Raw genomic sequence first — 144,179 nt, 5'->3', positions numbered from 1 at the left:
ACTTTGGAGGTGGAAGGAGGTTTCTAGGCAACCATCATTCCAATTACAGATACACAATAAAGTTTAAGGTGTGAGCACTTAGAAACTCCTTTACAAAGTACATATATGATCATGAGGGTGGGCTCTAACGCTAAAAGGCCTAAAACCCAATGAGGTCTTAGCCCAAGATTCCACAGAGGTAGGCCAGCAGGCTATAACATACATGTGACATCTCCCCTATTGATAGGTTCTATTAGCTCTGGGAGCTAAAGATAACAATCTAGGGAGGGAGTGCCTCAATAATCCTTCTGGGGAATTTGGTTGAGGTCTGCCTCTACAGCAAAAAGTTGGTGAGGTGTGCTTCCACAGAGAGCAAAAAGATCACCAGGTTCTTAACGTACCCACTTTCGGCTTTCTGGATGGAATGTGGGTATTTTGTTTTATCTCCCCATTGAACATAATAACTGCAGGATTAATAGTACTATTTTTCCTGGATGTCTGTGGGTACAACACCTTTGTGTTTCCAATGGTTATACATGTATAGGTGACCAAGCCAGCTCAGTCAGTCAACAGGGTCTCGAGGGAGGGAGTGAGGATCGAGACAAAAAAGACAATTAGACAACACTATAGCATGGCTCCACCCATTGCTGAGGCTAAAGCAGGTTTATTCTTTTCCAGTCTGCTTTTATATCACTCTGGGTTCATACAAAGAATATGGTCAGTCCTGAGGCATAAACAAAGTAGTCAAGGAACAAACAAGGCATAAACAAAGGTCCCATGATTACTGTATTCAGAGTTTTAAAAAGATCCATCAAGTTACAAAAAAAAAAAATTCCTCAGCTGTATTCCTCTTGAGCCTACATCCTTGTCCTAGCCAATGTCAAATTCCTGCCAAATTCCTAGAAGGTGGCCTCTAAAGCTCTCCACCTATAGGCGATGCCTGAAAGACATTCTGATCTTTAACACTGTACTTACAGAAAGAAGAGCTTGATGAAAAAATATTCTATTCCTCTGTACTCTTCAAGTTTAAAAATAATGACAGAAGTAACAGTATAAGGTAGCTGTGGTTGAGAGTAGAGTGATAGGCCTCACCCAGTACATTCTATAAAAGCTGGATGGACTGAGATGGGGAGACAACGTAAGGGAGGATGCTGCCAACCAGGTGTACTCTCTCCTATGCTCCTCTTTTGCTTTCTGTGTTCCAGCCACTTTATCAAACTAGCTCTCTTCCTTTAAGAATACATGGGCACTTCTGCCTGACAGACTTGGTATTCAGTTGTTTTGCATGAACTGTTCTTCAGGTAGTCGTGTGACTTGCTCCTCACCTCTGCTCAGCTGTTAAATGAAGCCATCCCTCACTATATCACTGAGAACTGGAAGCCTTGCTCCTTTTTGTCATTTATGTATATTCCCTATGTTCTTTATGTTTATTCTCTCTAATGCACTTATCGGCACCACATGTATTTGTCTTCTGTGGCTCATACATAAACACTGAAATTGAGAACAGAACCTTAAGGCCTCCCACTTGCAAGCCTGTGACCCCTCCTTCCCAATTGTGTGATTACATTTGTATTCCACCATACTAGGCAAGAAACTATATGTTCTATACACATATTTGGTTGAATTTGAATCACTACTCATTACATGTGACTAAAACTCTGCGTTTCCACTATCTCATCTGTAATATGGAGGTAATAATATTACAGATTTTATATATTTTTCTTTATGCAAATTGTTTTCTGGACTTTTTTTTAAGATCTCAGGATTTTTAGAAGAAATAATCAAGGAAAAATTAATCAAACTAGGTCCATAATAATAACAATAACAATAAGTCTAAAATGGCTATCATCTTGGCATTTGATATTATGGAGATACAAGGACTTCTGAAAGTGAAAGTAAAGGAGAAGAAGGAGCATGTCCTTGTGGAGAAATAGCCTTTGGATCACAGAGGTCTTTTCCAGATGCTTCAGACAGTCCTGCTGTCAAGGAACCCCTGAGCAGAACGAAGTTCTAGAAAGATTCCAGGAGCTCTGCCACCAATAGCTGCTGCCTGAGACCCAGAGCAAGTGGCAGATCCTGAAGCTGCTGATGTTGGAGCAGTTCCTGACTGTCCTGACTGAGGGGCTGCAGGCCTCAGTGAGAGCATACCACCTGTGAGTGGTAACAAGACGATACATGTACTGGAGGGTTTGGAAAGAAGAAATGGATGAACCAGGACAAAGAGTGGGAAGTGGAAGAAGGAATTGCTTCAGTTATGGTTTGGATATGCAGTGCCCCCTCCCAAGGACTCATAGATAGGCATGTAATCCCAAGCTGGTGGCTATTTGGAGAGGTTCTGGAAACTATCAGTGGTGGGGACCTCAGAGGTACTACAACAATAGAGGTTGGGTTTTATTTGGTGTATCTTGACCCTGGCTGTCAAGCTCTCTGCTTCCTTTCAACTATGAAGAAACGTTTCATCCATGTACTCAAAGTATTCCTGTGCTCGAGGTAAGCACTTGAAGCCTTAGTAGCCATGGTCCAAATCCTCTGAAACCGAGGGAAGCAAACATTCCTTTAAGTTGTTTATGCGAGGCATGTGTCACAACTGACAGTATAAGAGAAGGAGGGTGTTGCTGCCTGCCTGGATCTGTTATATACTCTTACCTTATCTGCCTTTTTTTATGTATTTAGTTTTATGTACATGAATGTTTTCACTGAATGTACGTGTGTGCACAAGTGGGTCTGGTGCCTTAAGAGGTCAGGAGAGGGTACTGGATCCCCTGGAACTGGAATTAAAATTGTTGAGAGCCATCATGTGAGTGCTGGAAATAAAACCCAGGTCCTTTACAAGAACAACAAGTGCTCTAAACCAGAGTACTCTCTCCAGCCTTGCCTTTGGCTTTTCTTTACTGAGTTTGTGTTCCCTTTTCTTCACAGTGGCCATGAGAAGGTCTTCTTGCTTCTTCTCTCTGGTATTGGGTTCCTAATTATCTTCCCCATCAGATCTCAAGCATAGTAAGGAGCAGGAAAAGACTATAAAGGAGACGCTGACGGACCCTAGGGGCTTTCACCAGTCTTACACCCACCGCCTCAGGTCAAGATTAGGCCAGTACCAGCTCCTCACCTCTGGTCAAGACTAGGCTAAGTTCCATTCTCTATCCACAGTTCTCGGGAGGAGCAGGGACATTCTTGAAAAACCACAGAATGTACTGACTGATGGTCCCAGATAAGAGTTCGAATACATGTCATGTGCTTGCTAGCCAATAGATTCAAAGGTCAATATGCTTAGCTAATAAGTTTAAACTGTAACCTTGCTGATGTAACCTGTACCCCTAAAAATTATAAAAACTGCTTGTTATAGCCATTCAAGGTCGCCTTCTGGTCACTCGCCACAAGGGGCTGATTGAGGGTCAACCCTGATGTGCCAGGAAAATAAACCTCTTGCCTTTTCATCAAACTCCATTCTTGTGTCTCACTTGGGGTGTCTCCTGGTATATAAAACTCTCTTCAAGTCTTACAACACCAACTCCAAAAATGCCCCATAAGTCTTCCTGTGGCCAATTCCAAGTCATGAAAAACCAGCAGCAGGGTAACTTGAAAGAAGAATGGCATAGTCAGGAGACTGATGGGGGTTAACATTTCACCAGGGAGCCTGTCGTATTCCCTTAATGTTAATTTACACATTCACTTAGTGCCTGATAGACATAACCAGACATAACATTCAGTACTGAGGAGGTAATGATGAACAAGGCAGGCTTGCTTGCACTCAGGAAGTTTTCAGGGAGTGGTAGGTAGTTAAACAAGCAGATGTAATACAGAGAGTATCTTCTCCCAGAAACACTGGTCCCTTCCCTTTTAGAAAAATAACTCTAGTTTTCCTTACTTGTTATGACAGTGTTGAGAATGGGACTTGGAGTTAAGATTAAGCCTCAAAGAAGGAAATTTCTAAAGAAATGAAATCACGTATAGAAGCATCTGGAATTCAGAAGGGTGATGCTACTCAGGACCCTGGATGTAGAGACAATTGTGACTGTGAGGGCAGATTGGAAAAGCAGTAGTCAAGTTCATCAGTGGAAAGATCCTAAATCTGTGCTGAATGTGGAAAAGACTTCACTTAAAATTGCATTCTCATTGAGCACCTGAGAATACACACAGCAGGCAGCGTGTGGAAGGAGCTTCAGCCCATGGTCAGGCCTGTTCCAGTGCCAGAAACTCTACACTGTGGAGAAACACTACCAATGCACAGAGTGTAGTAGAATCTGCCCCAAAAGTTAAAACAGAAAGTGGGAATAGATAAAATAAAGACAGAGGTAATAAACCGTTTGAATCTGTTCCAATGACCTACCAAACATGGAGGAATTTTATGTTATCATGAGGATCTTACTCTGAACCCTTTTGGACTCACTATCCTTGGATTTCCATTGAAATAGTTCAAATGAGATGAACACAATAATGTAGTAGGTAGACAAGTTTACTGTAAAATAGAGTGAAGTGGAAATTTCTGGTACCTTTGGAGACTCAAATTGTGTCTTGGTGTTTTTTTTTTTTTGAAACTGTCTTATGAGATGATGTTTTTGCTGAAGCAGAAAGGTAGGAGGGTGTTTTGCTGAGAACAGACACTGTTTTGTTGAGAACAGATTCGTGGTGCTTTTTCTAGAAGATGCCTGGAAAAAGGGCATGTGATACTTGTGCTACAGCAGACACTTGAGAGGACACATGTTTAGAAAGGATATAAGTATAACCCAACAGACAGTGGATGAGGTGGAATTGGTTCACTTTGCCACTCTGCTTGGGTTTTGTTGATGCTGATCTTCTCTGACAACACTCTTGCCTTGCCTTTGTTGCTGACTTCACTGAGAGAAATGCACCAAAGAACTTCTTGTGATATTCCAGCAGCAAGAACTGCTTTTTCTGATGATTGGCAGAGTCTCCTGGCTTTTTTTCTGGATTGAATTGCTGATTCATGAATGGTGTTTGTGAATGGATCAAACTACCACTGCTGATATCCTGACCATGAAGATTGGAATTACCCCCAAAGAACTATTTTATTTATTTATTTCATGTATGTGGGTGAAGACTGTCCCTGTCTTCAGATACACCAGAAGAGAGCACTGGATGCCCATTACAGATGGTTGCAAGCTCCCCTGTGGTTGCTGGGAATTCAGTGCTCTTAACTGCTGAGCCATTTCTCCAGCCTACCCAAAGAATATTTTTAAACAGGTCCACATCCTCTTTTGCCCTATTAACCTTTCTTCTCCACTACCTCTGGAGCTAGAAGAGAGGTTAAAAGGTTTTTAGGAACCCCTATTAAAGTAGGTTTTGAAAAATCTAAGACTATAATAGAGGATAACACAATAAAAGGCAAGAGTGGACAATGCTAAAGAGACCACTGTGTTAACCTACACAGTAGGAAAGCTATTTATAAAGCCTCTAGAACTGATAACCCTTTCCCTGAGGGGTGTTTTCCCATTCAGGTGATTCCATTTGGATGGAATTTTATGAAGGGATAATGTTGCATCTTTCTTCTTTACCAGAAAGCCTCTGGCTAGTTAGCTGATAAAGCTTGCAGAGTCATTTATTAACAATGTTTCATTCATAGCCTCAGAAATGTGACCTAGATATTATTCTTTTGATCAGTAACCAGAGTCTTGCTGTTTCAATTCTTGATTATGAGGGGGAGGGGAGCCCATTCCTAATACCATCTAGGCCTGCAATATCTACCTTGTGTGAATTGATGATGCTAAGGAAAAACCAGCCACGTTTGTGTTAGATCTATAAGACTGATTGAGTGATTAGAACTTAGTCAGTTGTAGAGTTTTAAAGTTTCAGGTCTAGAGACAAATTGTCCTTTGCTACATTTAGCTCTCTTTATAACCATTCATTGTCCATCCATGTGTCTGACTTAATGACCTGCTGCTTGTTAGGTAAATCTCTCTCAAATGTACTAACAGATCACCTGGTTCCACCAATCAAAAGGTAAGACTTGAATTCCCTCTTCTTTCTCTCTCCTCCAGCTGAGCAAGATGCCCAAAGGAAAGAAGGCCAAGGGGAAGAAAGTGGCCCCGGCCTCCGCGGTGGTCAAGAAACAGGAGGCCAAAAAAGTGGTCAATCCTTTGTTTGAGAAAAGGCCCAAGAACTTTGGCATTGGGCAGGACATCCAGCCCAAAAGAGATCTCAAATGGCCCTGCTACATCAGGCTGCAGCAGCAAAGAGCTATCCTTTATAAGCGGCTCAAAGTACCTCCTGCCATCAACCAGTTCACCCAGGCCCTGGACAGGCAAACAGCGACTCAGCTGCTTAAGCTCGCCCACAAGTACAGGCCAGAGACAAAGCAGGAGAAGAAGCAAAGGCTGCTGGCCCGCGCTGAGAAGAAAGCTGCTGGCAAAAGGGACGTCCCACCTAAGAGAGTGCCTGTCCTCCAAGCAGGGGTCAATACAGTCACCACCTTGGTGGAGAACAAGAAGGCTCAGCTGGTGATGATTGCCCATGATGTAGATCCCATTGAGCTGGTGGTTTTCCTGCCTGCCCTTTGTCGAAAGATGGGGGTGCCCTACTGCATCATCAAGGGAAAGGACAGGCTGGGGCGCCTGGTCCACAGGAAGACGTGCACCACTGTTGCCTTCACACAGGTGAACTCAGAAGACAAGGGTGCTCTGGCTAAGCTGGTGGAAGCTATTAGGGCCAATTATAATGACAGATATGGTGAGATCCGCCGCCACTGGGGAGGCAACGTCCTGGGTCCTAAGTCCGTGGCTCGTGTTGCCAAGCTGGAAAAGGCAAAGGCTAAAGAACTTGCCACTAAACTGGGTTAAATGTACACTTAAGTTTTCTGTACATAAATATAATTACAAAATTTAAAAAAAAAGATAAGACTTTTTCAGATAACTATAATTTACATTTCTACCTAACTTACATTTTCACCAATTTTTTTTTAAGTTGTCTTGATTTACTACTTTCTTTTGTTCTGGCTATCTAAATCAATGTTCCTAAGCCACACTCCACATATATTTTGCTCGATAATAAATTATCACTATCTTTGAGAGCTTATATTTGGATTTTGGTTATCCTCTCCATGTCCATTAGCTCCCTAAGAACAGGGAGAAGACTTCCAGAACACAGAATGTTCTGGTACAATAAGACCATTCATCACTATTCTTTTTCAGGGCTTTTTTTTTTTTTTACTCTCCTTTTAAATTAAAAACTAATATATATATTCCTAGAAATAGTTGTGTTTATTGGGATGCCATAGTTGCAAACATATTTAAGAAGCGCTGATTACTTTGTTGAGTTTTTCTACCCAAGAAAGCGTATTGCTTCCTATTTATGTTCGTATTTGGCTTTTAAAGAGTATTTTAAAGTTGGCCCCAAGTAAATGTGGCATATCTCTTGTACTTGAATTTTTTTGTTGTTGCTTGTGTAGCTGTGGCCTTTTCATTCACACTCGTACTTATGAAGGCTGCTTTTAGTGTTCATAGTATCTTGTTAAGTTACTAAATTATCCTTTTAATATATTTCTCCCATTGACCATTCAGGCTTTTCAAATTTATGCTCATATTATCAGCATAAAGTAAGGCCACTTGAGAATTATTGAAAAGGTCGTCAAAACTCCACAGGTTAGGTTTGAGGAGACTATCCACACTGGGAAGCATAGCTAAGTTGGAAAGGATCCAGGAGAATGTGTCTCGGAGATACCGAAAGAGAAACGCAAAACCAGACAGGGACAGGAATACTCTACATCGCGATTGGCTCAGTACGCTCAGACCGAAAACCCTAACTCCTCTCGCAGGGACAAGGACAAACCACTGAGTAGCATTCCGTGGCTCCCTAGAGTGGCTCCAGGAGCAACCGGGTTCCACCGCTTCCGGCCTTTGTGGCTGTCCGCGATAGCTTCCGGTTCCTGGGCGAGCTGGGTTCTCTTCTCGGCGCAGGAGCTACGCGGTGAGCGAGCTCGTGCTCCAGGCTAGGGGAGAATGCTCGCTGCTACTTAGACTCGTTCGTAGAAAGAGGTTGGAAGCCAGGGAAAGGCCACCAGGGCCGCAGTGCGGTCGCCTACGGGTACGCCTGGGGCGCAGAGCCGGTCGGGACCTAGGCACGCTGCAGAACCTGTTAGGTTTAGAATTACAGAAGTGGAGGGGCAGGAGAAAAGCGGTGACTTCTCCATCTTTTAACCTTTATGAATGATTAAGTCTCAGCTAAAGCCAGTTCGCGAGACTGTATTGTGTATATATGATTTGTATCAGGTATGCAGAAATTTTTCAAAAGCAGCATGGCAAGAGTAGCCTATTCTTGTACTCTTCCCGTTATCTTTTGTGGTATCTCACACGGTAGGCAGCACTTCCCCAACGCCATCCGCTCATTCTAAATTTTTTTGTTTTTATTTCAGTTAGTTGTGGTTTACTTTAGGAGTTAGTGGAGGTAAGTTTCTTACCAAACTTTACTCCCTAAAGTCCTGAAACAATTTGACGTCTTTGTCACTTTTGTCTATTTTTGTGAAAGTTCGTGTACTTCCAATCAATAAGAATAAATTAATGGGAGGACAGTCTTTCAACTCTCCCACTTAAATCTTAAGAGTATGTGCCATTTGCTTATTGTAGTTTGTATTAGTAATGATGACTTATCCCTTAGGTCTACTCGGTAAGAAAATTTACCAAGGAGTTATTACTTGAAACACTGATAAATCTTTTATATAGCTATGATGGCATCCACTAACGATACCAAGATCTGTAAGAACCAAGATGGACTTTTGGAAATAAAAATGGAGGAAGAGTGTAAGTATACCACCAGACAAGTTAGGAACCTCCAAAAGAACACTTATAACAGAGACGTCTTCCGAAAATACTTCAGACAGTTTTGCTACCAGGAAACATCTGGACCCCGGGAGGCTTTGAGCCGACTCCGGGAACTTTGCCATCAGTGGTTGCGACCAGACATGCACAGCAAGGAGCAGATCCTGGAGCTGCTGGTGCTGGAACAGTTCTTGACCATCCTGCCTGAGGAGCTGCAGGCCTGGGTGCAGGAGCAGAATCCTGAGAGTGTGGAGGAGGTAGTGACTGTGCTGGAGGATTTAGAGAGAGAACTAGATGAACTAGGATACCGGGTAAGAAAAAAGAAAATGTGGGTTCTGTTTCCTAAACTCAATTGTGAAGTATGCCACTAGTTTACAAAGCTTATTGACATTTAGGTGGCTCCAAGGGGAACTTTGGTTTCATGGAAATTTGAAGTTGAACTTGTATGTTACACATCCTACCTAGCCTTGTGCTTGTAATCTTCCTGTCTCACATTCTTAATGCTGAGATTACAGGTATACACCTCTACTCCTGCCTGGTCTTAGTCTATTTATACCTTTTTGTCAGAGGGATTGTATATTTCTGTGCTAAGTTACAAAGTTATGTCTGATGAATTAGTTAGAAACACAGGCGTATACTACAGAAAGAAGATACTAGAAGGAGCAGTTATTAGAGAGATGGTGGTGATAGGTTGGAAAACAGCTTCTTGTAAAGTATATTATGTAATATAAAACAAGTAACTAAGAAGTAGGTTTTGAGCTGGGCAGGAGCACGTGCCTGTCAGCTCGCACTCGGGTGATGGAAGTAGATAGATTGTGAGTTTGAGGATAACCTGGGCTCTATTGAAAGATCCTGTCTCAAAAATAACAAGAGCTGGAGATGTGATTCTGTGCTAGAGGACTTGTTTAGTATGTTGAAGGACCTGTGCTTAATCCACAGAACTTTGATAGCTATGTGCACGGTTATGGGGCTATTAATATTCCCAAGTAGAAACATTGGTGGTGAATACCAGCTGGTAATCCCTCTTTCTCCAGATCTGTTAATGGACAGCAAAACTTCAGTATAGTGAATTTGAATTCTTCACCAGTGCTAGAGTGGGACTTGTCACCCTGGCATTTTAAGAAATGCCACCTATGCTATTAGCAAGCTCAAAGAACTCTTGGCTGGCCAAGCTTAGATGGGATCTTTAGTTGGTTTGTTAGTGCCCTATCTGGAAGGAAAAGAAGCTTGCTCATATCTCCCCAGGAAAAGTCATTCAACATATATTCACTGCCCTGATTTCTGCATCAAACAGTTAAAAGATGGAGGTGGAGATCACTATCCTGAATGAATGAGATACTGGACCAGAATAGAAAGTTAGGTGGGAGGGTAGGTGTGGGGAATACATGTTTGAGGGATAGAAAGCCCATTCGTGTTGGAAAAGTGAAGTTTGAGTAAGAAAATTTAGGTACAGAGTCTATGACATTGACCATAAACCACTCAGTTTGAATTGTCTTCTAGAATTTTCTCTATAGTCTAAATAAGCTATAAAAATTATATAAAAGAGGCAGAAGAAAGAATCACTTATAACCTTTTTTATTTTTGTCTTAACTGACAAGGCTGGTTTTCAACCAATAGTAATTCTGAGCCAAAGAGGACATTTGACAGTTTTTAGACAAATTTTGGTTGTTATAACTGAGGAGCACAGTGATGATTCTAGACATCTTATAGCATATAAGTCAGCCTCAGACATCAATTAATGAATTTACCAAAAGCCTGTCAGAAGAGCTAACCTTAGGACATCTCAGTATGAAGAGGATGAACCTGTGAAATATAAGAAGTGCAGTCTGGCATCTGGGTATAAAATAGATGTGAGAGAAAAAAAGGAGCCAAAAAGTTTGAAACAGGGTCATCAATTTATAGTTACATTTAAGAGGACTGATAATGTCATTTCTGATAGAATTAAAGGTTATAGGTGGCCATTCTGCAAGTTTTAATGGTACTAGTTTTATACCACACACCAACAAAGGCACTTGGAATGCACCAGTGAACACCATATAGAAGTCACTGTGTAGATTCTAGTCTATTGAGAAGAGATAGAGGAAAAAAGATTCCACAAATGTGTAAGGTGTTAGATGTTGATAAATATACCAAAAGGGGTAGTAAAGGATATGAGGGTCATACCATTCACAGCAGAGGACATCTGACTGCATGGGCCTTATGTGCTGCCACTATGCCCAGGGTAGAGGTGAATTTATAGAGAAGACGAAAGAATTAAAGAAATTATATCATATATGGGCTTAGAGATAATTATAAAGATTTTAGATTTTTTGGCAGATGGAAAATCAAATCTCTTCTGCTTAGCTTTGAGCAGAAGAGAAATATAAAGTAAATTTGAAAATAATCACTCTGGTTGCCATATTGGGTAAATTCTACATGGTGATTAGGAGGCCAGTAGGTCAAAAGTCGAGTTAATAGACATCATTTTAGGAAGCTATGCCTATTAACTAGAGATACAGACCATTGGAAATCACCCAGTTTGGATGCTGGGAACCCTACATCCTAGTCCTCTGAAGAACAGCAAGTGTTCTTAACTACTGAGCTGTTCTCCAGCCACTTCCTCCAGAATTCCTTTTTCCTCCTCTCTGCTTTCTTTCCAGCCTCCTTTCACCTCTTTCCCATCTCTATTCTTTGAACCTGGGGCAAAGATATAAAAATAACAGAAAAATCAACAAAATTTAGGAGTATAGAAAGTGACATTTCAAATGAACTTGAAAAATGAGATGGAGACAGGCTGATTGCTGTGAAAAGACTTGAGCAGGCAGGTGACTGGATACTGAACTCTTGTTTGCTGTTATTAGAGTGCTTCTCTCATTTCTCACAGACCTCAGTCCAAATTGAAAAGCAGGAAATGTTGTTACGGGAGACGAAGCCTTTAGCAGCAGAGCAGAAACCCAGTGTGTCCCTTCAGTTTGTCAAAGCTAAGCCAGGGTGTGAACTTGCAGACGGTGAAGCCCAGGAGGAACAAGGTAAAGAAGGAAGGAAAGGAAGGGGAAGCAGGGCTAACAGGACTCCATTGGTGCTTCCTGTTGTTTCTCATTAAAATTGGGAGCGCTGTCCAGACTTGATGCTCGTGTGTCAACATTCATGTGTCCTGGTTTGTCATCCTTTAGTTAACCACCCTCCGCACCCCAGCCCACCCCGACCCATTTTCTTTTAAACCCAGAACCTCATGCATGCCAGACAAGCATTATATCTCTCTGATGTGCATCCACAGCCTCTTCTTATTATTATAAAATTAGTAGTTTTCTAAATTCCAGTTTTATTTTGTTTAGGTTTACTTAATTTTATTCTTCTGATAATTATAATCCCTTATTCTGACCTCTCTGCTATTTGTAGACTTCGATCTATTAAACAGTATTTCTGTCTTCCACTTGGACTATATCCTTAGTTCTTATAAATAAGATAAATAAGTTTTTGTTACATAATGTCTGCAGCTCCCTAGTAGTCTGAAAAAAGTATTTATCTTACTGAAGGACAGTAAGAGGCTGGAGAGATGGCTTTTATTATCTCTTTATTCATTTTTGAAGTGCATTATGTATTTGATTCATCTTGTACCCTGATGTATTTTTGTAGTTTATAGTAAAAACTCTGAGATCTTATGTGACTTTCATTTGAATACTTTTATGTAATTTCATAAGCTACCATTTACTACCTGGAGAGTAAGTAACATGCAGGCTGCTTTTTGTAGTTTCAGGTATTGAGACTGGAAATGAATCCAGGAATGTAACTCTAAAGCAAGGCCTCTGGGAAGGAATGGAAGCAGAACAGAATCCCTCTAGCAGATTAGCAAAGGATACGCTTAAGTGTGAAGAAACTCGTGACCCTAGAGAAGAGTCTTCTGGTATTTCCCGTGAAGACAGCCAGCCACTGCGTAATGAAAATGTGGTAAATTTGACTGAGAACTCAAACCACGCTGAACTCCAGAACATCTGTCCAGGGCGAAAAGTGCATGGATGTGATGAGTGTGGAAAGACTTTTAGTCAGCACTCCCGCCTCATAGAGCATAGAAGAATCCACACTGGAGACAGGCCCTACAGATGTGAAGAATGTGGGAAAACTTTCCGATGGAGGACTGTTCTTATTCGACACAAGGTGGTACACACTGGAGAGAAACCATATAAATGTAATGAATGTGGCAGGGCTTTTGGCCAGTGGTCAGCGCTTAACCAACATCAGAGACTTCACTCGGGAGAAAAGCACTACCACTGTAATGAATGTGGCAAAGCCTTTTGCCAGAAAGCAGGCCTCTTTCACCATCTCAAGAGCCACAGGAGAAACAGACCTTATCAGTGTCTTCAGTGTAATAAAAGTTTTAATCGCCGTTCCACACTTTCTCAGCACCAAGGAGTTCACACTGGTACAAAACCCTATGAATGCAGTGATTGTGGGAGAGCTTTTGTTTATAACTCATCTCTTGCTACCCATCAGGAAACCCATCACAAGGAGAAACTCTTCACTCAAAGTGGTCCTAGTCAGCAGCGGAAGAACCACACCAGCGAGAAGTCCTATAAGTGCAGTATATGTGGAAAAACATTTGTTCAAAAAACAAGTCTTATAGAACATGAGCAAATTCATACTGAAGAGAGACCATATAAATGTGCTGAGGGTGGGAAGGCCTTTATTCAAGTGTCAGATCTCACAGAACATTAGGGAACCCACACTGTGAGAAAGCCCCACAAATGTGATGAATGTGATAATACCTTCAGACAGGAGTCAGAGCCTAGTAAGCACCCGAGAATTCATAGTAGAAGTGGTCCCTAAAAGTGGGGAATTGTTCACCCACAACTCAGCTTTTACTCAGCAGACTAGTCACAAAAAAGCAAGAACTATGTGTGATGACTACAGGGAAGCCATCTCAGTGTAGGCTGATGAGCAATATTGTACTTGTAATGTTTTGTGGCAACACTTCAGCCTTTGCTGCTATAAAACTGTAAATACTTGATGAGCACCCTCTGTGTACTGTCCTTTGTATGGGGCTGTGAAGGAAGGAATCTAACTCCAGATTTCTTTGAACATTTACAACTTAGCCCGAGATGTGGATAGTTAAAGAGGACCGAAGAATTGATGTTCAGCGTGTTTTAGAATTAAAGTAGTAAAAAATACCATAAATTTTGAGGGACAGACTCCTTGTACACCTGCTCAGGAAAGATTTCTGAAATTATTTTTATTGAAAATAAGGGTTTGGTGGTTAGATCTGGAAGAGAAAAGGGAGAAAACATTTAGGTGAAACGGGTGAGCAGAAGCAAGAATGTAGGTAGTTTGGAAGCCAGCCTACTAGAGAATTGATGTACTTGCTTAGCTGATGGGCATTAGATGGAAATAGCTTGAGAAGAACAGTCTAGTAATGCTAGCCAATGAATGTAAGAATTGACACAGCACTCATTGTCTCTAAAATACTTCTAAGTACAGATGTAGAAATGATGAGGTCATACATACTGTTTATTACAGCACATCTCAAGATGCTGAAACAGGAGGTTTAGGAGTTCTAGGCCAGCCTTACCTACAGGAAACCTAAAGGAAAAGAAAGCAGGCTACTGGGGGCTGGAGGGATGGCTCAGCAGTTAAGAGCACTTGTTGCTCTTGCAGACAACTCGGATTCGGTTCCTATCACCTACATGGTGATGGCTCAAAACCATCCAGAACTCTGGTTCCATGGCTTCTGATGCCTTCTGACATTTTGTAGGCATGAGGTACACAAGTGGTACACATACATACATGCAGACAAAACACTCCTACACATAAGAAGAGCAGGTGACAACTGTAATACCACAGGGAGGAAGGCCAGAAACCAAGTTCTTGTATCTGGCTTCGAATGCAGTCTTTCACACCCATGATACCCAAACATGGGCAAACATCAACATCACCTAAGATGTCAAGTATTTAAAATGTCTGCATACACTGAATGAGGTCCTGAGTTCAATCTCAAAGCTTTGAAGGTTTACCTGGCCATGGAAGTAATTATAGTTCCAGCCTCTTAGAAGGATGTCGTGCCAGCCTTAATAACAGAACCTGTCTGAATAAGTGCTGCTGGCCCACCCAAAATGCTCAGTATGTCTGAGGTGTTATTGTGACTCATGATGAACAGGAACTACTACAGACTCCTACAACATTTGTCCCCAGCTCTATAAGGTGAACACCATTAGGGCCTAAAACTAGAATTTTGGTGTGGTCTTTCCATTATTTCAAGTCTATGTTATGGATGGGGAAAGGACTAGAGATGGCTCAGTAGTAAAGAGCACTGACTGCTCTTCCAGAGGACAGGAGTTAATTTCCCAGCACCCACACAGCAGTTCAGACCTGTTCATAACTCCAGCTCCAGGGCTTCTGACACCCTCACACAGACATATACACAAGTAGAACATCAATGAGCGTAAAAATAAATTATAAGAACAAAAAAAATCCCACACATCTTAGTCTTTTTGTGTCCTAGTCCTGTTAATACTGGGTTGTATATTCTTGGGCATTGGTGTAGCCTTCACATACTTTACTAAGTGCCTAAAAGATGTTGCTGCTGTCCAATAGGCTGCCACTCACTCCCCCTGTTGAGTCAGAGCAACTGCTTTGGTTGAGAACCAATGGTGGTTAGGCCACATGAAACATGTGGATCCTGGATTGTTTTTAATCACTGTTAAGATAGCTCATCATTTTCCTCTTTCCTACCTTACTACACAAACTTGCTGTTTAAGACTTTATCTCAGCACAAGTGCAGTCCACTCTCACATGCTGTCCAGCTAGTCAGTGAATTTCAGGTCATGGATAGGGACATGGGAAAGGAGAAAGAATAATCACCCCACTCTTCAGCAGGTCTTCCCCTTGATTAAAATAACACTCTCATCTCCCCATTGCTTCTTTTTTTTTCCTATTATTACTTTTTTTATTAACTTAAGTATTTCTTATTTACATTTCGAATGTTATTCCCTTTCCCGGTTTCTGGGCCAACATCCCCCTAACCCCTCCCCCTCCCCTTCTTTATGGGTGTTCCCCTCCCCATCCTCCCCCCATTGCCGCCCTCCCCCCATAGTCTAGTTCACTGGGGGTTCAGTCTTAGCAGGACAAAGGGCTTCCCCTTCCACTGGTGCTCTTACTAGGATATTCATTGCTACCTATGGGGTCAGAGTCCAGGGTCAGTCCATGTATAGTCTTTAGGTAGTGGCTTAGTCCCTGGAAGCTCTGGTTGGTTGGCATTGTTGTTCATATGGGGTCTCAAGCCCCTTCAAGCTTTCCAATTCTTTCTCTGATTCCTTCAACGGGGGTCCTGTTCTCAGTTCAGTGGTTTGCTGCTGGCATTCGCCTCTGTATTTGCTGTATTCTGTCTGTGTCTCTCAGGAGAGATCTACATCCGGCTCCTGTCGGTCTGCACTTCTTTGCTTCATCCATCTTGTCTAATTGGATGGCTGTATATGTATGGGCCACATGTGGGGCAGGCTCTGAATGGGTGTTCCTTCTGTCTCTGTTTTAATCTTTGCCTCTCTATTCCCTGCCAAGGGTATTCTTGTTCCCCTTTTAAAGAAGGAGTGAACCATTCACATTTTGATCATCCGTCTTGAGTTTCATTTGTTCTATGCATCTAGGGTAATTCAAGCATTCGGGCCAATAGCCACCCATCAATGAGTGCATACCATGTGTGCCCTTCTGCAACTAGGTCACCTCACTCAGGATGACATCCTCCAGTTCCAACCATTTGCCTATGAATTTCATAAAGGCATTGTTTTTGATAGCTGAGTAATATTCCATTGTGTAGATGTACCACATCTTCTGTATCCATTCCTCTGTTGAAGGGCATCCGGGTTTCTTCCAGCTTCCGGCTATCATAAACAAGGATGCTATGAACACAGTGGAGCACACTTTTTTTTATATGTTGGGGCATCTTTTGGGTATATGCCCAAGAGAGGTATAGCTGGATCCTCAGGCAGTTCAATGTCCAATTTTCTGAGGAACCTCCAGACTGATTTCCAGAATGGTTGTACCAGTCTGCAATCCCACCAACAATGGAGGAGTGTTCCGCGGAGGAACTTTTTATAACACTATGATTTTTTTGTGTGTGTATCTGAAAATAAAAGCTGCTAGTGGAGGGATGGTGTTTGAAGTCTCAGGAAGGTAAAAGGAAAGTTGGGTTTGTTAGGAGAAGTGATGTGATTCACCTAACATTGGGTGATAGACAGGGGACAAAGAATCTCCTGAATGGTTATGTGAGCAGATTAACCTTTGGCACCTCTGTTCATTCATTGCTTAGTACAGTGTGATAGGACTGATTTCCATTACTAAATTCACGGTACTTGTTAGCATGGACATTATGCAGGTGCCTAGCACTGAGCTCCACTCCTGCTCCTTGTGCTCTTTAAACAGTCACTGCTCTCAACTTATTTCTACCATTCTTTTCATTGTCACTTATGTGAGGCTGTCCAAGATAGGACATTTAAGAGGGTTATAGTCTGTCTCTGAGGCTTTATTAACTAGCCATGAGAAGGTAAACGGCTCTAGTAGCCATGCCATTGCCTTTATTTCAGAATAACGATGGGACAAGAAATGTTGCACACACAGAACCGCAGAATCAAACTTTCCATATCCAAAGGAAGACCCTGCCACAAATTAGCTCTCAGTGATTAAGCACACTTATTGCTCTTGAAGAGAACCAGCACGTGCGTACATGGAGGCTTACAACAGCCTGTTTGTAGCTTTGTTTTGGGGAGATCTTATACCCTAATGAGCATCCTAATGTGTTTTTGCAGTGTACACATACTCTGTATGGATAAAGTAAAATAGATCTTTGTAAAGTTTCTAGTTTCTCATAATTATAGTAATTGGCTGATCTACAAAGCATGTATATCTTTAAACATCTGATTTGCATTTTTCCACATAAAAGAGTTTTTTAATCTCACATTCAGGAGAGTTGTGTGACTTTAAGGGTAGCCTAGGCTACATAGGAAGTAACTACTAGTAGCTAAAGTTGTACTAAGACCCCATCTTTGAAAAAAAAAACCCAGTTCTAATAATAAACACTGTATAGCAATGGTAGAAGAAGTTACATATATTTCATCTGTAGAATGCTATTTCCTCTACCCTATCTTTGAAACATTGTGCCTACTAATAACCACGATTATTTAATAACTATCCTGCTACTTTATTAATTAGGAAAAATACATAAACTCAGTCATTCTTATCAGCAGTTATATGACCTCAGCAAGGACTTTCCGACCACTCTATTTGCCTACATGTATATCTCTGCACCACATGTGTGCTGGTGCCTGTAGAGGTCAGAACAAAAAGCATCTGATCCCCTGGAACTCTAGTTGTAAATTATTTTTAAACTGTCCTGTGAGTGCTGGAAACCAAATCCTAGTCTTCTGTAAGTCATCTCTTCTGAGTTTTGTTACTGTATTTTTAAAAAGAATGATTCTTAAAGTATGAGTGTATGTGCATGTGTGCGTGTAAGCGTGCATGCATAAATGTGCATGTATATTTGGGTACCCATGGAGAAGATTCCTTGGAGTAGCTGATAGCTGGAGTTATAGGTGGTTGTATGCCTCTTAAAGTGGGTGCTGGGAATTGAACTCAGGTCCTCTGTAAGAGCAGCAAGAACTCATGTGCTGAGGTCTCTCTAGCCTCCTTAGTTAGTATATTTTGTAATTCTAAAAAGTTTCAATTTGGCACACACACCCCCAAGGCTTTTGTTTCAAATATTTTAAATACTCCCAGAAATATTTTCAGGATAAAATTTTTGAGCCTATTTTTGCTTGTCTTTTGTAACAAGATGTATTTATTTAAGTTTATGCATATGTGTGAGAGTCTGCGTGTATGTATGTGTACCCCACGTGTGTCTGGTACTCACAGAGGTCAAAAGAAGATGTTAGCTCCTCTGGACCTGGAGTTACCAAACCTGTGTCCTCTGCAAGAATGTCAAGTGTTTTAGCCACTGAGCCTTCTACCCAGTCTCTGTTGTTGTTGATGTTGGGAAAGCATCTTATGTACTGTGTGCTGGCTGCCAACATGGTGTGCAATCAAGGATACCCTAGAAATCTGAACCCTCCTGCATCTATTTCCTGAGTGCTAGAATTACAGGCAGGAGCTGCTGCATCCAGTTCCGGGTTGTGGAATACAGGTGGTTTTTGTTTGTTTTGTTTGTTTTCTCTTTGATTTAAAAAAGTAGGACTAGGGATGTAGCTCAGTGGTAGAGTGCTTCCTTAAAATACACAAGACCCTAGATTCAATCCCCAGTGCTACAAAAAGTATCCTGACTATTGTAATGTTTGGGTATTATTTCACTACTCCATTTCAGCGGACTTCCTCTATATAGCACTCTCAGTAATTATCAGACGAGTTGAATGAGTTGAAAATCAGCCATGATACTGTGATGGGTTGTCTATGCTCGGCCCAGGGAGTGGCACCATTAGAAGCTGTGGTCCTGTTGGAGTAGATGTGTCACTGTGTGTGTGAACTTTAAGACCTTCATTCTAACTGCCTGGAAGCCAGTATTCTGCTAGCAGCCTTCAGATGAAGATGTGGAACTCTCAGTCCCTCCTGCACAATGCCTGCCTAGACACTGCCATGTTCCTGCCTTGATGATACTGCACTGAATCTCTGAACCTATAAGCCATACCCAATTAAATGTTGTTTTTTATAACAGTTGCCTTGGTCATGGTGTCTGTTCACAGCAGTGAAACCCTAACTAAGACAGACACAGAAGTGAAGAACGTTATTAACCTTTCAGAAAATATACGCAAGAGATTAAAAAAGAGATGCTATATGTTGGGCCATACTACACACCAAAAAACCAAAACAAAACAGGAATTGAAATCACAGTAAACCACAGTGAAACAAGACTACAGAAATAAAATGGGAAGCTCATACACATTTATTTTTTCCATCTTTATTAAATTCGGTATTTTTATTTACATTTCAAATGTTATTCCCTCTCCTAGTTTCCAGGCCAACATCTCCCTAACCCCTACCCTTCCCCTTCTATATGGGTGTTCCCCTCCCCATTCTCCCCCCATTACTACCCTTCCCCCAAAAATCCCATTCACTGGGGGTCCAGCCTTGGCAAGACCAAGGGCTTCCCCTTCCACTGGTGGTCTTACTAGGCTATTCATTGTTACCTATGAGGTTGGAGCCCAGGGTCAGTCCATGTATAGTCTTTGGGTAGTGGCTTAGTAACTGGAAGCTCTGGTTGGTTGGCATTGTTGTTCATATGGGGTCTCAAGCCCCTTTAGCTCTTTCAGTCCTTTCTCTGATTCCTTCAATGGGGGTCCTGTTCTCAGTTCAGTGATTTGCTGCTGGCATTCGCCTCTGTATTTTCTGTATTCTGGCTGTGTCTCTCAGGAGAGATCTACATCCGGTCCCTGTCGGCCTGCACTTCTTTGCTTCATCCATCTTATCTAGTTTTGTGGCTGTATATGGCTCATACACATTTATAAGCTAAGAAGAATACTTCATCAATGAAAAGTTTTATAGGAAAACTATTCCTAAACGAATTTAAAATTCAATGGATTGAAACATGTAAGGCAAAGCTAAAGAATGCTTGGGGTGGGGGTAGCTAGCAGAATGGCTCAGTGGGTATAAAACATTTGCTACCAGGCCTGACACCTGATTGTGAATCCCAGAACCCACATGGTAGAAGAAAATACTTGAATCCCTCAAGTTGCCCTCTGGCTTCCACTCATATGTGCTGTGGCACATATGCATGTATACCCACACACAAAATGCTATCTTAATTAATTTTTTAATATTTTTAATTTGTGCGTGTCTATGTGTGTGTTTAAGTTATATGTGTTGCCTAAATGTTCCTCTTTGCAAATTTTTTCCTAACCTCTTATCAGCTGAGCTCACAGGAAGATGGTGCAGGGGGGTGTGGAGGGGAGAGCAAAGAGATTTGTGCAGTCACTGCATTAAACAGCAACTGTCAGATGATGTTGTTGTGCCCTGAGCAGGAATGTAGTCAGAGCAGATCAAGAGTCCTGTGAGGTGGTGTTCCTGCACAGCTTTTACCCTTAAAGTGGCTGAGACTATTCAAAAGACAGAGATCCAAGGTCACAGGATCACATCCATACCAACAAGCCCAAATTTGTACTAATATTCCCTTTAAATAGGAAGCCAGATGTGGTGTATGCCCGTCATCACAATACTTGGGAGGCTGAAACCTGTGGATTACAAATTCAAGACCTGATAAGGCTTTATAGCAGATTCTGTCTCAAAAACAAAACAAAACAACCACATAGTCTCAACAAACGTATTGAAAACTAAGATGTCAGGCAACTGAATTAATTGTACCTTCAGTGAGTTAACCTCCAAACAGAAAAACATACTATTGGATCAAGGAGACTCTCTTCATATCCTGTAAACTACCAATGAAATATGGTACAACCAAAGGAAATGACTTCTTCCTCTTTCCCACCACTTAGCCAAGATTATGATCTACCAAATATTAGGGAACTATTATATAACTTCTCCTGTATGCCTGCTTCTTTTTTTCCAAAAGGGCATTGTGACACTACTGCCCCATGTTTGGCATCAAATTTATGAGAGAAAGGCTGATATTAAGTCATAAGGGAATAGACCTTCTCTGGGTTGAAATTTACCCTAGAGTAAAAACTGAAATCTTGAGACCCTTTTTTCCAGTGCAATAAATTCTTTAAGGGTAAGAGGGAGGGAGGGAGGGAGAAAGGGATGGAAAGAAGGAGAGAATTATGAGAAAGACTGGCATACACAGTAAGGGGCTGGATAATTAAATAATGATTTACACACTGGAAATTAAATAATGATTTACACACTGGAAAGATAGAAAGCCAGCGCCCAGTCTAGGAAGCTGGGTGCCTCAGTAGTTCCAATCTAGCCAGGGATTCACTTTAAGTTAGTGGCATTGAGGATGCATAGAAAGGTTGTAGCCATTGGACTTTGATGTCAGTGATAAAGTCACTGTAACCATTTGAATAAGAAATGTTGCTCAGAAGCTCAGGTATTCAGACATTTGGTCTTCAGCTGGTGCCTATCTTAGTTATTTTTCTATTGCTGTTATAAATCATCATAGCCAAGGCAACTTATAGAAGGAAGAGTTTATTTTAGACTTACAGCTCAAAGGGATAAGAGTCCATTACTATCATGGTGGAGAAGTGTGGCAGCAAGTACAAGGCATGGTGATGGGAACAGTGGAGAGCTGAACCATAAGCAGGAATTAAATGAACAGAATGGTCCATGTCTTTAAATTCTCATCTGCCAATATACAGCGACATGCTACTTACTTCTAGCAAAGCCGTACACCCTGAGCCTCCCCAAACAGCAGCTAACTGAGGAACAAGTATTAAATGCATTGCTACGGGGAAACGTCACATTCAAACCACCACGATGTTCTGTTTAGGAAGGGTGTGGAACCTCTAGGAGGTAGAGCTTTGCTGGAGGAAGTGCATCACTGGAGGCAGACTTTGAGAGTATATAGCTCTGCCTCACTTAATTAATTTTAATTAATGTGTTTGAACATGTCATCTCTCAGATTCCTACTCCACCTGCCTCCTACCATGCCTTTCCCACCATTATGGGCTCTCCCTCTGTAACCATAAGCCATATAAACTCTTTTCTATTTCTACAAAGAAGTATTACTTAGTTGCTAAAAATGAAATGAAATTCTCAGGTAAATGGGTGGAACTAGAAAAAAAAAATCATACTGAGTGAGGTAATTCAGACCTAGAAAGAGAAGTGGCATCTATTCACTTATATGTGGACATTAGCTGTTAAATCACTGATAAGCAATTTATAATCCATATGACTAGAGAGGTTAGGTAGACAGTGACGGACTATGGGGATCTCTGTAGGAAAGGGGAATAAAATAGATAGCTATGGATAGATGAGATAGAGGGACTGGAATGGGAGGACTAAACAGGGAGGGGGAAGGGATAAAGGAATAAGAGAGAGATTATGGGGAGGGACAGCTAAGGATCATTTGAGGGATCCTATAGAATACAGTATAAGATACAGAATACTGTCCTAAGATACAGTAGAATCTTTCTGTAATACATACACATACATACATACATACATACATACATACATACATACATACAATGTGATCTAAATGAAGTGGCCAAATAGTGGGGGAGACAGAGCCTCAGTTGGACATCTCTTGTCACCAAATGAAGCTTTCAATACCAAAAATAAATCACATCTAACTGAGTTATTAGTCAAAGGGGCCCCACGGGAACCCCCATGCAACCCAGGTTGTTTCCAAGGCTATTGATTGTACAAACTTATGGTAAGGTTTATTGCCGACGATGACACTTGCACAATTCATTGTACATGGAGATGTGAGTTGGTACCTAGAGCCATTCCTCATAAGGACTAGTTCATAGTACTAGAGAATACTCTATACCCTACCAAAGGACAAAGCTAAATATCAGCTCAGCTATGAACCCTTCCTTCCATAAGAGTGACTTGCAAAATATGCAGTGCAATGGTGGCTGTGATGACTTGAATAGCTATGACATCCACAGACTCGTGTGTTTGAATGCTTGGACCATAGGGAGTTTGGCACTAGTAAGAGGCTTTGTTGAAGTAGGTGTGGCCTTGTTGAAGAAAGTGTGTCACTGTGGAGTTGGGCTTTGAGGTCTTATATATCCTCAAGAGCACTCTGTTTGCCTGGACACTGCCATGCATCCCACCATGGTGATAATGGATTAAACCTCTGAAACTGTAAGCCAGGCCCAATTAAATGTGTTCCTTTAAAAGAGTTGCCTTGGTCATGGTATGTCTTCACAACAATGAAACCCAAACAAAGACAGTGGCACAAAGCTTGTGGGAGTAACCCATCAATATCCGATTTGATTTAAGACCCCTTCTGTACTGGCTAGTTTTGTGTGTCAACTTGATACAAGCTGGAGTTATCACAGAGAAAAGAGCCTCAGTTGAGGAAATGCCTCTATGAAATCCAGCTGTAAGGCATTTTCTCAAGTAGTGATCAAGGGGGCAGGACCCAGCCTATTGTGAATGATGCTGTCCCTGGGCTGGTAGTTTGGGGTTCTATAAGAGAGCAAGCTGAGCAAGCCAGGTGAAGCAAGCCAGTAAGTAACATCCCTCCATGTCCTCTGTATCAGCTCCTGCTTCCTGACCTACTTGAGTTCTAGTCCTGACTTCCTTTGGTGATGAAATAAACCCTTTCCTCCTCGACTTGCTTCTTGGTCATGATGTTTGTGATGGAACTCTTACCAAATGCTGTTGAGTCACCAAGAACCTGATACTAGATAGCTCAGGAACCTAGAGTAAAACCAACAGTAAAAGAACTGTTTTTACTTAAAAGGCACAGCAATAAAGTGATTCCTAATGACATTCTTTCATACTCATACATCTGTGCTTTGCTCAGACATCATCAGAGAAGCTTTCTTTTGCACCAGATGGGGACAAATACAGAAACCCACAACCAAATAATATGTAGAGAGACCTTGACTTGGAACACTCAGCCCTAAATGGGATGTCTTTATCAGATTTCTCCCCTCAAGGCTCAGGGAACCATATGGAAGAGGAGTCAGAAAGAGTGTAAGAGTCAGAGAGGATGCAGGACCCCGAGGAAACAAGGCCTTCTAGACAACACAGGGCTGGTGCACGTATGAACTCACAAAGACTGAGGCAGGGCCTACATGGGTCTACACCAGATGTGCTCCTTGTACTGAAAGGAGAAGTGGATGAATTCTCCAAATCCTAACCCAGAAGCTATTTGCAATTGATAGCCATTTGAAAATGAAAAATTAGTTTTTTCCAAGAGGGTGTCACTGAGGAAACAAATCCCTCTTAAGGATAGGCTGCCTGCCCAGCAGTAGACGCCAACACAAATTAACTCAGCAGCAGTTTTTGAGATTCTCTGTCTCATAATGTTGACAGGGAGTATTTCTTTTTGCTTTGTTTGTTTTCCTTACCTCATGAGTCCTTTTCATATATATTATGGCTTCTGGTTTTATGGGATTCCTGAGTATGCAAACATGTGTCTATTTATTTGCATTTATATGTGCCTTTTCTTTGACTCTTTTTCTTGTTTGGTTGTTTAGTCATATTTAGATTTTTTAAAAACTTTAGTCATATTTAGAATGGTTTTTATTTATCTTATTTTATGATTATTCCTTAGAAGTCTGTTTTGTAAACAAGAGACAGAAAGAGTGTGGATCCAGATGGGAGGGAGGGTAGGGAATTAGAAGGAATTGGCGGGGGGACCATAATCAGAATATATTGTATGAAAAAAATGTTAAAAATAAAAAAGAACCCTCTCTCTTCCTTATCATCAGCACATCAAAGGTATTTCCTTTGGTCATGGTATTTTATCACAGCAACAACAAAATAACAAAATTATTCAGATCTGTAAACATCCTTATAGACACACAGAGATGCCTTTCATACCTCTCCTATTTTAATTTTTATTTTATGTGTATATGTATTTTTTCCTCAGGAGTAGATGGGAGTGACAGTGATGACAATTCAACCTTGGTTTTAGAGGCATCGCTTTGTACACTCAACGTCCAGAATCAACTATCACATGCAGTTTGGAATCTGATTATACAAGTGTGTGCCATTCTGCAGCTAAGAATTTCTTGTCACACTGTGGATAAACAGTCTTCATGAACTTGTGATTAAACCTTAAGTGAGGTAGAGAGCATCAATCCTTGATAGAGGAAAGCACATGTCTAATAAATGCCTCATGATAGGCAGGGAGCTAAGTAGAAAGTAGTCTTGGTACTTAGAAAATGAAGTCATGTTTAGGGTAGGAGATAGGGCTTAGGTCATAGTGTGTGAAAACCTAGTCTTTTTGGCATATGCTGGAATACTAGTTGCCAGGTAGCTATGACACATGTTGTCAATTCTACTTTAGATGGACAAGAAAACGAAGATACAAATGAATTGGCTACAAGAAAGAGAGTTTAGTTCTTATGTTCTTGTCAGTCTTTGATTCCTTTTAACCCAGGCCAACACAGTTGGGTCACAGGATGGTTTTAAAGATATAATTTGCTTGGAAACAGGTAAGTTTCATTTCTGAAAACAGGAAAATAAAATGTTTGTCTTAAGCATTAGTTTCCTGGAAATTTTCTATCAAAAGGGGAATAGAAGCAGTTAATTTTGTAAATTCCATTTAGAATACTTTGGACTCTGGTAACATCATATCTGTTTCACAGTGCTCCTTTCTATCCTGATCTAGAAGCAGAGTAGACAGGCAACAACCTGGCTCAGCTCAGTCAGGAAAGGTGGGAGCAAGCCAGGTGTGGTAATACACACCTGTGACCCCAGCACTGGAAGGTGGGGACATGAGGATCTGGAGTTTAAGATCATCCTTGGCTACAAAGAGAAGTTGAGATCAGTCTGGGATACAAAATACACACCAAAAATGTTTGGCAGTGCATTGCAAACTGCTCAACTGCTGTAGCACCATGAGGGTTAACTCCATGTGTCCTGTGGACAATATATTTTGGTCAGGCATCACTTTGAGAGTGCAGTGAGGTCGGATTTGGAGATTATCATTTGAATCTGTAATTCAGTAAGTACACTGCTCCAGATCCGGGCCTTCATCCAATCAGTTAAAGGCCTGAAAGAACAAAGAAGCTGATTCTCCCTAGAAAAGCAACACTGTTCCTGCCAATGTCTTGAGTACATTGGCCTTCCTAGTCCTTGGATGCAAAGTGAACATTGTTCTTCTTGAGTCTGGGCCTTTTAGCTTTTGAACTAAAAAGCTAAAAGAAATTGTCTCTAGATTATAGAAAGCAGCCTCCATAGTCATAGTCATACCACCCAGTTCCTTAAAGATATGCCCCCTCCAACACACTTGTACTTTGTACTGATTTTCTGCAGCATCCTAATACATGTTCGGAAACTTAGAAATCATGCCATGCAGTTTTACATTTAAGAATTCACAAATTAGCGATGTGGCTTATTACTGAAATACAAACCATTTCCATAAGGACTTGTTAAAGATGTGTCTGTAGTGTGGAGAGCTCTCGGTGCTGCTTCAAGAATATTAGCAAGATTTTTTACATTGGGCTAGGGCAAGACTCAAGATGAATACAGGTGGGAATGTGTTCTTTGTGTCTTGATTGTCTTATTAAGTCCCTGAATACAATAATCATAGAAACTTTGTTTTGTTTGTTCCTTAACTACTTTGTTTATGCCTTGTTGTTCCTTGACTTTGTTTATGCTTCAGGACTGACCCTATTCTTTGCATGTTCCTAGAATGATATAAAAGCAAACTTGGAGACAATAAACTTGTTTTAGCACTGGCTGGGGTCATGTTATAATGTTGTCTAATTGTTTTTTCTTTTTTAAATCCACATAAAATACAATATTTTTAAAAAGTCCTACATTAAAAAAGGGGGGGTGGTGATCTGCAGAGGGTCCAAGGGGGACTTACTGAGAATGAACATAAAGTAATTACTGTGTGTAATGGCATTGGTTACAGGTGATTTAGTCAACACATTTTGGATCCAAAAGCAAGCAATTTTAAATATGTAGTGTGAAAGCATTGACTTGCCAAAGTGTGAACTTAGCGGGGATAGGCTTTGTGCAGCTTATTATCAATATGTGTTACAGGAGAACCTTTGAGAAAAGTAGAACATTAAATGCCATGCTCCTGAAACTCTCTTTTAAAAGATGTTTAGATTTATTTATGAGTGTTTTGCTCTAATGTATGTCTGTGCACCAAGTGTGTGGTGCTCTCTGGGGTTGGAAGAGGGTGTTGGATCCCCTGGAACTGGGTTATGGATGGTTTCAAGGTACTGTGTGGGTACTGAAAATTGAACATGGTTCATCTCCAAGAACAAGCACTTTTAACTTTTGAGCCATCTCCTCAGCACTCCACTGAAATGATTTTTGTTTTCGTTTTCAGACAGGGTTTCTTTGCATAGCCCTGAATCTCCTGGAACTTGCTGTGTATTTCAGGTGAACCCTGAACTCAGAAATCTGCCTGCCTCTGCTTATCAAGTGCTGGAATTAAGTGAGACTACTAAAATTCTCTTAAATAAAAGACTGAGAGCCAAGCCAGAGTGTTCACATACTTAATTCCTCAGCAGTACAGTAAGAGATAGGTAAACATCTGCTGATTGTTCTTCCTTGGGAAGCTGGGCATACAAAGACACAGCAAGCTAGCAGTAGCACTGCTTATGGAGTGTAACTTATGAAACCCCTCTCCCTGTACTGAACAGCGTGAAATACAGCAGGTCAAGAGACCAGCTGCTGCTTATTCAGTAGTGAAGTTCCTGCCAACTCTTGCCCCACACATACCAGATCCTTGAGTAACTCTGCTATATATGGACCATATGGACTAAATATGTTAGCACAGTGGTTATGACATAAGAGGATGTAAGAGCTCTCAGGTAGGCCCTAGATAACCACCCAAGAGAGAACCAAGAGGCTGAGCCTTAGACATTGATCACTTTATTCTGAAACTGATTTTCACACTACATGAGTAGGAAAGTTTTTTTTTTTTAACTTTTTCTTTTCTTTTCTGTTCTCTCAAGAGTAACAAAATTAACAGGAAAAAAATATTAGTGGAATTCCATGGGTGGCACATTCACAATGACTTAATGCTAAGAAAGCTATTTAAGGCACTCTCACAGAATTCCTAAATTAGGTAAAGAGTTAAAGAATTCTAGCACAATAACCTCACCTTCACCTCTTCCCTGCCAAGTTGGGGTACTTGGCAAAAAACAAAAACAAAGCAGTACTACATTGATTCAATCTAAAACATTATCTTTTTTTTTCAAAGATATACAAATGGCCTTGGTGAGAATTTCCAGATAATGGGTTTTCAGAGCTATGTAGGAAATCTCACCAGTATATTTAATAAATGTTTGTTAGCACCTGTATACAAGGCACAAAGCAGGACATAAGAGTTCCAAGTCTGACCACACGTGAAGGGCTCATTAGCCTAAAGAAGGGTCAGAGTAACTTCCCCCACCCCCACCCCTCCCAAAAAAAGCATAACCTTTCCCTCAAGAGACAGGAAGTGCAGGCCAAGGGAAGGCAATTTGACAGTCAGGAAGCCCATTTAATTCCAATAGGTTAGAACTCTTGCAGACAACTCTCCTATGAAATAAGTTTTTTTTTATAGTCACCTTCTAGAATGTAGAAGATAATAAGTCTTAGTCAGATTCCTAATATCTGAGGATGTACATTATTAAATAGAGCCCTAGCCTATGACTTCTGCAGTCATTAAGAGCTCCAGAGCGGCTTCAGTTCAATGACAGTTGAACACCAACTTCGGAATGTACAGCAGGGGTCACTGTGACAGAAGTTTTCTTCCCCGTGTGTCTTCTCTGATGTTGAATAAGGTATGAAGGTCGGGTGAAGCCTTTTCCACAGGTCTGGCATTCAAAGGGCTTCTCACCAGTGTGTACTTTTTGGTGTTCAATAAGGCTTGTAATCCTACTGAAACTTCTCTCACAATCATTGCATTGATAAGACACAGGAGTCTCAATATTTTCCCAATGGCTTTCCACCCTACTCTGACTTTCCCAGTAAGGTTCTGGAACAAAAAAATCTTTATCCCCAGTGTGGGTCCTCTGATGTCTCAGGAGATGTGAGCTACGCCTAAAGGCTTTGGGACACATGTTGCACTGGTATGGCTTCTCCCCAGTGTGAATTCTGTGATGTTCAAGGAGGCTGCAGCTCTGAGTGAAGGTTTTCCCACAGTCATCACACTCGTAGGGCTTTTCTCCAGTGTGGGTTCTCTGGTGCTTGATGAGATCTGAGCTGTGACTGAAGGCCTTACCACATTCTTCACACTCATATGGCTTCTCACCAGTGTGAACTCTCTGATGAATAATGAGAGCTGAGCTCCCAATGAAGGCTTTGCCACACTCCTCACATTCATAGGGTTTCAATCCAGTGTGGATTCTTTTGTGTTTACTTAGGCCTGAACTCTGAGCAAAGCTCTTCCCACATTCACGGCAGTAGAACCGCCTGTTTCCCGTGGCATTCTTCTGTGTTGTCTGTAACTTGCCTTCCTGCTCACTGGCTTCTGTACCTGTAGGAATCTGGACAGTGTCTTCACCCAGGAAGCACACTGTCTGCTCAGGCTTTTGTTCTGTGTTTTCTTCAGCTGGAGGCAAGTCCCTAACCTTAGTTTGCATGTTCTCATCTGAAAACACAAATGCCAACAATTGTTAATTATGCTTTGCATAGGAGCACTGTGATGAATATCATAGAGAAAATAATTACAAAGGTCTGTATGTTCAGCAAGGTTAGGCTTTTAAGTGCAGATATTAGAATGGGAGAAAAATGAGGATAACAGAATAGCTACAGAGGTATGGAAGCAAAAATGGGGTTGTTGGAAGAAGGGCATAACCAGGAATAGTGGGAGTGAGAGAAAGTGGTGAGAACTAAGGATTCCTGTGTATACACAGTGGTGGTTGTAGGGGACCCCAAAGGTGTAATAATACAAAGACAAAGACATGTACCCAAGGTTAAATACTTCACTTTCTCTGCTGGAGAGAAATAGAGCTAAGCCCTTTGGAGGCCAGAACTTCATTAGTGAATCACAGATCTTGAATGCTGATCTACAAGATTTGAAGCTATACTGCTAGACTTTGGCTTTGCCTAAATGTGATTGTTTTTATGCCCTGGTGCTTTCCTGTTGGAGAAAATCATTTGACTTGTTCTTTAGGATTTATCTGTTTTTATTTATATGAGTACACAGTAGCTATCTTCAGACACACACCAGAAGAGTGTGTTGGATCCCATTACAGATGTTTGTGAGCCACCATGTAATTGAACTCAGTACCTGTGGAAGAGTAGTCAGAGCTCTTAACCACTGAGACATCTCTCCAGCTCCTTAAAGATTTATTTATTATGAGGGGTTGGGGATTTAGCTCAGTGGTAGAGCGCTTGCCTAGGAAGCGCAAGGCCCTGGGTTCGGTCCCCAGCTCTGAAAAAAAGAACCAAAAAAAACCCAAAACAAAACAAAAAAAACCAAACAAACAAAAAGAAAAGATTTATTTATTTATAAGATTTATTTATTATGTATACAGTATTCTGCTTGCATGTATGCCTGCTGGCCAGAAGAGGGCACCAGACTTCATCACAGATGGTTATAAGCGCCATGTGGTTGCTGGGAATTGAACTCAGGACCTCTGTAAGTGCAGCCAGTGTTTTTGACCTCTGAGCCATCTCTCTAGTCCTTGACTTGTTCTTAATTTCACAAGAACCAAAACTTAAAAAAGATTCTGAATTTTAAAGTGTGGAGTGTTGTTTTTTTTTTAATTATACTGTTTTATATTAGAATATTAACATAAGTTCTTGGGTATAAACAAGAAAGGAAAGGTTATGGTTTAATAATGGATATATTTGACAAGGATCAACTAACTTGTGTTGGTGACTTTTTGTCAATTTGACACTTAGTTTTATAAGGGTATTTTAATTGAGGAACCACCTCCATCTGATTGGTCTGTGGCAAGTCTATGGGGTATTTTCTTGTCTAATAACTGATGCGGGAGAGCCCAGTATATTATCAGTGGTGCCATTCCTAGGCAGGTAGTCCTGATTGTAGAAGAAAGTAAGGGAGTAAGCCAGTTAGCAGCATTTCTCAATGGTCTCTGCCTCAGTCCCTGCCCTCAGCTTCCTGTTTGAGTTGTCTTGCTCCGACTTCCCTCAATGAAAGACTGTGGGATAAAAATGAACCCTTTACTCCCTCAAAGAGTCATAGTATTTGGGTCATACAGTATTTATTACATCAATAGAAAACAAACTAGAACAAATGTGAGAAGGACTGAACAGAGGAAGAAACAGAAAACAGGACAAGTGAAAGGATTTCTGCAGTGTTCACATCTATTTGTGATAAAGACTGTACTAGTTGGTTTTGTGGCAACTTGACACAAGCTAGAGTCATCAGAGGAAACAGCCTTAGTAAAGGAAATGCCTCCAGGTGATCCAGCTATATGACATTTGCTCAATTAGTGATCACTTGAGGAGGGCCTATCCCATGGTGGGTGTTTCTATCCCTGGATTCTATAAGAAAGTAGGCTGAGCAAGCTGAGCAAGCCAAGGGAAGCAAGCCTGAGTAAGCAGCATTTGTCCATGGCTTCTGTATCAGCTCTTGCCTTCAGAATCTTAAACTGTTTAAGTTCCTGTCCTAACTTACTTTGGTGATGAACAGTAATGTGAAATTGTAGGCTGAGTAAACCCTTTCCTTCCCAACTTGCTTTTTGGTCATCGTGTTTCATTGCAGCAATAGAAACCCTAAGATAAGTTGGTAGTAGGTTTATGGGGTACTGTTGTGACAGACCTAACCATGTTTTTGGGAGGATTATGGAAGAATTTTGAGTTAGAAAAGCCATTGAGTGTTGAGAGCTCAGTGTGATGGGCATTTTGAATTAAGAGTCTGTCAATCTGGTCAGCTGGGGTTTAAGAGTCAGCCACAATTAACAAGAGACCAGCACCACTGAAGTGAAACCTTTGTTTTACTGGGACAGTTGATGCTGGTTAGCTGTAGGTAAGAAATTAGCAGTGATTAAGGATAGGCCAGCATCACTGCGGTGAAATCTTCTGGGAAGTGTTTTCTGAGAATTAGCACTTAGAAGGTATGTTCCAGAGGTGGTCGAGGTTGTACATATTGCTAGCAGCTAGACATGGTAATATGTAAGTCATTCAGGTGGTACTGGTTTTGAAGGCATGAAGGGGTCATGGAGAATAGCTGACATTGTGAGAGGCCATTGGTGAAGGTGCAGACTTGGTAGCAATGAAGGCCCAGGACTGAAGGGGTCATGCAAAGAATTTGAAGCTTGGCACCATGAAGAGAGCCTATGAGAGGCTATTTGTAAAAGTGCAGCCTAATTGCAACAGAAGAGTCTAGCATTTTGGAGATGTCAATACCATGGGATAATCACCAAGAAAGCAGCAGCAGTGGAATGGAGACAGCAAGAGTCTAGAAGATGTGTGTGATGCAGAGGGCAGAACCAGAGAAGTGACTCTGGGATCCCTTTGGAGTGAATCCCAGATAATTGGATGTTGAGTTATTTATAATGTTGGTTTGGTTTTGCTTGGTGCAAATGGTTTCAGTGCCCTGATTCTTCCCTCTTGGAAGTATTTAATTTAATTTTGATTTTTATTGGTGCCCACAGCTGAAAGACTTTGGACTTTTAATTTTATTTTTTAAAATGTATTTATGTACATGTATCTGCATGTACACCTCCATTCCAGAAGAGGGCATCAGATCACATTACAGATGGTTGTAAGCCAACATGTGGTTACTGAAAATTGAATCAAGGACCTCTGGAAAAGCAGCCAGTGCTCTTAACTGCTGAGCCATCTCTCTAGTCCTCTGGACTTTTAGTTTAATGTGCTTGGATTTTAAAAAACTGGGATTTTTAAAGTTATTCATGCAAGTGGAGGTTTAAATATGCTTGGCCCAGGGAGTGGCACTTTTTGGAGGTGTAGCCTTGTTGGAACAGATGTGGCCTTTTGGGAGGAAGTATGTCTGTGGGTGTAGGCTTTGAGACCCTCCTCCTAACCATGTAGGAGCGGTCTTCAGATGACGAGGTAGAACTCTCAGCTTCTCCTGCACCATGTCTTCCTGGATACTGACATGCTCCCATCTTGATGATAATGGCCTCAACTAACAAAGCTGTAAGCCAGCCCCAATTAAATGTTGTCCTTGGTCATGGGTCTGCTCACGGCAGTAAAACCCTAACCAAGACAATGATTTTAATGTTATATCTTGGGAATGAATCAGAAAGGAAAGGCTGGAGCTCAATAAGGATGTGTTTGTGTGTCATCAGAGAGAAAGGAGCCTCAGTTGAGGAGATGCCTCCATGAGATCCAGCTGTAAGTCATTTTCCCAATTTGTGATTGCTGGGGAATTGCCTAGCCTACTGTGAGTCGTGCCATCCCTGGGCTGGTGGTCCTGAGTTCTATAAGAAAGCAGGCTGAGATAAGCCGTGGAAAGCAAGCCAGTAAGCAGGACTCCCTGATCCCCACCTCTCCATAGCTTCTGCACAAGTTCTTGCCTCCAGTATCTTGCTCTGTTTGAGTTCCTGTCCTGACTTCCTTCAGTGATGAACAGCAATGTAGATGTGTAAGCTAAATAGACCCTTTCTTCCTAACTTGCTTTTTGGTCATGGTGTTTTGTTGCAGCAACAGAAACTCTAACTAAGACAAAGACAAAGGTAGTTATGGTAAACTGTGCCCTGGCAGTGGCAGGTACACCAGAACAGATCAGTTCTCTGAGAAAAACTGGAGGCCCTCACATGCTACCAAGCATGTGACATTTGACAAGTCTGATAACCTTCTGTGGCCTTGCCTTTAGGGTCAGGGCCTATAGCTGGTGTCTAATGTTGCTTCTAACTCTCACACTGTGATTCAACAACCCATTTCTTGTGGATAGGCTCCTCAGTCTTTTTACTAGTCATGGATAGGAACGCGAAGGGAAAGGAGAAAATTTTTCTTGCAGTTCATTGAAACCATAATTTCATGCATGCTCAGCAAGTGTGCTGTCCCTGTGAGATATGCACCCTCAACATATGCACTCTCAGTATTCCCTGGTATTTCCTCTGAGCCAGAACAATACAGGAGACTCTGTGCTTTATCCTGTTCACTGTCACTACAACACTCGGAGTGTGTGCTACTGGTTCTTGTCAACTTGACACAAACCTAGACTCTTCTGGGAAGGAACCTTAAATGAGAAGATTCCTCTATTAGACAGGCCTGTAGGCAAATTTGTGGGGCCATTTCCTTGATTAACAGTCAATGTGGGAAGACCTAGCTCATTGTGGCAAAGCCAGTCCTGAGCAGGTGTCTCTGGAGTACACAAGAAAACAAAGTGATTAGGCTATCAGGAGCAAGCCAGTATGCAGTACTCTTCTGTAGCTTGTTTCTACCTCTAGGCTCCTGCTTTGAGCTCCGTCTTGACTTCCTTTGATGGTGGACTATGATATGGAACTGTTAAGTTGAAACAAACCCTTTCTTCTCCAAGTTGCTCGGGTTATAGTGTTTTGTCATAGCAATAGAAACCCTAACTAAGACAGAGACAAAGAACCACAATTACAAGCAGTAAGGAGCTAGTCAATAACAATGTTTCAAAGTGTGTTTATAATTTCAAACATAATGAACCCAACAGCTTCTAACAGCCTAACAGGGGAAGTGGGTTCTATTATATAAAACATAGCAAGAAGCCTGAGAAGAAATTAGTACCCATCAGTCTTACCCAGGGAAACCAGGCTGCCAGAGTTCTCCTGCATTTCATCTTTGTAGAGGTTCATCTGAGATGAATCCTGCTCTGTCCATCTCGGGGAAAGGCCTGGGGCTACATCTTCCATTTTCAGCAGCCCCTAAAAGAATAAAATTCCACCAAATAGATGGAATAGGGAATGCTTGGGCTGCAAGCTCACAGCCTTTCTATCCCACCCCCAAATGGTGGGCCTCAAGAATGTGTGAGGGGCTGGAGAGATGGCTCAGTGGTTAAGAGCACTGCCTGTTCTTTCAGAGGATCTGGGTTCAATTTCCGGCACCCACATGGCAGCTCACAGATCCAAGGGATCTGACACCCTCATACCAATGCACATAGAATAGTATTAAATAATTTTTTAAATGCTATTTGAAGTTAAACAGTAAACAAACCTTGAGATGGATAAAGAAATTGAATCCCAACTAGGAACTGGTTGGAGAATTTAGGACAGGGATAGAGATGGGTGGGGAGAAGCACAGTACTAGACTACAATGTTAAGGAGGGAGAACAGCTCTTCCTCACCTGCAGCTCTGATGTGAGCCTGGTAGCTGTCACTCCATCTTCTCCACAATGCCCTGCCTGGGTGACTACAACAAAAAGAAGCTCTGGATGAGACTCACAATAGCATCAGCCTTCTTGCATTGTAAAACCCAGGTTTAAAAACTTGACTAATAAATTTATGTAAATACAAGTTTATAGAATGTCTTCCTTTCCAAATACCTGATTGCTACCAGACCCCTCTGAAGATATGCAAAAGTACTTTATTAGCATATGTCAAGTCCTGGATTCGCCACATTCATCACCACAAAAGGGGGGGACAAACAAAAACACCCATAAAGCCTAGTAATACTAACCTCTAACTTCTGAGGGCAGGGATCCCAAAGATTCCTGTTTAAGCAAAGGCTCCATGGACTCCATCTGGCTACTTTCTGAGCCTTGAGCTGATGTCAACAGTACTGCCTTGGAACAAAGGAGTTCCTGCCCATCGTCATCATCTGGAACCTAGAAGTCATTCATTTATTTTTATTTTCCATCTATTTATTAGACATTTCTAAAGTACTTTCTATCAGCTTGGCACTGTGTCCAAATCCTACAAATATGTACTCATTTAATATAAACAATTACTTCATAAGGGAGAAGCTTATCCAAAATCATGCTACTAAACAGCAAAGCTTACTATACACACATAGATTTATGAACCACTTTAGGAAATTGGTGATTTAAATCCATCACCTGCAAATTTCTTATCAGAAAACTGAGGACGGTATTTCTAGTGTAGTCTACTGAGTGGGTGAAACCAGTAAGATTCATGAAACCCATTAAGGAAGGCATGGCCTGTCCTGCTGGATGCAGGCTTGATTCTAGATCAAAAAGTCAGTTTCCTTTCTCTTCTGTTCAGCCCTTCCACGTCATTTATAGAGAATAAAGTTCAGAGAACTGTGGCGAATTTTCACTGTTAAAGAAGACAGGAAATAATTCCCAAGTGCAGAACTTTGGTCTTGGTCACTGGTTAGAAGGCCATGAGTTCTCTTGATACAAAAGCACTAAGGAATGAAGAGAGGAAATTGTCTGCTGAAACAGGCCAGAAGATGGAAGTTAAACCTGGCCTGCTTTTACCAGAGGTTTAAACAAATTTTATCCATAAATCTGGATAGGAAAAAGACAAAATCCCAAACCCAAAAACAACCCCTTTAGATTCTAGATTCTAAGAAAACCATAGAATTCCCCGCCACTGTCAACTGGAACTATACAAACATGGTATAAGCACCACAGAACTACCAGCAAGCTGCAGATATTGTTACATGTGACAAGCCAATAAAACAACTACAAAGTCGTTTGTGCCTATTGCCACAGTGCTCAAACCTGTCCTTGTGTAAGTAAGAACTCAACACATGAGTAAGACATACATATATAACCTTCCTCCACTCTGCTCGACACATTGTACCCCAGCCTCACTAGGACTGAGTTCTTCCACAGTCCTTTTATTTTTCTTTGTGCGATTAACTATTCTGAAGGGCCCAACCCTGGGTCAGTTCACTGGTTGCCTCAGGTTCCCAGCACAGGATGAGACTTTGAGGGCTCTAAGCAATGCCTTCCTTGGATCTTGCTTGAGGTTTCTGAAAGGCACAGGGCATTATGGGTCTGAACCTGTTCCTTCTACCTGTGGAGGGGTCTCATCCAGCTGCCTGTCCAAGTACTCCAGCAGTGCCACCACCTCCTCTCCGCTGTCGGGGTGCTGCTCGCGCACCCAGGCCTGCAGCTCCCCTGGCAGGATGGTCAGGAACTGCTCCAGCACCAGCAGCTCCAGGATCTGCTCCTTGCTGTGCATGTCTGGCCGCAGCCACTGTCTGCATAGCTCGCGGAGCCGGCTCAGCGCCTGCCGGGGCCCTGCTGCGTCTGGGTAGCGGAAAGCACGGAAGCGCTGGCGGGAGCGGTCAGGCCCAGGACTGCCCAGCCAACTGGTCTCCTCTGCCAATGGGGAGACCTCTTCTTGTTCCACCTTTATGACCAGTAGCTCCATCTGGTCCTCTGCAGAGTGTGAGTCCAGGGTTGTGCTTTCCCTTGATTCTCTAGCCATCCCGAACCAAGCAGTTCTCCTGTTTCAATGTAGTTGTGAGTTGTATTTCTGCAAAATACTGAGAGGTGGAGATAACTATAAGCCACTGTAGTTACAAATGTTTCCCTCCTCCTAGGCTTAGGACCCCAAAGAAACTGCTAGGGAGCAGCTGAGGAGATCCCCATGCTCAAACGTCTCTCTACCATCTTGGGGGACTTGTCTGACATGTCTGTCAGGGTGTTTTGGAGAGACTGAACGTAAGACTGAAGATCCACCATGACTGCGGGTGGCATGTTTCCACAGGTTCCGGTCCCAACCAAAAAGAAAGCAAGTGGGGCACTAGCGCTCCTCTCTGCTTCCTCAGTTAACAGAATGCGAGTAGCTGCCTCTATGTTGGACTGTATCCTCAAACTGTCAACCAAAATAAACTCTTCTTTTGTTTGCTTCTGTTGGTATTCTGTCATCACAAGAAAGTAACTAATGTAACTAGTCCAGAGCAGAGGCCACTGCTGTGATAAACTTGACCATGTGTTTCTTACAACTATGGACTGGTTTGTGAAGAGAACAATTTGCAAGTGAAGGGTACCCTATGGATACAAGTAAAGCTTAACAGACCATTGTGGTGGGAGTTTGGAATTCCAGAACGCCAGAAATATGTGAGCAGTGGAGGCCTAGTTGGTGGAATTTCAGAGACTATGGACCCTCTCAGAAACTAGAGAAAATCTGTTCATGTTTGATCCTGGCAAAGAATCTGGCTGTATTCTGTCCTTGCCAAGAGAACTTGAGAGTGAATTAAAAAATAATAGAGTAATTTAGCAAAAGAAATTCCAAACAGGATAGCATTCAGGCTGTAGCATGACTAGTGTTCCCTGCTTATTCAAATCCATAGAGACCAAAAGTATATGAAAAATGCAGTTTGCTTAGGAAAACAATGTGTACTAGTGTAAGGTAGCAATGAGGTGCATGCAGACTAAACTTGTGTAATTGTCAAGCTAGCATCATAGAGAAATCTCCATGAAGAAATGATCCCACTCATCTAGTCTGCTACCCCTTCAAGACCAAAGCCCTCCAGACCCCAGCTCTAGTTTTCTTTCTGGAAGGTTTCAACACAGATGTAGATCAAACGTCTTAATAGCCAAAAAAGCTTCTTTCAGTTCCTCCGTTCCATGGCTGCTCAGGTAACCAGCCTGAAGTTACTGTTTGTGTCTAGAAACTCTCTTGTCCCTGGGTTATGGGACCTCTTTTCTTCTGTTGGCTCCTTTTTTTTTCTTCAATGCCCTCCTTCAGTCTGATTAGGTATGTAGACCCCCAAGCTAAGATTCCTGGTCTCAATTCTGGTTTGGCTACAGCCAAATGGGTAACCTTGGTAAGTCACACATCTCTGTGCCTTGATTTCCTCATATGTAAACAGGTTAGAGACAACAGATAGAAATGTTGTGAGCACTGAGAACAGTGGTTAGCATGTGGTGAGTAGTATATTAATGTCAACTAATAAAGTAGTACATTAACATTAAGTTTACTGGCCTGTTTCCTTTTAAGTAAGAGTGGGCTCTAGCATTCTGTTCTTGACCCCACACCCCATATTCTTGAGTCACTTGTAAGATTTTATTTAGCTCCTATTTCTTAAAGACTCTTGCTCCCTATCCTGATTTGCTGCCCATATAGTTTTAAGTGGAAATTTTACAAACAAATATAATATGCTTCAAACAAAACTAATTCTCGTGCTGTCTCCCACCTTCCCATTGCAGCATTCTCTACATGCAGCAGTTCTACCCATAGACATCCTCATAATCATGTAATTGCTCTTTTCACTCAGTTTCAATATGGATCAGCAACTCCAATCTGTTCTACCCCGGAATGTCTCTTAGATCTGCTGTGTCTCTATCCTCATAGCTATTAGCATTAGTTTACAGCCTAGTAAACACACACAAACGCATGGACACACACACTTTTCTATCCTATCCTCCCAAGCTTTGAATAGGCAGTGATCTAAAATTCCTAACCAGAACAAGTATGTTTCCATTCAAACTAGCACTAGTTTCTACGCATGTCCCCTGCCGGAACTTTGGGAATGTCAAATAAAACCTGTCAGCCAGGCTTGATGGAGTATACTTGTAATCCAAGCACTGGTCAGACAGAGACAGGAGGACAGCTGCATGTTCAATGCCAGACTGGTCTACATAGTGAAATCTAAAGCAATTCAGGCTATGTACTAAAACTATAAATAAATAATTGTCTATCCCCCTGGATTTTGAGTTTCTTGAAAACAGTGGTTCTCACCTTGTTTTTCTATTTCTCAGGTATTTCTAGTAGAAACAGAATAAATCTGTTACTGTATAAGAGAAAAGACTGAATAGACGCAAATGCCTTTTTTTCTAAAATTTATTCCAAGGCCATCTTTCTCAAGTTCAGCCATTTTAAATGAGGTTACCTGTATGGTATAAAAAAGAGGGACTATCTGACAATTACTAGACTGTTTAGCAGCACTCCTGGTCTCTGTGTACTAGGTGACAATAGCATCAAACAACTCCAGAGTTGCTAAATGTCACCTTGGGAACTATAAACCACTACTGTAAGAGTCCAAATGTAGGGGCTAGGAATTCAGCTTAGTCAGTAAAGTGCCTGCTACACAAACTTGAGGGCCTGAGCTCAGGTCCTCAGCAACCATGGCAAACACCATGTGGTGCATGCATCTGTAATTCTAGTACTTGGGCTGAATAGATCAAAGAATCCTTAGTGTTTGTTGGACAGCCAGTTGGGTACAACTGGTGAGCTCTAGGTTCAGTGAGAAACCCTGTCTCAAAAAACATAAATAAATAAAAATAAAGGTGGAAAGCAATAGAAGAAGACATTCAATACTGATCTCTGGCTTCCATGTTCATACATGTGTGCACATACCAGTGTGCACACATGCACAAATATCGGAACACAAACATACAATACACACACACACAAATGTAAACTTCAAAACTGGAAAACCGGCTGATACATCTCGGTGTTACAAGCTTGCAGAAAACTCAGAGCAGAGAGAAGAGTCACCTGGTAAGGAGGAAAGGACAAAGGCTGCCTCCAGAGTGCATAGGCAGGCATGGCAGGCTTACTTCCACAGGTGGACAATGGACAGCAGATGGACGGGCAGACAGACTGGAGACCTCTGACCCAGACAGAATGAGTAAAAGAAGCACTTTCCTTTTCCTTCACTGTGGAACCTCAAAAGCTGTAAGTGCTAAATAGGCAATCAGTGGCTGTCCCAATGTGCCTCTTCAGGGAGCTGAAGTTGGCATAATCCATGCCAGAGAAGGCTGGCTGAGAATCCCACCTGAGTAAGAGCATGGCCACTGTGATAAGACAACATTTACAAATAATCTTTCCCTATCACTATCAGATGCATGCCTTGGAAATGTCACATATTAAGTAAGTGCCTCAGTTTTCAGCTTCCTAGAAGCTGTGAGACCTGGGCTCACTAAAAGGGACAGAAGATCTGATTCCTTTGAATCTGAAGGATTCAAATTAGGACTGACTGCAAAGTTCTATGGGTACACTGAGAGAGCAGCTCATCTGTCTTTACTCAGTGAACATCAGAACAGGTAAAGGCTAGAATTATTAAGGGAAAGACAGTTCCAAGTCCATGCCCACTTGAATTTCTATTTCTCAGTCCAATTTTCTATGATTTATGGGATAACACAGGTGATGGAAGTTCAGTAACCTTGACTCATTAATTTTGTTTTTTCTTTTTCCTTTTGGCAATCCTGCCTCACCTCCCAAGAGCTGATAGTACTATTGTGAACCATCACACCTGAGTAAATATTTTATCAAGTGTTACAAAGAATCAGAAAATACTTCCTAATTAGCTGTCATAAGAGATTTGAAATAATATTTTATTCAAAAAGTAAACCTAAATTTAATCAAGCCTCTAGATTCATGAACTCATGTACAGGTAAAAACACAAAAACAAATTAAAAGTATTAAAGTTATACTATGCAACAGAACCACTGGGAAACTTTTAAAGCCTCCTAATAGTTGAGTAGCCAAGGTGAACTGAACCAGTGGGTCACAGGCTTCTGTATCTGAGAACTTACTGTGTGATCCAAAGTGCAACCAAATTTGAGAACTAAGAAGCTAAAGATAAGATTTTCCTTTCAAAGTATCAGTAGAATAAAGCAACTGATGTGAGAATAATGAAAACCAAGTTCTCCCACAAATAAATGTTACTTTTAAAGAGAAAGCAAAGGGAAGGTGGACTATCAAGGGACAGCGACTCTATACATACTACGTAGTTTAAATATAGTATGTTTTAACTATAAAAAGATACCTGTGGGTCAATCAGGAAAGTATGAATGCAATATTAAGGAATTACTGTCAATTTGGCTCACGATAGTATGTCTAAATTAAAGTTCCTACTTTATAACACTGCTGTGCCTACAGATGAAAGGATTTGATGTCTTGGCCTCTAGTTTTCTGTAAAAAGAATGAAAGGAAGAAAGGGGAAGAAAAGCAGGAAAAGAAAGGAAAAGGGAGGTAGATGGGGACAGATGGAGGAAAGGGAAGAAAAGGGGAAAGGCAGGTAAGTCATGACTGAAGACGATTAAAAGTTTATGGCTGAATGGTGGGCCTACTATTACAGGTGAAATGAAGTTTCTCTCTGACTTACATTTAAACCTTTACTAATGTAATTTTAAATAGTAGACAAAATCCTATCTTCTTTCTTTCCTGAGTACAGTCCAAAGCATTTTGTTGGGGCCAAGGGAGGTAAGAGTAGATCTGAGGCTGAAAGGGAGTGGTGCTGTTGGGAGAAGCTGTAGGGAGAAAAATGAACACTGATACATTTTTAACAATCATTTCATGCACTCACGTTTCATCAGCCCTCCCATCTGGAGTCTCACTAACTGGGCAGAGTACAAAGGTACAGGATCAGAAGATTGTTTACCAACACAAGCATTTGCCAAATAAGTAAACCAAAGACAAGGTTTTTGTTTTTGTTTTTGTTTTTTGTTAAGTTACAAATAGACAAAAGAATGCTCCAGGGATCCCTGTACACCCTGAGGAGGTTAAAGACCCAAATTTCTTAAGAAAAAGAAGGAAGATGAAAGGATTTTCAAAGATCCCAAGGGCATCAACTCAATGACAATGGTCAACTGTATATGGTCAATATTAGCTTTAAACACCTGTAAAAAGAACAAAGGATGTTAGTGTGAACTCGGTTTCAGATCTATTGATCTCTAATCTACCACTGATCTACCTATCATCAGTCATATCTATCAACCATCCATGTGATTCTCAAGCTGGTGAGGATTCTTGCTGAGGGTCAGAAAGCTGGCAGGTTCGCAGCACCGAGCAAAACAGCAATGTCTGCTTACACCAGGGTCCTTATCCTTCTTCACTGTTAGATGCTCCTCCTGTTTCTCAAGCTCTTCCTCCCACTAAAAAAATAAAAATAAAATAAAAAAGGCATCCCCAAGATTTTAAAATTCTGTGAGTCTGAGCATCACAAGACACTACACAAAACAAAGTCTTTGCTGTGGGATAGGATCTTTTCCAGAATGTTTTATTTCCCCTCCTAAAATACAGAAGTCAGTCATTAAAAGAGAACTGGTAAATAGCTTTAAGATTCAAAAGACAACAGACAGTACCAAGGCTAATCAACGCAGAGAAAGTGCTGTCCTAGTTAGAAATAGCAACAGTAATAATAACAGCTATCTTAAAACACTGTGCAGATTACCCCGTGCCTGGTACTATTTTAAGCACCTCTGCACAAATGAAGCCATTTACTCCTCACAACAATCCAGTAAGTTAGACGATATTATTATCCCCTAAAATAGCAGAACACCGAAAGGTTAAGGGACTGGGAGAAGTCACCAAGTAGCAGAGGCCACATTCGACCAGGCAACCCGATTTCAAAGTTCTGGCTCTCTTCCAGTACCCCAGAATAAAGACCTTGGAACTGACCTTGTCTCCAGGAAAAGCAAAACTGTGACGTCTCCCATTTTCAAAGCTTAAGTACAAGACCCGAGAATCCCATCGCCAAACGCCCTGAGACTGACCAGACACCCGGAACCGGCCTGAGGCGAGGCGCCCGAGGCCCTGTCCGGCGCTCGGCCCAAGTAGCCACCGATTTTATTTTCCCGGAGCCATTAGGCCGCGGAGGAAGAGGTTTTGTCCCATCCCCACCACCCGCAAGCAGCCGGCCCCCGCGGGAGGACCGTAACAGGAGGGAACCCGAACCCACCCGCGAACGCAGCACCTCGTAGCACCCCGCAGTCACAAAAGTGTCGAAAGTCCGACCCCGGGGGGCGGGGCACAGAGCACTTCCGGCTTCTCTAGGCACCAGCGACACTCTATGATTCGCCTTCCCCCCCCCTTTCTCTCTATCCTCCACCCCCATTTCGTGGTTGCTTCGTAAAAAGACTTTTAAAAGTAGACTCACATCACTTTCTCTCCTCCTTTTATTTCCTCCAATCTGTCCCCTCCTCTTCGTGGTTGCTTCGTAAAAAGAGTTTTAAAAAGAAAAATTTTTAACTGAAGTAGAATTATATCACTTTCCCTCCTCCTTTTCCTCCCTCCAGTCTTTTCCCCTACCCTCACTCTCAAGCTGATAGTCTTTTTTCTTTATTATTGCTATATTCAGGTGTGTGGGTGTGCACGAGCAATATATATATACACACACACACATATATATGTATGTATATATTCGTATATATTCTACTGGCTAAGTTGTTTTTATTGTTGTTTGTGTGTATATGATTTCAAGGTTTCAAAGCTGCATTGGACAACTAATAAGAGGGCTCACCCCAGGAAGAGACTAATTCTCTATTTCCCAGCAGTCAGAAGTTGCCAGTAGTTCTTTGGTTTGGTGTGGCCCCCTGTGAAATTTTATCCCCTTTCAAATTAATGATATTGACATTGCCTATTGATATTGCATTATTTCAGTCTTGTTATGCAGTCACTTCTCGGAGGCACTGGTTCACAGTTGGCTTCCTTGGATTCTGGTTCTTACAATCTGTTTTTGCCTCTTCTTCTTCCGTGTCCTCTGAGCCATAGATGCAGGAGACATGATGTAGATGTATCTTTTGAGGCTGGGACCTCCATGAGCTGTCGATCCAGATGGGTTTTTAGTGATGGTCTCTGTTTGTTGTAAAGAGAGGCATCTCGGATCAGTGGTGGTAGCTACATTATCCAGGAAAGATGACGCTAGCACCAAGAGACTTTCAAAACGTGATTTTTTTTTTCAAGGACAACTAAAGGAAGATAGCAAAAGAATGAGTCCTTGTATAGTTTGACATCTCTATAATGTCAAGAAAAAGGAAAATTATATTTGCTGTATCATCACAAAGAAGTCCTAGGGAAATGAATAAAAAAATGTTTGTTTAGAAACTGAATGAAAAAGAAATAAAAGTGAGGGAAATGTTTTTTAAAATTTACTAATTGCACTTTTTTTTTCATTTTTTATGCCTAACCATTTATTTTTGTCCAAAAATAGTGAAATTATATATTTCAAATTCCAAATGTAAATGGCTATGAACTAGCAGTGCTCTACTTTCTTCCTCATTTTTTCTCCCCTATCCACCCACCCACTCCCTCCCACCTCCCCACCCTGACATTCCCCTACACTGGGGCATCAAGCCTTGACAGGACCAAGGGCTTCTCCTCCCACTGATGCCCATCAAGGCCATACTCTGCTACATGTATGGCTACAGCCATAGGTCCATCCCTATGTACTCTTGGGATGGTAATTTAGTCCCTAGGAGCACTGGGGTGGGGGTCTGGTTGGTTGATATTGTTGATCTTATGGGGTTGCAAACCCCTTCAGCTCCTTCAGTCCGTTCTCTAACTCCTCCACTGGGGACTCCGTTCTCAGTTCAATGGTTGGCTGCTAGCATTAGTCTCTGTGTTTGTAAGGATCTAACCAAGCCTCAGGAGACAGCTATATCAGGCTCTCGTCAGCATGCACTTCTTGGATCAGCAATATTGTCTGGGTTTGGTGTCAGTATATGGGATGGATCCCCAGGTGGGGCACTCTCTGGATGACCTTTCCTAATGACACTTTCTAATTAAAATATTAAGTATAAATAAATAGGACCATTCTGAATGACTTTTATAGAAAATCCAAGATAATTTAATCTTCAACTTATACTTAACAAATTTAGCAAAGCTACTAAATTTTCAAAATTGATATTGATAACAAGCACAAATAACGAACATTGATTTCATAACAAGCACAAATAACGAACATCACCTAAAAACGATAATCACTACAGTAGCAAGAAAATATAAAAGAGGCCTCAACAGAACCATAAGGCTTTATTTATTAAGGAGAGATAGTTGAGAGGCAGAGAAGTTAGCTCATTCCTATAACCCCAGCTTGTGGGACGCTGAGGAGAAAGAATCACTTCAAGTTACGGCTCCAAGTTCCAGACAAGCATGGAGTCCTGGGTTACAGAGTGAGATCCATCCTCGCAAAGCACTCATGATCATGCAAGCAAACACAATTAAGCACAGTGGCTCACACACACAAAGAGACACCATGTTGTGGTGACTCCAGTCACAAAATTATTCTCATTGCTACTTCATAGCTGTAACTTTGATGTTATGAATCATAATATAAATATCTGATATGCAGTATATCTGATATGTGAGTCCAGTGAAGAAATCATTTGACTCCCAAAAAGGTCATAACCCACAGGTTGAGACCCACCACTTTAGGTTTCTATTTTTGTGTCATAAGCACAAGTGATTTTATGTACCTATATTAGGAACTACATGAAAGCATGCAATATCTGTCTTTCTGAATGTGAATTCATTTGCTTAATGTGATTATCACCAATAATATTCATTTTCCTAAATGATATAACTTTGTTCTTTATAGCTGAAAAATTCTTTCCCATCTATCTATCTATCTATCTATCTATCTATCTATCTATCTATCACATTTCAAACCTGTTTCTCTGTTGAATGGATACCTAGTTTAGTTCCAGAATTCAGCTATTTTAAATAGTGATGTAATAAACATTGATATTCAATTATCGCTGTGTTATGTTTATCTGAGCCATTTGGATAATGTTCAGCAGTGGTATAACCGGATCATATGGTCCATCTAATCTTCATTATAATCTTCATCATAATCTTTTCCTCCCATTCTAGGCTTTCTACTTGACTATTTCCTTTGCTCTACAGACACATTTTAAATTCTTCCTTCCTTTATGTTTTCTTTTTTTTAAAGATTTATTTGTTTCATTTTATGTTTATGAGTACACCATCACTGTCCTAAGAATTGAACTTAGGACCTCTCAAAAAGCAGTCAGTGCTCTTAATTTCTTTAGATGCCATTTGTTAACTGTTGATATTTAATTACTGAAAGACTGGAGTCATCTTCAGAGATTTCTTGCTTTTCTCCTACTTTTTCTTCTAAGAGTTTCAGCGTTTCAGGTCCTCCAATGAGATCTGATTCATGTAGGGTTGGTTTTTGTACAGGATCAGAATGAGGATCTATTTTCATTCTCTTACATATTCAATGTTGAGATTACACACACATCAGGCTGAAAAAGTTCTGTTGGAAAAAATGATGAGCACCCGAATGGTAAAGCTTACTGTAAATGAGACTTTTTCTTTTTAATTTCACTATTTTTTTTTTTTACATGTATGAGTTCTTTGCCTGCATCAACATCTGAGCACCATGTGAATGTGTGGCACTGGAGAAAGCCAGGATACGGGATCTCCTGGAACTGGAGTTACAGGCGACTGTAAGCTGCTATGTAGGTGTGAGACTCAAACCCAGGGCTTAGGCACAAGTAGAAATCGTCTTAGCTGTTGAGTCACCTCTCCATCCCCTATTTCTAGAAAAAGTTAACTAATAAACACAGAGGCTTAAGATGTGGTTCAGCTGATAGAGTTCATCCTTAATGTGTTCAGAGTCCCGGTTTCAGTCCTCAATGCCACAGAGCATGGTGACATCACCTGTAACCCCAGCACTTGGGAGATATATGCAGCAATTTAGGATCATCTTTAGCTACACATTGAATTTGAGGCCAGGATATCAAAAAGAAATTCATATTAATAAGTAGTTCAAGGGCATAAGGTACAAGAAATAATGTGAAAATATTGTAGATATATATCAGGTATTTATATAATTAAAATATTGTAGATGTATATCAGGCATTTATATAATTAAAATATTGTAGATGTATACCAGGCATTTATATAATTAAAATATTGTAGATGTATATCAGGCATTTATATAATTAAACTGTTACTTTTTTATATTTGCTTATGATGTCTGAAAGGCTTTAAACTCTGTAACCAATGACATGATTTTTCCAGACTAAATCTGTATTTGGTACCTCTGTTTATAATTTTGATTTATTTTTCTTAGATATAATTTCCCAAATAGTATTTTTATTTTGTATTATAAAATTCATGAGAATGTGAGACTTGTGTTCATGATCACTATATACAGCCCAAGAGCAAACCTTTATCACAGATTGTATTGAACAGACTTGGGATAATTAATAAAATTTAAAAATCAACTAATAACATAAATTGTCATTCCCACATTTGGGAAGTAGAGGCAGGGGCATCAGGAGTTCAAGGCCATCCTGGGCTCAATTGTGAGTTTGAGGTCAGACTGAACTATGTGGCAGTCTGTTTCGAAGACACAAATACATCAATGTAAGCTTTTGACATGTGTAATCTGCTCTCTTCTCTCGTTCTGTGGTAACTACCTTGATCCCCACTCATACTATTTTCATTAAGGATTCTATTTCAGACTCTTACTGATTTACTTACTCCTAGTCTTACTTCCTTATAGTCTGTCTTTCAAAAAGCTGTTACAATAACATTTTTTGGGTGGGAATTTAATCATGTTACCTAGATTCCTCTTTTGGAGATAGAGGAAAAGTAAGTGCTGGTACTTTTTGCTGCACATTCTACTTTCTAGTCACTCAGAATTGCTCAATTCTTTAGATGCATCAGGTATCACAACACAATCTGGCAGACAATTTTCCAGAACAATGTTTGCTTAAGCATTTGAAGTACTGTTAAAGTAGTTTTTTTTTTCTTAAACTTTTTTTTATTTTATTATTTTTATTTTTTTAGACACGGTCTCGCTATATCATTTTGCCTGTCTGGGAACTCACTATGTCAAAGTAGTTTTAATACTGTAAAAGCAGCATTAAAATTAATAATAGAGCTTTATTATTGCCACTTCTTTTAATATTTTCAATCACATTGAGAGCTGGGGCTGTTTAGTTCACGTATCAATAGTTGGTTTATTTGCTCTGAGCAAGGACTATTAGCCACAGTGCACTGGACTGATCTAGTGTAAAATCCATCTGCTTTAAGCACTCCAAGAATACCTTAAGGAACCTACATGTCAACTGCAGCTGCTTGCTCAGTCATAACGTTTCAGTTTATGCAAGAACGTTTTAATACCACATGCTTCAGTGTACTCTGGCATCCATTTTTATGCAGGCCAGAGGGAAAGTGCTTCTTCTGGTCACCTAACAAAAGAACTATGTTATGACTGGCACAAACAGTTCTTGAATCAAAACCAGCCATGATCGGTACAAAGACAATTGCATCATTCTAGCTATAAAGCAGGCTGTTCAGCTTACTGTTTTCCAATCAGCCAGGCAACGCTCTCTCATGTGTCCTTATGGGATTATCTGTTTGCTGGCCCTCTTACTCTGTTGTCCATGTGTTAGGACCATAACTGAGGACTTTCAGGTGCCATTTCAGGATCTGGGACAGGAAGTGCAAAAGCTGGAGTCACTTTCATCTTTGTGGCTTTAACCTTGATGAAGGATGAGTATCGTCAAGTTTTAGACAGAAACTACTTAAATGATTAACATACCTAAATGCAGAGTTGAGCAGGAACCTGATTTAGAGACATACAAAAGAAAAGCAGAAATGACAGGCTTTTACATGGATTTAGTTTCCTTGTGGGTCCAGGAGGAGCCTACATTTCAGCAAGGCAGTTTCTAAGTTACCTGCCAGACACACATAGAATTTATTACTCTAACTGAATTACATGTTTTTATTTTAATTCATTTCACATTCAAGTAATTCCTCTACAATTACTTGCTTATATACTTGTCTTCTTCCAGAGCAGCGGTTCTCAACCTTCCTAATGCTGGGACCCTTTAATAAAGTTCCTCAAGTTGTGGTGACCCCCGCCCCATAACCATAAAATTATCTTGCTGTTACTTCATAATTTTAACTTTGCTACTGTTACGAATCATAATGTAAATATCTGATATGCAGGCTATCTGATATGGGACCCCTGTGAAAAAGTCACTGGATCTTCAAAAGTGTTGTAGCCCACAGGTTGAGAATCGATGTTCTTTAAGTGAGATTGCAGAAGAGAAGTTCAGGAGGCTTTAGGAGAGAAGGAAAAACAAAACAAAACAAAACCCAAAGTCGAACAAATTTGTTTTTGCCGCCTCCCTTCTCTCTTTACACTGTCAATTAGAGTCAACGGCCTTCTCTCTTTACACTGTCAATTAGAGTCAACGGTGGGGACAGATTTGACAGCGGAATTAGTAAGGAATACAGGCTGGGAACTAGCAGTCACTTCCAGTCCCACTGTTTCGGTTTTCGTGCCCCATCAGCGCCCCTTACAAATTCAGCCTCCAACAGTGGGGCTGCGATTTGGGGGCCCAAGCTTGACAGTCTTGCGTCATCGAAGCTCAATAATCTTATAATTCCCGGAGAAAAGCTTCTTTAAGAAAGAGGGAAGGAAGGCTTAATTTGGCGCCGGGCCTCAGGACCGATGACGCACTTCCTGTCTTTGTAGCGGTCAGCTGCCCCGGAGCTGGAAAGTTGTGTGCGACCGGCTCTGCTGACTCTAGGGTTTCCAGGAGATTTAAAGCCCTTATTTGAAAAGTAGAGAGGGAACAATTGCGACGGCGCGATCTAACCCTGATTCGGGGCTCAAAGACTGGGTGATATCCGCAGGAAGTGGATCTTCCTGGCTCAAACCCAGTCCTGAGGTACTTGAGACAATTGTAGTCATTGATGATTAATTGTACTGGGAGTGGAATCCAGGACATCTTATAGTGGTCAAGCATTCTACCGCCGAACCGGATCTCCAGCCCTTATTTCTATTTTATGATGTTGGATATTGAAACCAGGGACATGCAAAGCACCATTCTAATGGTGAGACCATTCTACTGGTGAGCTGGACTTTTAGCAATTCTAACTAGCAATTCTAACACTCGTATCTCTTAAATGTAAAAACGAGGTAGCATATTTTTTTTGTTTCATATAATTTTCTTTGTTGTATAATAAACTACAGGTATGACATGTCACTGCCAGTATATTTTTAAAAGAATTATTAATATTTATTTATGTGTTTGAGTTTTTCATTTGAACGTGCGTATCTGCACAGTGTGCTGCCTGTGCCCACGGAGGCCAGAAAGTTTACAATACTCTGGAACTAGTGTTACAGACACTTTGTAAGCTGCCACATGGGTGCTGAGAACGGCTCCCCCCCAAGAACCACTGAGTGAGCTCTCCTCACTTTAAGCATTTCTACGGACATTTTCCTGCATCATCATATTAGGAGCAGGAGCACTCCGGAATGCTATCTGACACCTAATTTACACTCAAATTCCTTCTTCTAGATTTCTTTTACAATTGATTTATTCCAACTAGAATGCAGTTGTAGGCCACTTGTATGTAGCTTTAAAATCTCCTTTAGTTGTAACCTCTCTCCTCCCCACTTTCTTCCCGTTCCATCAGCTTGTGGAAGAGAACAGTCTGATCTGTAAATTATCTTCTTAGTAGATTTCCTTTGAATCTACAGGGAATTTAAGTTATTCCTCTATTTCCTTGTAATCATGACCCAGTATATTTGGGAATTAGGTTTCAACATAGGTAATTGACATTATTGTTTTTCTGTTATTGCTAAGTATGCCAAAGCTAATGAGAAAATGTTTTTATACTTTTCTGATTTTTAGTTCACTCTAGGAAGAATATGGGAATACGTCAAATTGCAGTTGTTTCACTGCCTGACACACTGTGGGTAAATACTTACGAAGTGATTTCTTTGTGGATTACAGGTAATCCATAGAGACTGGATGTTAAATTTAAAAAGGACATTTCTAGTTTTTACAGGAATATACCTTGAAAACACCTTCCAAATTACAACTTTGCTTTCAGTGCATTCTAATTGTACCCCGGAGCTCTAAGCTAGTCCCAGTTCCATAGACATCTACGAATGAGGGAACTACATTTTCAAAACTTACACTATTCTTTCAGTTGTATCTGTCTTTCAAAATTGTATATTTTAGTCACCTTAATTAAATGGAAGTGTTTCTAGATGAATCCCAATAGCTTCCATTCTTACTTTCCCCGGACTGTCTTTCAGGCTTCCACTTTCCCTTTTGTTTTCATTTTTCCCCCCACTCAATAGCAGAACTTCTCCATACACAAATCCAGTCTTGTCATGTTTTAAAAAGCCTTTAGAATTTCCCAAATCATTTATAAAATCCAAGCCCCTGTGTTTTTAGTGTCTTGCCAGCCTATGCTTCGTCACTTTCCTCTCTCACGTGGCCATGGACATCCTAGCTTCCTTTCATTCCTTTGACCTGTCACAAGGCCTTTGAGTAGGATCCAGACTCTTCCCATCCTCAGCCCAGTGTGCAGTTCCCTCCTTTTGCACTTAAGGATTGAATTTAAATGATCCTCAGCCTCCCACTGCAATTTTCCATGAAAGAGAGTCTAAAATGTTTAGCTGTTTATTTCAGTCTAATGAATCTTGTATGTATGTGTTTGTGTGCACATGCTCTGCTGCTCCTGTGGAAACCAGAGAATGACTTTCGGGAATTGGCTATTTATTTCTCAGTATTGAATTCAGTTGCAAGGCATGGTGGCAGGCACCTCTACTGGTGGCGTTTGCTGGTCTGCTTATGAAGCTTTACACCCTCCTGTATCACACATTTTGTTTTTTCTCATAGCTAAGCCACCAGAACCCCCTACCTATTGTTAGTGGCATGATGTACCCTTAGGTGACTTCTCTTCGTGTGTCATTTGCCTGGTCTGTGATATTGGATCTTCATTTGTCTTTTCTCACCAGGCAATCCCAGTTATTTTAAACTAATCCTACTGCACTGCGTTTAGTACTTGTTTCAAATCCATGTTTTTCAATGTTTCATGCCCAGTGAGGAGTTTTTTTAAGCTCCCCTTTTGTCCTTCTTATAGCCTTCATTCCCTTCAGCTACCAGATATTACCAGATATTTGAATCATCATACTTTGTGTTCTTACCCTCTCCTTAGAATACATATTTTATTCCAAATTTTAACAATAATCAGGTAGACAAGTATACAAACTACACAATCAGAAGTATACTCATTTTCCTCCTTTGTTCAATAGTTATATCATACCCTCATTCCTGTATTTCAGTTACCTGTTGCTCTGACAGAGTAGTGTAATATCACTGGGCCTTTTGTGGATGGCCAACCATGGGCAGGGCATATTGGTATGTTTGCTGTCAGTTGTAGAATGGCCACATAATTCTACGAGTCTTAAGTTAGGCATACCCATGTGTCTGTCAACCTCTCCAGTTTTAGTTGATCTAAGCTGATCTCATTATTAGTGGGATGACTTAACTCTTCTTGTGTCTTAGCTCATCTGAAGACTTTTGCCTGGGTATAACCTTGTATCACTGAGAAGGGAAAAAGTAAGCCAAACCCAGTCATACAAGTATCTTTCAGGTCTCTGGTTTGCCAATAGCACATGAGCCAAATTAAGTCACGTGGTTGAACACAGAGTCACAATTCAAGGGTAGAAAGTATTTCAAATACAAGAACATAGGAAAGAATCTAGACTTCGGATGATTAATGTGCCTTTTACCATATGCTTTTCCAAAACATATGCAAGTAATACCTAGTTATACTTAAAAATTATTTTCATTTTCAGACAGGCTCTCACTACACAGTTCTGTCTAGCCTGGAACTCAATATGTAGACTAGGTTGGCCTCCAAATCTCAGAGACCTGGCTTCCTCTGCTTCCCCGATGCCTGGCCACTTTTAATGATAATTCTGTACATTGTTTTCATTCTCTGTATTTTCTCACTACTTTTATTTACCATTGACATAGGATTATGTTGTCAGGTTCTCACTCCTTAGGCAGATGGAATCAAAGAGTCTTTAATCATATTTTTTCTCACTCACTGCAGTGAACCCTCTACATTAACCCCAGAATAGTTTCAGCACAGGGAGAGGATGTCCTTAAGAACAGGACGGTCCAGGAAGGTCCTCTCCAAGACCAGCAAAGCTATTTTTCAGTGGACAGCTTTTCTGGCTAAGAGGCTTCACAACAACATTGTAGACATTTTTGTTACCAAGAGATTCCTGGGCCAGTTGTGGGGACTCGGCAGACACACCACAAGGAACAGATCCTGGAGCTGCTGGTGCTGGAGCAGTTCCTGGCCATTCTGCCTGAGGAGCTGCAGGCCTGGGTGCAGCAGCAGCTCCCAGACAGCAGGGAGGAGGCTGAATGATAATGGTTTATAAAAACAAGTGTTTGAGGGTTGGGGATTTAGCTCAGTGGTAGAGCGCTTGCCTAGGAAGCACAAGGCCCTGGGTTCGCTCCCCAGCTCCAAGTGTTTGAGTTTGTGTGAACTGGTAATCTGGCTGCTGCTTACGAGGATCTAATGAGGTTTTGAATGAAGATGTCAGTCAAGACTAGTATAGCCATCTGATAGCATAAATAAGGTTGACAGACCCTTCTGGAACAACCCTGCTTGTTGGTAACTTCAGTGTCTCTCTGTCTATCACCATGAAGTTTTAGTTCTTTGCCACACTGAGTCATCCCTAGGTTTTCCACACAGAGAATGATCCACGGATGTTTCCATTTTGAATGAATGAGTTTATTAAATACTCAGTAAGCAGAATCAAAGAAGCAAAACAACAAGCAGCAGAGAAACAGTAGAATGCCAAGACATACCACCCAGCAGAAGTGGCCAGGGAAGCATTGGTTAGGGTCTCTATCCTGTATTTTTTAAAACTATTTATTATTGTCCATGTGTAGTATGTGCTTGTTTATGAATTAAGGTGTGCACATGCTATGGTATAGGTATGTAAGTAAAGGGCAGTGTGGGAGTTGCTTATCACCTTCCACCTTGTTGTGCCATGGTCTCTCTCCTTGCTTCTACTTTTCTGTGTACTCATGCTAGTCAGCCTGTAAACTTCTGGACAATTACATGTCCAGTTTCTGTATACCTCAGTGGGATCAAAACCAAGTTATCAAGCTTGCATGGCTCGTGCCTTTACCCTTCTTGAAGCTCACACACAGTTCATTCCCATTAAGAATCTGCCACAGTTCTCAGAAAGTCTGCATAGATTTCATCCAGAGCTCCCATTGTACTTGGGGTGTGAAGGAGGTGCTTTGACTCACCTCATGGGTTCCTTAACTTTTTTGCACAGTTTTTAAGGAGTACAGTAGGTGACAGGTGAGGGCCATGAGTCAGGTCTTTGCTCCTTGTACCACCACCACCACCACCACCACCACCACCACCACCACCACCACCACCACCCCCACCTCGCAGCCAGTTTCAAAATGAACCTTTCTTGCAGTGACCATCCCCTTCCTTTTCCTGTGTTTATAACCCATGTTTCTTGGCACCATGACTACAAGTACACCATCTTTGATATGTTTTGTAAGGACCAAGGATATGTTTTGTACCTCACAGTATGGCATCCCTCCCCCACTGAGGTACCAGTCGTAAGACTGGTGTAGTATAGAATAAAGTTTATTTAGGGGCATGGGAAGGGGATTGAGAAGGGAGTAGAGACTGAGAAAGAGAGGGGACAAAGAAGGTCAGAGAGAGAGAGAGAGAGAGAGAGAGAGAGAGAGAGAGAGAGAGAGAGAGAGAGAGAGAAGGCTGGTGGCCTGGCCATCGAGGAACACATGGAAGGGAGAGGGCAGGGGGGAGGAGGAAGAGGGGAAAAGGGGTCAGAGAGGGAAAAGAGTCAGAGAGAGCTGAGACCCAACAGTCCCTTTTATAGCAAGCCAAGCCTACCTGACTGTTGCTGGGTAACCCTAGAAGAAAGGCTAACATACTAACAATCTCCTTTTCTAACTGAACTTTTTAATGTTTTATTCAGTTTTGTTCCTCAATAGTTCCCCACCTGGCTGAAAAGGTCACATTGTTTTTCCTGGTAACCATTTACAAAGCCTGAGCTACATGGTATGGCTTAAAATCTTTGTGCTTGTTGGACCACTGACTGCTCACGAAAACTAGCCCACCTCACTTGTTCCTGGGCCACAAGGGGAGGTGATCCCAGCTGGGGATTTCCTCAGCAATATTGGACTGTTTCCTCCTTAGAAACAGTCACGGAATCTTGTAGATTCCGACAACTTTTCCAATTATATTCATTATGACGAATGATCCAGCATGGCTGTGCGTTTGGTTTTAAAATGAGTGAGATTCTTAAACATAAACAAGCAGAAGAGAACAAAACCACAAATAGACAACGGAGAACATCAGAGCAGAGCAGAGCAGAGCAGAGCAGAGCAGAGCAGAGCAGAGCAGAGCAGAGCAGAGCAGATGAGAAAGGACAGATGTCTTTTCTCACACAGTCTCACGCAGTCACACACGGTCGGTTGGGCCTCTGGTCAACAAAGAAGGTTGCACGGCAAAATTTCTTCCTCTGATGAGACTTCCTATCACTGGCATTTTAAAAATGTCACATGTTTGTTTCTTAAAATTTTATTTTAGATTTATTTTATGTGTACAAGTGTTTTGCCTGCAGTTATGTGTGCCGTGTGCATGCTAATTGTCCACAGAGTTCAGAAAGGGGTGTTCCATTCCCTGAACCATAGTTATGGGTGGTTATGAGCTACCACATGTGTGCTAGAAACCAAAGCAGGCTCCAAAGGACATGTGGTTTCACTCTTAAGCAATCTGTTGTCTTTTCCTCTTGCCTTGAGACCAGGGAAGGGGCAGCCTATCCTTCCCCAGACAAGAGGTCTTGAAGGATACTTCTAGACAAACATGTTTGGGCCTGAAGTGGAGGTTCCTCCAGAACTGGTCCTTTTTTTTTTTTTTTGTGAACTCAAACAACATATAGCAACTTACTGAGGCAAATTATATGTAATTAGGTATATCACGGTGGGGTTGCTTGTTATCATGGCAGCTAGTTTTCTCCCATGGAGAAAAAGCAAGAGGGAAAAACACAAAGCTTTATAAAAATTCCTGCTATACAAAAGTTTCATACCATCACTTCTGTCATTTTCCATAGAAAGAGTCAGGAGCACTCAAGGACAGGGAAATTAGACCCCCTCTCAACCCCTCCTTGTTCTTTCTGGTGCTGAGGATTGAGCCTTAGCCTTGTACAAGCCAAGCGATTTTCAGCTGCACTATATTCTCATCCCCTTTTAAATTATGTATCTTACGACAAGGTCTCACTACATTCTCCAGGTTGCTTTGAATTTGAGTTCTTACTCACCTTCTATGTAATAGATTTCAGACCTGTACCACTGATCTCCATTAGGTCAGTCTTTAAAGGGAGATGTATCTAATAACTTGACCTATTTCAAATTACCACACCTTACTGACTCAGTTTTGTTTTCTCTTTTCTGTTCTTGCTGGGATATAGGACTTTGGTCCTATTGATATGTTTATAAAAAGATAAAGAGAAGGGAGATATGTTTTGGTGGAGGTGTGTGAGGTATGGGAGAAAGGGGTGCCTCAGAGGGTTCATGCTGAGGCATCCCTTCCCCCTGAGGGGCCAGCCACACAACAGTATAGTATAGAATAGAGCTTATTCAGGCAATGGTGGGGGGAGTTCAGAGGGTAGTAGAGGCAGAGAGGGGCGGGGAGTAGAGGCTGGCCACCAGCACATGGAGAGAGAGGGGGAAGGGAATGTGAGAGATGGGGAAGGGGTGAGGTGGACAGAGCAGGAGGAGGAAGGCAAGAGCAAGAGCAAGAAAGGAGAGAGCAAACAGCCCCTTTTATAGGGAGTCAGGTATACCTGGCTGTTGCCAGGTAACCGTAAGGTGGAGCTTAGACAGAATGCAAGCACATTATATGAATTTCAAATTTTCCATTCCCAGCATGCATCTTTCTGATGTGGATCCATTTGTTGTTTTTCTGGCCATTGTTCCAGGTGGTGAAACTGCCTGTAAAGTAGGGGTTACTATCAAAACAAGAAGTCATAAAGGAATCAGAGCATTTGGGAATATTAGACTCCAAAGAGATGCTCCTCTGAATCCTAGTGCAGAGAAACTTGTAAACATAAGTGAGTGCAAAGGCAGCATCAACACTCTGCTGGAGAGAGATGATAAAGGTGTAGTGAGTGTGGGAAGAGCTCCACTCATAGCTCAGTCCTCATTCAACACCAGAGAATCCACACAGGAAGAAGCCATATGACTGTGAGGAGTGTGGAAAGGCCTTTCACCAGAAATCAGGCTTGAATGAACATCAGCAGGGCCACATTGGAGAGAAACCTCATCAATGTAAGGAGTGTGGGAAAGCCTTCAATGCCTGCAGTGACCTCATTAAACACGGAATAATCCACACAGGGGAAACCCATATCAATGTAAAGCATGTGGTAAGCCATTCTGCCTTTGCTCACACCTTGTCCAGCATCGGTGAATACACACCGGGGAGGAGCACGATCAGTGTAATGAGTGTCTTAGTTAGGGTTTTACTGCCATGAACAGATACCAGGACCAAGGCAAGTCTTATAAGGACAACATTTAATTGGGGCTGGCTTACAGGCTCAGTAGTTCAGTCCAGTACTATCAACGTGGGAGCATGGCAGCATCCAGGCAGGCATGGTATAGGAGGAGCTGAGAGTTCTATGTCTTCATTAGCTGCTAGCAGAATACTAACTTCCAGGCAGCAAGGGTGAGAATCTTTTTTTTTTTTTCATCTTTATTAACTTGGGTATTTCTTCTTTACATTTCCATTGTTATTCCCTTTCCCAGTTTCCGGGACAACATCCCCCTAACCCCTCCCCCTCCCCTTCTCTATAGGTGTTCCCCTCCCCATCCTCCCCCAATTACCGCCCTCCCCCAAACAATCACGTTCACTGGGGGTTCAGGACCAAGGGCTTCGAGGGTGAGAATCTTAAGCCCACACCCACAGTAACAAGGCCACACCTCCTAATAGTGCCACTCCCTGGGCCAAGCATATCCCAACAATCACAATGAGTTTGTCAAAGCCTTTATTCAGAATGCAGGGTTTTCTTAGTGTCTTCGTATCCACACTGGTGAGAAATCCATTGCAGTCAGTGCAATACAAGCTTTAGTATGAATCCCCAGATTCCTTATGAATCCCCAGAGCAGCCACATAAGAGAGCTTTATAAATATGGTAAGTGTGGGAAAGCCTTCAGTCAGCACTGATATTTTTAGAACACAGTTGCTGAATTGGGTTGATTCTGTGGACTTGTAGCCTTTGGATGTGAGGGGCTTCAGTAAAGAAACTGCCAACATGACTGCTCCATGATATGGTTAAGATTTTTACTGAGAGAGAGAGAGAGAGAGAGAGAGAGAGAGAGAGAGAGAGAGAGAGAGAGAGAGACCTGGAAGAATCCGGAGCAGAGAAAGAACTAGACTTAACGCAGCAGCAGACTGGACATTCCAGGGCTGTCTGTGAGAGAAGTAGCCAGAGAGCATAATGACTATTATTAAACACAGAGAGCATAATGACTATTATTAGAAGGTGAGTACCTGGGAGAGGGTAAGCCTGTGAGCTGTATGGGGTTTGGGGTAGAGGAGGAGGTGAGAAGGGCAGGATGCTAGCCTGGACTTTGAAATGTGTAACAGCCTGGATGTCAGCATGGGCTTTGTCATGCTGAGAAGCGCCACAGGTAGCCCTGTGCCTCTTCTGCTGGGAGAAAAGGGAAATGACTCCTTTTGGCAAGTGGGAGTCAGTTTCACAGGTTCCTGAGGAATATTGGCATTTATCTAATTATCTGAACTCCTATAGTACAGTTTAAGCTCATTTCTGAATACTTCGACTGCCTGTGTGACCTGACAGTCCTCTAAATAGGGCCATCTTGAAAAATAAGATTTTTGAGTGGTCTATTTTGTTCTAATTTTTTCCATTAATTTATTTATTCACTTACATCCTGATCACAGCCCCACCCCCTCATCCCTGCCCCCATTTCACCCCTCCTACATCCCCCTTCTCCCTGGTACATCAAGTCACTGTTGGAGAAGGCACAAATTCTCCCACTGATGCTAGACAATGTAGCCCAGTTAGGGAAACAGGACACACAGGCAGATAACAGAACCAGGGACAGCCCCTTTCCCACTCCATTGGAGGACCCGCTTGAAGACCAAGCTGCACATCTACTATGTGCATGTATATTGGGGCCTAGGTTCCAGCCCATGTATGCTCTTTGGTTGATGGTTCAGACTCTGGGAACCTCCAAGGTCTAGGTTAGTTGACTCTGTTGGTCTTCTTCTGGAATTCCTAATCCTTCCAGTTCCTCAGTCCTTCCCCCAGCTCTTCCATAAGACTCCCTGAGGTCCATCTAATGTTTGGCTATCAGTCTCTGCATCTGTCTGACTCAGCTGCTGGGTGAAGCCTTCTGGAGAACAGTTATGCTAGGCTTCTGTCTGCAAGCATAACAGAGAATCATTAATAGTGTCAGGGGTCAGCTTACCATTTTTTTTGTTGCTGTTGTTGTTGTTGTTGGTTGTTTGCTTTGGAAAGGATTGTCTTCAAAAAACCAGATATTTGCAGATATTTGTGTCTTTTGGATCTTCTTTCTCTGGATCTTTTAATCAGCTTTCTTATTCTCAATTTTTTTGGTTCATTTTCTAATGATTTCTCTTAAAATAACCAAATCTTGAAATAAATTTGAATACAAATTTTTAATTAATAGTGAATATTGAACAACTATGAGTATTTGTAAGCACTTTGTAAAGATTGGGTGAGTTTAAAAAATAATATAAAGTTAGGTATTTTTCTGTAAGACACAAATGGATGCTTTGGGGATAAGAATTACCCACCTCTGCACAGGAAGTCATTGTTATGGTCTCCCTTAACAATGTGATGAGTGCAGCTTGACAGATGGGGACTGAGAGGGAGTTCAGAGATTCTGGAGGCAGCTGAAGCAAAAAGAGACTGGAGAACTGGGAAAATGGAGAGGTAGAGAATGGGAGACAACACAGGCGTAGCTTTTCCAGAGAATTTCATTTCATATGCTCCACACAAAGAGATATATTTTCAGCATCTACATTATTTTTCAGGGGTCAAAAGTGATTTTTTTTAAACTCTAGAGAGATTGAGACAAAGTCAGGATTAGAGTGGTTTCCCATGAAGTGCATAGTGGTGAGTGCCTTTAGCCTCTGCACTCAGAAGGCTGATGTAAGAGCTTTGCTTGGGATTGTGAGTGCAAGACCAGCCTGAGCAACATTGTCACCTTGTCTAAGAAACCATGAAAGATCAAAACAGTTCTCTCATATACATATTATTTTACTATGTACTAAAATGAAAGCAGGGTGTGACAGCAAGATGGCTCAGCCAGTAAAAGGTGCTTGCTACCAAGCCTGGTGATCTGAGTTCAGTACAGACACCCACAAGGTTGACAAAGAGTACTGACCCCACAAAGTTGTCCTCTGACTTCCACATGCATGCTGTATGTACATGCACATGCTCATACATATAATACTATGCACATATGCACTAATCATTCTAATATTTTTTCAATGGAAAAAAAACCCAGCAAATTTGGAACAGATGAGATGTGTTTGCTTATTCTTATATAAAAAAATTAAATTTGGCTGAAGGTTTGATATTATAAGATACATTTTCAAAAAATTTTTTTAAGTTTTAATTATTTAAGTGTATACATGTGTGCCTAGGTAGATGTGCACCATGTAAATACAAGTGGCTTCTGAATCCAGAAGAGGGAATTGGATCCCCTGGAACTGGAGTTAACGGTGGTCCTGAGCCACCCAACACGGTTCTGAACTAAACCCACGCGCTCTGCAAGAGCACTGAGTACTCGTCACTGCTGAGACGTTTTCTCGGCCCCTTCTTCAACATTTTTAAAGAGTTGGTTGATAGTTTGAGTTTTTATTTACTTAACATGTATGTGGGAGTGTGGGTGAACATGTGGAGGTGAGAGGACAATTTTCAAGTATAGGTTATTATAAAAATATCTCTTATATTAAGAAGACTGGAACTTTTGGCATTTGGTGTTTGGAACTCACAGCTGAGTTAATACACTTTGAGGTCACTCTAAGACTGATAGTCTGTTGTGTGCTCAGTCGGTTTAGCCTGCCTTTAAGAAGACAGTGTAACAGCTAACACCACCAGCGTTGGGTTTTCCATGTTATCAACTTTCAGAACCTAAGCTAGTGCAGAGCTTTAATTTTAGATGCATACTTTTTTCATGGCTCTGACTCAGAAGACAATATATATGTTGTGTGTGTGTTTGATTACCATGCTTTGAAAACAGAAAGCAAGATGAAAGCAGCTTTATAAAATAAGTACCTATTATAAATGCTGAAAACAAACGTGGATATTACTTGATGGTAGATATGTTTGCTTCTCTGAGTGCTTTGGGGCTAATTGGAGTTCATAAAATAGAATTGTTGGTATTCTAAGCTCCACCCCCACAGTTGCCTGGCAACAGCCAGTTGTGCCTGACTATAAAAGGGGCTTCTTGGCCCCCCTTACTCCTGTCTTGCTCTCTCTTGCTCTTCCTCTTCTCATGCCCTCTTTGTCCCTATCCCTTCTCCCCCACCCTACCCCCTTCCCTCCACATGCTCTTGTCCAGCATATCCCCTCTTCTACTCCTCTTCATTAAACCTCTCCACGTGGAACCATGTTCGTTTGGTGTGCTTTGTCTGGGTGCACGCTGAGATTTAAACACCAACAAGAATACCTTGTAAAACTCTATTAACAATTTCTGTATTTTCATTCCTTCCCCATATGACATTTTATGATCTGTTCAAAAAATACAGAGTAGTGCCCTTTGTTAGGGAGAGATCTAGAAGATAGGACAATATTCAGGTTGGCACAGATAGAGTCTTATACAATAGACAGATTACAGATAGGTCAGGATACACACACATATTCACAACATACAGATAAGATATGGAGAAGTAGAAGACATAGGGTGAGAAGTACAGAATTCAAATTTGCATTTACTGTTGGTCAAACTTACTCCAAAAGAAAGTCTCAGTCTTTAATGTGAGTGGACATATGTTGGTGATTCTGACTTTTTATCACTGTTAACTGACATGTTGCCTCTTGTGAGGAATCTCTAGTTCATTTAATCTATGCATTGAGAAGTTAGTTCTCTCTCTCTGCTTTGTAGGATCTGGGGATTGAACTCCTGTCATTAGGCTCAGGCAGCAGGTGTCTTTTTCTAATAAATCATTTGTGTGTGTGTGTGTGTGTGTGTGTGTGTGTGTGTGTGTGTGTGTGTGTCTGTGTGTGTGTAAAAAGGGCTTTATTTTATTTGTATGAGCATTTTGCCTAAAGTAGGCATGTGTATCACATCTGTACCTCCTGATTTTTCATGATTCTTAGAACCCATATGGGGAGAATTTGTGCCCTGAACTCTGTATAAACACACATACTCATAGCATGTGTATACCCACACACATACACACAAATAAATGTGATTTTAAAAAATTAAGTTGGCATTTGGAAAAAAAGATACAGCTATTTATTTGGTTAAGCTAAATTTTCCAGTTAATTTGCTAATTAAATTTAAATATCCTGAATAGTACATAGCAAGTAATTTCCGTCCTGTGGTGCTGTAGGAGACATACTTTGGAAGCTGATTTTCTAGTAATGGACATACACTGAAAAAAGCCACCATGTAAGGTACTGTTTGAGCAGCAAGTGTAGACAGAAATATCATGTGTTTAGTGCAGGGGCACAGCAAGGTAAACAGTGAGCATCCTTTGGAACAGATCAGCAGAAACCTTTATTAGTCCTTACCTGAGACCTCTTTCTGCAATGCCACTTTCATGGCATGACTTTAAAGCAGAAGCCAAATGAGGCATGGTCACCCACGTATGTCATCCCAGCATTTAGGAGGCTGAGCAAGTATTCCCATAACGTCAAGGACAGCTTGGGCTATTGCTTTGTTTTGCTTTGTTTCAAATACTCTGAAAAAAGGAGGGGGAATGAGGCAGAAGTTGGGGGGAAAGTGAAGAGGGGGGAGAGTCGCTCAGTCTACTTCAGTGACAGGAATATAGTCTGAGGAGCTTCTGTGGAACGAATGAATCTATTATTACACTTGCCCTTCAAGAGGACTTCAGAGATGGCTCGTTGGTTAAGAGCACTGGCTACTTTTTCAGAGTACCTGGGTTCAATTCTCGGCACCCAAACAGTGGCTCCCAGTCATCTGTAACTCCAGTTCCAGACGATCCAACACCTTCTTCCCCCTCTCATATGGCCCACAGATGCATGTGAATCAAGACTCATAAATTTAAAACAATAATGACAAATTATAAAATAATCCCCTTGTGGTTGTTTGAATGATAATGACCCCATAGGCTCATATGCTTGAATATTTAGTCCTCAGTTGAAACTGTTTGGGAAAAATTAGGTATAGTCTTTTAGAAGAGTGTGTCACTGAGGGCTGACTTTGAAGTTTCAAAGACCATAAAATTCCTAGTTAACACTTGTGCTTGTAGATCAAGGTTTAAATACTCAGCTATTGCCCAACGCCCTTCCAGCCTGCTATACTCCCCACAATGACGATCATAAACACTAACCCTCGGAAACCTTTACCCCCCAGTAAATACATTTTTTTATAGAAGTTATCTCAGCAACTGAAAAGTAACTAAGACACCCTTTGCCACAGATACAAACACAATAAAACAAATTGAGAGAAAATCAATTGTGTCTAAATACAGAAATGATGTAGAATCCTTGTCATTGGTCTAATTTACTCCTATAAGACCTCAGCACTATGGAGTCATAGTTCACGCGCTCCAAATGTCTTTCACTGGATGAATAACCACTGCTGACCTCAATCTCGACTCATTCATTTTAAGAGACATTAACATGGACTTTATGTCACTAACCTTATACTTGCTTTCTTCTCAAGGTAACTGTTGCTCAGACTGATTCAATATCTTCCTCTTTGACCTCCTAGTTATGCAATAACATTTTCTTCAGCATTTAAAGACACACACACACACACACACACACACACACACACACACACACAGCAATTTTCCATGCCTGGTCCTGTCTCAACATACAGTGTGGCCCAGCTGAGATATTTAGTCCCTTATACCTATGTCTTGTTAGAACATCCTTCCCCCAGGACTTGTATATCTCTTTTGTATCTATTTTGGGCTGTGGACTTAGTGCCATTCTATAGAATAGATATTGCTTGCATTTTCAAAATGTCAATCTCTAAAACAAAACCGACAGTGGGGGAATGGTAGGTTTTTGTTCTTTTAATATATAAAATAATTTAACAAATAAGTCATTTCACATATCTGACACAAAACTACACATAAAGGCAACACAAATCCAACACTCACAGAATGTTTTTTTAAATATTGTTCCCTGCAAAAATCTTTGATGTAAACAATACCAGTTATGCAATCATACCTTCTCCATTACATTTGCTTTGGTAATGGAGATCTAATTACAGTTATAATTTGTGTGTTTGTGTGTTGTTACTGTGTACTTTATATGTCCTAATCAGACAGATTAATATCATGTCCCAAGTAAAAACATGCCACACATTTCCAGAAACCCAAGAGATCTAAAGGAGAGCCTGGGTTACAGATTCTGTGTAACTGCCATGCGTTATTCATGGCCACGTTGATCATGTAACTAACCAAACCCAAGGACCGTTTCTTACTTCTTAATCCCACCCTGTATCTGGAAATAATTTGATCCATTTTAGCTACACCTTTCCTGCATTTCTCATATAAGTTCACAATGGATGGTTGGCTCACCTGGGGGGATGCTTTACCGTTGGCTACACAGCTTATTTCACTCACTGGTTCTATGCCTACAGCGTTTGAACACAGACTAATAAAGCTGTCACCATGCCAATGGAATAAAAATATCTCATCATTTTCTTCTACCCTGAAATTAAAATGCCCCCTCTTCATCTTTTTCATATGTTCCACATTCATAAGTGGACATTTTTCCATTCTGTTTTCACGAATCGATCCTGTAGCCTTCACTCCCTTCTTCTTCAAAGCTGACATCAGTTTAACACTTGTAAAGAAGCTTTCAAAGCACAAGTGATAGGGATAGTGACCTTTCTCCAAAAGAACATCAGCAAAACTCATTATTAGATTGCCACCTAGCCCAAGGTCCAGCTCCTTATCTGTTTCCACAGCTGAATATTCTTGGTAAGGCTCAAACCAAACCAGATAGCCTTGTGTAGTTGTACCACACCAAATTTTATATCCAATTCTAAGAGGCTTTCCATTCAGAAATTGGTCACTATCAAAGCATTCACACATTGACTTGTCAAAACAATAGTATTCCTCTAGGCGGGGGGCATACAAGAGGAAATTTTTATTCATTTGCTTTATGAGAGGTCTCAATATTGAAAACTTATCTTTTTGATGTAGGTGGCTATTACCTGCAAAATGCAGGTATGAGAAAATTAATTCAAATCTGTCTCTTCTAATAGCATTTCTCACCAGAGTCTGATCAGAATCAGAGATTTCCCAATACATCCCCATTCTGGGATGCATTACAAATCCACTCCAGAGCAGGACACCAAACACACACCACATTTCCTGCAATGTGACTTCCAGGTTGACATTTTTCTGAGAAGCATAATTATTGGTTTCATTGAATTATTGGTTTCATTGAATTCAATTAAGTTGAATGTTTCATCATCAAAAAATAATTCAAAGAGCTCTACTGGGTTTAACTTCTCACTTTTGAGACTCAAAAGTCCAGAATCCAGTGCTGACCAGCTTGGAAAGTTGGGCTTAATGTCTCTTTTCGTCTAGCTCTTCTCAGGCATGTTGGATGCCTTTAGCTTTCTCTCAGGCTGCACCTCAGGGTCACTGTCTTCCTCTGCCTCTGAATCATCAGAAAATGCAAGGCCTTGGAGCAGCTCACTCACTCGAGATTTGTCTTTTTCCCTCGCCGGCCATGTACTGCAAGGACGCAATGTGCATCTTGGCCTAGGAGTCACAGGGTGGGTGGTAGCTCCCAACAGTGTTTAAATTTGAAATTGTCTTTTCAGTGGGGGAAGTAGCACTACCAGGAATGTGGGGTGCACAATCTCTGGGGAAGTAAAAAAAAAGAACATATGCTACAAACAAAACAAAACAAAAAACAAAGCACCCCAAATCTTTCTTCTACATGCGATAAATACAAAGTAGAACTGCTTTCAGAGGAACTCTACTTCCTACTCTGTATTTCCCCTGGAAAGGCTTGCTGCTCTCAGCATTCTGACTTCTCCCCATCTTGCACTCACCCCTCGTGTCCTTACCAATTGTGGAGTTGTGTTTGAGAAGCTGGCTCTTGGAGCACAGCCCTCCCTGCCTCTGTCCTGAAGGAGCAGGATGCAGACCTTCTATACTGCTTTTGGCATGTGTTGTGCTGGGAGGGCCTCTCGGGGAGGCACTCTTTCATTCTGAGCCTAGTTGATCTAAGCTTCTTATCAAGGCTAGCTTCTGTCAGCCAGCCTTGAGATTTCCAGAACTATCTGTCCCATTTGTGTCCCTGTTCTCTCTCAACTTGGATACGCTCTTGTGTCAGCTGATCATTTACCAGGTTTCACAGCTCTCAGGATTTCTGAGCAAGGAAGGACTGAGCATCCCTTAGCTTTTCTTTTTTTTTTTTTTTCTTTTCTTTTCTTTGGAGCTGGGGACTGATCCCAGGGCCTTGCGCTTGCTAGGCAAACGCTCTACCACTGAGCTAAATCCCCAACCCCTCACCCCTTAGCTTTACAGTCATCTGATAGATACATGTCTCTGAGGAGAGACAGAGAAGAAACTCAAATTCATTGCAGTTGGACTAATTTGTGTGGGATCTACAAGGAAGCAAGCTAACATTAAGATGAAAAGTATTATTTCATTATACTTATACAATTATGACACAATTAAAGTTATTTATTATTATAGTATGAGTGTACCATACTGCTTGTGTGGAAGTCAAAGTCAACTTAGCAAAGTCATTTTATCTTTACTTCCTTGTGGCTTCAGTGCTTACTCTTTACCTGCTACCAAGTCAGCTCCACATTTCATTTGTTATTCTATGCTTTGGGGGAGGAAGCACATGAATACCAGGTTAATGTATGGCAGTCCAAAGACAACTTTTGGGAGTTGGTTCTCTCCTTCCATCATGGGACCCTGGGCTGAAACTCAGACTTGATTGGCATGTACTCTTAATTGCTGAGCCATCTTGCTGGCTTTCTGCTCTTAAGCTTCTTCTTCTTCTTCTTCTTCTTCTTTTTAAAATTAACTTGAGTATTTCTTATTTACATTTCAAGTGTTATTCCCTTTCCCTGTTTACAGGCCAACATACCCCTCCCCTTCTATATGGATGTTCTCCTCCCCATCCTCCCCCCATTGCCGCCCTCCCCCCAACAATCACGTTCACTGGGGGTTCAGTCTTAGCAGGACCCAGGGCTTCCCCTTCCACTGGTGATCTTACTAGGATATTCATTGCTACCTATGAGGTCAGAGTCCAGGGTCAGTCCATGTGTAGTCTTTAGGTAGTGGCTTAGTCCCTGGAAGCTCTGGTTGGTTGGCATTGTTGTTCATATAGGGTCTCGAGCCCCTTCAAGCTTTCCAATTCTTTCTCTGATTCCTTCAACGGGGGTCCTGTTCTCAGTTCAGTGGTTTGCTGCTGGCATTCACCTCTGTATTTGCTGTATTCTGTCTGTGTCTCTCAGGAGAGATCTACATCCGGCTCCTGTCTGCCTGCACTTCTTTGCTTCATCCATCTTGTCTAATTGGGTGGCTGTATATGTATGGGCCACATGTGGGGCAGGCTCTGAATGGGTGTTCCTTCTGTCTCTGTTTTAATCTTTGCCTCTCTATTCTCTGCCAAGGGTATTCTTGTTCCCCTTTTAAAGAAGGAGTGAAGCATTCACATTTTGATCATCCGTCTTGAGTTTCATTTGTTCTAGGCATCTAGGGTAATTCAAGCATTTGGGCTAATAGCCACTTATCAATGAGTGCATACCATGTGTGTTTTTCTGTGATTGGGTTACCTCACTCAGGATGATATTTTCCAGTTCCAACCATTTGCCTACAAATTTTATAAAGTCATTGTTTTTGATGGCTGAGTAATATTCCATTGTGTAGATGTACCACATTTTCTGTATCCATTCCTCTCTTGAAGGGCATCTGGGTTCTTTCCAGCTTCTGGCTATTATAAATAAGGCTGCTGTGAACATAGTGGAGCACGTGTCTTTTTTATATGTTGGGGCATCTTTTGGGTATATGCCCAAGAGAGGTATAGCTGGATCCTCAGGCAGTTCAATGTACAATTTTCAGAGGAACCTCCAGACTGATTTCCAGAATGGTTGTACCAGTCTGCAATCCCACCAACAATGGAGGAGTGTTCCTCCCTCTCCACATCCTCGCCAGCATTTGCTGTCACCTGAGTTTTTGATCTTAGCCATTCTCACTGGTGTGAGGTGAAAACAGAGGGTCGTTTTGATTTGCATTTCCCTTATGACTAAAGATGTTGAACATTTCTTTAGGTGTTTCTCAGCCATTCGGCATTCTTCAGCTGTGAATTCTTTGTTTAGCTCTGAACCCCATTTTTTAATAGGGTTATTTGTCTCCCTGCGGTCTAACTTCTTGAGTTTTTTGTATATTTTGGATATAAGGCCTCCATCTGTTGTAGGATAGGTAAAGACCTTTTCCCAATCTGTTGGTTGCCCTTTTGTCCTAACCAGAGTGTTCTTTGCATTACAGAAGCTTTGCAGTTTTATGAGATCCCATTTGTCGATTCTTGATCTTAGAGCATAAGCCATTGGTGTTTTGTTCAGGAAATTTTTTTCCAATGCCCATGTGTTCGAGATGCTGCCCTAATTTTTCTTCTATTAGTTTGCATGTATCTGGTTTGATGTGGAGGTCCTTGATCCACTTGGACTTAAGCTTTGTACGGGGTGATAAGCATGGATCGATCTGCATTCTTCTACATGTTGCCCTCCAGTTGAACCAGCACCATTTGCTGAAAATGCTATCTTTTTTCCATTTGATGGTTTTGGCTCCTTTGTCAAAAATCAAGTGCCCTTAGGTGTGTGGGTTCATTTCTGGGTCTTCAATTCTGTTCCATTGGTCTATCTGTCTGTCTCTATACCAATACCATGCAGTTTTTATCACTATTGCTCTGTAATACTGCTTGAGTTCAGGGATAGTGATTCCCCCTGAAGTCCTTTTATTGTTGAGGATAGTTTTAGCTATCCTGGGTTTTTTGTTATTCCAGATGAATTTGCAAATTGTTCTAACTCTTTTTAATCCTGCCAATCCATGAGCATGGGAGATCTTTCCATATTCTGAGGTCTTCTTCAATTTCTTTCTTCAGAGTCTTGAAGTTCTTATTGTACAGATCTTTTACTTGCTTGGTTAAAGTCACACCGAGGTACTTTATATTATTTGGTACTATTATGAAGGGTGTCCTTTCCCTAATTTCGTTCTCGGCTTGTTTCTCTTTTCTGTAGAAGGAGGCTACTGATTTAATTGAGTTAATTTTATACCCAGCCACTTTGCTGAAGGTGTTTATCAGCTTTAGTAGTTCTCTGGTGGAACTTTTGGATCATTTAAATATACTATCATATCATCTGCAAATAGTGATATTTTGACTTCTTCTTTTCTGATCTGTATCCCCTTGACCTCCTTTTGTTGTCTGATTACTCTGGCTAGAACTTCGAGAACTATATTGAATAAGTAGGGAGAGAGTGGGCAGCCTTGTCTAGTCCCTGATTTTAGTGGGATTGCTTCAAGTTTCTCTCTATTTAGTTTAATGTTAGCAACTGGTTTGCTGTATATGGCTTTTACTATGTTTAGGTATGGGCCATGAATTCTTATTCTTTCCAGGACTTTTATCATGAAGGGGTGTTGAATTTTGTCAAATGCTTTCTCAACATCTAATGAAATGATCATGTGGTTTTGTTCTTCCAGTTTGTTTATACAATGGATCACGTTGATGGTTTTCCGTATATTAAACCATCCCTGCATGCCTGGGATGAAGTCTACTTGATTATGGTGGATGATTGTTTTGATGTGCTCTTCAATTCGGTTTGCCAGAGTTTTATTGAGAATTTTTGCGTCAATATTCGTAAGGGAAATTGGTCTGAAGTTCTCTTTCTTTGTTAGGTCTTTGTGTGGTTTAGGTATAAGAGTAATTGTGGCTTCATGGAAGGAATTCGGTAGTGCTCCATCTGTTTCTATTTTGTGGAATAGGTTGGATAATATTGGTATGAGGTCTTCTATGAAGGTCTGATAGAATTCTGCACTAAACCCGTCTGGACCTGGGCTCTTTTTGTTTGGGAGACCTTTAATGACTGCTTCTATTTCCTTAGGAGTTATGGGGTTGTTTAACTGGTTTATCTGTCCTGATTTAACTTCGGTACCTGGTATCTGTCTAGGAAATTGTCCATTTCCTGCAGATTTTCAAGTTTTGTTGAATATAGGCTTTTATAGTAAGATCTGATGATTTTTTGAATTTCCTCTGAATCTGTAGTTATGTCTCCCTTTTCATTTCTGATTTTGTTAATTTGGACACACTCTCTGTGTCGTCTTGTTAGTCTGGCTAAGGATTTATCTATCTTGTTGATTTTCTCTAAGAACCAACTTTTGGTTCTGTTGATTCTTTCTATGGTCCTTTTTGTTTCTACTTGGGTGATTTCAGCTCTGAGTTTGATTATTTCCTGCCTTCTACTCCTCCTGGGTGTATTTGCTTCTTTTTGTTCTAGAGCTTTTAGGTGTGCTGTCAAGCTGCTGACATATGCTCTTTCCTGTTTCTTTCTGCAGGCACTCAGAGCTATGAGTTTTCCTCTTAGCACAGCTTTCATTGTGTCCCATTAGTTTGGGTATGTTCTACCTTCATTTTCATTAAATTCTAAAAAGTCTTTAATTTTTTTCTTTATTTCTTCCTTGAGCAGGTTATCGTTGAGTAGTGCATTGTTCAACTTCCACATATATGTGGGCGTTCTACCCTTACTGTTATTGAAGACCAGCTTTAGGCCGTGGTGGTCTGATAGCACGCATGGGATTATTTCTATCTTTCTGTACCTGTTGAGGCCCGTTTTTTGACCAATTATATGGTCAATTTTGGAGAAAGTACCATTAGGAGCTGAGAAGAAGGTATATCCTTTTGCTTTAGGATAGAATGTTCTATAAATATCTGTTAAGTCCATTTGGTTCATGACTTCTCTTCGTCTGTCTACTTCTCTGTTTAATTTCTGTTTCCATGATCTGTCCATTGATGAGAGTGGGGTGTTGAAATCTCCTACTATTATTGTGTGGGGTGCAATGTGTGTTTTGAGATTTAGTAAGGTTTCTTTTACGTATGTAGTTGCCCTTGTATTTGGGGCATAGATATTTAGGATTGAGAGTTCATCTTGGTGGATTTTTCCTTTGATGAATATGAAGTGTCCTTCCTTATCTTTTTTGATGACCTTTAGTTGAAAATTGATTTTATTTGATATTAGAATGGCTACTCCAGCTTGCTTCTTCCGACCATTTGCTTGGAAAGTTGTTTTCCAGCCTTTTACTCTGAGGTAATGTCTGTCTTTGTCTCTGAGGTGTGTTTCCTGTAGGCAGCAGAACGCAGGGTCCTCGTTGCGTATCCAGTTTGTTAATCTATGTCTTTTTATTGGGGAGTTGAGGCCACTGATGTTGAGAGATATTAAGGAATAGTGATTATTGCTTCCTGTTATATTCATATTTGGATATGAGGTTATGTTTGTGTGCTTTTCTTCTCTTTGTTTTGTTGCCAAGACGATTAGTTTCTTGCTTCTTCTAGGTTATAGCTTGCCTCCTTATGTTGGGCTTTACCATTTATTATCCTTTGTAGTGCTGGATTTGTAGAAAGATATTGTATAAATTTGGTTTTGTCATGGAATATCTTGGTTTCTCCATCTATGTTAATTGAGAGTTTTGCAGGATACAGTAACCTGGGCTGGCATTTGTGTTCTCTTAGGGTCTGTATGACATCTGTCCAGGATCTTCTGGCTTTCATAGTCTCTGGCGAAAAGTCTGGTGTGATTCTGATAGGTCTGCCTTTATATGTTACTTGACCTTTTTCCCTTACTGCTTTTAATATTCTTTCTTTATTTTGTGCATTTGGTGTTTTGACTATTATGTGTCGGGAGGAGTTTCTTTTCTGGTCCAATCTATTTGGAGTTCTGTAGGCTTCTTGTATGCCTATGGGTATCTCTTTCTTTTGGGTAGGGGAGTTTTCTTCTATGATTTTGTTGAAGATATTTACTGATCCTTTGAGCTGGGAGTCTTCACTCTCTTCTATACCTATTATCCTTAGGTTTGATCTTCTCATTGAGTCCTGGATTTCCTGTATGTTTTGGACCAGTAGCTTTTTCCCGCTTTACATTATCTTTGACAGTTGAGTCGATGATTTCTATGGAATCTTCTGCTCCTGAGATTCTCTCTTCTATCTCTTGTATTCTGTTGGTGAAGCTTGTATCTACAGCTCCTTGTCTCTTCTTTTGGTTTTCTATATCCAGGGTTGTTTCCATGTGTTCTTTCTTGATTGCTTCTATTTCCATTTTTAATTCCTTCAACTGTTTGTGTTTTCCTGGAATTCTTTCAGGGAATTTTGTGATTCCTCTCTGTAGGCTTCTACTTGTTTATTTATGTTTTCCTGTGTTTCTCTCAGGGAGTTCTTCACGTCTTTCTTGAAGTCTTCCAGCATCATGATCAAATATTATTTTGAAACTAGATCTTGCTTTTCTGATGTGTTTGGATATTCCGTGTTTGCTTTGGTGGGAGAATTGTGCTCCCATGATGCCATGTAGTCTTGGTTTCTGTTGCTTGGATTCCTGCGTTTGCCTCTTGCCATCAGATTATCTCTAGTATTACTTTGTTCTTCTATTTCTGACAGTGGCTAGACTGTCCTGTAAGCCTGTGTGTCAGGGGTGCTGTAGACCTGTTTTCCTGTTTTCTTTCAGCCAGTTATGGGAACAGAGTGTTCTGCTTTCGGGCGTGTAGTTTTTCCTATCTACAGGTCTTCAACTGTTCCTGTGAGCCTGTGTCCTGAGTTCACAAGGCAGCTCGCTTGGGGCAGGAAGGTTTGTCTTACCTGTGGTGCCGAGACTCATGTTTGCTCATGGGGTGCTTCCTATGAGCTCTCCTTGGGGGCAGCAACCAGGAAGATCTGCGCTGCCCTTTCCGGGAGCTTCCGTGCACCAGGGTTCCAAATGGCATTTGGTGTTTTCCTCTGGAATCAGTAATGCGGGCATAGTGTAGTCTCTTCTGGTTTCCCAGGCGTGTCTGCCTCTCTGAAGGTTTAGCTCTCCCTCTCAAGGGATTTGGGTGCAGAGAACTGTTTATCTGGTCGGTCCTTTCAGGTTCCGGCGGTGTCTCAGACGCAGGGGACCTGCTGCTGTTGTGCCCTTATCCAAGGGAACCCAGAGGCCGTATACAGTTTCCTCTTGGGCCATGGATGTGGGCAGGGGTGGGCAGTGTTGGTGGTCTCTTCCGCTCTGCAGTCTCAGGAATGCCCACCTGTCCAGGCAGTGAGGTCTCTCTCCCACGGGGTTTGGGAGCAGCGACTGCTCTTAAGCTTTTTATTGTATTTTAAAAATTATGTGTGTGAGTGTGTGTGTGTGTGTGTGTGTGTGTGTGATGTATATGTGAGTTCAAGTGCCAAAGGAGGCCAGATGTATCAGAACCCCTGGAGCTTCAGTTACAAGGAATTGTAAGCCACCCAAAGTGGGTGCTGGGGACTAGACTTGCGTCCTTTGAAAGAGCAGCAGCAAGGACTCTTAACTACTGAATCATTTCAACAGCCCCTGCTGCTTTTTAAATAAAAAAAAACATTTTTGACACATAACCTCACTCTGTAGCACAGGTTGGCCTGGAACTTACTATGTATCCTAGACTGAGCTTGAAATAAAGGCAATCCTATTTTCTTGCCCCAGCTTTCCGAGTCCTGGGATTGTAAGTGTGAGCCACCACACCTGTTTCCATACTTATCCTATGATACTATGAATTCCATCATGACATTGAAGCCTTTCAATGCTGAGATCTAACCTCCAAGACCTATGGTGCATTAAGGCCAGTATGCTGAGGTCAGGCTCCTCTCACCAAGTTGTTGAGAAGATAATTGCTTCCCTGGAAGCCAACCATCTGCCTGGGATCTGATCCTTCTCTTTCAGTGTTAGGAGGATGTGTGTTGCATCCACGTATGTTCCCAACCAACACTTATGAAATAAGTAACTGCCACGATTAATTTTTTCCATATCATATTTCCTTATGATTCGTCCCTGTCTATCCTAGGTTCTTTCACAACTCTGACAGATCCTTCTCAATTGCCGTATCAGTTTCATTCTTATCTAAAGTCTGTCTTTTGGTTTCTCCATTTTCACTTCCATGAAAATACATGGAACAAGTGATCAAGCAGGACAGTACTAGGAGGTGGTGGAGGTAACTACTGCCTGGAACCTTTGCAGTGGTTCCATACTGACGGGACATCCTTGTACATGGGTCTTATGACCATAGCAGAAAGATACCCAGTCTGCGTTCTTCCAGGGGAGCAGGCTTTGGCTTACTGGTTTTCTGCTTCCATTCAATATCCTATGTCTGCAGGATCTGAACCACTCAGGACATGAACACTTACCTATTGGGTATTCTTGAGTTCTTCCCCGTTTGTACCATTTCTTCAAAAGGGTCCAGCTCTAAATTAACAAAACCATCATTAGTCACATTTTTCTGTTAAAACAATACATTAATTATTATCCCATAAGCTACAATTAAATGAACAATTATTCCATAAATTCATTAAAGACAACAATCTCTCAGAGCATTGAATAAATGTTTTAAATGAAAACAAGCCAAAAATATCAACATATATCTCAGGATTGCATGTTTGCAATCCTAGAAAATGTAGCACAGGGGCTGGGTGTGATGATGCATGTCTTTAATCCCAGCATGCAGGAGGCCATGGAGGGCAGATCTCTGTGAGTGTGAGGCCAGGCTAGTCTATACAGTGAGTTCCAGGCCGGCCAAGGCTACATAGTGAGACCCTGTTTCAAAACAAACCAATTAAAAGAATACACCTGTCCCCACCAAAGAGAAGAAAATGTAGCACAGCATGAGAAGGTAACAAGAAAGGTCAACTAAGGTACCAGAGCAAGTAGAAAGAGGTCCCAACAAGGCACTGCACACTCAAGGGACATTAGACGTGGACTGTGTAGTGTTCTCAGGAAGGAGAACTTCCTGTGGGGTGAAACGATCAGGCAGAGGCACCTAAGGGGCTTCTTTGAAGTATGAAAGGATTTGTGAAAGCATAATGCTATCTGGAACCAGGGTGGGAATGAAAAGGATGTAAAGAAGTCACCAAGGCAGTGAGTATATAAGGATAGTAACTGTGGTCACAGGGACAATTAAGAAAAAGAGATGGGGAGAGAGGAGGAGAAGAGGAGACGGAGGGAGGGAGAGAAGCCGTGGGAGGACAAGATGGCAGGTGATGTTAAGATTCTGCTCTGTGTATTTACAGGTTGTTATTAATGTTCTCAAGGGATGGATAATACCGGGCTTTGTATGTTTAAGTGGGTAATTATATCTTACCAATTGGATCTAAGATTATTGTGTTTTGTGTTCTTTTATGTGAGGGTTTGAGTGTAGGAAAGTGTGCGGCTGGGCTGTGTTTCTGCCAAGATATCTAGCAGATATCTTGGGACACCCCAGTGTGGACCCAGTGGGGTAAAAGACTGTTACTCTTTATTATTTTTATATTTTTACAACAGATGGCGCACCAAGGTGATGGGCAAGAATCCACTAGTAATCCTGAGAGTTGAGAGAAAGTTTTTATTTTCTAAGTAAGAGGAGGCTGGCGCCATGTTAAGTCATGTGATATCTTAAGCTGGGGAATTCAAACAAAGAAATGGGGAAGTAGCCTGGCCTAGCAGGCTGTAGGTCCCCTGCTGTGTGATAAATAATGGCAGATCAGAGAGTCAGAGATTAAAAGCTGCTTTTTAAAGAAAGTTGTTTAGAAAGTCTTTCAGGATACTCATATTCTTTTTAACGTGGGCTCCACGGGAATTTTGGGTTGAAATCCTAGTTAGACAAGCTACTTCTTAATTACAGGTATTATTAAAAGGTGATTGAGTTTGTTTTTAAAAAGAAGAGAGTAAAGGGATTACCTGAATCAGGTGGGGATTTTCATCCACGGTTCAGAACTTAGATAGGGAAAAATTAGTCACTAACTCTATGTAGAGAGTGGTGATGAAATTTCTGTAACACCAAGGAGAGTGAATGCAGGCATATATTTTAGAAGTTATTAAGGTTAAAGAAAAATCTGTGGCTCCGGGTAGAGAGCTTAACAGATGGATATATTTTGGGTTAAATTCCCGAGTTTTAAGTTGTTTATTGGTATTAGAATTGATAGAAGGTGTTTAAGTTTGTTTTAAGGAGAGTAAACAGATTACCCAAATCACGTGGAGATTTTCATCTATGGTTCCGAACTTAGATAGGGAAAAATTACTCACTAACTCCAAGTAGAGAGTTGTGATGAAATGTCTGTAACACTGAAAGACCCTCAGAGAGAATCTTCCTCTCAGGAGGGAGATCCTCAAGCCCAATGACCAGTCCGAGTCCACAGGCTGCAATCTGCAAGAGGGTTTATTTTGGGGCACACAGGTACCTGCGGGCGTCCCAGTCAGCTCGAGAGGACTGGCGTGCCTAGCAGAACCAGGGACAGGTTTTTATAGGGTATTGGGGAGCAGAAGCAGGCTTACAGAAGCAGATGCATGGTTGGTGGATTCAAGTGAGGTGCGGATGTATGGTTACACCCAATTGGCTATTTGAAATATATTTAAATGAGGTTGCCACACAGCAAGAGAATACGTGTAGGTTGGGGCGTCCGGAATGTCAGGGGCTAGGGGCTTATCTCTTGTTAGGTGGCCCATAAAGCAATATCAATAATTTAGACTGGTTTCTGTATTTTGTTTTCTTTTATGGTCTGTTTCGTCTAAGTGATGGGTCAGCTTGTCCCACAAAGCTTGGGCACATCTAAACTTTCCCAGGCTTATTTTAGTTCTGAGTCTGTGTATCTAAAAACTTACTTTTTATTTCTATAGTTGAGGGCCTTGGGCTTGTACAATTCCCTTTCTGGGAAGGGGTCTTTCAACACCACGGAGAGTGAATGCAGGCATATATTTTAGAAGTTATTAAGGTTAAAGAAAAATCTGTGGCTCCGGGTAGAGAGCTTAACAGATTGAGATATTTTGGGCTAAAGTCCTGGTTTGATGTGCTGCTTATTGATACTGGAATTGATAAAAGGTATTTGGTTTGTTTTATGAATTACACTGCTAAAGGCCATATGGCTCGTTGATGCTGGCTAGCGAGGGTTTGTGGTTACTTTTGATATATACCACAACAGGAAGCTCGAATTCTCTTAACGTGGGCTCCACGGGAACTTTGGGATAATTTCCTGATATCACAGAGTACAAAAGCCTATCATGCTCATTGTTTAGCTTACTTCCTTTTTTAAAAAACTGTTTAATATTCGTGATGGGTGTGACTTTGAGTTTTATGATTATATTATTACTCTGGGAGAGAGTGCAAGATACAAGCTTTTCTGGTTTCAGACTAAGGAACACAATATTTTGGGAGAAAGATTTTGTCTTTGTGTTTTTAAAACCTGTGATTAGGGGGCTGGGGATTTAGCTCAGTGGTAGAGCGCTTACCTAGGAAGCGCAAGGCCCTGGGTTCGGTCCCCAGCTCCGAAAAAAAGAACAAAAAACAAAAACAAACAAACAAAAAAAACCTGTGATTAGGCTCTGGAAACCTCACAAAGTCATACTGATCAGATTTGATAGAGATAGACTGCCTGAAAAATTTATTCAGGAGAATCAAACAAAAAGATATCTTCTTTCTAAACTTTTGTCTTCAGAGTTGTATTTTACAGAATGTGCCTACTTGGAATCCTGGTCTCAAGGACTTTCAGCTGGGTCCAGTCAGGACACATCCTGCTACAGCATTTGCTTCATTCTTCCTACCCCCTACCCCTAAGGATAACTCAACGCCCATGTACAGCTTGAAGAAGTTATGGAGGAGTCGTCACCCCAATTCCCTGGACTTTGGGGGGGCTGAAAATGGTTATTCTAAACTAGTTTTTATGAGGAATTAAAAATTAGTTGTAATTTAACAGGGAGGAATTAGCTAGATTGAATTGTACAGTCATAATCTCATTTGGTAACTAAGCTGAAATCATATCTTTGCTTTGGTATAGAATTTATTTGTCAAAAGAGTTTAAAAGTACAAGGTTTAGAGCCTGTCCTTCTATTGTTGTCATTACAAACTTCTGAGTTGCTTACACCTGTGAGTTAAGATTCAAATAGCAAAGTCATGGCTCTGAGTTTGTGACAGTACTTTCAAGATAAAATTTAGGATATGGAGACAACAGTCCAGATTGTCTTATATAGGGAGATGCTTTTCAAAAACGTCAGAAATCCACAAAATTTGAGATTTAAGGTTATTTATCTTTTGTTGAGACATATCTGCTCCTAAAAGTTACCCTTTGGTGGATTTAATGAAGAATGTGAACATCTCTACCTCCAGGTGAGGCAATACTTTGTGGCTAGGCAGCCACTACACAAAACTGTTTCATCTGCAGACTAATACTGTCCAGAAAAGGACAAATTATGCAGAATAGTTGACTGATAAACTCTGCCAAGACAGAGTGATCAGCCCTTCAGAATCTGCATTTCAAGAGTCTGTCAGTTGATTTTGGGCCAGAAGGCTAAAGACTTGTGCTCACATGTTGCTAACAGGGGACTGTGCTAGTGGAGATTTGTCTCTACAACCTCTCAGTTCTGGAAGCCGTGTTAGGCTTCCTTTGTGTGTAGATATTTGGTCATTCCCAGATTTCTGACGGGGTTGAAGATGTTAAATAGCCTATCAGGCTGTTTAACTCTAAATATACATATTTTATTGGATAGTTATCAGATAGTATACAAGCTAGCCAAGATATAGATTTTAAGCCTTTCTTAAGCTGGAATGGAATGTTCTGTTTAACTGATATAGTAATGGACTGGGTGTTGAGTATATTGTATGCTTTATAAATTGTAAAATGGTAATTGTACTCAATATATAAGTGAAAAGGCTTTTTAACTGGGCAAAAAGGGTGAAATGTTTGCCCTGAAGTTACTGTATTTTGATGCTAATTCCACTGCCCCAAGGACAGTTGCCTAGTCACGTACTCAGGACTCAGGTACAGTACAGGTGAGGGGCAGGTACAGGATAGAAGGAGGCCTGTCATTGGAGGAGAAGGAAGGATGGGCTGGAGAGAAGTTTGAAGGAAGAGGAGGAAACTAAGGGAGAGAGGAGGAGAAGAGGAGACGGAGAGAGGGGAGAAGCCATGGCAGGTGATGTTAAGATTCTGCTCTGTGAAAAATGCTATGTTCAGAATTATAGACAGTGTTGAAAAATACAACACTACTTTATGTTTATATCTGAAATGTATACAATGTACATGAGAATAAAGTTGACTATTGACTGAAAAAAAAAGATTCTGCTCTGTGTATTTACAGGTTGTTATTAATGTTCTCAAGGGATGGATAGTACCGGGCTTTGTATGTTTAAGTGGGCAATTATATCTTACCAATTGGATCTAAAAAAGAAAGAAAAAGAGATGACATGACTGGGAAGGGTGCAAACTGGCAAGGTCTATGATAGGTCTGCAGTAGAAGCCAGGATGAAGATACAACAACCTGTAGCCAAGGAGGGTTGGGGTTAAACATCGGAAGAGAAACACAAGTGGAATCAGCCACAGTCTGTCCTTATTACACTCATGACCTCCTGCTGAGCTGAGTTCCCATAGAGCCTCTTCTGAACCAAATGGCATGACTCTTCTGAAGCAAAGGCCTGGCCTGTTCCTTCCCTGGTTTTTACCAGAGGCTAAAAGAAAAAGAAAAATGGATGAAGAGCTAAAGGTGATGTGGTTGTTGACAAGAATGTTCATAAGTGAATGCTTGATCATAACAAAGTGGAACTACCTGAGAGGAATTAACTAGTGGCTCTCAACCTTTCTAAGGCTATGATATGGCCATTTAATAGTTTATCGTGCTGTGGTGACTCCCAAAGTTATTTTTATTGCTATGTCCTAACTGCAACTTGGCTACTGTTATGTTCATGCTGTAAATATTTTTGAGATAGAGGATGTCAGAAGGGTCATGATCCAGAGGTTGAGAACCAATGAATTAGGAGATTGGAGTACATGTAGCCTTGTTGGAGGAAGTCCAGATATAGAACTCTCAGCTACTTCTTCAGTACCATGTCTGCCTACATGTCATCATGCCCCACCATGATAACAATAGACTGTCCTCTAAAACTGTAAGCAAGTCCCAATTAAATGCTTTCTTTTAAAAGCAAAAAGTTGCTGTGGTAATGGTGTCTCTTCATAGCAACAGAACACTAAGAGAGAAGTTGGTATCAGGGAGCTCAGGGTATTGCTATGATAGGCCTAACCATGCTGTGTTGGTGGAATATAGACTTTGGATTGGGAAGGCAGTTGAGTGCTTTAAGCAGGGCTTAATAGTTATACTACTAGGAACATGGAAGGTAGTAGTGCTAAGAGAAATTTAGGTTATGATGACCGAGCTCAAGACATTTCAGAAGAGAAGATATTAGTGTCTGATATTTCTTATGATACTTTGGTGAAGACTGTGCTCATGTCTACTTTCTGCTCATGTTTAAAAAAAAAAATGCCGGAGGCATTGTCAGAGAGCTTTCACAACAGTCTAGTGTTGACTGTTGTGTGGCTGTTAGCAATCACTCTTGTGTAGATCTGTTAAAAAAAAAAAAGAGCAAACTGGCAAAGAAAAATACAGGATGTATACTTTGAAAAGAAAAGGATGTATAATGGAGCTAACCCCAGTACCCAAGAAGAAAAAAAAATTAAAGAAAAGCCTTATCTTAAAGGGAGTGGTGGCTTCAGGGTAAAACCCCACCCAACTAAGCTTCCAACTTGTGAAAAGGAATCAAAGAAAAGCGCAAGCAGGAAACCATTGAAAGCAAAAAGCTGGTGGATATGTATTTGAACAAGGGGCCACATGGTTCTGCTTTTAGAGTCAAGGATTCAAGAAGAGGGTTAGGGAATCTTCCTCTGTGACTAAGGACAACAGTTGAGGCCAGGTATTTGTCAGGGGTGTCCCTGTACCATAGCCCAGAAAGGTCATTGCATGAAACCTGGATTTCATTGGAGACCCCAAAATGTTGGAGATGTCAGAGCTGAGGGATACCTGTCAAGAAGAGCTGCAGAGTGGGTGTGGAGGGGGGGGGTTGCAGTCAATGAAGTTGAAAGGAGTTGGAGATCTAAAGAGCACTTTGACATCATACACAGAAATGCAGCTTGGAGTTTGCCTTGATGGTTTCCAGTCCTGTTTTGGTCCAGTATTTTCTCACTATGCTCCTTTTCCTCTCCTTTAGAATGGTAATGTGTATTCTGTGCCATTGGAAGCTGGAAGTATGTGATCTGACCTTCAATTTTGGTTTTCTAATGGTTACAGTTAAGAGATTGTCTTGTGTCTCAGAGGAGACTTCGAACTTTGGACTTTTAAATTATATTGAGACTATTATAGATTGTGTGGATTTTTAAAGTTGGACTGAAAGAAGTTTTTGTATTATGTTATGGCTACAAGCCTATAGGGGCCAGGGAATGGAATGTGTTGGTTTGAATCCTCCACAGGCTCATAGATTTGAATGGTTGGTCATTGACACTACTTGGGAAGGTTTGGGAGATGGGTCCCTGTTGAAGTAGGTGTGGTCTTATTGGAGGAAGTGTGTCACTAGGGGTGAACTTTAGAGTTTCAGTAGCCCAAGCCAGTCCCAGAGTCTCTTTCTGCTCTCTGCAGTTCCAGATGTAAACTCTCAACTACTTCCCCAGCATTATGTCTGTCTGTGTGCATTGTGTCTTTCTGTGTCTGCTATGCTCCCTGACATGATGACAATAAACTAAACCTCTGAAACTCTAAGCAATCCCAACTAAATGTTTTCCTTTGTAGGAGCTGCCATGGCCATGGTGTCTCTTTACAGCAATAGAACACAGACGAAGATGATATTAAAGATGAACATTGTAAACCTGTAGTGCCAGCCACTCTGGGGATGAGCCACTTATGTTGAGCACTGGCACATTCCACTGCCATTCGGGGCTGAGCAAACACTGGGTCCCTGACAGTGACAGCCCACACAACAGCAACACTGTCCCACCTGGTACAGGGCTTTGGAGTGTCCTGCTAGAGTAACCCCGCACCAATATACAGGTCTACTGCATCTGTAATGGGATGTCTGAGACTGTTATGAAATAATACCAAAACAAAGAAAATAACTTAAGACTGCTATCTAGAAGAAAAGCTTGCAAAGAGTAAAGACATTGTCACAAACATGGACTTGACACAACTGTTTCGTTCAATATGATCCTGCTGTGGTTGAAGACATAACATCAAAGATGAAACAAGGAGTTCTGAGGCTCTTTCTAATAGATTTGGATCTCTGGTAAATGTAGGGAGTTGCAAATTTTTCATTCATAAATATTATTTAAAATATTGCATTATCTATATTATTTTAAAATTATATTATAATAATTATTTTGGTGGTTGCTTATAGTTCTTCCTCTTTATTTGATACTGTCTCCAAAGGTCTACCATGTGGCTTTTCATTAACCTCATGACTTTTGTTTCATGTTCTTATTTATACTCTTCCCCTTGCTTGAAAAGGGAACACTAAGTATCCAGTCCTTCCCAGACTGGATGTAGACTCTGATAGGTCTAGTGAGTTTCAAGATGGAGTAATTTCTGTTTATCTCATCACTACCCATCCCGAAGGGCACACAGACTATCCTGGTACTATACAGCTTCCCTCTTTTATTTCTTTTAAAAATTACTTCTTTTGGGGTTGGGGATTTAGCTCAGTGGTAGAGCACTTGCCTAGCAAGCGCAAGGCCCTGGGTTCGGTCCCAGCTCCAAAAAAAAAAAAAAAAAAAAAAAAAGAAAAAGAAAAAAATTACTTCTTTTACCTTTTGAGATGTTATAATCTTACCATATTCTGTCCCTTTCCTTCCTCCAAACTGTCTCATATACCTCCTTTCTCTCATTTAAATTTATGAACTAGTTTTTCATTAATTGTTTTCACATGCATATGTGTATATATCTACATACATATGCATTCCTAAATATAACCTGCTTAGTCTGTATAATGTTACTTTCTGTATGTCTTTCAACCCTGACCATTGATATTGGCAAGCTTTCCTTAAGAAGCATTACCTCTTTTTACTGTCTCCTTCCCCTTTATCAACATATCATTTGCCTAGAAATCTATATTGGTTTCTTTAGTCTCTTGTAGCAGGGCACAAGACAGGTTTAAAAAATATATATTCCCTCACTGTTCTGGAGTCTAGAAATCTAAAATCAAAATCAAGGAATCAGCAGATGCCATCCGGGCCATGCTCTCTTGGAAAACCTTAGGAGAGCATCTTCCTTCCTTCTTTTCTTAGCTTCAGGATGTTATCAATAATCCTTGTGTTTTAGCTACTTATAGAAGTTACATATTATCACTGGCTCTGTCATCCCAGGCATCCTCCCTGTGTATCTACAACCTTTACATAAAGACATTAGTCATAGGGTTTAGGCTCATTTAACATGGTATGACTGCCTCTTAACTTCATTATATCTCCAATGAGATCATTTTCAAGTCAGGCCATTTTCATGGGATCCTACAATTAGGACTTACCATATCTTTTGAGGGGACAAAATTCAACTCATATGTTAGCCCAGCTTCAGTTAAATTTTGGTTTGTTTGGTCTTTTATAATTTGATTCAATATTAGCATTTATATTCTGTGCATACACACCTGTATGCTCTGACTTTCTTGGACTTCTATATTATTCCTTCTTAATTTCAATCATTGATTATACATTGGTGCAAAGTCTAACTACTTTGTCATTTCCTCACATATAATATCAAAACATTTACAGTCTGTAATAAATATTTTAAAAAATACATATCACTTTTTTATATCCATGTTATATTACATTTATAGCAATTGGGTTATATTTGAAGTATGTATAAGTAGGTTGTATTTACAGACAGGTAAACTTGTTGATAACAATATGAGGTATGAGGTCCGATGTGATTAACAAGAAGTCATAGAAAAGCAGAGAAGACAATATCATAAAAACAATGCCTTGAGAGAACAAATGGAACAAAAGACTTACATGGGAAAGAATCACTACATCTATCTCGCTTTGTGCCTCTTTCTTACAGGATATGACCATGTAAAGCATGCTGCTCTAGAACTTGCAGTGACCCTCCTGCCTCCACTTCCCAAGTGCAGGAATTATAGATGCACGCCATGAAGCCTGGCTGAATGGAGAGTTTTATACCACCCTTTTTGCCCCTAAACCTTGAGATCTGAATGTGCCTCTAAGACATGGCACAAAATAAGACTGAAGCCATCAGCACAGGGTCTTTGGATGATGAACATATATGGTTTGTGATAGTCTGAGACAAAGAGAACATGAAGCCACCTCCTTAAAGGCTTTCAGGCTGAGAGAGTGGGCGAAGAGAAAGGAGACAAACAGGTCAAGGGAAGGGAGGATCACCACCAAGTTCCCATAAACCTGGACGGCAGCTCACCTAGAGTCTAGGTGAATTAGACTCAGGCACTGCTGCACTATCTCTGGAACTTTCCTCCTGGAGACAGGTTACTCCATGAGGAACACATCCTATAAAGAGAGAAGGCTTTTGTGAGACACCATTGCCTTGGGGAGTTCCCTGTGTTTGGATCCACTCTTCCAAGTCTTCTGTTTTTAAAGCATCTAAACCAAGACATTCTGAAGCGTGGCTGTTGCTCACTCACAAAACGGAGTAGGAGCGAGAGATTTGGCAGTGTACTTTACTCACATATGTAAGTCAAACTCATCAATAAGAAAGAAGGGAAGAAGAAGCTGCTATTGCATGCTGCCTTTGGTCAATCCTCACACAAGACCTGTTCTTGTGGTATAAATCAAACATGTAGTAGACTCAGAGGCCTACATTTTAGAGCTAGCTCTGAGTCTGTTGGTATTGGGCAAATCATTTAAACTGACTTTGGTTCTCCTATTAGTTGAAGTTGTTGAGTAAGAACATGTTATAAACATGGGCTGGTGAGATGGCTCAGTGGTTAAAAGTACTTGCTACCAAGTCTCAGAACCTGATTTTGATCTCTGGGATCTACGTGGTGGAAGGTGAGAATTGATCCCCATAATTTCCCCTTTGGCCTATCCACACTTGCCAAGGAATGTGCACAAACACTCCCCCGACCCCAAGAATTCACAAATGAATTCAGTTTTGTAATTTTGTATAACTTTTAAAAATTGCTTAGACATGGAAATTGACAAAACCATAGAATTTGCATCTGTCAAAACCATAATCTTTTTTATAGATTTATTTATTTATTATATATAAGTACACTGTAGCTCTCTTCAAACACACCAGAAGAGGGCATCAGATGGTTGTGAGCCACCATGTGGTTGCTAAGATTTGAAACTCAGGACCTCTGGAAGAGCAGTCTGTGCTCTTAACCACTGAGCTATCTCTCCAGCCCTCTTATAGTTATAAAAGGAGTAAGCAATGGATATTTAATGAATAGCATGGTAGCTAACATGAAGAACAAATTCTATGCTTGAGTATCATATATTATTATTAACATATCAAAAGAATGTCTCAGTATGTTGCCCAGGCTGGTCTTGAAGTTCTGGGCATCAGCTAGCTTTTGTAGTATATGGATATAAACCCAGCACTTAGAAGGTGGCAACAGAAGAGGTAAGAGTTCAAGGTCATTCTTGACTACATAGTGAGCTTGAGGCTCACACAGGCTACATGAGACCCTTTCTTACTGTCGCCACCCTCTTCCCAGAAAAGGTGGGAATAAAGCTCAGTTGGTAGAGTGCTCTCTAGCATATACAAAGCCCTGGGTTTGATTACCAGCACAGTATAAAAAATATATAACAGAGGGGGCAGGAAGATGGCTCAGTGGGTAAAGGTACTTGCTGCCAAACCCATGAACCTGAATTTGATTCCCAGAACTCACATAGTGGAAGGAAAGAATTGAATCCTGAAATTTGTCTTCTGATCTTCATACTCATGCCATGGCTCCTGTGAGCATGCAAACACACACGTACATGGTGGTGTATATCTCTAATCCCAGCACTTGAGAGGTAGGTGAATTGTTAGCTCAAGTCCATCGTGGTCTACATAGTGAGTTCCAAGCCAGCCATCACTACATAATGAGACCCTGACTCAAAAAATAAATAAACAACCCCCCCAACCAAAACAATACCAACAGTAATTGCAACTTATGTACAGGCACACACGCACGCGCGCGCGCACACACACACACACACACACACACACACACACGCACACACACACTAAATAAATGTAGATGAAATTTTAATGTACAGATGATCTGTTTTAGAACAAATGAAAAACAACAAAAATAAAATGAAGCAAAACAAAACAAAAACCAAGAAAGAAACCCTGGGTTCCAGTGACCTCTCCCAGCTCCTGTGGGACTATGGGCATGAGTTTCTATTTTATGTGTCACTAATTTCATACTCAAAATTGTTAAGTATATCTCAAAATAGTTTGTTTTTAAACCGTTTTATTTTTTATTTGTGTGTCTGTGTGTGTTCGTACACAAGCACACAGCCTTGCACATAAAGGTCACACAGAGCATGCACATAGCACAATTTGCAAGGGTCGGTTCTCTTCTACCTTGTGGACCAACTTAGGTTGCCAGGCTGAGAGACAAGCATGTCCTCTGTGCCATCTCTTCAGCACTTAAATATTTTACACACACACACACACACACACACGAGGACGGGTATAAATACCTTAATTACTTTGCATGCAAAAACCAAGAAGACCTTGTGGCTGGAGACAATCACAGCTCCTGCCAGGGTCCTCAGCAAACTCATTCTCTAGCCCTCACCTCTTGCATTCTGGGGAGCTGTGGAGGTTCATTTGTGCAGGGAGTGACCCCAGGCTGCAGGAACTGGAGACTCTGGTACTCCATAGAGGCTCCTTGATACTCTGTCACCACTAAGTGCATGTCCTGTTCCTGACCACAGAAAGTAGCCTAGAGACAAAAGATTCCCTTTGAAAAAGTACCCTGGTGGGAGCCAGAGATTTCCATAAGGGAGAAAGCACAGAATAAGTTCATCTATCCTCTAAAGGAGGAGCAAGAAGTGACACACATTCATATTAGCGCTGAAACTCACGCAGACAGGTCCTCCTCAGTATCTGGGGACTCAGAAGTCGAGGCAGGAAAGACAGAGAAAGGACCTATCCCCAGAAACACAATGACAGCGTGCCTGAGCTATCAGTAAAAATGTAATGAGACCTAGGGTCTGTACATTATCTCAAAATGTTGCCGACAGATTACAGAACAACTACAAAGGCTAAAACGATTCTCTAGAGAAAAAAGTCTGAAGAGCACTAGCATAAACTGTGAGTTAAAGACAAAATCATCCCCATGTGCCTCCTGAGAGGACCGATGAGAGGACACACTGCCTTCCATGGTAGACATTTAGCCAGAGTGTCCAACTCAGTTATCATACTAAGATTGTAAAAGCATGTCCTTGTTCTTCATAAATATATACTGAAGTACTGGGAGGTAAAGGGACATATTTACATTATTTGTCATCTGGTTCCAGGGGGCGGGGGGAGAAGTCTGCAAATTGTGCATATCTATGCACAAAAAATGAAATTTGGTTTGTACAGGAATATGGATAAGGGTACGTGGGGCACATCACGAAACCAGTGTTATCAAGAGCTAAATCTAGGTGAAGAGGATACCGTTTTGGTGGCCCCTCTCTAAATTCTGAATTACTTCAGAATGAGAGGGTAAGCATTAACAGATACACATTCCTACCCCAATACCCTTCCTATACTAGCTCGCACATTATTCTCCCTCCTGCTGCCCTGGGTCTCCATGTTCCCAGGCTAGATTCTCCAGTAATGTCGCTGCCTCATCACCTCTCTGCAGAGGATATGTTTGTATCTAGGCTTGGAGTTCTTTGGGTAGGATGATCAGGAATTGCTCCAGTACCAGCAACTCCAGGATCTGTTCTTTGTATGGGTTTCTGGCCTCAGCCATTGATGGCAGAGTTCCCAAAGCTGAGCCAGGGCTTCCCGGGGCCCAGGAGCCTCCTGGTAACAGAACTGCGAAATCGCAGGCCGTGAAGTTCCTGAGCATGCACCTTGCCTTCCTGTGAATTACCTGGCTGCTTCCAGGTGGGATCTTCCACCTTCACTGTCACAAGGCTGCCTTCAGGAGGAGAACCCGGCAAAACTTCATACATGTTGAACTTAGAAGCTGGTTCGGCTGTCTGAAGTCTGTGCTTCAGAAATGTATTTGTAAATGAACATCTACAGTATAAGAATTGAACAGAAAGTTAAAGTCAACTATGAAACATATTTTTATTTTTGTCTCCACTATGCTGTGCTCAAAGGCTAACCTTATGTATCAAAATCATGTTCTGAACACTAAGGGACTTGAGCCCAGAGGTAAGGGATATAACATGAGAGAAGAAAGGCTAACTAAGGCATGGTGCTGCATGCTTAAAAATCCTAGCATGCAGGAACAGATGCTAGCTAATGTGACTACATAGCAACTTCAAGGTCAGGCTTGGGTTAAATAAAGAGATTCTGTCTCAGTGATACTGAAAACAGCAAAATCTTCCAACTAAAGCAAGCAAACAAGCAAACAAAACAAAACCCAGAATGTTTGAATGTATTACACCTATGCTAGAGAGGAGGGATGTTTGACATTTGGAGAAGCCAGAGACCCATCTTGGCAGAAACACAGTGCAATTCAAAGGTCCATGCAGACCTGGTGTTGTTCTTCCACAATTTCCCATCAACAAATGACTTCTGTAGTGAGATCTTGCCATACCTCCCATAATTACTGTCTCAAATCTATGTTGGCCTGACTTGCTTTGATAAACTGAGTCTAATAGACATGACACCGAAAGAGGAAGTGCCCCTGCAGCTTTTAGGACACTGTCATAAGACAACCATTCTGTGAGGAAACTCAAGCTGGTCATGTAAAGGTCTCTTGGAATCAAGCCTCCTAGGCTAAACCCTAGCTGGGTCCAGAGCCTATATAATTTATATGCTAAATACAGCTATATGAGCAACCCCAAGTAGGACCCACAGTGGAACTGGCCAGTCAATCTGTAGGACCCTAACACACATTATTAGGGTTTTATTTTTATCCTTATAGAACAACGGATACCTGAAACAGTGGAGGCTCAGCAGGTCCCTTCTTACCCTCATCCCCCTTTCTCCTGTGATCTCAATCTCAGCACATCTGTTTCAAGGACATCTGCACACTTTTCTGGCTCCAAGTTTCCCTTCGACTCCAGGCCCACATTTTCCAGTGCCAGCAGGATGCCTCCACCTCACATCTCTCCTGCACTATCATTTCCACACATCTTGAAAGGAAGTCAGGATCATCTCACAGTGGGGTCCCTTATGTATTTCTCCACTCCTATTGAGGTCAAACCACTTTCCATGCAGTTAGGCTTAACATCAAGTCCCATATGGTCACTGAGTTCAGCTAATTATTCCTATGAATTATCTCTGAAGCTATCCCTTCCTTCCCATTTCCTTAGTTACCATGTTTACCCACTATTGCAATAGCTTTGTTTCTTATATCATCGATGTGCATTTCCTAAGGCACAATTTTAATCTTACTTCAATCAATTAGCACAAATCTCCTGTGTTAGTGTGAAATACATCTGTTTTCTTGCTTATAACTCCTAAAATCCTTTGGATGGGATAAGCTGTAAGTTAAATTGATAACCACCGAACAATTATTAACTAGGCCTATATAATAACATCTCTATCAAAATCCAAAAGGCAGGGTTTGTAGAGCTTCCACAGTTGTAGAATGATGCCTCCACAGAGGGCATAGAAGCACCATATCCCTTAATCTTAAACACAAGGACACCTTCTGCTTCACCTGTAACCTTTGCGGTATGCTTTATAATACATCAGCAAATGTTTCCTGAGTTCTGTGAGTTCTGAGCTCTGGGAGCAGTAAATCCCTGGTTTCCAGCCAATGGGTCAGAAGCATAGGTAAAATAAGCTAGAATTTATTTCAATTGATGTTGAAGTGGGAACCTGTTTTGTGTCTTGTATATAGAAGCCTCAACATATAGGAACCAGACATCTATACCCAATTAGAGAGTTGCAAATGGTCTTCAGAGAGGAAACATTGCTTGTTTGCTGGTGAGAACAAACCTCTACCATCTTTTGAGGTCAGGCGCGCGCGCACACACACACACACACACACACACACACACACACACACACACACACACACACACCCATCAGACCACAAGTTTTAGAAGCTTCTTCTTGGGCTAACTTCAAATTCCCAGAATCCAATTTTACCTGCGTCTTCCGTTTAGTTCACCACCAAGTATACTAAGCGCCTAATTATTTTCCACGTGTAAAGTTAATCCTACAATAAAAGAAGTTACTTTCTACCTACCAGAAAAACATGGGCTTCCCAATTCCTCGAATTCACTACAGGGTGACAGTTTTCCTTCCCACTTTGTTTTGGTCCATCCTTTTAATGTAAATTCCCGCTGACATATGACCTGCTCTGTACGTGCATAATCTTTTGTGGCCACCCTCAAACCTAATATACGAATGGGAAAACTGAGCCACACAGGTGGTAACCGGGTGTGCACCGGACTTCGTTCTCCAGCATTTATTGCAGATCACTGCATAGCCACTCCTGCTCCTGATAGACCTCTACATAGACTCTAGAATTGCAGCACACTCTGGTACCCCAAAAGACCAGTACACTTTTTGACGAATGTAATAGATGTACCTGTGGTGCATTAGCCAGGGTTCTAACGTGCCCAGATCTACGCTAAGACTATATGCCAGCGCCCAGCAGCGTAGCTGTGTCTATTAGCTACTTAAAAGTTTAGGGAATGTGGGCTACGAGGATGTGCAGCTCATGAAAAAAGCTGCTAAAAAGGAGCCAAGAGGTCAGAGCGCCACAGCCGGGCGTTACTTGCTGTTAGTCTCCGAGCAGAGACATGCAGCTCGGCTGGAAGGGGCCCAAAGGGATGAAGGATAGGGGGCACTTCCTGTAGACGGAGCTGGAGACCCAACGGCAACTTCCGGTTGTCGCTGTAGGAGCCTGGTGACAGTCTCTGGTGCACCGGTGGAGCGAGGTCGTGATTTTCCTGCCCCGCACCTCTCCTGGTAGTTTGAAGAGATCAAACACGCGCACATTTACGTAAAACATTTCAACAACAACAACAAACCATGGTATGTACCTGAGGGAGAGTTCTTACTTGACACACTTACTGGGTTCAGTCCCCAGCACCATGAGAAAAAAACTTTCCTAGACTGACATCCATAAAGACAAAGTTGAGTTGGCCTTTACAGGGTCTTGTGCAGTCAGTCAGATGGGTAAATAGCCAACAAAGCCCCAAGGTGAACATACAAGTTTTATATGCGTGCGAAAATCCAGGTAGCATCAATTCAAGAGTTAACCATATTTACATTTACTTCCTACATACTCGAATGGGAGATCATATGACAACCTGGAGTTGGTTCTCTCTTGCTATGTGGGTCCCAAGGATTGAACTCAGGTTGTCAGGCCTGGGCCAAGCACCCTTACTGGCGATCCACCTACACAACCTTTATATAGATGTTTTCTCAGGACATTTTGGGAACGTTTTGTTCAGTGAGAATAGCTTTTTGAAGTACTTATGGAAATTAAAAATGTAAATTTTCACTTTATTTATTTGACTAAAACAGCAGACTTCTTTTTCCATAGCAGCTTAAAAATATATTGTTCTGTATGTTTATGAGAGTCCACATGTGCATGTGGGTGCAGAGGTCAGAGGTCGATGCCAGAGGCGTCTCTCTGTAACTCTTCACCTTATTTTTTTAGACAAGGTTTCTTATTAATCTTGGGGCTCATTGATGCAGCTACAATGGGATTCCCCACCCCAGGGGGATTATAGCTGTGCATTACCAGCTCTACCATTTTACATGGCTATGGGAATCTGAAGTCAGGTTCACGTGCTTGTGTCATAGCCATTTTGTCAACTGAGCCTCTCCCAGTCCCATAGGCATAGGTTATAGACATCCCAACAGTGGTATTCCACTGTATAGGATACAATAATTTACTTAACTCTCCTCCACAATGCAGGCTTAGGTTATAGTCTCTGTAAGTAATGGTGTAGGAAACGCCATTCAAAAATCTTTCTTTTTAAAGTTTTAATTTTATTCAAAAATTACTTCAAAACTTCATTAACTCTTTACAGACTGTTTACAATACTGTCAATATCACTATTTCTATAGAAAAGTATTTTCTTTACACTATCGATAATTATGTTTTTACATTGCTTTAAATATATTTGTTGGGTAAATACTACACACACAAACTGACAAAAAGTAATGTGCATTTAAAAATTTGATAGTTCTCTAATTTTTAAGGACCATGCTGTTTAGGAATAAAAGGAGAAAGGCCAGAAAAGACATCACTTTTACACAGTGATAGATACGTGATTAATCAATGCATAAAAGTATGTTCAACAGTAGAAATATAAAGCCTGTACTAAACAGGTGCTTTCTTCTGAGGTTTAGGAATTACAAGTGTTACAAATGCCTGTTACATGCACATTCTGGCATGGACATGAGCTAACCATCAAGGAGACTGATCGCATGCTAACACTGTTATTTTGGTAGTGTTGAGGACCATAGTCCATGCTGTCAGTTTTTAAGGCCATATGACTGCTAAAGGTGCAACCATCACATCAAGGTATGGTCAAAAAAAGGTTCTTCTTGGTTCTGCCAGCCCCTTGATCTTAGGGCAAAAATCTTGACAAAGAGGAGGGTCTTACTCTGTGCAGAGCTAAAAGTTTGGCTAAAGGGGGATGAAAGTGAAGATTAATGTTAGAATTTTGCCTAACAGTCCTTGGTCTGTCCCCTTTTAGATGTGACTGGCAGCAAGTTGACTAGATTCAGATCTAGTGATACCACAGATCTGTGTTGGACTGACTCTATCCTTTTCTATCGGACAAGAAAAATAAGCTCTTCTAAGTCGCTATTTATTTGTAAGCCAAGTGTAGTAAAACCAAGTCGTAATCACTACAAGGGTCCTCTTATCTTGCCAAATCGGCATACCTTAAGAAGCCCTTGTCTTGGAGAAGTACACCCTGTGCAATTCCCAACCATAAACTATGCTTTAGCAGTCTGGTGATGCGCTTGGGAAGGCTCCAAGCTTACTACTTTTCATCACTAGCGAGACAGTCAATACGGCATGAAGACCATGACCATCTCTCCAAGCTGATTTGATTTTAATGGTCAAAATGATTTCAAAATAAGTATCATTTAAATTTTCATCATTGGTATCAAAGGGAAAGAAAGCATTTTCCCTTATGGGACATTTATTAAGAAGTATCCTTCAAGTGGTCACTGTACTGGCACTGCCCAGTAAGCAAGTTGTTGCTTAGAATAATTCAACACAGTTCATTCATCAAGTGACTCAAAGTCTCTTGCATAGTTTAAGTAAAACTTGATTTATAATTTGAAAAACTGTGATACCATGGTTCAAATGGGTAGGGAATGTAAATTGACATGAGCTAATCCTAAGGCTAGGTTCTATAGTTAAACAGCAAAAGCTATCTTTGCTTTCAGAAATGTGTTCATTGATGGTACAAGGGTAAAGAGGATATGAAGCCAGTGTGTGTGTGGACTCAATAGGGAAAATGTTCAACCTATATTAAACTCTTGAGAATGTATATTTCCAAGCATTATTAATTTTGGGCCTAAAAATATTTTACCAGTTTTCTAGGTGTGTCCACCAGTTTCTGTGGACCACTGTGTATAGGAACCTGAGAAGGCCAGAAGAGGGCATCAGATCCCTGGAACTGGGGTTACAGGTGGTTGTGAGCTGCTATGATATGGAGGTGTTAGGAATTAAAAACGCTACGGGTCCTCTGCAAGAGCAGATGTGTTAACTGCTGACTCATCACTCTAGCTCCTTAGGTTTTTCTTTTCACATGTATGATGTTTGCATGTATGGCTGTAAAAGTGTATGGATACATGTGTACTTAGATTATCATCAGGAGTCTTTCTCGATAACTCCAACTGCTCTCCAAACTCTCCCACCTGAATTCTAAGTTTGCTAATAGCTAGTCTGGCTAGCCAGCTTGCTCTAAAGATCCCATTTCTGCCACCTGAGGAGTGGAACCACAGGCCACAGGCTGGCCACTATACTCATTAGACTTCAACATGGGTGCTGGGGATCTAAAACAGTCCTTACATTTGCATAGCAACTTGGATTAACCATTGAGCCATCTCCCCAGCTCTTTTATTTTTTAGGAGCCTGCTGTTACAGTACTTGCAAAAATATCAGCTTGATCTTGTTCTGTATAAACCTATAGGCACTTGACTTGCTGATTTAAAAAACTTCATTCATACATAAAGCTAATACTTAAGAGATAAATGATCGTGTACTTATCACATCCAAAGATCTGAGAAGTTCTGTAGTGAATACTTGTTTAACTCTGATTCCACTCTTAGGGTAAAATTATTATAGTCTAATTAATTATGACTTTCAGTAAAGTCAAGAGAGGGAAACAATGGAGGCAAATGGCTTCCAAGAATACTGAAGCCCTGGTGTTTAAAGCACTGTTTGCTTATCAATGTAACATCCCGATATTTCAAAGAACCTCATCAAGCCAGTTTACTTTTATGGTGATGTCGCTGATGCTGAAAGAGACCAGACTTCTGCCTGAAGGCTTCATTGCATTCACTACACTTGTAGAGTTTTTCTTCATTGTGGATTCTGACGTGCTGATCTAGGTGTGAATTTAGACGGAAAGCTTTCTGACACACATTACATTTGAAAGGTTTTTCTCCAGTGTGAATCCTGTGATGTCGAATAAGGTCAGAGGTCAAACTGAAGGCTTTCCCACACTCATTACAATGATGTCTTTTGGAACGACCATGGACTCTCTGATGGTGGGTGAGGAGGAGGGCCCGACTAAAGGTTTTCCCACACTCCTTGCATTCTCGGGGCTCATCCTGACTGTGAATTTTTTGATGTCTATTAAGATGAGAGCTTCGCCTGAAGTTCTTTCCACAATGGATACACAGATAGGGTTTTTCTCCAGTATGGATCCTGAGATGCTCCAAAAGACCTGCATTCTGGCTAAAGACTTTTCCACACTCTTTGCACTGGTAAGGCTTCTCACCAAGATGGATTTTCTGATGTCTGATGAGGTGTGAACTTCTCTGAAAGACTTTCCCACACTCTTGGCAGGGGTGACCTTTCTCTTTAGAGATTTCCTGATGTTCAGTAGCAACAGAACTCTGATACACTACAGATTCACAGGACCTTTCTCCTGTATGCGTTCTGTCACGTTCAATCAGGCCTGAGTTCTGAACAAGTCTCTCCTTAGTTTCTAAGCATTGACTGTTAGTTTTTCCTTTGGGCATGGCTGGATACTTTTTCAAGCTCAGGTCCTCACACTGGGCCTCGATGGGTTCAGACATTGTACAGGATGATTCCACTCTTCCACAAGAGTCTATCCCTCCAGTGAACTTCCCATTCTCACTCCTTGTCTCTTTACCTAAAACATTAAATATATACATCACTGATTATTTTATTTTTGGTGTTCAGGGAGAGGAATCTTCAAATAGGAGATACATAAATAAAGCCATGTGTATAAATTAAAGATTGTTATGTGTGAGTGTTTCATTTGCACGAATACATGTACAGAACATGCAGGTAGCACCAAGGAAACCATAAGAGGGTGCCCAGTTCCCTGAAACTGGAGTTACAGAATGTTGTGAGCTGCAATGTGGGTACTGGGAACTGAAACTAGGTCCTCTGTAAAAGTTTTCTTATAAGATGAGCTCTCTCTTCAACACCCCCTCAAAAAAATTTTTGCTTATGATTATTTAAAATATATGTATGGAGTGATATATGAGAAATTGTGGTTTTGTTTGTTTGGTCATTTGTTTTTTTTTTTTTTTTTGAGGTAAGGTTTCACTATGCAGAATAACTGGCCTAACCTAAACCATACAGCAATCCTCTTCTCTCAGGCTCTCAAGGCCCACAATCACAGCCATGTGCCAGCCCATCCAGCTGGACCCAAGAAATGTTAACTGTGCTGGATTTGGGGAGGGCAGGGATTGTGAGAGTAATTTATTTTAAATGTTCTAAGCTTTATTATGTGGTATACATCACACATAACGAAGTTACTAAAAGCATGCCTGCATGTTCTTGATCATGATCAGTCACCTGGGAAAAAACAAGCACCATCAACTAGGTCACCTGAGGACCACCAAGCTAAACGGGGAAGGTACTTTGAGAAATGAAGATGTGTTTGCACAGTGCCAATTTTATCACTGAGTAAAGTCCTTATCAATAAATCAACAGTACCAAGAACATAAGACCTTGAGAATAATGCATTCACAAAAGCATCATGTTGAAATATGAAGTCTTCCTTTCTGAAAGGAACAGCATGTTCCCTATCCTATTCAAATGTTGCAAGTTTTTCTCATACTGAACAGGGAAGAAGACAGCAGAGGTCAGCTTTAGAAGTAAGAATACCCAGTTAGCAGTAGGTACTGTTTACTCAAGGTCAGGACCTGTAACAGATTCAGGGCACAAAACAAAACCTTGTTCTTTAACTAAGAGAGAAAGAAGCCAGAAACCGGAAGGTAACTTCCTATGAGAACACAGGTGAGGAAGACCCAGACAGTAAGCCAGTAGGGAACCAGGAAGGAGGAATAGGGTGAATGAGGCAGGAAGGACCCAGAAGGAAAGTGGAAGGGGAAATGGGAATGAACTGGGCTTGACAGAGTGCCTCTGAGTGGGAGGCATAGCACAATTCATTATTGCCTGGAGGGAGGGGCTGCTATAGCTCTCTGATCCTCTTCCCGACATGGCCACAGTCCTTCATGTGAAAAAACAGAATAGCATTACCCAGTTCACTAAGGGATCTAAGCAAGGGGAGACATCAACACATTTGTATTTAAGTGACAGAGAAGAATACAAGGTAACTTAGAGAAAGTATCAAAGACACTGGAGAGTTCAAGGCCAGCTAACCTACATAGTTGAAGTTGAGATCAGCCAGAGCTACACAGGAAGACCTTGTGTCAAAAAAGGAAGAGAGAGGCACCAAAAGAAGAAATAGAAAAGTAACAAATCAGAGCCAAAGAAACTGATCTTAACTCCCCCTTCCCCAGCATGGCCATTCACAGTGATTTGGAGATAGGAGAAAAATAAAGAAATTCTGCCTGAGATTCTGTGCCTTAGGGAAGAGCAACAGGTAGGTCCAGCTCCACTTCTCCTTGGTATGCTGTTCATTCAAATTGTTTAGAGTTGTAGATCTTTTAAATCTTGACTGTGCTGTTAAGTTTATTGTATATACAAAATCAAGCAAACAAAACAACAAAACAAAACCTCCACTGACTAGTGTAGATTGTGTATACAAATTAAGCCACAACAGAGCTGATAAAGACAAACATCAAAAGGCTATGGGTGCCAAGGCAGAGGCACTACATAGCCTACCATAACTCAAATGCAAAAAGATGCCATTTTGTTCTTACCTCTCTCCTCAGGCTTCAGAACCACAAACCCCGGTTGCTCCTGTGCTTCTCTATGAGGGGCTGGCTCTCCAACCAGCACAGTCGGTCTGGTTCTTTGGGCTGAGTCCTAGAGATAAGTACAGATAATTAGGAAACTGATTAAAGAAAACACTTCAATGTCAGAAAAGAGAACATAGAACCTTTAAAGAGGCTAAGAGGCAGAATGGAGAATATCCGCACACTTCAGCCTCACCTGGGGTAGCAATGGCAAGGGTGAGTAGAGGCTGACACCGACCAGCAGTGAGCAGTGCCCCGCCCACTGCTGTGCTCATGTCCACCTGTGTGACCTGGGGGGCTCACTTCTTACTTTCCTGCAAATGGGCACCTGTACCCCTTACCTTCTGCTCTCCCGCTTTTCCACGATCCAGCTGCAAATCTTCCAGTATTCCCACCAGGTCCTCCCCAGTCTCTGGGTGGTGCTCGAGCACCTGGACCTGCAGATCTCTTGGCAGGATGGTCAAGAACTGCTCCAGTACCAGCAGCTCCAGGATCTGCTCCTTGCTGTGGGTCTCAGGCCGCAGCCACTGTCTGCAGAGCTCCCTGAGTCGGCGTAAAACCTCTCGAGGTCCAGTGCTTTCCTCATAGCGCAGCTGCCTGAACTGTTTGCACAATGGCTCCTGCCCAACGCCTTTTCTGTCCCCTTGAACTTTGAATCCCTGTTCCCAAGCACAGTAGTTTTAACAGTGGCTTATAGCACATACTTGGATCTACAACTGTATCTATCTCTTTTGCTATCTTAAGCTGTGAGTCGTATTTCTACTCATCTCTGCACAGATAAGAAATGTCTCTTCCACAATTGGAGAACAAAAGTTGACAGCTCCTAATTTCTATACCCTTGCTAGTAGTCCCATTCTTTTGTTTTTTTATCTTTTAAGACAGGCTCTTAGTACTATGTGGTACTGACTGGCCTGGAATTTGAGATTAAAGTCCTATACTACCACACATAGCTTCTAGTCCCCTTTTAAGGCTAATGTCACCAAGATAAGAATAAGTTATTTTCAAGACACTAAGAACTCTGCAGACAGATCACCCATGATAGTGTCCACTAACCAGCATTGGCTGCCTCGGCAATAGTAACTTTTCTGGAGGTATTAGGACCTTACAGACCCAGCATGAAATGACTGGTCAGTTTGTCCAAGACAGATCGACAAGGACTGTTATGTGCTCTCTCTCCTCTCAGCATTTGTCCTTTCTCCATTTAACTCTGAGTCAGGGCACTGAAGACAGGGCTAAGGACACTGTCTTCCTGCTTCTTCCCAATATGGATTTGCTAAGTAACTGGTTCTTATCTTGTTTCACTACCACACATCTCTCTCATTGGACTGAGTGACAAGTCACTAAATTTAGTCTGTTAGGATCCCCTCCCCAAGGCCAGACCTCTGATACCATGAACAATAGTGATTCTCTCATTACCTGAAGCTCCTCCTTCAGATTCAGGGGAGCCAAAGAGTATGCACGCTTGTTAGGGTGGATCTGGGAAGAGGTATGTGTGGGAACAGAATATGATCAGAACATGTTGAAAACTCTCAAAGAAGTTTAAAAAAAAAAAAAGAGGAAAAACACATGAACACACACTCACCAAGGCCAGTGCCATCCCTTGCTTCAGGCACTTTGTTTTGGAGACCTTTCTTTTGACTGTATCCTGAGAGACTCCTAAAAACACAAGTCACAGAAACAGCTGTGCTAGTAGTAACAACAGCAACAAGTGATCTTTCCTGAGGGTTGTTTCCTTCTAGCCATTTGTGTTCTCCAAAGCAGCTACTCCTAAGAATATATAAGCAAAGTGAGAGAAAACATTTATAGGTTGCCACCCAAACTAGAAATTGGAATAGATTTGAAAAACGGCCATTTAAAAACTTTCGAATAATTTAGTTGAGAGCCACAAATGAATGCTAAAATGACTGGGTGAAAAGAGGGAAGAACAGAAAGTTCTCTGTGCTAACCAAACCCCTGTGAATCAGTAAAGAGGGAAAAAAGGGTATTTGGCAGTTGAAAATATAACCAAATGAGCAAGTGTAGCAGCATCAATACTAAGGCACCATAAGGCACCAATACCAAGGACCCTATTACTTATGGAACACTTTTAATAAATATTATTTATCATGAATTTACTGAGGAAACTTTCTGAGAAATCCAGAACTCAGTCAATCTACATACTTAACAGATGTATGTTGGGAGGTTAATGTTCTAGATTAAGGAGACATAGCTAAGTGAAATATTTGGAATCTGATGCTTGCATTAAAAACACCAAACATTTAAAGCAGATATGGTACTTCAGGTTTATATGCCAACACTCCAGAGGCAGAGCCAGGAAGCTTATGACCAAATACTTAAATTTAAAAGCCATTACTAGTATTTGTTTCTTTGTGATGTGGTTTTGCTGGGTTGCTCAATGAAGCCTCATATATCTTAGCTGAAACAACCCCCCCACTCCTACCTCTCAAGTAGCAAGGATGTGAGAGGCTCGGAGCTGCATGACCTATTAATAGAGGCTTGAGAAAGACAAAGGAAGTGATGTTTATTGGTCAGAAAATGTCAGGTTCGTATTGTGGTGGTTAGTTCATAAGTCACTTCTGAGACATGGGTGAAAATATTAGGTCAAACATTATTTTGGATTTAATATTTAACAGACTATAGACAGAATAAAACACACTATTCTTCATAATGCAGTGGCCTAGCCAGATCAACAGAAAGTTTGAGAACAAAGGACTCATCCTCTTACAAATGAGAGGAAGACTTCCTCTCCAGCAGTTTTCAAGCAAGATACTAATGTTTTACTTTTTCTTTCATCTCTGAACTGAGAATTCAGTTCTTTTGGATCCCAAGTCTCTTGCCTTCAGACTTGAAGTCTTTGACTTGCACTACAATGAAATTATTTACTGTTCTGTTTTTAGCTTGCTGATTCTCCCTGAAGATCTTAGGACTTGATAACCATGAGGCAATCCTTGTAGTAAAAAATCTTTGGCTTTTTTCCTACTAACTATGTACAACAATGGATTTTATCATGATATGTCACGCATATATATTTTGATCGGTTGCCCCCCCCCATGAGCCTCTTCCCAAACAATCATCTTTCACCCGTCATGATTTTATTTTAATAAATCTCTTTTTTAGACATCTCTTGACCAAAAAATATGAAAATTGATACTATTTCTTTTTTTCCCATCTTTATTAACTTGAGTATTTCTTATTTACATTTCAAGTGTTATTCCCCTTCCCAGTTTCCGGGCCAACATCCTCCTAACCTTCCCCCTCCCCTTCTGTATGGCTGTTCCCCTCCCCACCCTCCCCCCATTACCACCCTCCCCCGCAACAATCACGATCGCTAGGGGTTCAGTATTGGCAGGACCAAGGGCTTCCCCTTCCACTGGTGCTCTTACTAGGCTATTCATTGCTACCTATGCAGTTGGAGCCCAGGGTCAGTCCATGTATAGTCTTTGGGTAGTGGCTTAGGCCCTGGAAGCTCTGGTTGGTTGGCATTGTTGTTCATATGAGGTCTCGAGCCCCTTCAAGCTCTTCCAGTCCTTTCTCTGATTCCTTCAACAGGGGTCCCGTTTGCAGTTCAGTGGTTCAATGATGGCATTCGCCTATGTATTTGCTGTATTCTGGCTGTGTCTCTCAGGAGATCTACATCCGGTTCCTGTCAGCCTGCACTTCTTTGCTTCACCCATCTTATCTAATTGGGTGGCTGTATATGTATGGGCCACATGTGGGGCAGGCTCTGAATGGGTGTTCCTTTTGCCTCTGTTCTAAACTTTGCCTCCCTATTCCCTCCCACGGGTATTCTTGTTCCCCTTTTAAAGAAGGAGTGAAGCATATGTTCTGTGCATCTAGGGTAATTCAAGCATTTGGGCTAATAGCCACTTTTCAATGAGTGCATACCATGTGTGTTTTTCTGTGATTGGGTTACCTCACTCAGGATGATATTTTCCAGTTCCAACCATTTGCCTATGAATTTCATAAAGTCATTGTTTTTGATAGCTGAGTAATATTCCATTGTGTAGATGTACCACATTTTCTGTATCCATTCCTCTGTTGAAGGGCATTTGACAAAATTCACCACCCCTTCATGATAAAAGTCCTGGAAAGAATAGGAATTCAAGGCCCATATCTAAACATATTAAAAGCCATATACAGCAAACCAGTAGCTAACATTAAACTAAATGGAGAGAAACTTTGAAGCAATCCCACTAAAATCAGGGACTAGACAAGGCTGCCCACTCTCTCCCTACTTATTCAATATAGTTCTTGAAGTTCTAGCCAGAGCAATCAGACAACAAAAGGAGGTCAAAGGGATACAGATTGGAAAAGAGAAGTCAAAATATCCCTATTTGCAGATGATATGATCGTATATTTAAGTGACCCCAAAAGTTCCACCAGAGAACTACTAAACCTGATAAACACCTTCAGCAAAGTGGCTGGGTATAAAATTAACTCAAATAAATCAGTAGCCTTCTTCTACACAAAAGAGAAAAAAGCCGAGAAAGAAATTAGAGAAGCGACACCCTTCATAATAGTCCCAAATAATATAAAATACCTTGGTGTGACTTTAACCAAGCAAGTGAAAGATCTGTACGAGAAGAACTTCAAGCCTCTGAAGAAAGAAATTGAAGAAGATCTCAGAAGATGGAAAGATCTCCCACGCTCATGGATTGGCAGAATTAATATAGTAAAAATGGCCATTTTACCAAAAGCGATCTACAGATTCAATGCAATCCCCATCAAAATACCAACCCAATTCTTCAGAGAGTTAGACAGAACAATTTGCAAATTCATCTGGAATAACAAAAAACCCAGGATAGCTAAAACTATCCTCAACAATAAAAGGACTTATGGGGAAATCACTATCCCTGAACTCAAGCAGTATTACAGAGCAATAGTGATAAAAACTGCATGGTATTGGTACAGAGACAGACAGATAGACCAGTGGAATAGAATTGAAGACCCAGAAATGAACCCACACACCTATGGTCACCTGATTTTTGACAAAGGAGCCAAAACCATCAAATGGGAAAAAGATAGCATTTTCAGCAAATGGTGCTGGTTCAACTGGAGGTCAGCATGTAGAAGAATGCAGATCGATCCATACTTATCACCCTGTACAAAGCTTAAGTCCAAGTGGATCAAGGACCTCCACATCAAATCAGATACATGCAAACTAATAGAAGAAAAACTAGGGCAGCATCTCGAACACATGGGCACTGGAGAAAATTTCCTGAACAAAAACACTTATGCTCTAAGATCAAGAATCGACAAATGGGATCTCATAAAACTGCAAAGCTTCTGTAAGGCAAAGGATACTGTGGTTAGGACAAAATGGCAACCCACAGATTGGGAAAAGATCTTTACCAATCCTACAACTGATAGAGGCCTTATATCCAAAAATATACAGAGAACTCAAGAAGTTAGACCGCAGGGATACTAGTTCTTTAAAAGGGTTTAAAAAGGGGCTGAGGAGATGGCTCTGTGGTTAAGAAAATAGCTCTTTCAAAGAATCCAAGTGCAGCTCCCTGAACCCTGCTGGGTGGCTCTCAACACCAGTAACCGTAGCACGGGAAGATCTGAGTACCTTTCAGGCTTCCAAGGATGACTGTACCCTAGTGCACTTATCTGGACATACATAAATAACTTAAAAAACAAATCTCTTCTTAAAGGCAGTAAGAACTCTGATACAAACATAACACATAAATTAGTGGTGAGTCAGTTCTACGATGTGATACACACATATACGATAGTTAACCTGTCTTTGGGAGGAGCTCCATCTACCTTGTCATTCAAGCCAGGAGACTGACCATTCTCTTCCCCTTTTTCATACTGTATATATATAATTAATCAAGTTCCTTTAAAAAAAATGGATGTTTTGCCTGCATGTATGTCTGTGATTGTGCATTACATGTTTGCCTGAAGAGAGCCAGAAGATGGTGTAGATCTCAAATCTGGAGTTATCCAGTGGTTGAGCTGCCGTGTGGGTGTTGGGATCTGAATATGAGTCTTCTAGTGCTTCCTGCAAGTTTTTCCTTTTTCCCAAGGATCTCACTCCCTAGCCAACAATGGGCAATCCTCCTCCCAAGTGCTAAGATTATAGAAATTAGTCACTATGCTCAGATACAGGTTTTTAATAACACCCCACTTTGGATTATTCTTGATTTCATTTCTGCCCATCCTCCAATCTATCCACATTATGGATGGCCAATTACAAAATATTGTCAGATTATGTCCTTCTCTGTGCTCTTAACTACTGAGCCATCTCTCCAGCAGCCTTTTAATTCTACAGCTTCCTATCTCTCATATACACCCTTCTTCCATTTTGTTGATGACATGCTCTCCTACTCAGAATACTCGAACTCAGCAGTTCTCAATCTGTGGGTCGTGACCCCTTTGGCAAAGCTCTGTCTCCAAAAATATTTACATTACAGTCCAAAACAGCAGCAAAATTACAAATATAAAGTAGCAATGAAAATAATTTTGTGGTTGGGGGGGTCACTACAACACAAGGAACTATTAAAGGGGCACAGCGATAGGAAGGTTGAGTCACTGATCTAAAGCTGGCCTTCCTGACACCAATTATTTCCCACACTGCACCTGAGATCTTCCTAAGGGGGAAATGAAGCCTGTTGAACACAAGGAATTGCCATTACCATCAAGATCAACTCTAACACATTTAATATGGTCTAAATCTTTCTTATGCTTTAACGACCAAACTTGTGGTACTTTTGTTGTTCTTTGTTCTCGGTTCCTTATATATTCCACTCTTAACATGGAAAAACCCCTTAAACTTTTTCTTCTTATTGATTAGTCACAGCTCATGTCACAATAAACAAGTCAACAGAGCTATGCCACCTTTGCTTTCCTTGCTAATTCAATCTCCTCAGACACCTAAGAACTACCTTATACAATAGCCGAAACTTGGAGAGTTTTGTGTGTGTGTGTGTGTGTGTGTGTGTGTGTGTGTGTGTGTGTGTGTGTGTGTGTTTGCCCTTCCTGCCCAACGCAGGTTTTCTCTGTGTTGCTCTGCTTGTCCAGAAACATGTTCTATATACCAGGCTGGCCTTGAACCCACAGAGATCTGCCTGCCTCTGCCTCCCTAATGCTGGAATTAAAGGTGTGCACCACGAACCCTGGGCTGAACTTACCTTTGATCCTGTTTTAGGAAATCTACAGGGCCACATGCCTGGCCCAAGAGGAAACTGTATACAGCCTCTGGGTTCCCTTGGATAAGGGCACAGCAGCAGCAAATCTGCTGCTGTCTGAGACACCACCAGAACCTGAAGGGACCGACCAGATAAACAGTTCTCTGCACCCAAATCCCCTGGGATGGAGAGCTAAACCTTCAGAGAGGCAGACATGCCTGGGAAACCAGAAGAGACTGCACTCTGCCCACATTACTGATTCCAGAGGAAAACACCAAACGCCATCTGGAACTCTGGTGCACCGAAGCTCTCTGAAAGGGCGGGGCAGATCTTCCTGGTTGCTACGCCGGCGGAGAGCTCGTAGACAGCAACCCACTAGCAAACTTGAGTCTCGGCACCACAGGTAAGACAAACCTTCCTACCCCAAGAGACCTGCCTAGTGAACTCAGGATACAGGCCCACAGGAACAGCTGATGACCTGTAGATAGGAAAGACTACACGCCCGAAAGCAGAACACTCTGCTCCCATAACTGGCTGAAAGAAAACAGGAAAACAGGTCTACAGCACCCCTGACACACAGGCTTATAGGACAGTCTAGCCACTGTCAGAAATAGAAGAACAAAGTAACACTAGAGATAATTTGATGGCAAGAGGCAAACGCAGGAATCCAAGCAACGGAAAGCAAGACTACATGGCATCATCGGAGCACAATTCTCCCACCAAAGCAAACACGGAATATCCAAACACATCAGAAAAGCAAGATCTAGTTTCAAAATAATATTTGATCATGATGCTGGAGGACTTCAAGAAAGACGTGAGGAACTCCCTTAGAGAAACACAGGAAAACATAAATATACAAGTAGAAGCCTACAGAGAGGAATCACAAAAATTCCTGAAAGAATTCCAGGAAAACACAATCAAACAGTTGAAGGAATTAAAAATGGAAATAGAAGCAATCAAGAAAGAACACATAGAAACAACCCTGGATATAGAAAACCAAAAGAAGAGACAAGGAGCCATAGATACGAGCTTCACCAACAGAATACAAGAGATAGAAGAGAGAATCTCAGGAGCAGAAAATTCCATAGAAATCATCGACTCAACTGTCAAAGATAATGTAAAGCGGGAAAAAGCTACTGGTCCAAAACATACAGGAAATCCAGGACCCAATGAGAAGATCAAACCTAAGGATAATAGGTATAGAAGAGAGTGAAGACTCTCAGCTCAAAGGACCAGTAAATATCTTCAACAAAATCATAGAAGAAAACTTCCCTAACCTAAAAAAAGAGATACCCATAGGCATACAAAAAGCCTACAGAACACCAAATAGATTGGACCAGAAAAGAAACACCTCCCGACATATAACAGTCAAAACACCAAATGCACAAAATAAAGAAAGAATATTAAAAGCAGTAAGGGAAAAAGGTCAAGTAACATGTAAAGGCAGACCTATCAGAATCACACCAGACTTTTCGCCAGAGACTATGAAAGCCAGAAGATCCTGGACAGATGTCATACAGACCCTAAGAGAACACAAATGCCAGCCCAGGTTACTGTATCCTGCAAAACTCTCAATTAACATAGATGGAGAAACCAAGATATTCCATGACAAAACCAAATTTACGCAATATCTTTCTACAAATCCAGCACTACAAAGGATAATAAATGGTAAAGCCCAACATAAGGAGGCAAGTTCTACCCTAGAAGAATCAAGAAACTAATCGTCTTGGCAACAAAACAAAGAGAAGTAAAGCACACAAACATAACCTCATATCCAAATATGAATATAACAGGAAGCAATAATCACTATTCCTTAATACCTCTCAACATCAATGGCCTCAACTCCCCAATAAAAAGACATAGATTAACAAACTGGATACGCAACGAGGACCCTGCATTCTGTTGCCTACAGGAAACACACCTCATAGACAAAGACAGACATTACCTCAGAGTGAAAGGCTGGAAAACAACTTTCCAAGCAAATGGTCAGAAGAAGCAAGCTGGAGTAGCCATTCTAATATCAAATAAAATCAATTTTCAACTAAAAGTCATCAAAAAAGATAAGGAAGGACACTTCATATTCATCAAAGGAAAAATCCACCAAGATGAACTCTCAATCCTAAATATCTATGCCCCAAATACAAGAGCTCCTACATACATAAAAGAAACCTTACTAAAGCTCAAAACACACATTGCACCTCACACAATAATAGTAGGAGATTTCAACACCACACTCTCATCAATGGACAGATCATGGAAACAGAAATTAAACAGAGATGTAGACAGACTAAGAGAAGTCATGAGCCAAATGGACTTAACAGATATCTATAGAACATTCTATCCTAAAGCAAAAGGATATACCTTCTTCTCAGCTCCTCATGGTACTTTCTCCAAAACTGACCATATAATTGGTCAAAAAATGGGCCTCAACAGGTACAGAAAGATAGAAATAATTCCATGCGTCCTATCAGACCACCACAGACTAAAGGTGGTCTTCAATAACAATAAGGGAAAAACGCCCACATATATGTGGAAGTTGAACAATGCTGTACTCAATGATAACCTGCTCAGGGAAGAAATAAAGAAAGAAATTAAAGACTTTTTAGAATTTAATGAAAATGAAGGTACAACATACCCAAACTTATGGGACACAATGAAAGCTGTGCTAAGAAGAAAACTCATAGCTCTGAGTGCCTGCAGAAAGAAACAGGAAAGAGCATATGTCAGCAGCTTGACAGCACACCTAAAAGCTCTAGATGCAAAAGAAGCAAATACACCCAGGAGGAGTAGAAGGCAGGAAATAATCAAACTCAGAGCTGAAATCACCCAAGTAGAAACAAAAAGGACCATAGAAAGAATCAACAGAACCAAAAGTTGATACTTTGAAAAAAATCAACAAGATAGATAAACCCTTAGGCAGACTAACGAGAGGACACAGAGAATGTGTCCAAATTAACAAAATCAGAAATGAAAAGGGAGACATAACTACAGATTCAGAGGAAATTCAAAAAATCATCAGATCTTACTATAAAAGCCTATATTCAACAAAACTTGAAAATCTGCAGGAAATGGACAATTTCCTAGACAGATACCAGGTACCGAAGTTAAATCAGGAACAGATAAACCAGTTAAACAACCCCATAACTCCTAAGGAAACAGAAGCAGTCATTAAAGGTCTCCCAACCAAAAAGAGCCCAGGTCCAGATGGGTTTAGTTCAGAATTCTATCAGACCTTCATAGAAGACCTCATACCAATATTATCCAAACTATTCCACAAAATAGAAACAAATGGAGCACTACCGAATTCCTTCTATGAAGGCACAATTACTCTTATACCTAAACCACACAAAGACCCAATAAAGAAAGAGAACTTCAGACCAATTTCCCTTATGAATATCGACGCAAAAATACTCAATAAAATTCTGGCACACCGAATCCAAGAGCACATCAAAACAGTCATCCACCATGATCAAGTAGGCTTCATCCCAGGCATGCAGGGATGGTTTAATATACGGAAAGCCATCAACGTGATCCATTAGATAAACAAATTGAAAGAACAAACCACATGATCATTTCATTAGATGCTGAGAAAGCATTTGACAAAATTCAACACCCCTTCATGATAAAAGTCCTGGAAAGAATAGGAATTCAAGGCCCATACCTAAACATGGTAAAAGCCATATACAGCAAACCAGTTGCTAACATTAAACTAAATGGAGAGAAACTTGAAGCAATCCCACTAAAATCAGGGACTAGACAAGGCTGCCCACTCTCTCCCTACTTATTCAATATAGTTCTTGAAGTTCTAGCCAGAGCAATCAAACAAAAGGAGGTCAAAGGGATACAGATTGGAAAAGAGAAGTCAAAATATCCCTATTTGCAGATGATATGATCGTATATTTAAGTGATCCCAAAAGTTCCACCAGCGAACTACTAAAGCTGATAAACAACTTCAGCAAAGTGGCTGGGTATAAAATTAACTCAAATAAATCAGTAGCCTTCCTCTACACAAAAGAGAAAAAAGCCGAGAAAGAAATTAGGGAAAGGACATCCTTCATAATAGACCCAAATAATATAAAATACCTCGGTGTGACTTTAACCAAACAAGTAAAAGATCTGTACAATAAGAACTTCAAGACTCTGAAGAAAGAAATTGAAGAAGACCTCAGAAGATGGAAAGATCTCCCATGCTCATGGATTGGCAGGATTAATACAATAAAAATGGCCATTTTACCAAAAGCGATCTACAGATTCAATGCAATCCCCATCAAAATACCAATCTATTTCTTCAAAGAGTTAGACAGAACAACTTGCAAATTCATCTGGAATAACAAAAAACCCAGTATAGCTAAAACTATCCTCAACAATAAAAGGACTTCAGGGGTAATCACTACCCCTGAACTCAAGCAGTATTACAGAGCAATAGTCATAAAAACTGCATGGTATTGGTACAGAGACAGACAGATAGACCAATGGAACAGAATTGAAGACCCAGAAATGAACCCACACACCTATAGTCACTTGATTTTTGAGAAAGGAGCCAAAACCATCAAATGGAAAAAAGATAGCATTTTCAGCAAATGGTGCTGGTTCAACTGGAGGTCAACATGTAGAAGAATGCAGATCGATCCATTCTTATCACCCTGTACAAAGCTTAAGTCCAAGTGGATCAAGGGCCTCCACATCAAACCAGATACATTCAAACTAATAGAAGAAAAACTAGGGCAGCATCTCCAACACATGGGCATTGGAAAAAAATTTCCTGAACAAAACACCAATGGCTTATGCTCTAAGATCAAGAATCAACAAATGGGATCTCATAAAACTGCAAAGCTTCTGTAAGGCAAAGGACACTGTGGTTAGGACAAAATGGCAACCAACAGATTGGGAAAAGGTCTTTACCAATCCTACAACAGATAGAGGCCTTATATCCAAAATATACAAAGAACTCAAGAAGTTAGACCGCAGGGAAACAAATAACCCTATTAAAAAATGGGGTTCAGAGCTAAACAAAGAATTCACAGCTGAGGAATGCCGAATGGCTAAGAAACACCTAAAGAAATGTTCAACATCTTTAGTCATAAGGGAAATGCAAATCAAAACAACCCTGAGATTTCACCTCACACCAGTGAGAATGGCTAAGATCAAAAACTCAGGTGACAGCAAATGCTGGCAAGGATGTGGAGAAAGAGGAACACTCTTCCATTGTTGGTGGGATTGCAGACTGGTACAACCATTCTGGAAATCAGTCTGGAGGTTCCTCGGAAAATTGGACATTGAACTACCTGAGGACCCAGCTATAGCTCTCTTGGGCATATACACAAAAGATGCCCCAACATATAACAAAGACACGTGTTCCACTACATTCATAGCAGCCTTATTTATAATAGCCAGAAGCTGGAATGAACCCAGATACCCTTCAACAGAGGAATGGATACAGAAAATGTGGTACATCTACACAATGGAATATTACTCGGCTATCAAAAACAATGACTTTATGAAATTTGTAGGCAAATGGTTGGAACTGGAAAATATCATCCTGAGTGAGGTAACCCAATCACAGAAAGACATACATGGTATGCACTCATTGGTAAGTGACTATTAGCCCAAATGCTTGAATTACCCTAGATGCCTAGAACAAATGAAACTCAAGACGGATGATCAAAATGTGAATGCTTCACTCCTTCTTTAAAAGGGGAACAAGAATATCCTTGGCAGAGAATAGAGAGGCAAAGATTAAAACAGAGACAGAAGGAACACCCATTCAGAGCCTGCCCCACATGTGGCCCATACATATACAGCCACCCAATTAGACAAGATGGATGAAGCAAAGAAGTGCAGGCAGACAGGAGCCGGATGTAGATCTCTCCTGAGAGACACAGACAGAATACAGCAAATACAGAGGCGAATGCCAGCAGCAAACCACTGAACTGAGAACAGGATCCCCGTTGAAGGAATCAGAGAAAGAACTGGAAAGTCTGAAGGGGCTCGAGATCCCATATGAACAACAATGCCAAGCAACCAGAGCTTCCAGGGACTAAGCCACTACCCAAAGACTATACATGGACTGACACTGGACTCTGACCTCATAGGTAGCATTGAATATCCTAGTAAGATCACCAGTATAAGGGGAAGCCCTGGGTCCTGCTAAGACTGAACCCCCAGTGAACGTGATTGTTGGGGGGAGGGCGGCAATGGGGGGAGGTTGGGGAGGGGAACACCCATATAGAAGGGGAGGGGGAGGGGTTAGGGGGATGTTGGCCCGGAAACCGGGAAAGGGAATAACACTCGAAATGTAAATAAGAAATACTCAAGTTAATAAAAAAAAAATGCGAAAAAAAAATCTACAGACCCAAAATTTTGATTATTCTTTCCTTCTCTCTTGCGTGTGTGTGTGTGTATCTGATCCAGAAGCAAAAGTCACAACTAACACAAATCTTCACTTCCTGCCAGATTTCCTGCCAGTTTTCCTCACTTCCTGCCAGTTTTTCCTTTTTCCCAAGGATCTCACTCCCTAGCCAACAATGGGCAATCCCTCTCCAAATTGCTAAGATTATAGAAATTAGTTACTATGCTCAGATGTAGGTTTTTAATAGCACCCCACTTTGGATTATTCTTGATTTCATTTCTGCCCATCCTCCAATCTATCCACATTATGGATGTCCAATTACAAAATCTGCCAGATTATGTCCTTCTTTCACCCAAGACCAAGTTCTTCACACAACCAAATGCACACTTTGTCCGCGTATTTATGCTTTCTGGTAATTTCACTGCGCTCGAAATACCGTGGTGCCTTCGTCATTCCGTAAATAAGACAGACAAGCTCCAGCTTTAGGGCCTCTGTATTCGCTATTCTCTCACGTATTCCTTTTAAAGCCGCCATGTCCACCCATCTACTTCGGATTATCTATTCAAATATTCTATTTACTTACAGTGATTAACTACTTAAACATGCAGAAGCCACGTGTGGCAGCGCCAGCCTATGAACTCACAGCTCGGAGGTTGAAGGATAAATTGTTCAAATCAGGGGCAACATGGGCTTCACGAAACGCTCTCAAAAACAAACAAACAAAGGGGGTTAAAAAAACCTCATCAAAAAATAAAAGCAACTCAACCCAGGAGTGCTGGCAAACACAGCGTTAGAATGCTGAAGCAGGAGATATTCTGGAGTTTGCGGTGAGCTTGAGCTACACAGTGTGTTCCAGAATAAGCCTGCGCAACAGCATGAAACTGCCTCAACAACTACGTCCTGGGCTCCCTCCCTCTCCCCTGCCCAGAAGCTTCGGTCACGCACCAGCCTCTGGTCTTCCCAGCTGCGAGGTTTGGAAGTTTCTGTGTACCAGCCAGAACCACCGTTCAAGAATCACAAGTTTGCTGTTCTCTCTCCGCTGGAACCGGATCACCGTAAGTCCTGGTGCCCTGGCCGCAGGGTCAGTCTCACGTCTCCCAAAGTCGGCGTTCCAGCCCACTAGCTTCCGGCTCCGCTCTAGGAAGATGGAGGACCAAGACTCAACTCGGTGGTGTCCTGACTGGGTCTAAGTTGAAACATTTTATTTACATAAAACAGGCCTTTTCATTTGGCTGTTTCACACACAGACGTCATCTCTATCTATCACTAGAATAACAAAGCTCGGGCTGTAATCACAGTCACCAACAGACAAGGGGAACTGAATCTTTAAATTGGGCTTTAGCCAAAAGCTAGCATGATCATTGTAGGTTGGGTTTAAAATGACCACTCCAAAGTCACCTGAATACCTCATTTCAAACCAGCAGTTTTCTAGAAAACCAAAGCTAGTGATTAGTGCTCAAGTTTATTCTTAATTCCCCACTCTTTTGACATCGAGTTCCAAAGACTCCTGTCTGTGCCCACTTCTTTATCTTGTTTGGCCTGAGTGAGGAATTTAATTATCTTGAAAAGAAGATGGGTCTAGATGTGCCAATTTTCTTTGTAGTGCGCGCGCGCGCGCGCGTGTGTGTGTGTGTGTTGCTGATGTTGCTGCACAAGTTCACTTTGTTCACTTTGATTATCTTGTTTGACTTTAAGCCTAGGCACCCAACAGAGCTTAGTCTGGTTAATGTCTGGTGGTATCAGTTATGTGCTCTGCAGTCCTCTCAGCCAATAGTGTGTAAAGTTAACTAAGAAGAAACAAGGCATTACAATGGTTTGTGTGCAGATTAACTCAGAACAAACAAATCATTTGTTTAAGTCCTTCCCATAGTGTCTAACACTATGTCCCCTATCATCCTCCCTTCCCCTATAATTCCCTTGTTAGCCATTTACTTTGATAAATAGACTTCAGTTTAAGGTTCATCTCCAATCATTTGAGTGAGACTCACAATAGGACTTCATGTAGCTGAAAAGACTAAAATTCACATGGTAGGAACAGATGTCAAATCTTCCTTTAAAGGTTCAAAACCCATAAATATTTCTGGGTCCATTCAAAACTTCATAAAGGAGCTTAGCAGTGAGATAAAAAATTGGGATCAAATTCTACAGAAGCCTGCCATACCCAGCTGTATGTTCAATTGCCTGAGAATTGCAAATTTTTGTTCCCAGTTTGTCTGATTGTCAGTTACTGCTTCCAAGCAGACTCCTCTTTCCAGGTTAGAGAAAGAAACCCAATAATTTCTCAGCCTGCTGACAGAATTGGGCCTTGCAGGTTAACAGTCCTGGTAAATGGTTTAAAGTCTCCTAGTTTCTGGTTACCAGAAAGTCATTGACATCCTGTTGCAACATGTTCCCTTACAATATTGTGGCTTTTAAATCTTAATCCGGAGACATGGTCCAGATGTTAAGAGCACTTGCTGCTCTTCTAGAGGACCCAGTTCACAACAGTTAGGTTGTCAGATTATAACAGTCTATAACTCCAGCTGCAGGGCATCTAGTGGTTCTTCTTATCTTCAGCACACACACACACACACACACACACACACACACACACACACACACACATACACATACACACACACACACACACACGTTAGAAAGAAAATTGACATCTCATCTTGATCCTTCTCTCCATTGAGTTGTAAACTGTTAGTTAAGTCTGGTGGTTCTGAGCATTCAAAGATGAAAGGATTCTCCAATTCTAGTAATAAAAACCTGAGGAACTCTAGGGAATGTGGTTCATCAGACTGTACTGGCTGAAAAGAGCAGATTATATAGCTAGCAAAATATCAAGAATTGCCTGCAGGTCTTCTATAAATGCGTTCATGAGACTGGGGCTTCAATATTAGTAATATTATTGGCAATACATGAGTATATTACTGGTAAGTCTTATTTCAGAAAATAACCTAAAAAAATCCTGAATTATCAGAAAATTTGAATTACCAGACAGATTGCTTTTCTGTCCCCATTGAGCTTTAGTTAGCTCTTGAGATCCTTGGACCTCAGAATGTATTTCAGTTGCAACTTCACCAGGCCATACCAGGCAGAACTTTCTTTCAAAATGAATTACCAGGAGTAGTCTGGAGTAGTTCTTAACCTGTGGGTCATGACCCCTGTGACAAACTTTTGTGTTCTAAATATTTACATTATGGTTTGTAACATTAGCAAAACTACAGTTATGAAGTCGCAATGAAAATAATTTTATGGCCAGGGATTACCACAACATGAGGAACTGTATTAAAGGGTCATAGCACTAGGAAGGTTGAGAACCACTGTTCTTGAGGAACCTGTTGTTGTTAGTCTTCTGGAAAAAAAATGGTTAGCAGTACCTAGTGGTATCTGGGAATTTGGAATATAGAGGAATCTGTGAGTCAATCAGCTTCCAAGGCAACTAGAGGTTTGAGTTTTCTTCCTTTCTGGCCTTGTTTCACATCTGCCTGCCCCTTTCATGACTGGCTTTACAGTAGACTTGCTGAAGATCTTTAAAATTGGTTATTTGTTATATATGTATAGGTGTTTTATCTGCATGTCTGTCTGTGTATTACTTGCTGCCAGGTCCTCGTGGAGGCCAGGAGAAGGCATCAGATTCCCTGAGATAAGCCACCACGTAGGTGCTATGAATCCAACTTGGGAGGAACAGCCAGTGCTCTTAACCACTGAGCCACCTGGCCCTGTGTTGAAGATCTTTTAAAGCCTTATTGTTATTTCCTTTTTGGAAGACAATGGAGATCTGACTCTTACTGAGTTGTTACACACTGTCCACTGACAGAGAGGGCTCAGGCCCGCACTCTTCCCTACTTTTCTAATTTCTTCCTAATGTCAGAGATGCTTTGCAAAACAGATCTTTCTCACCATCATGAGTTTCCAGGGCTTCAGGGTCCATATTGGCAATTTCTGATACAACTCATAGAATTGTTTCAAGAATTTGCATGGTCTCCACTGGATTTTTGTTGTACTGTCAGAACTATGTGCACTCCTAGATTTGAGACCCCATTGTAAAGCCATTGAGGATCCACCTCCAATATCTTTCCAGAAGTTGTTGTACTGTCAGAACTATGTGCACTCCTAGATTTGAGACCCCATTGTAAAGCCATTGAGGATCCACCTCCAATATCTTTCCAGAAGTTGTTGTACTGTCAGAACTATGTGCACTCCTAGATTTGAGACCCCATTGTAAAGCCATTGAGGATCCACCTCCAATATCTTTCCAGAAGTTGCTGCCTAAGTAGATTTGAATTTCAGTTGTCTTTGTATCTGATGGCTGGAGAAAGGGTCCTGGTACCACTTTCCTCCTCCGGCCTCACACAGTACCAGCCTCCTCAAGCCTGGTAAAGAGGATAGACAGTACCTGAGTGCCAACCAGTTAGGTAAAAAGTAATAAAAATGGAGCTTAGGATTCAGCCTCTCTTGGGGGATCATTCCAGTAAGATGGTCCTGTATCTTTCCAACTTGGGATGTCAAAGGTAGAAAGGGGAGTGCGGGCCTAGCAGTACCCCAGTGGCTGTTCGTCTTGTCTCGCGCACTCACACGTGTCTGATTCCTCTTCTCTGCCTTATCTGGGGAGCCCTACCCCCAAATCTTCTACCTGACGAATGCCACATAGTCCTTGGCAAAATTATAGGTTCAACTTCCTCCCTCCGGGTAAGAACCTGCTCCACAAAGGCCTAGGATTCCTGGAATGCCTCTCCTTGCAAATGAGGTATTCCCAGACCTTTAAGTCTCACTCTAAGAAGAACTTCTTATCACTCTCCAAAGTTCATGAATATAGCCCTTGATTCACACCAAATAAGGTGTATGCACACAAGCTGTTTCACTGAATCAGTGGACATCATACAAGAGAGCTGTTTCATCGAATATCTTCTAATAGAGCTGTAACAGTAAAATCATGGAGAATGCCTTCAACACTCTGCTCCTCCCCCCGCCCCCCCCCCAGTGCTCCCAGCTGGACCAGGATCCTGCAGAACCCACCTTTTATCTTTTTCCAGCTCCATGTGCAACATTGTCTGAACATCTGAGGGAGGAAGTAGAACTCAGAACCACATGGAGAATTCTCAAAAAGCTAAAAATCTCCCAGGTACTCCACCACAATGCCAATCACACCACCACCCTACAGTAATGTTTTCTGTTCTCTTTACTTTTATAATATGGCAGTCACACACACGTGAGTGCACGCGCGCGCGCGCGCGCGCGCGTGCGTGCACACTCACACACACACACCCATGTGTATTTATGTGTGTATACATATTGAGAAAAGAGGTGAGCCTCATATGTTGTTCCTCAGGAGCTTCTCACTTTGTTCTTAGAAACACGTTCTGTAACTTTCTAAAGTCCCAAGGCTTGCTCATTAAGCTGGGCAGCCTGGCAGGGAGCCTCGGGGATCTGCCTCCTTAGTGCTGGGATTCAAAAGTACACCCCCATGTCTGGCTTCATGCCACTTTTAGGGTTGAATTCAGGTCCTTATGCTTTGGCAGCAAATAGTTCAGCTGAACTCTAGCCCCCATTTCTCTGAATTTTGAAAAACTATTTTAGTAAACCAATATGCATTTCTGACCCAAAGAGGAAGTAGTAAAATAAGAATTGGGGAACACTTCCCATATAAAACAGAAATAAATACATTGTCAACCCAAGCTTCCCATTAATGGTAAAGTATTAAAAGCACCTCCATAAAGATCTAGCTGAAATTGTTGGACTACACAGGGGTTTTATTTTGTTCTCCAAAGCCTCACATGTTGAAGGCTTTATATTCAGTCTGCACTGTTATTGGGTTGTGTGAAAACTTTCATGAAGGGCCTATTGGAAGAAAGCCAGGTCACCAGGGCTTGCATGCTCTTGAGGAAATACTAAGCTCATTTTTATTCCCTAGCTACTATGAAGTGGAACATACTTCTGACACCTGTCCCCTGTCATTTACCTATCACAGTGTAAAGTCTCTGAAAGTAAACCTGAATGAATGCAGCTTTCCTACTTGAGGTTGACTTAGACATTTTTGTCACAGCCATGCAAATCTAACTAGGACAGAGAATTAGTGCTGAGGTGTGGGTTGCTGTGACTGCTCCTGAAGGTGGGGTGCAGAAGCCTTCGGAACTGGTTTGTGGAAGGAAAGGAGCAGGAATAAGTTTGGAAAAGCAGGCTCTCTTATGATGTCTTGTTGTTGTAAAAATATAAAAAATAAAAAAAGTATCATTGTCTTTTATCCCGCTTGGTCCGCACCACAGTGCCCCAAGATATCTGCTAGATATCTTGGCGGAAACACATCCCAGCCACACACTTTCCTACACTCAAACCATCACATAAAAGAACACACAACACAATAATCTTAGATCCAATTGATAAGATATAATTGCCCACTTAAACATACAAAGCCCAGTACCATCCATCCCTTAGGAACATTGATAACAACCTGTAAATACACAGAACAGAATCTTAACATCACCTGCCATGGCTTCTCCCCTCTTTCCTGTCTCTCCTTTCTCCTCTAGTCTCCTCCTCTTCCTTCAAACTTCTCTCCTGCCCATCCTTCCTTCTCCTCCAATGATAGGCCTCCTTCTATCCTGTACCTGCCCCTCACCTGTACTTTACAAATTCAATGGGGAAAAGGTTCTGGAAAAGTCACCTGATTCCTGAGTACTTGACTAGGCAGCTGTCCTTGGGGCAATGGAATTAGCATCAAAATAGAGATAACTTCAGGGCAAACCACAACAATGTCTGCCTGCCACAGTCTTAAAACAAGAATTTTTGCCAATCTGGGCCAGCAGGATGGCTCAGGGGGAAAAGGCACTTGTTGCCCACCTGACAGAACTGAATTTAATACTTGAAATCCACTTTTGGAAGGAAAAACAAAACACAGACAAAACAAAACAAAACTAAACTAAAACTTACATGCACCTGGAAAATAAATAAGTGTACAAAATAAAAAGGAATTTTTCCAAATCTGCTCTTTGGAGAAGTTGTGACCCTTTGCTTTCTGAATGCTAGAATTGCATGTGTGTACTACCACGCCCAATTCTTAGCAATCACTTAATAGTTAGGATCAGAAATAGCTTTCTTATTGTTACAGTTACTTCAAAATATTTTTTGTGTGTATTCCTGCATGTATGTGTGCACCATGTTTGTGTCTGGTGCCTGCAGAGGACAGAAGATGACACTAGATCTCCTTAACTAGGAGTACAGGCAGCCATCCATGTGGGTATTGGGAACTAACTCCAGGTCCTCTGAAAGAACAGATAGTATCCTTAATCACAGAGCTATTTCTACAACACTATGATATATATCTATATAGAGAGAGAAAGAGAGAAAGGAAGGAAGGAAGGGAGGAGAAGGTTTTAAATTAGCTAAAAATAAATTAGCTCAAAACTCAGCGACAGGATCTGACTCAGGAAGATTGGTTGTTAAAAATACAGGAGAACTGGTACAGACTCATTGATGCTTCGCTTATCATTGAGTAAATGAGTAATGGGTTCTGTTCTGCCCCATGTTGTTTGTTTAAGCCCCATTTTGCCTTCCAGCCATTGCGTCCTGCAGAGAGCATTCGGGCAGATGCAGATGCTTCATCAACTCTGACAAACATTTACCTTGACCTGACGAGAGTTAACAATGAGGACCTGAGGACCAGACCCTTCTCCTGATTTAGTAGCTCTGTTCCAGGAACCAGGGAGCTGTAAAACCTTTTGCTGTCCCCTTATCTCCTGGAGCCATAAAACAACCAGACAATCCTGTAACTTGTGGTATCTTTGAAATTTCCCTTTGACATCCCCCCATCTCCTAGGGCTCACAGCCTCTTCCTTTAAAAGGCCCTTCTCCCAGCCACTCTGGGTCGACACCACTGTCTCCTGTGTGAGAAACCTCACCTTTTGTGTATTACATTCAAGATCGGTCTCTTGTGTGTCTGGGGTCTGAGACTACTTGAGGGAGGGTCTCCCTACAGAGATCTTTCAGAAGGAAGGAAGGAAGGAAGAAAGGAAGGAAGGAAGGAAGGAAGGAAGGAAGGAAGGAAGAAGTTAGGTAGCAGCGGTACATGCTTTTAGTGCCAGCACTTAGGAGGCAGATGGAGATAGATCCCTAAGTTGGAGGTCAACCTCTTCTATAGAGTGAGTTACAGGACAGCCAGGGTCACACAGAGAAATGCCTGCCTGGAAAAACGCTCAAACTAAACCAAACCAAACACACACACACACACACACACACACACACACACACACACACACACACACACACAGCTACCACAAACAATACTTATTTTAGGACCTCTTTATGTGAGATTTTCATATTTTATGAAGTATTATATTTTTGTAAACTCATACAAAATGGCCAATGAGAAAATTATGCTTCGAAAATGAAGAATGGTAAGTTAATTAGTAGCTACAGCAACTCTGTGATTAACTTTCTCCACACCAACTAAACTCCATTTAATTCTTGAGAGTTGATTAACTTCCTGTATCAGTGGAGTTTACTAATTGTGGATTGATGTCTATATACAGGTAAGGGCAGACACAAGATAAAGCAAGGACTGTGATTGGACAGTGAAAAAGTAGGGTGGGCACAGAGTTTTGTATAGAGGAGAGAGAGAAGAGAAGGGAGAGGAAGCAAGACTGAGAAAGTTAAGGACAACCCAGATCTGTTTGGCCTTAAATGGCCTCAGGTAGCTATGAATATTTTATAAGGGATGGATTATTACAGGACAATTTGTCTTATCTAGGTGGGCAGTTTATATCAATATCAATTTATTTGTAGATGTTTATTGTGGGGTGAGAACTTACTGATATCAATCTGATTGATAAATTACAAGCTTCTAGAGTTTTGATTTTACCAGGTTACTGGAAGTTGTTACTATAACCACAGAGGGGCAGATGCTGGGAATGTGAGCGGAGTTCACAGCAGAGAGTCAAAAGTGGGTGGTGCCATTGTGGGGCTAGTTATCCATGGAGGTGGAGAGACTTCTGGGGACAGAGAGTAGCGGAGGTAGCATGGCATGGTGCCTGGTGCCCCACTTCTTTTTCTATTATTTACTGCTACAGCTAACCTGATTTTAAAGTCAAGCTTATCATTCATGCCTATAAACCCTTGAGTTGGAGGCTAGCCTGGGTTATATAACAAAACCTTGCCTCAAAAAGGGGCGGGAGGTGCATGCATGCGTGTGTAGATGGGAGGTGATTCTACTGATTTCTTCAAATGTTAGAATTTGTCTTATTTTTATTCTACAATGTACATTATTCTGTGAAAAATCACTTCAAATAAAAGCGGATTTCTTTTTATATCATAGCCTCCTGAGGGAAATGGGATATACAATCAAATTGCACATCTCTTTTAAGGCAGATGTACCAGCTAGGTTACTCTTTGATGGCAGCATCTCATGGTGAGTGAGCTGTACAAGAGAACCACTGTACACACTGAGAAGCTGGGGTTGCTCAGATAGCCCCTGTCTTAGGGTTTTACTGCTGTGAACAGACACCATGACCTAGGCAACTCTTATAAGGACAACATTTAATTGGGGCTGGCTTACATGATCATCAAGGTGGGAACATGGTGGCATCCAGGCAGACATGGTGCAGGAGGAGCTGAGAGTTTTACATCTTCATCTGAAGGCTGCTAGCAGAATACTGACTTCCAGGCAGCTAGGACTAGGGTATTAAAGCCCACTCTCACAGTGACACATCTACTCCAACAAGGCCACACGTCCAAATAGTGCCACTTCCTGGGCCAAGCATATTCAAACCATCACAGTCCCTTTTCTCAAGTGAGAAAGACAAAGGTCAGAACACCAAGTAAAAAAGAAAAGAAATGTTTGCAAAACAATTATAAGAAGTTAACTTTTTATTACTTGAAGAGTTTTTACGATAACAAGAACAACATTCCCCAAATAAAACAGCCAAACACTAGTGTGAATGCTTCCCATTAAATAACTGCAAGGTCAGAAATAGCGAAAGAGATGTCTCCCCCTTAAAAAGGGAAAATAAGGGGTTGGGGATTTAGCTCAGTGGTAGAGCACTTGCCTAGCAAGCGCAAGGCCCTGGGTTCGGTCCCCAGCTCCGAAAAAAAAAGGGGGGAAAAATAAAAAGCCACTGTCATGAACCAGAAAACAAAGACATAAAGCATTTTGAGAAATTCGAGTGCTGTTGGTGCTGTGGTCTGTGACCAGGTAAATCATAGTAGAAAAGACCACAGGAGTACCTACTCCAACTAAAGCATGGACCTTAAGTTTGACCTTTAGCTTTTCACTAGCAGTTGTCCCAAAAAAGCCAATTTCTTACTTATAGCCATTTTTCCCATAGTCTGCTACAAGTTGTAATTATTTATCCTTTTTTCAAATTTAACCACAGTAGATCATGAATTCTATGGTGGCAGTGGCTAAGGGCAACTTACAGATTTATCCACTTATTTACAACATTCAGAACACTGTTTTCCTCTCTGTCCAATAAATATTATACAGAGAAAATACCTTTCAAGGCTGGTGCTCACAACCCCTTCCGACAGCCTCCAGTCCTTGCCCTTGCCCTGGGCCACCAACCTGCTGTCTCTCCATCAGAGCTTCTCTTTATCCCCATCTCATAAATCAACACATCTCTTTGGCTGGAGTTAATTTCTAATGACATTAAGTCATTATATGCAATAACACTTAAATACAATGAAAAAATAAAAACATCAAAATTAGGTTTATATTTTATCAACAGGAACATTTCCAAGATGTACTGTTAACTGAAAAAATAAAGTGTCTACCACTCTATATAGTAAGGCATGGTTTCTAAAAGATGGAATATGCAAAACAAGCTCAGCTTCCACCAGTTTTCCTCAACAGCCCTTGGAAAGACCTAAAGCAAGGAATAACACTCAATGAAGGTGTCCTTTTATCTCATCTCACTGGGAAGCTCACTGTGAGGTCTTCCTTGGAAATGAGATCTCAGACACATGCTCTGCAACCATCGAATCCCCTGTATCTTCCCATGTATTTTTTTATTTCTAGGTGGCTCTAATCTACCCTTTGGAAAACTTAAGCACCCTGGATCATCTTCTTTTCTCTCTTGATTTATGGATAAACCCTGTGTCCATTTCAAACAGGATTCATACAATAAAGTCAAGATTTTCTTTACAAAAGTGTCATGAACAGATGCATTTTAAAATTCAAAACTTTAACAGGCATTTGTTGGTTTTCTATCTTCTCTACCCAACATATGTTCAGAGAAGCACACCTATTTATGTAACTTCCTCACTGTCCTTACCTGAAGTGTCTGTGAGTAAGCTATTCTGTTCACCAGGCAACAGCACTTATTTTAAAGTGAAAATTTGTTAAGAACACCAAGTCAGAAATATTCTTTCTGGAAGTGACCTTGGAAGACCTACAGATAAGGCACTGTGGTTGAGGAGCCTGGAATACACAGCTCATGGTGTGCACACAGCTTGTGGTGTGCCTACTGGGTGGTGGTAGCTGAGGGCAGGTGCTCTGGAGACAGTGTACCCAGGAAACACTTTTGTCGCTGTGGTGAAACAGATGGAAAGCAGGACATGGCACTGAAATGGTGGGAATAGGAAATTTTGCAGAGCGATTATAGTCTGCTTGAAGTTGGGATATGACTGGAAAAGGTGGTTTTTTTGCTTTGGAAAATGGGGAGGCTGCCAGTGAGCTCTTCTCTCCTCTATCAGGGGAAGTAACTATGGTTAATGAAGAACCTTCAGAAAATCTAGTGCTTCTCAGAGAATCTTGTTTTAAAAATTCTTCACTGATAAAATGACATTAAATACTTCACCAGTACTCAGTGGAGAAACATATGAGAAAAGAATCTGGAAACGAATGACACCCTAAGTAAACTACTGTAATCCAACTTACTTCGGTATGATTGTTTTTAGTGGTGGATAAAACTTTCAGTAATATAGGCGGGGAAGAAACTATTCTCAAGTACTGCCTCTGGGAGGGAATACCTTGATTTCTTAATGATTGCAGATAAACACAAGAATGTACATATTAACAGATTATCAGAATATTGTTATTAGACTTGTATACCATTGGCATTTGCATAGATGCATCTCATTTGGGTGAAACCTGTAATCTCCCCATTGCAATAAGTAGGAATAGAGGAAAGTGTGGCACAGGGTCAGATGAAGAGCAATACTATCTCAATTTTACAATGAACAGCACTTGGTGCTATTTTCATCTTATGAAATAGCATTGGTTCAAAGTGAAAAATGCCCAACCCCTTCAAAAAGAAATGTTTGTTCAAAAGATTTGGCAGCTCTTTTGTTCTATGAGGGAAAACACTTTAAAGAAAATGAGCCATGGAAAATGATGGGGAAAAAGTCCAAGTTGTGTTAACATTATGCTAGAAACAGTTTCCCAGACTCTTCAGTTATAAAATTCAATCTGTTTAACCAAGTCTGTTAACTACAGCCAGAAGAACACTGCCCATTGAATCCAATTAGTTCCAAATGGTTTCAACTTCTCGGGTATTGTTCTTACATTCTTTTTTAAATGACTCCAAAAAGTAAAATCCTCCTGGGAGGTTAGGAGGGGGGTCACAGTAGCAGAGGGGGACTAGGCACTCGAGTTTAGTAGCACTAACTTTTATTTTCCAAAACACAAACTTGTATATGAACAAAAACCACAGGATACAGAAGACACTGTTTTTAAAGGGAGGTAAATCATGGACTGAAGTGACATTTACCTTTTTAGTCATTCTCCTGCAATGTTTGTAAAACTTTCTAATGACATCTTAAGATGTGCTTTCTACTAAAACAGTAGGTACGATAGTACCTAATGGTTTTACCATTTACTATTACTTTGGTCATACAAAGCCTTTGTTGTTAAATGTCCCGCAGTGAAACAAAAAAGTTGTCACTTGTCATCTTTCCCTTTTGTCTTTCTGTATACCATTTCTCGAAAGCTGGCTAGGATCTTATTCTCTCTCTTCCGCCTCTCTTCTTGGTTAAAGGATGCCAGGGCTCGTTTCTCATCCGCACTGTAAATCTGGTTCTCTTTTCGCAGTCTTACAGCCTCCATTCGGCGATGCCTGCTACCACTCATGACATAACCTGAACATTCAAATGAGGCAATCTCTTCACTTGTCAACCCAATTTCACCTCTTCGTGGGATACGCTTCCCAGCTTTTACATATTCAGCCATTGCTGCACCTTCACCTGGAAGTAGAGCGTGGCCATAATTCAAAGGTTTCTCATCTTGTGAGGTATGTGTAACAGGTGCTTCTGGACCTATTAAATCTGTGCTATCTGCACTCATCGACTGTTCCATCCACACATCTTCCGGCAATTCCCTTCCTGAAGCTTTGCAGCTTATGCCATTGTATTCTTTTTTGGTTCTCTTTTTCTTCTTGAGTTCTTTCGCCCGATGTTTCTTTTTCTTCTCTTTCTTCTTGATTTTAACTTTGTTTTTATCACTATCAGAGCTGGAATGAATGTCTGAGTCTGAATTGCTGTCATATTTTTTATGCTTCTTTTTGGAAGGCTTTTTCTTTCTTTTTTTCTTTGTTGAATGACTGGTCTTGGTCCTTTTTTCTTCGTTGGTTAAATCTGAACTGCTGCTCTTCTGATTCTTCACCTCATCTTCAGCTGGTGTATGTTCATCAGAATCTGGCTCAGGAATCTTGGGTGACAGTCCCCATACTTCAGGCGCTCCCAGTTCTCCAATCCTCTCCCTTTCCTTCAGCCTCCTTTGCCTATAGCTCTCCTCCTTTTCCTTCTCCTGGTCCTCAGACCACGAACAGTCTCCCGCATAGTTATGGTGGTAACGGTATCCACCACAGATGGGAGAGGACGATGAGGCAAGAGTACGGATTCCCAGCGATAGCGGTCGTTCTCCAGATCTGGGGCGGCTGACCGGATGCAGCGGCCGGACGCCGTCCGCACCCCGCGGAGGCTGGAGCCCCTCAGGCCCGCTGAGGTGAGAGCAAAAACCCCGAGAGAATCGACTAGTCTGCAACACCGACGGTGGGCTCTCCGAGCCTCGTCGTCGTTTCTGAGAGCCCAGAGTGTCCTCATTAGGGCGGGATCCTGGTACAGGCGACATGGACTGCCTTCAATCAACCAACACGGCGGTTATTCCAGAAGTCACAACACGGAGAGCACGCAGCTCCCGTACACCCGGCATATTGCGCAGGCGCACTAGGAACAGGTGTGCTGTAGTTCGTCAATTCCAGCACGTGGCCTTGTACAGTCCTAGTCTGTACCAGGGCTCCGAGCCTCTGACAGAAGCGGAAATAGCGGAGGGCTGGAGAGCCCTCTTCAACCTCTGGGATATGGACATTCACTTAACTTTTCACCATTTACATTTCCTACATTATCATTAATGAGTCCTTCTTCTGTGCGTGCGTGCGTGCGTGTGCGCGTGTGTGTGTGCGTGTATGTATGTGTGTATGTGTGTATGTGTGTATGTGTGTATGAATGTATTGCTGTGCTTTTTTGTTCTTTCGAGACAGGGTTTCTCTGTGTAGCCCTAGCAGTCTGTCCTGGAACTCCCTCTGTAGACCAGGCTGGCCTGGAACTCAAGGATCCACAGGCCTCTGCGTCCACAGTACTGAGGTTAAATGCATTGGCTACCACCTAAAGTATATTTGCTTATTTTTTTTAAGTGGGGCATATGCAGCCCCATCTGGCTTAGAACTTGCTAGGCAAGCAAAAGATGATTCTGAACCCTTAATCCTCAAGTGTCAAGATGAAAGGTTTTCATAAGCAGACTGGTGATGGATAAGAAAACTTAACTCTGGACCCGCACGCCTTTAAATAACTGTTGATATTTGCCCTAAAATTTCCATGAGTTCCTAGCAGCTTGCATCCTTCACAAAATGATGCTACTGCTGTGAGATAAGAATGAAAGAATGGGGCGCCTGATACGAGATAATTGGCTTTTGTAAGCCTCTTATCCCTGTGGGAAAGGGGACAAGCAGTTTTCTCTATCACTGTGTAAGGAAATAAGAGATAGTTAGGGGAGCAAAGCAAATTTCTCACACAGTAATTGTCATGTTTCCCAACTTAATCATAATGCTGCATCCATCTTGCTATTGGTAAGAGTGAATTCATTGATTTTAATCTAAATTTTGGTTGAGTCTATTAGTCTTCCTTAGTGGAGTCGAACTCTGGAACACAGCCATCTCTTCCCTTAGATTTTTGTTAGCTCTTTTCTTAGATTCTTACCACCATGTGGCTCTCCATTCCCTTTTCATTCCTGCCTCCACCTTTTCTGCTTAGTTCGTGAAGGATTCCTATTACCCGTGCTCTTTTGACTTCCTGCCTCAATGGGACTTGTCAGCTGCCCGGTGCTGCAGATCTACAATCCCAGCAACTAAGAAAACTCATGCAACCTCAGGAGATTTCCACGTCAAAAAGTGGAAGAGTGTTGGGGGTACTGCTTAGGTAGAGTATGCCTAGTCAAAGGCTGGTGACTTAACAAAAATCCTGTTTCTTCCTGTTGGAAGCAAAACCCAAATTACTTCTGGGTAAATTTGAGTTTAAGTTTCTGAACTAAGTGAATTCCAGAGTCTTATTTAACTTAGGTTCACAGACTTCTGCTCCAGAAACATAGATGTATTAATTTACAAGGTTTCTCTTTAAGGACATTTCTTCAGAAATCAGTCACTTGTAATTATCTTCTGAAGGAACTTTACATTCCATAATTTAAAACAGCAAACTTTCACGTAAGAAAATATTTCCCTAATCTGAAAATGGAAACAGGCAGGGCTCATCTGAGAAACTCAGTCAAAATTGTGAAATGATAGTTTGCTGAAGCTGTGCCCATTTTTGTTTGTTTTTTAAAAAGGGGTTTTATTTTTATGTATCTGTGTGAGTATATACCATTTGTATATACAGAAGAGGATGTTGGAGGCCCAATAACTGCAGTTACAGGTAGTTGTAAGTTGCCTGATGTGGGTGCTGGGAGCCAAACTCAGATTTTTCGGAAGAGCAGCAAGTACTCTTAACTGCTAAGCCATTACTTCAGCCCTGTAGTTTCACTTTATTGTTGTTGAGACTTCTAAAGTCTCAGGTAACCCAGACTGACTTCAGAATCACCAGGCTGAACTCATGATCCTTCAACCTCTACCTCTCAGGTGTTTGGATTATAAGCATGGCACCACGCTTGGCTCTGATACTAGGACTCCTAAACCATAAAATGATATGAAATCAAACAGGGCATACTGCTCTAATAATATCTTACATTTGAAACAAAATTTTTAAAAATCTAGACTCAGGGGCTAGAGAGTGGTTCAGTGTTTAAGAATACTGGTTGTTCTCCCAGATGACTGGAGTTCAGTTCCTAACACTCACATGATCCCTTACAGTGACCTGTAATTCCATTACAGGAAATCCAGTGACCCTTCCTGACCTCTGTGGGCATCAGCTATGCACTTGGTACCCGAGTATACCTGTAGCCAAAAACCCATGAACATAATATACTAATGATTGTAAAACTTAAAAACAATCAAGAACCCATTTAATGATCAAGAGCTGCATACAATCACTTTAGTATATAACAGTTTCTCTGCCTGTACCTCTGTATATGACCTTCATGGTTGTTCTTTCAAATTCATATATTGAACTCTTTTAATCAATCAATATATTGGTGTTAGGAGGTGGGACCGTTTGGAAGTTATTAGGATGAGGGCTTCATAGTTGGGATCAGTGCTGTTTTAAAAGAATTCCCAGGGAAGCCAGAAGAAACTACACTCTGCCCACATTTCTGACTCTAGAGGAAACCACCTAATGCCATCTGGGACCATGGTGCACAGGGGCTCCTGGAAAAGGAATCACAGGCCCTCCTGGTTGCCACCTTCATGGAGAGCTCAAAAGCAGCCCCCCATGAACAACTTGAGCTGCAGGACCACAGATAAGACCAACTTTTCTGCTCCAAGCAACCTGCCTGGTGGACTCAGGACACAGGCCCACAGGAAGAGCTGAAGACCAGTAGACAGGAAAGACTACATGCCTGAAAACAGAACACTCTATTCCCATAACTGGCTGAAAGAAAACAAGAAAACAGGTCGACAGCACTCCTGACACACAGGCCTATAGAACGGTCTAGCCACTGTCAGAAATAGCAGAACAACGTAACACTAGAGACAACCTGATGCGTGGCAAGCTCAGGAATCCAAGCAACAGAAACCAAGACGACATGGCATCATCAGAGCCTAATTCTCCCAGCAAAGCAAACACTGAATATCCGAACACACCAGAAAAGCAAGAGCTAGATTTAAAATCACATTTGATCATGATGCTGGAGGACTTCAAGAAAGACGTGAAGAACTCCCTTCATGAGAAACGCAGGAAAACATAAATAAACAAGTAGAAGCCTACAGACAGGGATCACAAAAATCCCTGAAAGAATTCAAGGAAAACACAATCAAACAGTTGAAGGAATTAAAAATGGAAATAGAAGCAATCAAGAAAGAACACATGGAAACAACCCTGGATATAGAAAACCAAAAGAAGAGACAAGTAGCCATAGATACGAGCTTCACCAACAGAATACAAGAGATGGAAGAGAGAATCTCAGGAGCAGAAGATTCCATAGAAATCATCGACTCAACTGTCAAAGATAATGTAAAGCGGGAAAAAGCTACTGGTCCAAAACATACAGGAAATCCAGGACTCAATGAGAAGATCAAACCTAAGGATAATAGGTATAGAAGAGAGTGAAGACTCTCAGCTCAAAGGACCAGTAAATATCTTCAACAAAATCATAGAAGAAAACTTCCCTAACCTAAAAAAAGAGATACCCATAGGCATACAAAAAGCCTACAGAACACCAAATAGATTGGACCAGAAAAGAAACACCTCCCGACACATAACAGTCAAAACACCAAATGCACAAAATAAAGAAAGAATATTAAAAGCAGTAAGGGAAAAAGGTCAAGTAACATGTAAAGACAGACCTATCAGAATCACACCAGACTTTTCGCCAGAGACTATGAAAGCCAGAAGATCCTGGACAGATGTCATACAGACCCTAAGAGAACACAAATGCCAGCCCAGGTTACTATATCCTGCAAAACTCTCAATTAACATAGATGGAGAAACCAAGATATTCCATGACAAAACCAAATTTACACAATATCTTTCTACAAATCCAGCACTACAAAGGATAATAAATGGTAAAGCCCAACATAAGGAGGCAAGCTATACCCTAGAAAAAGCAAGAAACTAATCGTGTTGCAACAACACAAAGAGAAGAAAAGCACACAAACATAATCTCACATCCAAATATGAATATGACAGGAAGCAATAATCACTATTCCTTAATACCTCTCAACATCAATGGTCTCAACTCCCCAATAAAAAAGACATAGATTAACAAACTGGATATGCAATGAGGACCCTGCATTGTGCTGCCTACAGGAAACACACCTCAGAAACAAAGACAGACACTACCTCAGAGTGAAAGGCTGGAAAACAACTTTCCAAGCAAATGGTCTGAAGAAGCAAGCTGGAATAGCCATTCTAATATCGAATAAAATTGATTTTCAACAAAAAGATATCAAAAAAGAAAAGGATATCATCAAAGGAAAAATCTACCAAGATGAACCCTCAATCGTAAATATCTATGCTCCGAATACAAGGGCACCTACATACATAAAAGAAACCTTACTAAAGCTCAAAACACACATTGCACCTCACACAATAATAGTAGGAGATTTCAACACCCCACTCTCATCAATGGACAGATCATAGAAACAGAAATTAAACAGAGAAGTAGACAGACTAAGAGAAGTCATGAACCAAATGGCCTTAACAGATATGGATAGAACATTCTATCCTAAAACAAAAGGATATAACTTCCTCTCAGCACCTCATGGTACTTTCTCCAAAACTGACCATATACTTGGTCATAAAACAGGCCTCAACAGATACAGAAAGAGAGAAATAATCCCATGCGTCCTATCAGACCACCACAGACTAAAGCTGGTCTTCAATAACAATAAGGGAAGAAAGCCCACATATACATGGAAGTAGAACAATGCTCTACTCAATGATAACCTGGTCAAGGAAGAAATAAAGAAAGAAATTAAACACTTTTTAGAATTTAACGAAAAGGAAGATACTACATACCCAAACTTATGGGACACAATGAAAGCTGTGCTAAGAGAAAAACTCATAGCTCTGAGTGCCTGAGGAAAGAAACAGGAGAGAGCATATATCAGCAGCTTGACAGCACATCTAAAAGCTCTAGATCCAAAAGAAGCAAATACACCCAGGAAGAGTAGAAGGCTGGAAATAATCAAACTCAGAGCTGAAATCAACCAAGTAGAAACAAAAAGGATCATACAAAGAATCAAAAGAAACAAAACAGTTGGTTCTTTGAGAAAATCATCAAAATAGATAAGATAAGGGTTTACTTAGCCAGACTAATGAGAGGACATAAGAGTCTGTACAAATTAGCAAAATCAGAAAGGAAAAGGGAGATAACTACAGAATCAGAGGACATTCAAAAAATCATCAGATCCTACTACAAAAGCCTATATTCAACAAAACTTGAAAATCTGCAGGAAATGGACAATTTTTTAGACAGATACCTGGTACCGAAGTTAAATCAGGAAGAGGTAAACCATTTAAAGAACCCCATAACTCCTAACGAAATAGAAGCAGTCATTAAAGGTCTCCCAACCAAAAAGAGTCCAGGTCCAGATGGGTTCAGTGCAGAATTCTATCAGACCTTCATAGAAGACCTCATACCAATACATCCAAACTATTCCTCAAAATTGAAACAGATGGAGCATACTGAATTCCTTCTATGAATCCATAATTACTCTTATACCTTAATCACACAAAGACCCAACAAAGAAAGAGAACTTCAGACCAATTTCCCTTATGAATATCGACGCAAAAATACTCAATAAAATTCTGGCACACCGAATCCAAGAGCACATCAAAACAGTCATCCACCATGATCAAGTAGGCTTCATCCCAGGCATGCAGGGATGGTTTAATATACGGAAAACAATCACCGTGATCCATTATATAAACAAACTGAAAGAACAAACCACACGATCATTTCATTAGATGCTGAGAAAGCATTTGACAAAATTCAACACCCCTTCATGATAAAAGTCCTGGAAAGAATAGGAATTCAAGGCCCATACCTAAACATAGTAAAAGCCATATGCAGCAAACCAGTAGCTAACATTAAAGTAAATGGAGAGAAACCTGAAGCAATCCCACTAAAATCAGGGACTAGACAAGGCTGCCCACTCTCTCCCTACTTATTCAATATAGTTTTTGAAGTTCTAGCCAGAGCAATCAGACAACAAAAGGAGATCAAAGGGATACATATTGGAAAAGAAGAGGTCAAAATATCCCTATTTGCAGATGATATGATAGTATATTTAAGTGATCCCAAAAGTTCCACCAGAGAACTACTAAAGCTGATAAACACCTTCAGCAAAGTGGCTGGGTATAAAATTAACTCAAATAAATCAGTAGCCTTCCTCTACACAAAAGAGAAACAAGCCGAGAAAGAAATTAGGGAAAGGACACCCTTCATAATAGACCCAAATAATATAAAATACCTCGGTGTGACTTTAACTGAGCAAGTAAAAGATCTGTATGATAAGAACTTCAAGCCTCTGAAGGAAGAAATTGAAGAAGACCTCAGAAGATGGAAAGATCTCCCATGCTCATGGATTGGCAGGATTAATATAGTAAAAATGGCCATTTTACCAAAAGTGATCTACAGATTCAATGCAACCCATCAAAATAACAATCTAATTCTTCAGAGATTAGACAGAACAATTTGCAAATTCATCTGGAATAACAAAAAACCCAGGATAGCTAAAACTATTCTCAACAATAAAAGGACTTCTGGGGGAATCACTATCCCTGAACTCAAGCAGCATTACAGAGCAATAGTGATAAAAACTGCATGGTATTGGTACAGAGACAGACAGATAGACCAATGGAACAGAATTGAAGACCCAGAAATGAACCCACACAGCTATGGGCACTTGATTTTTGACAAAGGTGCTAAAACCATCCAATGGGAAAAAGACAGCATTTTCAGCAAATGGTGCTGGTTCAACTGGAGGTCAGCATGTAGAAGAATGCAGATCGATCCATGCTTATCACCCTGCACAAAGCTAAGTTCAAGTGGATCAAGGATCTCCATGTCAAACCAGATAATCTCATACTAATAGAAGAAAAATTGGGGAAGCATCTCGAACACATGGGCACTGGAGAAAATTTCCTGAGCAAAACACCAGTGTCTTATGCTGTAAGATCAAGAATCAACAAATGGGATCTCATAAAACTGTAAAGCTTCTGTAAGGCAAAGGATACTGTGGTTAGGACAAAAGGACAACCAACCGATTGGGAAAAGATCTTTACCAATCCTACAACAGATAGAGGTCTGATATCCAAAATATACAAAGAACTCAAGAAGTTAGACGGCAGGGAGATAAATAACCCTATTAAAAAATGGGGTTCAGAGCTAAACAAAGAATTCACAGCTGAGGAATGCCGAATGGCTGAGAAACACCTAAAGTAATGTTCAACATCTTTAGTCATAAGGGAAATGCAAATCAAAACAACGGTGAGATTTCACCTCACACCAGCAAGAATGACTAAGTTCAAAAACTCAGGTGACAGCAAATGCTGGCAAGGATGTGGAGAAAGAGGAACACTCCTCTATTGTTGGTGGGATTGCAGACTGATACAACCATTCTGGAAATCAGTCTGGAGGTTCCTCGGAAAATTGGACATTGAACTACCTGAGGACCCAGCTATAGCTCTCTTGGGCATATACCCAAAGGATGCCCCAACATATAACAAAGACACGTGTTCCACTACATTCATAGCAGCCTTATTTATAATAGCCAGAAGCTGGAATGAACCCAGATACCCTTCAACAGAGGAATAGACACAGATAAAGTCGTACATCTACACAATGGAATATTACTCAGCTATCAAAAACAATGACTTTATGAAATTCATAGGCAAATGGATGGAACTGCAAAATATCATCCTGAGTGAGGTAACCCAATCACAGAAAAACACACATGGTATGCTCTCATTGATAAGTGACTATTAGCCCAAATGCTTGAATTATTCTAGATGCCTAGAACAAATGAAACTCAAGACAGATGATCAAAATGTGAATGCTTCACTCCTTCTTTAAAAAGGGAACAAAAATACCCTTGGCAGGGTATAGGGAAGCAAAGTTTAGAACAGAGGCAGAAGGAACACCCATTCAGAGCCTACCCCACATGTGGCCCATACATATACAGCCAGCAAACTAGATAAGATGGATGAAGCAAAGAAGTGCCGGTCAACAGGTATTGGATGTAGATCTCTCCAGAGAGACACAGCCAGAATACAGCAAACACATAGGTGAATGCCAGTAGCAAACCACTGAAGTGAGAAAGGACTGGAAGAGCTTGAAGGGGCTCGAGACCCTATATGAACAACAATGCCAACCAACCAGAGCTTCCAGGGACTAAGCCACTACTCAAAGACGATACATGGACTGACCCTGGGCTCCAGCCTCATAGGTAGCAATGAATAGCCTAGTAAGAGCACCAGTGGAAGGGGAAGCCCTTGTTCCTGCCAATACTGAACCCCCAGTGAACTAGATTGTTGGGGGAAGGGCGGCAATGGGGGGAGGATGGGGAGGGGAAGCCCATAGAGAAAGGGAAAGGGAGGATTTAGGGGTGGATGTTTGCCTTGAAACCAGGAAGGCGAACAATAATCGAAATGTAAATAAGAAATACTCAAGCTAATAACGATAAAAAAAAAAGTCCCAGAGTGCTGCTTTGCTCCTTCTATAGCTAGATGACTCCCTCACTTGACAATGAAACATGCCTGTAGCGTCTCAGATTCCAGAACCAAAAGGAATAGAATGCTGTTATTTATAAGCCATTCAGTGTGTGGTATTTAGTTATAGTGGTCCAAAAATAAAAAATAAAAAAAGATGAAAATTTATTTCCTGTCAGTACATTGAAGAGTCCTGTGTGACCATGTTGTAAAGTGTCCTACAAATCAATCTGACTGACTTGTGATGTAATTCAGGGTAATCTTGACAGATTGGGCTGGTTATGTTGCAGGGTTGAATCAGCAGGTGCTTAATATCAGTTTATCCCAATACATATTCATTAAGAAATTTCTCACAAGCAAATTAAAGAACAAATTGAGAGCAAGGGTAAACTCAAATTAAGTTCCTTTCTAAATTTAAACTGCTTGTATAGATTATATTTAATTATGTTTGCACAGAAAACATCTATAAAGACAATATTTTACTTTTCTTCAATTGAGTCCTTTACTAATAAGAATCATTTGCAAAAATCGTAAGGAGTTGATTTGTAGTAGTGTTTAGAACATGAGGGTGCTGAACATCAAATCAGTATTATATGTGAACAGTGGTGAAAATGGTGCAGAAACCACATTTGCATTCTGGCTCATCCACATGATTTGGAGCAACCATCAATCTCTCTGTGCAGCATTTACTGCTTGTCAAGTGGTGCTAATAACATCTTACCTAACTTATTGGATGAGAATGTGAAGATTGTCCTTGGGGAATTTGTTATGTGTTGTTTTGTTGAGACAGAGATACATGTAGCCCAGGCTGTATAAAACATGGATGAGCTTGAACTGATTTTCTTACTTCTGCTTCCCAAGTGCTATTTCTCTTGTTTTCCTTTCTGAAATGTACACATGGTTCTTAGAGTTTTGATAACCAGCTTTGTTATGCTCCTTCCAGCTCTTCCCCCATGTTAAGGACTTTTGTAAAGTGTATGAGGAAGTGCTGATGGAGTAAGGTCTAGTTTCTTAATTGGTTTTTGATTTGGTCAATAAAGAAGGTGGGAACAAATGCTTGGTCGAGGAGTACAGGTGTGACTTCCGGGTTCTAGGAAGAAAGAGAGACTTGAGGAAAGAGAAGAGCTTTTTTCTGCCAGCCTTTGAAAGGAGAAGCACAATATAATAAGATCTTGAGGAAGTTCTAAAATAATAAAGCTGTCTAAGTGTTTTCAGCAAAGGTGGGCAGAGAAAGAGAGAAGTTGGGTGGTAGCTGGCAGCTTGGGGAAGCTAGACAGGAGGAACAAAAGAGAAGCAAGAAGGAACCTATAGAGCCAGAGGTTGGTGGATGGTTGTGATCCATCCTTGGCTAAGCTGGCTGGAGCAAGGGGAACCAAGAGATCTGAGCAAGGGCGGAGCTCCGGGGAAAGGTGGTAGCGTGATTTTGAAATTACATGCAACAGATGGGGACCAGTAAATTCTCATTGTAATATATAATTTCCTTTAAGGGGTGGGTGAAAACTTCTTTAGAAAGATTTTATTTTTAAATTATTTTTGTGTTTTTGTGTTGTGCAGATGCCTGTGGAAGTCAGGGGTGTTGGACTCCTTAGAGCTTGAGTTCCAGGTGGTTATGATGGCCTGAGAAGGTACTGTTAATCTAATTTAGGTCTTTAGAAGGACATGCTCACTGAGCAACCGCTCACCAGCTCCAGAGGATTTGGAAGAGGATTTTGCCTTTTTTCTTGGTTTCCTTGGTTTAGGAACAGCAAGAGAGTTAAGAGTAGGGAAGGACTGAAATAATATGGATCTTAATCATTCCTGGATACATTAGCTTTTGAAAGTCTTGTCTCCGGAAGACTCTTGCTTCAGTGTGCTGTGCATATGTGTGTGTCTGTCTGTATCTGGTATCTTAGTTTACTTCCTAATGGCTGTGATTAAAAATATAATAAATAGTAACTTGGGGACTGAAGTCAGGAACCCAGAGTCAGAAACTAAAGCAGAGACCATGGAGGGCACTGCTTACTGGCTTATGACATGTCTCACTTGGTTCGCACATTTATACAACCCAGGGCCGACACCTTAGGATGATCCTGGCTGCAGTGGTACAGGCCTTCCCACACCACTCATTAATCAAGATGGAGCTTTCACAAACTAGCATATGGGGAATCTGATGGAGGCACCTGCTCTTTCCACTTGGGTTCTCACTTTCATTTTTATCCTAAACAGCATATCTGGATACCCATTCTTGTAGGGAACGATATAGATCTCGATACCTTGGTTTACACTGACATCTTAACTCTCAATCTAATACTACAGGATGCATTTCGAATTTTTCAAAGTTTGCCACTCCCAATAGAGAAAAAGTTCTAATATCTTTAGTATATTTACTTATTTAATTAATTAATCCTATTTAGAATTTTTTCCACACATCTTCACACTACCCGCAGTTGGGCTCTGTTCTTAAATGATATGAGTGGTGTGGTAATTAACTTGTTGGATTAAGGTGTGTATGTCTGTCTCTCTCTCTGTGTGTGTGTGTGTGTGTGTGTGTGTGGTGTCAGCACAGCTCCATCAGCAATGTGCTTGCTATGAAAGATGAGGACTTGAGTTTGACTTCCAGAACTGGTGTAAAAATTCTTGTAGTCCCAGTGCTGGGAAGGTGGAGAGAGGTAAATCCCTGAGACTCACTGGCCAGCCAGCCTACTTGGTGAGCTTCAGAGCAATGGAGTTTAAAATCCAAGGTTTTCCTGTGGCCTCCGCAGTCAGGAACATGTGTTCAAGGGTGTGCGTACACACCTACCTCCCAAATGAATAAACAACTTGTGATTCGAACCAGGACACCTTTGGATGCATCTGAGCTGGCGTCTCCAGAGAGGACTGGCTGAGGGGAGAAGGACTACAGTGATTGTGGGTGATGGCACTGTCACATAAGCTGAAACCACAGACTGAAGAAAAGGAAAGGCAGATGGACATCAGGCTTCCTCTTTCCCTTCTTCCCGATCTGCTAGGATGTAGACACGACCAAGTAGCTTCATGTTGCTTCTGCTGCCATGTTCCTGCCATGACGGATGCTACCCTCAAACTGAGAGTCTAGATGTATCTTTCTTTCTTTTTTTAAAGATTTATTTATTTTATTTATATGAGTACACTATAGCTATCTTCAGACACACCAGAACAAGGTATTGGATCCCATTACAGATGGTTGTGAGCCACCATGTGGTTGCTGGGAATTGAACTCAGTACCTCTGGAAGAGCAGTCAGTGCTCTTAACCGCTGAGCCATCTCTCCAGCCCCCTAGATGTGTCTTTCTTAAGTTGCTTCTTGTCAGGTATTTATCACACCTATGAGGAAGTAACTAATACCTCTTGCTTATTCATTAATTGTGGGACACTATGACAATATCCCTGATAGAAACAGCTTAGGAAGAAAGATTTATTTTAGCTCATGGTTTTAGGTGGATTTCAGTCCATTGTAGCAGGAAAGGGATGGTGGCCATTAGAGGAGGCAGGGGATTACTAGGAAGCAAAGAAAGGGAATACATAAAAGACACAGAAGAGAGAGACCCAACCGCCTGGTCAGGTGGGCACTCCTGAGGCTGCAGACCGGAAGAGACCACCAACACTGCTCACCCCTGCCCACATCCCTGGCCCAAGAGGAAACTGTATAAGGCCTCTGGGCTCCCGTGGGGGAGGGCCCAGGAGCGGCAGGACCCCTGTGCCTGAGACACCACCAGAACCAGAAGGAAACAGACCGGATAAACAGTTCTCTGCACCCAAATCCCGTGGGAGGGAGAGCTGAATCTTCAGAGAGGCAGACAAGCCTGGGAAACCAGAAGAGACTGCTCTCTGCACACACATCTCGGACGCCAGAGGAAAAAGCCAAAGACCATCTGAAACCCTGGTGCACTGAAGCTCCCGGAAACGGCGGCACAGGTCTTCCTGGTTGCTGCCGCTGCAGAGAGCCCGTGGGTAGCACCCCACGAGCGAACTTGAGCCTCGGGACCACAGGTAAGACCAACTTTTCTGCTGCAAGAAAGCTGCCTGGTGAACTCAAGACACAGGCCCACAGGAACAGCTGAAGACCTGTAGAGAGGAAAAACCACACGCCAGAAAGCAGAACACTCTGTCCCCATAACTGACTGAAAGAGAGGAAAACAGGTCTACAGCACTCCTGACACACAGGCTTATAGGACAGTCTAGCCACTGTCAGAAATAGCAGAACAAAGTAACACTAGAGATAATCTGATGGCGAGAGGCAAGCGCAGGAACCCAAGCAACAGAAACCGAGACTACATGGCACGATTGGAGCCCAATTCTCCCATCAAAACAAACATGGAATATCCAAACACACCAGAAAAGCAAGATCTAGTTCCAAAATCATTTTTGATCATGATGCTGGAGGACTTCAAGAAGGACGTGAAGAACTCCCTTAGAGAACAAGTAGAAGCCTACAGAGAGGAATCGCAAAAATGCCTGAAAGAATCACAAAAATCCCTGAAAGAATTCCAGGAAAACATAAATAAACAAGTAGAAGCCCATAGAGAGGAGACACAAAAATCCCTGAAAGAATTCCAGGAAAACACAATCAAACAGTTGAAGGAATTAAAAATGGAAATAGAAGCAATCAAGAAAGAACACATGGAAACAACCATGCATATAGAAAACCAAAAGAAGAGACAAGGAGCTGTAGATACAAGCTTCACCAACAGAATACAAGAGATGGAAGAGAGAATCTCAGGAGCAGAAGATTCCATAGAAATCATTGACTCAACTGTCAAAGATAATGTAAAGCGGAAAAAGCTACTGGTCCAAAACATACAGGAAATCCAGGACTCAATGAGAAGATCAAACCTAAGGATAATAGGTATAGAAGAGACCAGCTCAAAGGACCAGTAAATATCTTCAACAAAATCATAGAAGAAAACTTCCCTAACCTAAAAAAAGAGATACCCATAGACATACAAGAAGCCTACAGAACACCAAATAGATTGGACCAGAAAAGAAACACCTCCCGTCACATAATTGTCAAAACACCAAAGGCACAAAATAAAGAAAGAATATTAAAAGCAGTAAGGGAAAAAGGTCAAGTAACATATAAAGGGAGACCTATCAGAATCACACCAGACTTCTCGTCAGAAACTATGAAGGCCAGAAGATCCTGGACTGATGTTATACAGACCCTAAGAGAACACAAATGGCAGCCCAGGTTACTGTATCCAGCAAAACTCTCAATTAACATTGATGGAGAAACCAAGATATTCCATGACAAAACCAAATTTACACAATATCTTTCCACAAATCCAGCACTACAAAGGATAATAAATGGTAAAGCCCAACATAAGGAGGCAAGCTATACCCTAGAAGAAGCAAGAAACTAATCGTCTTGGCAACAAAACAAAGAGAATGAAAGCACACAAACATAACCTCACATCCAAATATGAATATAACGGGAAGCAATAATCACTATTCCTTAATATCTCTCAATATCAATGGCCTCAACTCCCCAATAAAAAGACATAGATTAACAAACTGGATACACAACGAGGACCCTGCATTCTGCTGCCTACAGGAAACACACCTCAGAGACAAAGACAGACATTACCTCAGAGTGAAAGGCTGGAAAACAACTTTCCAAGCATATGGTCAGAAGAAGCAAGCTGGAGTAGCCATTCTAATATCAAATAAAATCAATTTCCAACTAAAAGTCATCAAAAAAGATAAGGAAGGACACTTCATATTCATCAAAGGAAAAATCCACCAAGATGAAGTCTCAATCCTAAATATCTATGCCCCAAATACAAGGGCACCTACATACGTAAAAGAAACCTTACTAAAGCTCAAAGCACACATTGCACCTCACACAATAATAGTGGGAGATTTCAACACACCACTCTCATCAATGGACAGATCATGGAAACAGAAATTAAACAGTGATGTCGACAGACTAAGAGAAGTCATGAGCCAAATGGACTTAACGGATATTTATAGAACATTCTATCCTAAAGCAAAATGATATACCTTCTTCTCAGTTCCTCATGGTACTTTCTCCAAAATTGACCATATAATTGGTCAAAAAACGGGCCTCAACAGGTACAGAAAGATAGAAATAATCCCATGCGTGCTATCGGACCACCACGGCCTAAAACTGGTCTTCAATAACAATAAGGGAAGAATGCCCACATATACGTGGAAATTGAACAATGCTCTACTCAATGATAACCTGGTCAAGGAAGAAATAAAGAAAGGAATTAAAAACTTTTTAGAATTTAATGAAAATGAAGATACAACATACCCAAACTTATGGGACACAATGAAAGCTGTGCTAAGAGGAAAACTCATAGCGCTGAGTGCCTGCAGAAAGAAACAGGAAAGAGCATATGTCAGCAGCTTGACAGCACACCTAAAAGCTCTAGAACAAAAAGAAGCAAATACACCCAGGAGGAGTAGAAGGCAGGAAATAATCAAACTCAGAGCTGAAATCAACCAAGTAGAAACAAAAAGGACCATAGAAAGAATCAACAGAACCAAAAGTTGGTTCTTTGAGAAAATCAACAAGATAGATAAACCCTTAGCCAGACTAACAAGAGGACACAGAGAGTGTATCCAAATTAACAAAATCAGAAATGAAAAGGGAGAAATAACTACAGATTCAGAGGAAATTCAAAAAATCATAAGATCTTACTACAAAAGCCTACACTCGGGGTTGGGGATTTAGCTCAGTGGTAGAGCGCTTGCCTAGGAAGCGCAAGGTCCTGGGTTCGGTCCCCAGCTCCAAAAAAAAAAAAAAAGCCTACACTCAACAAAACTTGAAAATCTGCAGGAAATGGACAATTTCCTAGACAAATACCAGGTATCGAAGTTAAATCAGGAACAGATAAACCAGTTAAACAACCCCATAACTCCTAAGGAAATAGAAGCAGTCATTAAAGGTCTCCCAACCAAAAAGAGCCCAGGTCCAGACGGGTTTAGTGCAGAATTCTATCAAACCTTCATAGAAGACCTCATACCAATATTATCCAAACTATTCCACAAAATTGAAACAGATGGAGCACTACCGAATTCCTTCTACGAAGCCACAATTACTCTTATACCTAAACCACACAAAGACCCAACAAAGAAAGAGAACTTCAGACCAATTTCCCTTATGAATATCGACGCAAAAATACTCAATAAAATTCTGGCAAACCGAATTCAAGAGCACATCAAAACAACCATCCACCATGATCAAGTAGGCTTCATCCCAGGCATGCAGGGATGGTTTAATATACGGAAAGCCATCAACGTGATCCATTAGATAAACAAACTGAAAGAACAGAACCACATGATCATTTCATTAGATGCTGAGAAAGCATTTGATAAAATTCAACACCCCTTCATGATAAAAGTCCTGGAAAGAATAGGAATTCAAGGCCCATACCTAAACATAGTAAAAGCCATATACAGCAAACCAGTTGCTAACATTAAACTAAATGGAGAGAAACTTGAAGCAATCCCACTAAAATCAGGGACTAGACAAGGCTGCCCACTCTCTCCCTACTTATTCAATATAGTTCTTGAAGTTCTAGCCAGAGCAATCAGCCAACAAAAGGAGATCAAGGGGATACAGATCGGAAAAGAAGAGGTCAAAATATCACTATTTGCAGATGATATGATAGTATATTTAAGTGATCCCAAAAGTTCCACCAGAGAACTACTAAAGCTGATAAACAACTTCAGCAAAGTGGCTGGGTATAAAATTAACTCAAATAAATCAGTTGCCTTCCTCTATACAAAAGAGAAACAAGCCGAGAAAGAAATTAGGGAAACGACACCCTTCATAATAGACCCAAATAATATAAAGTACCTCGGTGTGACTTTAACCAAGCAAGTAAAAGATCTGTACAATAAGAACTTCAAGACACTGAGGAAAGAAATTGAAGCAGACCTCAGAAGATGGAAAGATCTCCCATGCTCATGGATTGGCACGATTAATTTAGTAAAAATGGCCATTTTACCAAAAGCAATCTACAGATTCAATGCAATCCCCATCAAAATACCAATCCAATTCTTCAAAGGGTTAGACAGAACAATTTGCAAATTCATCTGGAATAACAAAAAACCCAGGATAGCTAAAGCTATCCTCAACAATAAAAGGACTTCAGGGGGAATCACTATCCCTGAACTCAAGCAGTATTACAGAGCAATAGTGATAAAAACTGCATGGTATTGGTACAGAGACAGACAGATAGACCAATGGAATAGAATTGAAGACCCAGAAATGAACCCACACACCTATGGTCACTTGATTTTTGACAAAGGAGCCAAAACCATCCAATGGAAAAAAGGTAGCATTTTCAGCAAATGGTGCTGGTTCAACTGGAGGGCAACATGTAGAAGAATGCAGATCGATCCATGCTTATCACCCTGTACAAAGCTTAAGTCCAAGTGGATCAAGGACCTCCACATCAAACCAGACACACTCAAACTAATAGAAGAAAAACTAGGGAAGCATCTGGAACACATGGGCACTGGAAAAAATTTCCTGAACAAAACACCAATGGCTTATGCTCTAAGATCAAGAATCGACAAATGGGATCTCATAAAACTGCAAAGCTTCTGTAAGGGAAAGGACACTGTGGTTAGGGCAAAACGGCAACCAACAGATTGGGAAAAGATCTTTACCAATCCTACAACAGATAGAGGCCTTATATCCAAAATATACAAAGAACTCAAGAAGTTAGACCGCAGGGAAACAAATAACCCTATAAAAAATGGGGTTCAGAGCTAAACAAATAATTCACAGCTGAGGAATGCCGAATGGCTGAGAAACACCTAAAGAAATGTTCAACATCTTTAGTCATAAGGGAAATGCAAATCAAAACAACCCTGAGATTTCACCTCACACCAGTGAGAATGGCTATGATCAAAAACTCAGGTGACAGCAGATGCTGGCGAGGATGTGGAGAAAGAGGAACACTCCTCCATTATTGGTGGGATTGCAGACTGGTAAAACCATTCTGGAAATCAGTCTGGAGGTTCCTCAGAAAATTGGACATTGAACTGCCTGAGGATCCAGCTATACCTCTCTTGGGCATATACCCAAAAGATGCCTCAACATATAAAAGAGACACGTGCTCCACTATGTTCATCGCAGCCTTATTTATAATAGCCAGAAGCTGGAAAGAACCCAGATGCCCTTCAACAGAGGAATGGATACAGAAAATGTGGTACATCTACACAATGGAATATTACTCAGCTATCAAAAACAACGAGTTTATGAAATTCGTAGGCAAATGGTTGGAACTGGAAAATATCATCCTGAGTGAGCTAACCCAATCACAGAAAGACATACATGGTATGCACTCATTGATAAGTGGCTATTAGCCCAAATGCTTGAATTACCCTAGATGCCTAGAACAAATGAAACTCAAGACGGATGATTAAAATGTGAATGCTTCACTCCTTCTTTAAATGAGGAAAAAGAATACCCTTGGCAGGGAAGGGAGAGGCAAAGATTAAAACAGAGACTGAAGGAACACCCATTCAGAGCCTGCCCCACAGGTGGCCCATACATATACAGCCACCCAATTGGACAAGATGGATGAAGCAAAGAAGTGCAGACCGACAGGAGCCGGATGTAGATCGCTCCTGAGA

At 41.2% G+C, this 144,179-nt stretch overlaps 5 protein-coding genes, 1 long non-coding RNA gene and 1 other non-coding gene across 38 annotated transcripts; 3 read left to right on the top strand and 4 right to left on the bottom strand.

Moving 5' to 3' along the window:
* The first annotated feature begins 7,782 nt into the window (after positions 1 to 7,782).
* On the top strand, positions 7,783 to 13,737 carry Zscan12 (zinc finger and SCAN domain containing 12). Of its 10 annotated transcripts, none has more exons than XM_039096201.2 (5): positions 7,845 to 8,016; positions 8,345 to 8,376; positions 8,652 to 9,058; positions 11,611 to 11,755; positions 12,478 to 13,737. In XM_039096201.2, exons 3-5 carry the CDS (start codon positions 8,654 to 8,656, stop codon positions 13,437 to 13,439), a joined length of 1,512 nt encoding a protein of 503 aa, XP_038952129.1. In that variant the 5' UTR covers positions 7,845 to 8,016; positions 8,345 to 8,376; positions 8,652 to 8,653; the 3' UTR covers positions 13,440 to 13,737. The 10 variants fall into 10 exon arrangements, with proteins under 10 accessions (XP_038952128.1, XP_038952126.1, XP_038952129.1 ...); XM_039096199.2 differs by having other exon boundaries at positions 8,587 to 9,058; XM_063276951.1 differs by having other exon boundaries at positions 7,854 to 7,899; positions 8,587 to 9,058.
* Positions 13,738 to 28,159: 14,422 nt separating this feature from the next.
* On the bottom strand, positions 28,160 to 43,897 carry Zkscan3 (zinc finger with KRAB and SCAN domains 3). 18 transcript variants are annotated; one of them, XM_063276453.1, is made up of 8 exons: positions 43,743 to 43,829; positions 42,756 to 42,936; positions 42,168 to 42,681; positions 37,121 to 37,595; positions 35,814 to 35,961; positions 35,482 to 35,546; positions 34,939 to 35,062; positions 28,160 to 29,880 (listed from the first exon to the last, which is right to left on the bottom strand). In XM_063276453.1, exons 4-8 carry the CDS (start codon positions 37,535 to 37,537, stop codon positions 28,973 to 28,975), a joined length of 1,662 nt encoding a protein of 553 aa, XP_063132523.1. In that variant the 5' UTR covers positions 37,538 to 37,595; positions 42,168 to 42,681; positions 42,756 to 42,936; positions 43,743 to 43,829; the 3' UTR covers positions 28,160 to 28,972.
* Positions 43,898 to 50,246: 6,349 nt separating this feature from the next.
* LOC120097923 (uncharacterized) lies at positions 50,247 to 80,143 on the top strand. 4 transcript variants are annotated; one of them, XR_005495846.2, is made up of 3 exons: positions 50,291 to 50,682; positions 51,469 to 51,570; positions 78,528 to 80,143. It is a non-coding gene; the product is annotated as an uncharacterized LOC120097923 (long non-coding RNA). The 4 variants fall into 4 exon arrangements; XR_010059189.1 differs by lacking the exon at positions 51,469 to 51,570 and having other exon boundaries at positions 50,247 to 50,665; XR_010059187.1 differs by lacking the exon at positions 51,469 to 51,570 and having other exon boundaries at positions 50,247 to 50,682.
* Pgbd1 (piggyBac transposable element derived 1) lies at positions 58,669 to 92,765 on the bottom strand. The gene is given in 6 exon segments (XM_039096421.2): positions 58,669 to 66,295; positions 66,298 to 66,574; positions 66,576 to 66,716; positions 75,252 to 75,309; positions 88,895 to 89,043; positions 91,175 to 92,765. Coding segments are annotated over 5 exon segments (1,701 nt in total). The 5' UTR covers positions 88,977 to 89,043; positions 91,175 to 92,765; the 3' UTR covers positions 58,669 to 65,152.
* A 148-nt stretch (positions 92,766 to 92,913) lies between these two features.
* Zscan26 (zinc finger and SCAN domain containing 26) lies at positions 92,914 to 112,891 on the bottom strand. 3 transcript variants are annotated; one of them, NM_001400598.1, is made up of 6 exons: positions 112,741 to 112,891; positions 99,896 to 100,080; positions 99,730 to 99,789; positions 98,655 to 98,972; positions 98,278 to 98,383; positions 92,914 to 96,290 (listed from the first exon to the last, which is right to left on the bottom strand). In NM_001400598.1, the coding sequence occupies exons 2-6, from the start codon at positions 99,908 to 99,910 to the stop codon at positions 95,392 to 95,394; spliced, it is 1,398 nt and encodes a 465-aa protein (NP_001387527.1). In that variant the 5' UTR covers positions 99,911 to 100,080; positions 112,741 to 112,891; the 3' UTR covers positions 92,914 to 95,391. The 3 variants fall into 3 exon arrangements, with proteins under 3 accessions (NP_001387527.1, NP_001387528.1, XP_017456276.1); NM_001400599.1 differs by having other exon boundaries at positions 99,896 to 99,969; XM_017600787.3 differs by lacking the exon at positions 112,741 to 112,891 and adding an exon at positions 112,379 to 112,444 and having other exon boundaries at positions 99,896 to 99,969.
* Mir1896 (microRNA 1896) lies at positions 95,621 to 95,701 on the top strand. Its single transcript, NR_128670.1, has one exon. It is a non-coding gene; the product is annotated as a microRNA 1896 (primary transcript).
* Positions 112,892 to 124,367: 11,476 nt separating the features above from the next.
* Nkapl (NFKB activating protein-like) lies at positions 124,368 to 125,885 on the bottom strand. Its single transcript, NM_001029913.1, is given in 1 exon segment — positions 124,368 to 125,885. A coding segment is annotated over 1 exon segment (1,188 nt). The 5' UTR covers positions 125,843 to 125,885; the 3' UTR covers positions 124,368 to 124,654.
* Positions 125,886 to 144,179: the final 18,294 nt, after the last annotated feature.

Source organism: Rattus norvegicus, chromosome 17 (assembly GCF_036323735.1).
Source record: "Rattus norvegicus strain BN/NHsdMcwi chromosome 17, GRCr8, whole genome shotgun sequence".
Lineage (NCBI taxonomy): Eukaryota > Metazoa > Chordata > Mammalia > Rodentia > Muridae > Rattus > Rattus norvegicus.
The sequence above is the reverse complement of the archived record's forward strand: the minus strand, read 5'-3'. Positions and strand labels throughout refer to the sequence as shown.

Excerpts from the sequence above, each read along its gene's own strand:
- Zscan12 (XM_039096200.2), top strand. The coding sequence starts at position 8,654 with ATGATGGCATCCACTAACGATACCAAGATCTGTAAGAACCAAGATGGA. Across the intron at positions 9,059-11,610 it reads TAGATGAACTAGGATACCGG|ACCTCAGTCCAAATTGAAAA; the intron begins GTAAGAAAAAAG and ends CATTTCTCACAG. Across the intron at positions 11,756-12,477 it reads TGAAGCCCAGGAGGAACAAG|TTTCAGGTATTGAGACTGGA; the intron begins GTAAAGAAGGAA and ends TGCTTTTTGTAG.
- Zkscan3 (XM_063276451.1), bottom strand. The coding sequence starts at position 37,537 with ATGGCTAGAGAATCAAGGGAAAGCACAACCCTGGACTCACACTCTGCA. Across the intron at positions 35,063-35,481 it reads GGCTCACATCAGAGCTGCAG|GGGCTGCTGAAAATGGAAGA; the intron begins GTGAGGAAGAGC and ends TTATTCTTTTAG. Across the intron at positions 29,881-34,938 it reads TGGCAGCCTGGTTTCCCTGG|ATGAGAACATGCAAACTAAG; the intron begins GTAAGACTGATG and ends TTGTGTTTTCAG.
- Zscan26 (NM_001400598.1), bottom strand. Across the intron at positions 98,384-98,654 it reads GAAAAGCGGGAGAGCAGAAG|GACTCAGCCCAAAGAACCAG; the intron begins GTAAGGGGTACA and ends ACTTATCTCTAG. Across the intron at positions 96,291-98,277 it reads TCTGAAGCCTGAGGAGAGAG|GTAAAGAGACAAGGAGTGAG; the intron begins GTAAGAACAAAA and ends TTAATGTTTTAG.